Source organism: Salvelinus fontinalis, chromosome 19 (assembly GCF_029448725.1).
Source record: "Salvelinus fontinalis isolate EN_2023a chromosome 19, ASM2944872v1, whole genome shotgun sequence".
In the NCBI taxonomy this organism is placed as follows: domain Eukaryota; kingdom Metazoa; phylum Chordata; class Actinopteri; order Salmoniformes; family Salmonidae; genus Salvelinus; species Salvelinus fontinalis.
In genome coordinates this window covers 47,032,799-47,176,977 of record NC_074683.1, presented here as the reverse complement: position 1 = coordinate 47,176,977, position 144,179 = coordinate 47,032,799, and the positions used below count along the sequence as shown (strand labels likewise).

The following is a 144,179-nucleotide window of genomic DNA, read 5'->3' as shown; positions in this document are numbered from 1 at the left end:
CCCCATTATTTGGCAGGGAATGGCTTTCAAAAATAAAGCTGAACTGGTGTGATTTGAAAATGCTCCACACGTTCCAGTCCAAAGAGAAGGACACAGACCAAACACTGGAACACTTGCGGAAGAAATACAGCACAGTTTTCAGTGATCAGATGGGAACAGTAAAAGGCTTCACAGCTAAACTTGTACTGAGAGATGACGCAACCCCAAAATTCTGCAAAGCCAGATCTGTTCCATACTCCCTGAGACCAAAGGTGGAAGCGGAAATCGATCGCTTGCAGGATACAGGGATCCTGACGAAAGTGGACAGAAGCGAATGGGCCACACCCATAGTTCCTATTGTGAAGAAAGACGGGTCTGTTAGAATGTGTGGGGACTTCAAGGTAACTGTGAATTCAATGTTGCATGTGGACCAATACCCCTTGCCACGTCTGGAGGACATCTTTGCTGCACTAGCTGGTGGGAAACACTTCAGTAAAATCGATCTGAAACAGGCTTATCTGCAGCTACCGGTTGAAGAGAGCTCCAAACAGTACCTGACAATAAACACACACAAAGGTCTATACAGGTATAACCGCCTGGTTTTTGGCATTGCATCGGCCCCAGCCATTTGGCAACGAACTATTGACCAGATTTTGCAAGGAATCCCAGGAACCCAGTGTATCCTGGATGACATGATCATAACAGGACGCACCGACAAAGAACACCTGGCTAACCTGGAAGAGGTCCTGAAAAGACTGAAAGAATATAGTCTACAGGCAAACTTACAGAAGTGTGAGTTCTTCAAAGACAAGATTGTCTTCTGTGGACATGAAATTGACCGCAATGGATTGCACAAAACACAGGACAAAATCGAGGCAGTGGTACAGGCACCACGACCACAAAATATCACAGAAGTGAGATCTTTTGCGGGACTGATCAATTACTACAGAAGATTCCTCCCAAACCTTTCAGCAGTACTCCAGCCTCTAAATCAGCTCCTGGAAAAGAATAGGACATGGCGGTGGACAGAACAGTGTGAAAATGCATTTCTGGAGGCAAAACGGCTCATCACATCTGAACAGGTCCTGATGCATTACGACCCTGAACTGCCAGTGAAGTTGGCTTGTGATGCGTCCCCTTATGGCTTAGGGGCCGTCCTTTCACACACACTGAAAGATGGGTCAGAGAGGCCAATTGCATTTGCATCACGAACATTGAATGATGCAGAGAAAAACTACTCACAAATCGACAAAGAAGCACTGGCGCTAGTGTGGGGCGTCAAGAAATTCCATGCATACCTATATGGCAAGCGTTTCACACTGGTTACGGATCACCAGCCGTTGCTTTCCATTTTCAGTCCAAAGAAAGGCATTCCGGCAATGACAGCAGCCAGGTTACAGCGATACGCCTTGTTCCTCGCCAGTCATATGTATGACATTGAGTTTAAGCCGTCGTCCCTCCACACAAATGCAGATGGATTATCCAGACTGCCGTGTAGAAGAGAAAGACAAAGGAGTGTGGATGCAGTGGACATTTTCCATACCGCTCAGCTCGAGGCACTACCGGTCACAAGCACAGTGATCAAACAGGAGACAAGGAAAGATGTGACCTTGTCAAAAGTGTACACCTACACCATGTCAGGATGGCCAGCTACTGGCAGAAAGGAGCTGACTCCGTATTTCCAGCGGAGAAACGAAATTACAACGTTCCAAGGATGTTTGATGTGGGGAATGAGAGTCATGATACCCCAGAAATGCCAACATCAGGTTTTGCAGCAACTACATGAAGGTCATGTTGGAATTGTCAAAATGAAGCTGCTCGCAAGGAGCCACTTCTGGTGGCCAGGTCTGGATCAACAGATAGAAAATATGGCAAAGAACTGTAGCGGATGTTTGGAAACCCTTCACATGCCTGCTCCTGTTCCAGTCCACCCTTGGGAATGGCCCACAGAGCCATGGCAGAGAATTCATGTGGACTACGCTGGTCCCTTTGAAAAGCACATGTTTCTGGTTATAGTTGATGCCCATTCCAAATGGCCAGAGGTGTTTTGCACTGACTCCTCCACCTCAGCTCAGACGATAGAGTGTCTCAGAACAACGTTTGCACGCTTCGGATTGCCGCTGCAGCTAGTAAGTGACAACGCGCAAGCTTTTGTAAGTGACGAGTTTACAAGATTCATGTCAGTAAATGGAATCAAACACTCAACCTCAGCTCCGTACCACCCTGCCACCAATGGGCTGGCAGAACGCTTTGTGCAAACCCTAAAGCAAGGACTCCGGGCAGCAAAACGAGATGAAGGGACTTTGCAAACAAAACTGGCCAAGTTCCTGCTCTCCTACCGAAACACCCCACATGCCACGACAAATGAAAGCCCAGCCGCACTGATGTTCGGGAGGCCTCTCCGCACACGGCTGGACCTCATGAAGCCTAACAGGCGTAATGAAGTGCTGAACAAACAAGCCAAGATGCTCTCCGGTGGCCGGGAGCGCCATCTCCAAACAGGACAGGAAGTGATGGTGCGAGACTACAGAAGAGGAGGGAAATGGACAAGAGGGACCGTACATACACAAACGGGACCCAGAACTTACCAGGTTCAAGTGAGCCCAGACATAATGTGGCGGCGTCACATTAACCAAATGCATTCCACGGAAAACAGCACAACAATCGAGAAAGAACAGGCACAGAGAGTTCCTGAGAATGACACACAGGGAACTGTAGAGGACGGTGGAGCAGTAAAGAGACCCCAGGCTGAAAGAAGGGAACGTGTTGATGAAGGTGCTGCTATAGCAGAAGCTATAAGGGAGCAAGCACACACTGAGGATGTTCAGGAGCCTCCAGAAAATCCTAGGCGCTACCCAGAACGAAGGCACCGTCCACCAGACAGACTGGACTTATAAACAAACAAACAAAAACTAACTGTTCAAGTTCAAATTAAAAGATGCAAAATAACTATAACAAGTTCTGGGAAGTGTTTCAGTTGGGGGTTGGTAAAAGTAACTCTGATTGTATAAAAGAAGGAATGTTATGTTCTGTTAATTACTGATGTCCCCTTTAAGAATGGAGCACCCTTGGTCATGCGCAGTGTTGTTCGATGTTATTCTGGCTCTAACTAATTCCAGTAAAATGTGAAGCTCCAGTTCCATTTATTGTATTCAGAGTCTTTCTTATTAGATAAATAAGTAATAAGAGCTAAGACACTACAGTGAGCAAATGAGGTGAGATAAGGGAGGTAAAGGCAAAAAAACGCCATGGTGGTGAGGTAAATACAATATAACAAGTAAAACACTGGAATGGTAGATTTGCAGTGGAAGAATGTGCAAAGTAGAAATATAAATAATGGGGTGCAAAGGAGCAAAATAAATAAATACAGTAGGGGAAGAGGTAGTTGTTTGGGCTAAATTATAGATGGGCTATGTACAGGTGCAGTAATCTGTGAGCTGCTCTGACAGCTGGTGCTTAAAGCTAGTGAGGGATCATGCTAATAATCATGCTGTTTAATCAGGTTATTGATATGCCACACCTGTCAGGTGGATGGATTCTCTTGGCAAAGGAGAAATGCTCACTAACAGGGATGTAAACAAATTTGTGCACACAATTTGAGAGAACTTAGTATTTTGTGCATATGGAACATTTCTGGGATCTTTTATTTCAGCTCATGAAACATGGGACCGACACTTTACATGTTGCGTTTATATTTTTGTTCAGTGTACATATGGAACTAATCTCCCCACTCCAATGACCTCGTTCGTTGGAACCCGCCACCATCTTGTAAAACAATCAGTTACCATGGATATCGTGTTGAGGTATTGTCAGTTTATTGGGGAACAGGATTTAATTAACAGTGACTGGTTACAGGAGTGAAGGGCCAGGGAGAGTTCCAGTGAGATAGGACTGAAATGACATCACGTTCAAAAAGTGATCTTAAAAAATTATTTTATTGGTGTCGTGCAGCAGCCCAATCTGTGACGGCCATTAAGACTTTTCTGTAAATGTTTACATGCTGTTGAAGAGTGTGCACGATATTTTGGATGGGAAAAATAAAGGTTGTCATTGACGTTTGGGTCTAGGCACAACAACATGACTGTGAACTGGGTTTTCTGGCTGTTTTAAGATATATTTAAGATATTGCACAAGAGCCAATAGAATAGTTAACTCAGAGTGAGAGATGAGAGGAAGTAATATGGTTGCGTTCTATAGGCTCTTTCCTGTTAAACAGACTATGTCACACAAGTGGATCAGATTAGTATATTTAAAATGGTGGTGGAAAAAAATACTTGCCCTTTTGCAGGAGAAGCTGAGAAAGTTATATCAAATCCTACTTGCTGTTTCAGCTCTTAAGCTGGAGTCAGACTAAATATTTGAGCGTTGTGCGTTTTTGTATCTTTTCTTTGTTTACAGTGCGGAGTGTGGGCCACATGGGAATCCAGCCATACCGCCTGCGCCTGGCCCCAGCACTGCCTGGCTCTCCTCTCTTTGAGTATAAGTCAATGGGGCTGGAGATTGCGCAGAAGATTTTTTCAGACCAACCATAATATAAAAACATTGCCCCATTCACTTGATTCCTGTACGACCACATTCCAATGCTCAGAATGTCTTAATGCCCTCATTTCAACTTCAAGATTAGAGTAAAACCATCTATTAATTCAGGTAGCATGCCCATACATATGTGGAATGTGCTTTCAACAAAAGAGGAAGTGGCAACGTGACTTTTCGCGCATTGACTTATTAAATCCTCCATTGTTCTCATGGGCTTTGTCTAGAGGTATGTACAGTATATGTGAAAAGTACTGTATGCTTCAGCAATGCAGAAATCAAGACCAGTTAACTTTTGAGGATATTGACACACAGAGGAGTTAGCTGTAGCTTTTGGCCTTTTGTTAAGAATGTACAGTGCCAGAAGAATAGCCCCGATGTTGATAGCTGGGATTACGACATACCTGATCAACAACAATAGGTATTCTAATCTTCTTACCATCGCCCTAGTGGGAGTCTAATGATTAACTTTAGTTCTAAATGAAAATAAATGTCTGTTTTTGAGTCTTGGGAGAGAGTTAGAAGTATGTGTACAGTAATGGGGAGGGACTTGGATGAGTTAGAAGTTAGATAAGGTCTTGTTAAGGTGAATTGATGGAGAAACCATAACAGGATGTAGACTTTAACCAAGGGGATAGAATTTGACACGGCTATCTCTGTGAAGCTAAAATTCCTGGTTCAGGCCTCATGTTAGGGCCTGGTAAGTGGACCAGGACAGATTGTTTCCAAGCCTCAGTGCCAATGCCTAGACAGATGATTATTAACCAGGATGACTGGTGCTGGAATAATGACCAGAACCAGGACCCCATCCAAAACTGCAGCCTTCCTTAGAGCTGAACAGTCCCCGTCATTGTCAGGACAATAGCCATTAACTAACAACGATTGACTAAGACAATCTTTAACTAGAACAGACAATGCTATGAGGGCTTGTCTTCCTGTGCTCCTCACATGGTACCATTTCCAGAATCATGTTTTTAATCATTCTGAAGAAAAGAACACCCCAAAACACTGTTGACCTAGCTTGACTGGTTCCAGAGTTTTATATGGTGATAATATTAACATCAAGGCTACTCAGAATAGCATTTAAAATATTTAGAAGAATGGCAACACATTGCACACATGTAATTACAATTATTATTAAATGGGGATTGTGCCACGGGCACATAGTGATGATGCGTACCTGTCTCTTTCATACTCCGGATACAGGGCATTCATTTTTGTACTCAGTTTAGTAAGGAATTAGGTTATTTGTGTAACAGAAAGCAGGTATCCCTTTAGAGAGACTCCTCGTGTATGCAGTAAACACACCTGGCTTCACACGGAGCTGAGCTGATGCTACAACGACCAGGGTCTTTAGTAGGTTCTCATGCACCCCCCCTTTCACTAGTATCTTATTTGATCAGGTTACTACCCCCCCCCACCCCACACACACACACACACACCACTGGCCAATAGCGTGGCTGAGCACAGGTTCAGGACATCCATGCATTGGCGCCACGTTTCGCTTACTGATTCAAACCTTCCCTCAGCAGCAGATGCTGCACCCCTACTCATCCAAATAATGCCCCCCCTCCTCTTCTCTCCAGGCTGTAATTGATTACAGAATGAGTCTTGTATGTGTTTAGATGAGCTCACTGGAGAATGTCTGTAATGTTTCCAGAATGTTTTCTCATCCTCCCCCTCAGTGCAGAACTCTGCCAATGCAGCATCGATGCTCCTAGCTTCCACAGACCAACATGGAGGACACGTACAGTAGGCCTAGTCTCTGATAACAGGACTCGATTGATTAGTTTGGATTTTGCTTGCTTTTTTTGACCACAGTCGTTTTTAGATTAAGCAAAGTTACAGAATGGTTATGGTTCCAGGCATGTCTCCCAATATAGCATATAATTCTTTTTTAGGACCAAAGTAATCTTATCTTGTTGTTTACTAAACAAGAATATTCTGTACGGGTCTGTCTACATTTGTGATGCCAAAACACGTAAGCCTGCGGCTGAAGTATGCTTACACTATGATCAAGCTTTGGAACTGTGGAGTGAAGGACTAAAGTGTGAAAATAGGTGTGATGAGAGAGGGATGAAATGTCAGGTTGACAGAGGTGGGAGTTGTGTGAAATGTGAATAAAGCGAAAATGAAAGAAGAAGAGCGAGCACGTAGGTCAACACATGGGTTGGAAAGCAGCGTCGGTGATGTGAATATGAGGAAGAGTGGACGTGTGTGTGTGTGTGTGTTAATGAACACTGACAGCCTGTGAAAGTGCCTTAATGAAGACCTCACATATCCTCAGCCCTGCCATAACGTATGTGTGCCTTATAGGATTACTGGGCTCAGCTGCTTAAAGAGAGCCGTCTTTATTTCCATTACACACTGATATATATATACACACACACAGGTCTATTTCAGGTTTAACACAGAGTGACATGCTGTAAACCTGACACACTGATGAACGTAAACTGGGTGTACAAAACATTAGGAACACGTGCTCTTTCCTCTCCATTAGACTGACCAGGTGAATCCAAGTGAAAGCTATGATCCCTTATTGATGTCAACTGTTAAATCCACTTTAATCAGTGTAGATGAAGTGGAGGACAATTGAGACACGGATTGTGTATGTGTGCCATTCAGAGGGTGAATAAGCAAGACAAGATTTCAGTGCCTTTGAAAGGGGTATGGTAGTAGGTGCCAGAAGCACCGGTTTCAGTGTGCCAAGAACTACAACGCTGCTGGGTTTTTCATGCTCAAGTTTCCCATGTGTATCAAGAATGGTCCATCACCCAAAGGACACCCAGCCAACTTGACACAACTGTGAGAAGCATTGGAGTCAACATGGGCCAGCATCCCTGTGGAATGCTTTCAACACCTTGTAGAGTCCATGCCCTGACGAATTCAGTCTATTCTGAGGGGAAAAGGGGGTGCAACTCAATATAAGGAAGGTGTTCCTAATGTTTTGTGCACTCTGTGAATAGCCCTGTGCACATCATTTCTAGATGAACTTCAAACAGCTGTATTAGGGGAGATATGTACTGTATGAGAAGAATTAGGACTGTGAAATTGGTGCAGGTTGAATCGGAATGGACAGCGCAAGAGAGGGACAGAGAGAGAGATGGGATATACCATAGAAGTACTAGGTGTTTAGGGTAACTTACAGAATTATTTTACATAATTCCTTGCTTAAGCTAGCCCTTAGATGGGTATCAGTACACTGATGGGAAAAGTACTCAATTGTTATACTTGAGCAAAAGATAGCTTGAGCAAAAGATACCTTAATAAAAAATAACTCAAGTAAAAGTCACCCAGTAAAATACTACTTGAGCAAAAGTGTTTGGTTTTAAATATACTTAAGTACTTTACACCACAGCCATTGAATGACAGTTAGTGATGAGGTGAGAGGAGGCAGGGGAGACTGTTTGTTGTGGGAAGTGGGGTGACCACACACACATTTCTTTTCTGTTTGACCTGGTTCAACCTTGTCTACATGACTCCAGGAATTCAGTGTTCTTCTCTTGCAGTTTTAGCTACTGTAGGTGGGTGTTTATTTTTACCCCACACATTCAACTCAATGGGTTATCAATGTGCAAAGGTGCACAAAGATGAGTCTGTAAATAGAACAAACCAATCTCTGTTAATTGTAAATCAACTGTAAATAAAGAGAATAGCCCAACCCTGATGTTAATGGTTCATTCATAATGACAGCCATTTCCTTAATTGGTAAAAGACGTGACCAGTGCTGTCATTTTGTACACAGGTTGTGTGTGTGTGTGTGTGTGTGTGTGTGTGTGTGTGTGTGTGTGTGTGTGTGTAATGTGTTGTGTGTGTTTACTGGCTGATATGTTATGAAATTGTCGGCCTCCGCCCTTCAGTAAAGTAGTGTCCAGGGATCTTATTGGTGAACAGTAACTTGATGCCGATGAAGACTTTGGAATCTAATTTAAATGACGGAATATCATGTCATATAACATATTGGTTGATTTTAAAAAGAGCTGTAGAATCTGCTTAAAATAAAATCACTATACCAGTCAACACTGGTTAAGTGCTTAGGCCCATGCCGTTGGCAAATTTCTTGAAAATGTATTTTGTTGAAAGTGTGTTAAACATGACGTGATGGTGACATTGTTTAGTTGTGAGTTTGCGTGACTCAGGTCCCTTCCTTCAGAGCACCAACAAGTGTTGATGAAGTTGGTGGCCTTTTTTGGATTAAAGCAAGTGTGAAACATCACTGACCCAATCACTGACCCATTTAAAAATGGATTCAATTGTTTGTTTTCTTCACCCATCTACACACAATACCCCATAATGACAAAGTGAAAACGTTTGTTTTCAGAAACGTTTGCTCGTTTATTGAAAAATGAAATATATCAATATTTCATTTACATATGTATTCACACCCCTTTGCTATGACACTCCAAATTGAGCTCAGGTGCATTCAATTTCCTTTGATCATCCTTGACATGTTTCTACAACTTGATTGGAGTCCACCTGTGGCCAATTAAATTGTTTGGACATTTAGAAAGAAACACACCTGTCTATATAAGGTCCCACTGTTGACAGTGCATGTCAGAGCAGAAAGCATACCATGAAGTCCAACGAACTGTCCTTAGATCTCTGAGATAAAATTGTGATGAGACATATACCTGGGGAAGGGTATAAAACAATTTATAGTGTTGAAAGTTTCCAAGAAGGGCCTTGGTCAGGAAAGTGACCAAGAACCCAATGACCCCTCTGACAGAACTACGGAGTTCCTTGGCTGAGATGGGAGAACCTGCCAGAAGGACAACAGTCTCTTCATAACTTCACCAATCTTGGCTTTATGGGAGAGTGACCAAACGGAAGCCACTCCTGATAAAGAGGCACATGACAGCACACCTGAAGTTTACAAAAAGGCAGATGAAAGACTGAGAGCATAAGGCAAAAGATTCTGTGGTCTGATGAGACAAAAATGTAACTCTTTGGCCTGAATGCAAAGTGCTATGTCTGGAGAAAGTCAGCCACAGCACATCACCCATCTAACACAATGTCTATTGTGAAGCATGGGTGGTGGCCGCATCATGCTATGGGGAGGCTTTTCCGCGGCAGGGACTGGGAGATTGGTAAGGATAGAGGGAGCAATGAATGGAGCCATACACTGGCAAATCCCTGATGAGAATCTGCTTCGGGACAATGACCCCAAGCATACAGCCAAACCAATGTTGAGATGGCTTCAGAATAAGAATGTGAAGCCCCTGAGTGGCACAGACAAAGCCCAGACTTGAATTCCATTGAAAATCTGTGGAAAGACTTGAAGATTGCTGTTCACCGCTGTTCCCCATTTTACTTAACAGAGCTTGAGAACCTGAGCTCAATTTGGAGTGTCATAGCAAAGGGGTGTGAATACTTATGTAAATGCAATTTCTGTATTTAATTTTCAATAGATTTCCACAAATTTCGAAAACATGTTTTTCCTTTGTCATTATAGGGTAGTGTGTGTGTGTATAGACCTACGTGTCATAGATGTTTATAATGTACGTGCATATCTGAGGACAGGTTCAGCCAGATCACGTCCATCTGTTTTTGTTTTCCTGCTTTAAGGAATTTGCTGTTTGGTAAGTGTTTGTTGTTGACCAACTGCGAAGACTAGAATGAGGACAAGCATTTAACTAGTCACCATACATTGGCTCTGTTTGTGTGTGTAAACAAGGTTGTGATGTCTATGGTTGTTTTCAAATAAAGTGTTAGAAAAATGGTTGATCGGTCAAAATGGGAAGTCTGAGGAACACTAAGACCGGACTCCACCGTCTCTGCAAAATGCTCTCTGGCAGCCTCTGTAGTCCAAGTATGCACCCTGTTTGCCGACCCTCAGGCACACGTAATGGTTACATTATGGAAGAAACAAATCAAAGTCCTCTTAAAGTAAACTCCTATTTTCTTGTTTTCCCAGGATTCAAGACAAAAATCTCCTCTGTTATGAAAGGATGTCAGTTCATGTGGTATATACTGTAATGTAATCCAGTAGTTTCTAACCTAATCCTTTTTTTTATGACCTAATCTTGTGATTGCAATTGAGGTTTGGGAAAACAATCAACCTGGCTCCGGGTAGGAGATTACTAGAATACTTTAACTTAGAAACCCTGGGTCTCTCAACTTTTGACGTAGGTTATGCAAGGACAATCTGCTGTTAGATTATTCATATCTAGATAGTCTTACAGGACTTCATGAGGCACACGTTCCCTCTTGGGTGATTGTCATTCAGCAACAAACAACATTTCTCAGCAATTCAAACCACAGAACTCCACTTTACCACCCCTTTAACACATTTCCACAATGTTCCTGTAACGGCATTCATGGGAAGAAGGTGCGGACCAAAGTGCAGCGTGATACGTGTTCATATTATTTAATCGAAATTGAACACTAAATACAAAATAACAAAAGGAATAACCGGAACAGTTCTGACAGGTGATACAAACACGAAACAGAAAATAACCACCCACAACTACCAGTGGGAAAACAGGCTACCTAAGTATGGTTCTCAATCAGAGACAACGTTAGACAGCTGCCTCTGATTGGGAACCATACCAGAACAAAACATAGAAATACAAAACCTAGACATACAAACATAGAATGCCCACCCACATCACACCCTGACCAAACAAAAAATAGAAACATACAAAGCAATCTACGGTCAGGGCGGGACAGTTTCTCTGACATTCATGCTTTTTTTTTTTTATCCCATTTTCTCCCCAATTCTCGTGGTATCCAATCACTAGTAATTACTACCTTGTCTCATCGCTACAACTCCCGTACGGGCACGGGAGAGACGAAGGTCGAAAGCCATGCGTCCTCCGAAGCACAACCCAACCAGCCGTACTGCTTCTTAACACAGCGCGCCTCCAACCCGGAAGCCAGCCGCACCAATGTGTCGGAGGAAACACCGTGTACCTGGCCCCCCCCTTGGTTGGCGCGCACTGCGCCCGGCCCACCACAGGAGTCGCTGGAGCGCGATGAGACAAGGATATCCCTACCGGCCAAACCCTCCCTACCCCGGACGACGCTATGCCAATTGTGCGTCGCCCCACGGACCTCCCGGTCGCGGCCGGCTGCGACAGAGCCTGGGCGCGAACCCAGAGACTCTGGTGGCGCAGTTAGCACTGCGATGCAGTGCCCTAGACCACTGCGCCACCCGGGAGGCCCTGACATTCATGCTTGACCGGAGGTTGCTTTCATGTAGCGGCAGCAGCCAGGGTCCCTGAGGGGATCTTGAGGAGAGGAAACAGGTGGAGGTTAGCTCTATGTTACGCTAATCATTGCTAACTCCTAGTCGAGGGCTAGTTTCAGCCACAGAGCCGAGGCATTTAGAATGAATTTAGTTGAAGAGGGAAACGGCCCAGCTGATCTCTTTTCTGCCTCTAACTCTGATGAACTGTACTGGTTGGGTAATGGGTGGATATGCAGCTGATTGTATTTCCCACATATTTAGCTATGAGGGGTTTGGACGGGGAGGCTTTATGTAACTGCTTAGAGAGAGGGCATAGGAGGATATACTGTCCCTTAATGGCCCTTTGTTGCAGGCTACTGAAACTGGGAGAAAATTGGCAAGATCCCAATACACATACACTAACATGCACTAATACACATGCATGCACGTCACACACACACACATTTGTTTTACTATCCTTATGGGGACTAAACAATTGATTCCCATTAAAAATCCTATTTTCCCTAACCCCTAGCCCGAATTATAATCGTAACTGCCTAATTGTAACCCTAACCCCTAATCCTAAAATAGCATTTTTCCTTGTGGGGACTGGTGAAATGTCAGAATGTTCCTTGTTTTACTATCCTTGTGAGGACTTCAGGTCCCCACAAGGATAGTAAAACCAAAAACACAAAAACACACACAAACAAACCTATACATATACATTGTGGCGGTGCCAAGGCAGGGCAAAGGGTTGTGGGAGTTTGAGAGTCGAGAGGGCACACAGTAGGTGTCACGATCGTCTTGAGGATAATGAGTGGACCAAGGCGCAGCGTCTGAAAAATACATTCTCTTTTATTAGAGACGAGTTAAACACGAAACTAACACTTATAACAAAACAACAAACGACCGTGAAGCTACAAACGTAAGTGCAATACAAAAGCTACAAAGGTTCTACATAGACAATTACCCACAAAACCCAATGCCTATGGCTGCCTTAAATATGGCTCTCAATCAGAGACAATGAACCACAGCTGCCTCTAATTGAGAACCAATCTAGGCAGCCATAGACATACAAACACCTAGACAAGACACTGACCCATTTAACATACAAACCCCTAGACAATCCCAAAAACACATACATTCCCCATGTCACACCCTGACCTAACTAAAATAATAAAGAAAACAAAGAATACTAAGGCCAGGGCGTGACAGTAGGGGAGTCCGGTCAGTCGCCATATGTTTTTAAACTCAGGCTGGCTGATGGTGGGAAAAGAACAGCATGTTTCAGCGTCCACTGTTCATCCCTTAGTGCCACTTCCTGCTGACCCACCGTACAGTACAACAGTACATACACAAACACTGCTGTAGGGAGGAATGCTGTTTATGTCATAGAGCTTCTGCAATATTTACTTACCCTGCTTTGCGGCAGGGTAGCCTAGTGATTAGAGCATTGGACCAGCAGCTGAAAGGTTGCAAGTTCAAATCCCCGAGCTGACAAGGTACAAATCTGTCGTTCTGCCCCTGAACAAGGCAGTTGAGTAACTGTTCCTAGGATGTCATTGAAAATAAGAATTTGTTCTTAACTGACTTGCCCTGTTAAAGGTGAAATAAAAAAGACAGATAAACAACATAACACCTTCATGAGAGTCAAAGAACACTGTCATAAGCAGTGAACACCTCTACATCTGTAGAAGCAGTGAATAACACTTTCTTTAGCTAAACATGATGTTTGTCATCATCATGATCATGTAAGCATGTGCCATCAGCATTATGTTGGCGCCATACAGCCACCCCCTATATATTGGACTCCCCTCAGTCATCAATTCTGCTGTGGCTTACCACCTTTGAATTTTATGGTTGTTTGTCAGAGTATGTCATCCCCTTCCATTGCTTTCATATTGACTCAGAGGTTTGACTTACACTCTGTGTTTCTTTTAGTATTCATCTATGTATTTGCCCGTCGGTGGTGTCTTCACAACCCATTCTGTAAAACAATAACATCAGATGGCTAAGGCCATTACCCCATGAGGAGAAAGCATCTGTGTGTGTGTGATGTTGTTGAATGTGACTTGGATGTTACATAACAAAATGTCTTCCTTCATGCATAGGCAATGTTTTGCTTGAAACCACAGGTAAGATTGTGTTTGGTCCCACAGTCACTTATCCTAATTAGTGCAGTCGTTTCTAACTTGCATCTCTGTCCTTTCTACTCCTGCCTTCCTCTTAGCCAATCAGTGAGCTGTTTTTAGCTACCCTCTCAGCCAATCAACAAGCTTTTTTTGGAGTGGCCACATGTTGGGGTTTCCTGGAGGAGTTTGGGATTGTGGTTAACTTGATTGGTGCCTTCTCTATGTATGTGACTATATATACCCTGCAACACACCCAAAATACAGCCACATCATAAATGAAGAGAAGTAAAGAGAGTCCAACATACCACTGACACTTCCGAAACCCATCATACACAGAGGGAATTGCTTTATAAAAAGATCTTTGTGCCTCCTGGTTTATACATTTTTTTGTGGTAGTTTTATGTATAATGTATAGCAACAGTAGCATACTTGCTATAACCGAGAGCTCATATGCTGATGGAGACTTGGTATTTAACAAACTATCCAGGGACCCATCTAAATGCATTTGGTACACATTCAACCGTTTATACTGAGAAGAGTGTGGGGTTAGCAGATGAGAGAAAGGGGGGGGGGGGGGGGGGCTATACATAACCATGGACACGTAGACTCTGTCGAGAGACATCATCATCAGCCACAATAAACAACAACAACATGGGGCTGAGTTTCTCCCTCTCCTGTACTCCCCCCATCCCCTCTTCCCTCCCTCCCTCCCCCTGGGTGAATTAGATCTGCTCTATTTCACCATGATACACACAGGTCTCCAGACCTCACTACCCTCCTCTCCTGCTCATGGCTTCCCCATCTGGGGTCTACTGTGCTGAGGGTAAGGGGACTGGATTCAGCCTGGGCTAGGTCTGGCTAGTCTGGGCTTTGCTGGACAAAAAGCTTTATAGTAGTTGAGGACTTTAAGTAGTGGACTGTTTCCACCAGGGAATCCCAATGATCCTACTACACTTCTTCTAATGGCATCTTCAAGGACCTCATACAGAGCAACCTACAGAAATCAACTCAGCATTTTCGTTCAATGTAGTGCAAATATTTTCAAGGTTATTATGTGGATGCACTTCAGAGTGAGCATTATGGACATAGGGATATTTTTAGAGTTGGGTAAAGCAAGGTCCTTGTGCCACACATAGCTTAGTGGTGGGTTCGCCGCCAGTCCCAAAGGAATTCCTGGGCATTGCCCAACATCTGCCTGTTTCCAGATTTGTGGAGCTGTGGTTTTGATTGCCTGTGTGTTGGGTTTGGCTACTAGCGGGATAGGGTGAAGAAATCCTGCCTGATCTGCTCTCTGAGTCTCAGAGGCTCTCCTGTTAATTGTGTGTGTGTGTGTGTGTGTGTGTGTGTGTGTGTGTGTGTGTGTGTGTGTGTGTGTGTGTGTGTGTGTGTGTGTGTGTGTGTGTGTGTTTGTGTGTGTGAACATCCACAGACAACGTGGTTGAGAGGAGACCAGAGAGAGGCCAACAGGTGTGGAAAAGTTTGGTTCTTACCTTCATAAAGCTCATTTGGGAGCATTAAAACAGGAGCATGCAATTGTTACTCTTCAAAAGGGATAACAGCAATAACCTGAACATGGATGAAGTTTATGCTGTGAGGCAGATGGGTGGTGATAGAGCTGTAATGCTAGCTAGCTCTCACCACACTGACAGACAGCATAATGAGAGAACACTGCTACCGAGGTGATGCTTTTATGACCATATATGGCAAAAGCCTTTGCTGCCTCGTCTAATAAAACAGATAGTGTTTGGATGAGCCGTTGCTTTTGGATCATCACACACATACACACACACTTTTGCAAAAGACTGATGTCCAAGGGTGCTATAGGGAATGTTGAATGTATGTCATTATTAATAACATTATAATGAAAAAACCCAATGATGTGAGTTATGCCGTAAAATACAAAATACCTCATACTATATATAGTAGGTCACTGAAGAGCCATTTTCTATTAACCAGCATCCACAGCCATTGTATTTGTATCCATCAGTTTTGGACCACAGTGGGTACCTAGTTTATTACTGATATCCATAGTGTTTCTAGTCAAAACACAACTTTTCTATGTTCTGGGTAGTAGTCTGAATAACAGATTTATGACAATAATTCAAGATGTTGCATGTTCCTTCGTAAGTGAAGAGTTCTATAGGCCTATGCCTTTTGAGAATAATTTACTGTGGATTAAGTATTTATTTGACCATGAGCATGCGAGTGCCCCCTTTTCCACATCTAAATCATCAAAGAAACTGCTGGAATACATGCAGGTAAATCACATTATTCTTGAGTCTTGAGAGCAGCATGTAAATCTGTCATACAGAACAGACAGTGTTGAAGTAGGACATTACAGAATTATAATAATATATTTTCAGTTATGGCCTACATTTTTACCGTACATCAAGGTACCGTAAATGTGATGTAAGGGAGGTTAGTGTGTTGAGGTATTTGCTGGCTGTTTAATCATCCTAAACATACACTTCAACATAGTGACTGTTCATATTGAGTTGCACCCCCTTTTACCCTCAGAACAGCCTCAATTCATTGGGGAATGGAATGTATAAGGTATCGAATACGTTCCACAGGGATGCTGGCCCATGTTGACTCCAATGCTTCCCACAGTTGTGTCAAGTTGGCTGGATGTCCTTTGGGTGGTGGACTATTCTTGATAGACACGGGAAACTGTTGAGCGTGGAAAAATCAAGCAGCGTTGCAGTTCTTGACACTCTCAAACCGGTGCGCCTGGCACCTACTACCATACCCCGTTCAAAGGCACTTACATATTTTGTTTTGCCCATTCACCCTCTGAACGGGGCACATACATAATCCATGACTCACTTGTCACAAGGCTTAAAAATCTGTCTCCTCCCCTTCATCTACACCAGGGATTCCCAAACTTCTTTGGCCCACAACCCCAACCATGTGAAAATAATTTGAATTGGGGCTATGGCAGTCAATTGCAAAACATTCTTGTATAAAAAAAAGAATGTACCCCCTTTTTCTCCTCAATTTCTACCCCTCATCGCTGCAACTCCCCAACGGGCTCGGCAGAGGCGAAGGTTGAATCATGCGTCCTCCGAAACATGACCCGCTAAGCTGCGCTTAAGGCTCACTCGCTTAACCTGGAATCCAGCTGCACCAATGTGTCGGAGGAAACACTGTTCAACTGACAACTGAAGTTAGCCTGCAGGCGCCCGGCCCGCCACAAGGAGTCGTTAGTGTGCAATGAGCCAAGTAAAGCCCCCCCGGCCAAACCCTCCCCTAACCATGACTACGTTGGGCCAATTGTGTGCCGCCCTATGGGACTTCCAGTCACGGCCAGTTGTGACACAGCCTGGGATCGAAACCAAGGCTGTAGTGACGCCGCAACACTGCGATGCAGTGTCTTAGACCACGGTGCCACTCAGGAGGCCCAATTGAAAAACATTCTAACAGTATTTCTGATTGTATTCTCAACTCATCATCATATATTTTTAATGTGGGGCTATGACAATAAATTGCTAATTAGTCTAACATAACTACGGGGGTGTGGTCGACAATGCGCACTGCAACTCTCCTGTCACATCCAACCTGGATAGATATATTTTTGTTAATACAGTCGAGAACACTGAACCAGCATACCACGAGTTATAATGCTCGGAGGGAGACGGCACAGTATTCCCTTTGAATAAGGAACCAAAACTCGTCCATAGTGACCCATAAATGCGTTGTCTGCTGCATTCAGTCACATGACAGCTCAGTCAGCTGTTCCATTTCACTTACTACTCATCTGTAGATTTATTTTTTGTATTTCCCCTGCAAGCTTGCGTTCAGTTCGTTTCCCAAATGTGTCTGTTACATAGGCAAGGAGACACGTTTTATTTTCATTACACAGAAAGTCAACAAAGTCTGTTTTATACATCCATTGCGAATGACAACAGTTTCTCTCTCAATGCGGAAAAAAGATTACCAACATTCCCCCTCGATAACCACCAAGCTTCGGTATGAAAGAGATCAGTGTTATGATCTGATCCCATATCTCCACATAGTTTTGCGAACAGGCGTATGCAATGTAGTTTACAATCAAAGTTACCTGGTGCATATCTCTGAATTCTGTGCTCAGCTCTTTTGTTGCCAGTTGCTCTAGGTGTATCCATTATAGCTCAGTGGGTGTATCATACAATGCGTCCATATGGCAGAGGGAGACACATTCATAACTAGAGTGCAGAAGCCTGCCCCCCGTCCCGTTATAGATGGAGCCCCATCTGTGCAAAAGCCCACCATTCGATCCCATGGAATGTGTTTTTCGTCACTAAACAGTAGCCACGCAGCACACTGAACATCCCCTGTGCCGTTTCATGCTCGGGAATCGTGAGACAGAACAATATGTCCTCATGAATTGCATCCCCCGACATGTAGCCAACAAATGTCAATGCGTGGCATCTCAGCTCTCACAGCTAACGTACTTTTTGAGAGCATAAGCTGGGGAGTTTGAGTTGTTCAGTCAGTTTCCTCTTTATTGCTAGCTATAGCATCAATTCTTAGTTTCACAGTGTGATCTGACAAAGGTATTGATGTGAGTTTCTGTTCTTCTGCTGGCGGCCTCCCCACACATTGTTTTGACCATAACAATTGCGGCCGGTAATTCTGTGCAATAATGTGTGGTTTCATAGTGTAAAGGGCTCAGCCATTCACCTTGGGAATGATTCAAGTGCAACGGTCAATGCCTTTTCCCATGATCGAAGAGCGCTCTCTGGTTGAATTGTAACTTTTAGATTTGAATAATTGTCATTTTGATTTTTAAGGTTAACCACATTATAATGATTTATAGTGTTATAATATTTATATTATAATATAAATCGTTTTTTTTTTTTACCAGGAATTTGGAAATTCTACATCAGAGTGAAATACATTTTTGGCGGTAAACCATTACTCAACTTTGACACTGTGCAAACAAACCCGTTACATCTATTTTCAAATAACACAAAATGTCCAATGTGATGAATTTGCTGCTATACGAACGATTCAAACAAATGTCTGGATTTTTAGTACAGTCATCTGAAAACTGTAAACAAGTTTATGTCCATTCATGACAAGTTTACTTCAGCTAGCCTGACAGAGTGCTGCTGTATTGGGGGAATGGCTGGCAGTAATGTTTTGAAATAGGCCACAGCACAAGAAACGGTATTTCCAGAGTATTTCCCTTAACCAGAGAATCGGAGTGAGGGGCCATGCGAGGTGCTGGCAGGGAGAGGAGGATTGCAGTTGACAGAGAAGGAGTGCTGGGCTGGCCCTCCAAGTAGAAATGAGTCATCATCAGCCTCATGCCTTGCTGGTTGGGCTTATGTGCCTCTGTCATAGAGAAACCTCTACACATACTGTACACACGCACAATATTCCTCAAAAGGAACTGGACCCCTCTTTTCCTTATTTAAGTTCTCTCTCTCCCTCTCTCTCTCCTCTCTCTCTCAAATATGTCTTTGCTTCAACTATTTCAGGTCAATTGGGATCAAATTATTTCCCCAGTATCAGCAAGATTGGGATGAAAAACCTACTCTGACCCATTTCTTCTGACATTTACTAGATGTTGTGAGGACAAGCCATGTGTCTCTTGTCCACACTAAAGTGTACTACTACCCAACTATCAGTTTGTTTCTGCAAAAGATAACTAGCAATGTTATGTATCAGTATGTGTATGCTTAGGTAATTTCACCTTTGACATTTGTGATATTTTTAATGACCAATCACGCTGGGTTAGCCAGCTGATTTCATATTCTCCCCTACTGATTATTGATGCCTGGCTTTAGCATGCTAGGATATTGTCTCCATTGCAGATGAATAGCCCTGATTAGCGTTTCGAGCCAGCCAAGTTAACAGATGATGGCAATTCTCCCATTAGCACTGAAGCCAGCGAGCCTCTCTCACAAAGGGGGCTAATTTGCGGCATCATGATGGCTGTTATAGATAGATTAGATTAACGAGACCCTGCATCATATGTCAGCCATGGAGAGGATTGAACCCAACAGAAATGCATCTACAGTCCCAGAATTAGGTCAGCAACACGCTAGCAGCATGCAGCTTAGGGAGAATTTAAACAGATAATAAAATCATGATGGTGATAACTTTAGCATGCATAAAACCCAATATGGGTCAATGGAAACTGAGTCAGAGCAGGAGCATGGAGTCAGCTTCCAAAGGCCATGCGTGATTGGACTTATTGGCTTATTGGCTACTGGCGAGATCAGACGCTAGGGTTTATAGTCTCTCTAAGATTCTTGGTAGTACATTACATGCTGGATCGTGGAAAACTAAATGTGTTCTAATTTGTAATTTTATGTGATAGATTAGTGGTGTTCCTAACGATAATTTAACACAAATTACTGCTTGGGGACATCATGTATGTATGTTCTTAATAGATGTGTGAGAGGGAGTGCTGACAACAGAAGCAGATAACTAGTTGATATGAATCAGTGTGATTACTGCCAGTGCCCTGTACCAAACAATAGGCACAACAGTCAGTAGTCACGACTGCTTTTGTTTTTATGCAGAACAACCCTCAAGATTACTCAGAAGACTAATGAGTGGGTAGATTATACACACTTTCTTTCTCGCTCTCTTCTCTCCTCACCTGCTCTTTTTCAAGGTTATCTCAGGTCACTTGCCTGGTTAAAGAACGATTGAATGATTGATATGTTTCGTTCTTTTTTGTAGGTCACTAGCTTTACCAAAGCTGTGTCCGTAAATTTTCTATAGACTACAGCACTAAATCATAAGGTATTGTCAACCTATCTCTGCAGAGTATACAGACAACTGTTCAGTCTACTTGTTCTTTAATCAATTCTAAAGAGACATAGGACCACTGGCCTGTAGCTACATAAACATTTCATAACCCCACTGCAGTTCTATAGCATAGCCAACTGATTGACAGCATACCTTACTGGATGACTGCACCCCTGACTCCCTCCTCCTCTTCTCCCCACCCAATCACAACTCAGGAATGTTAACCTGGAGCGTTGTAGATGATGAATGGCCAAGAGGAGGTCAGGACACCTGTCAGAGGGAATAGACGGCCCCATTGTTCCAACTGACCAATGGAAAGCCAGCGATATAAACTGGTGGAGTGTGTATGTATGGTTGAAGTGTACATACATGAAGGCTTTTTGGTCACTGCATATATACTTTCAATGCCTTGCAACAGTGGTCCTCTTCTTCCTAAAGTTGACTCTTTCTTGGCCCTGGGTTGAGTGTAATTTTTGGTATATTGCCCTCACCCCCCCCCCCGCCCTCTCTAACATAATAAAGCTGTAGGTACTAAACGCATTTTCTTAAGAGCAGGTAATGACCATTATGTCGTAAAAATAGGGTCTCCTTGGAGAGGCCATAAGGAGATACACAGGTCAGACTGTTTGCTGAGGCATGTCAGAAGTGGAGGGGTAGCACCATGGGGAATATTAGCCTCTAACAGTGGGAGACAATAATTTGGAATATTTGTCTAATTTTGACGTCAGTATCAATATATTGTTACATAGGGCGACCGACACAATAACATACCAGACACAATAACATGCCAAACACATACAGTTGAAGTCGGAAGTTTACATACACCATAGCCAAATACGTTTAAACTCAGTTTTTCACAATTCCTGACATTTAATCCTAGTACAATTCCGTGTCTTAGGTCAGTTAGGATCAGCACTTTATTTTAAGAATGTGAAATGTCAGAATAGTAGTAGAGAGAATGATTTATTCCAGCTTTTATTTCTTTCATCACATTCCCAGTGGGTCAGAAGTTTACATATACTCAATTAGTATTTGGTAGAATTGCCTATAACTTGATGAACTTGGGTCAAACGTTTCGGGTAGCCTTCCACAAGCTTCCCCCAATAAGTTGGGTGAATTTTGTCCCATTCCTCCTGACAGAGCTGGTGTAACCGAGTCAGGTTTGTAGGCCTCCTTGCTCTCACACGCTTTTTCAGTTCTGCCCACAAATTGTCTACAGGATTGAGGTCAGGGCTTTATGATGGCCAGCTGGTGTAACCGAGTCAGGTTTGTAGGCCTCCTTGCTCTCACACGCTTTTTCAGTTCTGCCCACAAATTGTCTACAGGATTGAGGTCAGGGATTTATGATGGCCACTCCAATACCTTGACTTTGTTGTCCTTAAGCCATTTTGCCACAACTTGGAAGTATGCTTGGGGTCATTGTCCATTTGGAAGACCCATTTACGACCAAGCTTTAACTTCCTGACTGATGTCTTGAGATGTTGCTTCAATATATCCACATAATTTTCCTGCCTCATGATGACATCTATTTTGTGAAGTACACCAGTCTCTCCTGCAGCAATGCACTCCCACAACATGATGCTGCCACTCCCGTGCTTCACGGTCGGGGTGGTGTTCTTCGGGTTGCAAGCCTCCCCCTTTTTCCTCCAAACATAATGATGGTCATTATGGCCAAACAGTTCTATTTTTGTATCATCAGACCAGAGGACATTTCTACAAAAAGTACGATCTTTGTCCCCATGTGCAGTTGCAAACTGTATTCTGGCTTTTTTATGGCGGTTTTGGAGCATTGGCTTTTTCCTTGCTGAGCGTCCTTCAGGTTATGTCGACATAGGACCCGTTTTACTGTGGATATAGATACTTTTGTACCTGTTTCCTCCAGCATCTTCACAAGGTCCTTTGCTGTTGTTCTGGGATTGATTTGCACTTTTCACACCAAAGTACGTTCATCTCTAAGAGACAGAACGACAGAATCTCCTTCCTGAGCGGTATGACAGCTGCGTGGTCCCATGTTGTTTATACTTGCGTACTATTGTTTGTACATATGAATGTGGTACCTTCAGGTGTTTGGAAATTGCTCCCAATGATGAACCAGACTTATGGAGGTCTACAATTTTTTTTATGAGGTCTTGGCTGATTTCTTTTGGTTTTCCCATGATGTCAAGCAAAGAGGCACTGATTTTTGAAGGTAGGCCTTGAAATACATTCACAGGTACACCTCCAATGACTCAAACGATGTCAATTAGCCTATCAGAAGCTTCTAAAGCCATGAAATAATTTTCTTGAATTTTCCAAGCTGTTTAAAGGCACAGTCAACTTAGTGTAAGTAAACTTCTGACCCACTTGAAATGTGATACTGTGAATTATAAGTGAAATAATCTGTCTGTAAACAATTGTTGGAAAAATTACTTGTCATGCACAAAGTAGATGTCCTAACCGACTTACCAAAACTATAGTTTGTTATCAAGAAATTTGTGGAGTGGTTGAAAAACGAGTTTTAATGACTCCAACCTAAGTGTATGTAAACTTCAGACTTCAACTGTAAGCCCATACCAGCCTGTGTGTAACCCAGTAATGCACAAACACACAGCAGTGATAATATCTTGATCCCCATGTGACTGAGTGATGTGTCCTGTCCTTTTGTCTGTCGTGTCCAGGCAGTGACTCACCTCACCTTTTTGTCTTTTATATGACTCAACCTGTCACCTGCCCTCTTCCAGTTCCTAGGCTGGGCATAATAACAACCAGACACCCATGAGCAGAGACTCACAGGCTAATGGTACTTACATGTAAACCACATGTCTTTATAAACTTTCCCTCAGCAGATTAACTCTGGCATGTCAAGAATATAGGTTATGTTATATTTACTGCCTGGATAGCAGACAAAAAAGTCATTGCTGGTTCCATATCAAAAGATTTATGATTTTTCCTTTCATTTTGCGGGGCCATAAAACTTCAGTGATGGATAAACACTTTTAGGAAGGAGACAGAGGGACAGTGAAGAGTTCATCCTACAGATGGACATAAACAAGTTAGAGAGATGGATAGGGTGAGAGGTAGACGAAGGGTGATGGGGAGGGTGAGGGGAGAGTGGTAGACATAGGGAGTGAGAGAAGAGCTTTATAGCTTCAGACAGATATGGCAGAAAGCCAACACAGCCCCCTTAAACCCTGAGCGTTTAGGGTGAAAGATAATATTCAATAAATGTTTGTCCCCAAAGGACACACATGCACAAAGACTGACAGACATAGGGGAGGAATTTTGAGTTTGAGTTTTTCTGAGTGTGAGATGAAGCAAGAAACAATAGATGTTAGCCTAGCTAGCAGCTTAGCTTGCTATTATGCATGCTGTGATAAAACAATTTCCCAGTTGGGATTAATGAAGTAATACTCCACTCTCTACTCTACTCTCTATTAGCTAGCTGCTTGTTCATATTCGTAGGTTTCAACAGCAGTCAGAAACTCATTAAAATCCCTTGTAGCCCTGCCTGCTCCTCTCATGATGTGCTAATCAGGTTGGCTAGCCTCGTGCTACTCAAACAATCACTGTGTTGCCTGAGTACCGGTACATGCTCGAGCTCTCCCGCGGGAAAATAATTAGAATAAATTAGGAGTTTTAAGTAAAAACACAGTGGTGTGGTGGGGTGGGGTGACTGTGGGCCCTGGTTGGCCCAGACAAACAGATCTCTAATTGGTTGTATTCTTACCTTCTCCCTTTAACCTCATTGTTAGCATGACTTGTCAGCTGGCTGCTAGGGATTAATAAAGCTTCAGTGGGCCATGATCCCATTAGCAAAGAAGACGAGAGCAAAGGTTGTTGTTTTAAAATGTGGTGTGAGGGGCGGCTCGTGCTGCTAGATTATGAGGCTGTTTAGATTGAGTTGTGTGTATGTGTGTGTAAGGATATATTTTTTAACATAATTCCATGCATTTGGTGAAACTCTGTCCTAACTTAAGGTAGAGAAAATCCCCATCATGATAAATGACTACATAAACTACATAAATGTACTACATAAACAAATACATTTGCCTCTTAGCGTGCTGATAGGAGTTAAATTCTTACATATACACACTCATTGCTTTCATAAACTATTGAAATTGGAGAACATAAACGTATGCATGTTGTAATAAGTTTGCTAACACTAATGGTACTTAATCAACAAAGTATATGTAACGGATGTGAAATGGCTAGCTAGTTAGCGGGTGCGCGCTAGTAGCATTTCAATCAGTTACGTCACTTGCTCTGAGACTTAAGTAGTGTTGCCCCTTGCTCTGCAAGGGCCGCGGCTTTTGTGGAGCGATGGGTAACGACTGTGCTTCGTGGGCGACCGTTGTTGATGTGTGCAGAGGGTCCCAGGTTCGCGCCCGTGTCGGGGCGAGGGGACCCCGTAAAGTTATACTGTTACATATACATAGAACTAAGTAGTCTCACGTTTCATCAAAATATGTCCGTCTTTCCCAGAGAGACCTTTTCTCTTGCAACATCTCTCTCAGAGAAGAGGTTAATTCCTGCAAAGACTGACTGGTTAAGGCCAAGTGTTTGGTTAGTTTTGACTAGTGTACTTTCAGTTCATTCAAATGTATGGTTTCTGTATTGAGAAACGTTATGAACTGTGAATATTATTCAGATACTCAGGTGGTCTTGGTAAACATTCCCTCCATGTTCATTGTGCAGTGTTGTCAGGGTGACCTTGGCTCTAGAGTTAGAAACTTTGGCTTCATTACCATATAATTACATAGTCATGTCAGTGTGTATGTTTGCATCATGACAACACACTAACAAAAAAAAGCCTGCTATCATAAATAGCTCTATTGTGTGACAGAATTACAGTATATCTAGAGCCAGCCTCTTTCTGTCAACATATCTGACACTCAAGCTTGCATAAAGTGTGGCATGCAGCTCTTTCCCCCAGCCGAAACCTTCTTACATGTTGACCACACCAAAATAAATGTACACATATGTACATGTTATTCAATCATTGCACCCACACTGCTCACGCGCGTCAATGAGCGTCTGCATAGCCAGGCGCTAAAATAGAAATTAGTTCTATTTGTGAAGTTTGACATGCTGTAAGTCCCGCCTCTCCCTCTTCCTCATTGGTTTTTAGGAGCGTATACCCACGTGGGTGATTGAAAGATGAACTGAGGTCCACACTCCAGTCCGGTTGGTAGTGGTAATGCACCTTAAAGTTGGTTGCCATGTAAAGTCCAAAGAAGAAGAAGCCTGAAGGAGGAGAGATTATCTTTGTGCTTTTCAGGTAAAATAACGACCCAATGTTTATATACCAGGACAAATTAGATAGCAACAGCAAGCTAGCTAGCTAAATTACCATACATGTTTAATGCTTTTCGACCTGTCCCCAAATTAATATAGTTGGTTAAGAGTTTGTTTTAATATTCCAACCTGCGTGTCCTGATCGCATCTGGTGTGGGTGGACAAAATCAACATGCGTGCGATGGCGCACGTGCGGTCTAGTCAGCATGTTAGCCATAAAATCCAAATGAGGTTGAACCCTGACATACATTTACTAACTCCTGCCTAGGGCTGCAACAATTATCGTATAACAGTGTAACTGACAATTATGGACAATAACTGTGAAAAAAAAATACCTGCATATAATCATCTTAATACATTAATTTTAGAGTGCAGAGCAAAGGAGGGAGATAAGAAGGTGTAAGGATGGAGGGATAGAGAGAGATGGGGGGAGAAAGACAGGGTAAGCAGGGAGAGATGAGGGAGAGCAACTTTTTTACTGCACTCTACAGGGATGGTTTCCTATACCTTTCTCCGTGTGTTTTGGTTTCCACACCAAACCTCCTTAACCATGGCTGTCAGTCTGACATTTTGTTGGTGGTAGGCAGGAAGGGGTGGAATCCCCTAATCCTCTCTTACAGACACAGGATGTGTTTTATTACCCTGTTTCTGTGCCAACAGACTGGCTGTCCGACCTGGCGCATGTTCTGTAAGACATTGCAACGTTCTGTATTGTATAGTACATGTATGTAAACACACACACATATACAGTACCTGGAGACAGACGCATACACACACACACACACACACTGAGTATACAAACCATTAAGAACACCTGCCCTTTCCACTACATAGACTGACCAGGTGAATCCAGGTGAAAGCTATGATCCCTTATTGATGTCACTTGTTAAATCCAATTCAATATAGATGAAGGGGAGGAGACAGGTTAAAGAAGGATTTTTAAGCCTTGAGACAATTGAGACATTGTGTATGTGTGTGTATATTCAGAGGGTGAATGGGCAAGACAAAATATTTAAGTTGCCTTTGAACGGGGTATGGTAGTAGGTGCCAGGTGCACCAGTTTGTGTCAAGAATTGCAACGCTGCTGGGTTTTTTCACGCTCAACAGTTTTCTGTGTGTTTTCAAGAATGGTCCACCACCCAAAGGACATCCAGCCAACTTGACACAACTGTGGGAAGCATTGGAGTCAACATGGGCCAGCATCCCTGTGGAACGCTTTCGACACCTTGTAGAGTCCATGCTCCAACGAATTGAAGCTGTTCTGAGGGCAAAAGAGGGTGGTGCAACTCAATATGAGGAAGTTGTTCCTAATGTATGGTATACTCTGTACAGTAAACACACTACCTGACTGACAGACAGACAGACACAAAGCGCATACTCTCAGCCCAACACGTGTGACTTGCATGAAAGAGTGGGCAGTGCCAAACCAGAAGACAAGCACTGCTTGTCTTTACTATCATGAGTTTTGTGCTTCTTGGGACAAAACAATTACATTTATTTTAATATCAACATAGACAGTTTGAATTTGAATGGGCATTGAATCAGTGCTTGGTGTGAAGGAGCCCATGGACAGGGAGCAGCCCCGAGTGACACTGACAGACTCAGTCTACACTGTTTGTTATTCTGACCTCAGCCTTTAGCCGTCAGTCTGTCTAGGTTGCCGCAGCACTGGACTGTCTGACTGCAGTGTTTAGTCTGGACACCACAAAGAGGCTTAAGTGATCCACTGTCTCCACTCCCTCTCCTCTCTCTGTCCTCTCTCATCTACAAGCATAAACGGGAGGAGAGGTTGAGATAAGGGAATAGAGGACACAGAGAGGGGAGACGAGTGATTGAAGAGCTGACTGGCTATAGAGGAGTTCTATGAGATTCACCCAGAGGTGGAGAAGAGTAACGTGGAATTTGGAGATAGAGAGTAATATGTTAAGTGACAGCATCCAAAACAGATATCTGCAATGATAAAGCGTGTCTATTTGTGTGTGTATGCTGTGTATGCTGTGCGTGTGTAGGTTGCAAAACAGTGACACACACTAACCCCCCCCCCCCCTCTCACATGCACAATCATCACCCCACCACTCTACTGACCAGATTGGGGTGGGGGACAGGGCAACGAAGGGCGGGGGCGACGAAGGGAGGGGGTGTTGGGGATTTGTGATGATTTTCTCCCTGCTTCCCTCCTTTTTAAAATCTGTATGGAGGATGCCCCAAACCCCACCCCTACCCCCTGAGCCCCTCCCCTATCCCCTCCCCCCTGGCCTGTGTGTGTGAGCAGATCTTCCACCTGACAGAATGCTGAGCTGAGAGGGACAGACAGAGCTAGCCTGTACAGAGGGCACAATGCCTGACTCACCCATCCACACTGGGGCTACTCTGGATGGGACAACATGCATGGAGCAGCCAGGAGAAAGCTAGGCCAGCCAAAGAGCGGAAAAGTGATTAGATTAGCCAGGCTTTCTCCATCTACAAATGGAAGACTGAGTAATACCGCTCAGCTTCAGATATCCTCTCTCTATCTGTTTGCTACCAGGACCTGAGGCAGCACCCAGACACTTGTTGATGTGAATGTGTGGGTAGGGCACGTCTGAGACCGAGAGGGAAGGAGAGAGGTGATAGGTGAGAAAGAGAACAAGAAGAGAGGAGGGATACAGAAGTCAAGTTAGACAGACTGAACCTCAAACTCGCTGAATCTCAACTCAGCGAGTTTGTCTATACACACAGAAACTCAGACATACACCCAGCGGCGATGCCACTGGGACAGAAAAAGTTTGACATGGAGCTATTACTGGGAGACGGCAGTCCTGAAGATCCCAAGAGGGACAGGTCTGGGAGCTGTGTAGAGTTCTACCAGGTTAAAGTGAGTCAAAAACAAGACTACCTTACCTTACCTAACTGTTATTTTCTACCCTCTGGACAAACTTGTTCATGCTTCGTAATGGGGTATAATTCAACAATGGTGGCAGGGGTCTTGGCAATGTGGGCTCAGGCATGTGTTTTTAGATGACGCGTGTCGTGAATAAGAAACCTGTTGATCCAGTGTGGCTCACTAGCTCTGGAATTTGTAGTGTTTCTTTTGGTTTAACATAGTTATCATGTGAAGTACTTTGTTCATTTCAGATAGATGGCTTTGGCTATCTTCTACCTATAGACTTGATGTCCATAACATCATGTCAGCCTCAATTAATATTTGGAGTGGCATATACATGTATCTTTGCCATACTGTAATATGTGGTTTTGTGTTCCTTGTGACAATCTGTGACCTTGCGATGTACACTCAGTGGCCAATTGATTAGAAACACCACCATGTTCACGAAAATGGTTCACTCCTACAGACACTAAGTCACGTGGCCATGGCTTGATATATAGAGCAGGCAGACAGGCATTAAGGCATTCAGTTACTGTTCGATTGAACGCTAGAATGAACAAAAGGAGTGACCTAAGTGACTTTGAGCGTGATATGATCGTCGGTGTCAGGCACGCATGTTCCAGTATCTCAGAAATGGCCGGCCTCCTGGGCTTTTCATGCACGACAGTGTCTAAGGTTTACTGAGAATGGTGTGACAACTCATTGATGAGAGAGGTCGAAAGAGACCGGCAAGAATCGTGCAAGCTAATAGGCAGGCCACAAACAGACAAATAACGGTGCAGTACAACAGTGGTGTGCAGAACGGCATAACGGAACGCACAACTCTTCGGTCCTTGTCACGGATGGGCTATTGCAGCAGACGACCACGCCGGGTTCCACTCCTATTAGCTAAAAACAAGAGGAAGTTGCTCCAGGGGCATGCCATCACCAACATAGGAAAATTGAGTGGAAAAACTTTGCCTGGTCTGACGAATCCCGGTTCCAGTTGCGTCATGCTAGTGGCAGAGTCAGGATTTGGCGTGAACAACATCCTGACTAGTGTCAACGGTACAGGCTGGTGGCGGTGTTGTAATGGTGTGGGGAATGTTTTCCTGGCATACGTTAGGTCCCTTGATGGGGTGGCAGGTGGTTAGAGCGATGGTCCAGTAACCGAAAGGTTGCTGGATTGAATCCCTGAGCTGACAAGGTAAAAATCTGTACCTAATAAACGGTCCGCTGAGTGTATATGACTATATGTACAGTATGTGACCGATTTGGTGCCGGTGCAGACATTTACCCAGAGCCCCATAACTATGGCGGTCTCTCTGATGGTAGTTCACAGGGTTACAGTAAAGCGTCAGCCGCCTTCAATTGTGCTTGGTAGCAGACGGTTAGGAGTGTGTGTGTGTGTGTGTGTGTGTGTGTGTGTGTGTGTGTGTGTGTGTGTGTGTGTGTGTGTGTGTGTGTGTGTGTGTGTGTGTGTAGAACCAGGGGGAATGCTGGTAATGAAACACGAGAGACCTATAATGTCAAAAGCATGCTGTAGAAGTTTTGGTTTGGAATGGATTAGCTATATATTGATACCATGTTAGTTCTAACAGTATAACACTGATCAGGAGTGTTGGGGGGCATAAAACAGGAACGTGCTATAGGTCTTCCATACGTTTTACATTCCAGTAAACATTTACTATAAAGTGTGGATTGCATGTGTTAATGCATGTGCCTTGTCTCTCTATCTTACACACACACACAGCCTAATGTGTGTACATAAACAAACACACACACACACACACACTACAAGCAAAGTGTATGGGGGGGTCCAATTGTTTCCATAATCAACAGGTGGCTAACACTAATACTGTAACAAATATTTCCCCTATATGGTAATTTTGTATCTCACCGTGGATTTACATTAGATCTCACTAGACATATTTTATTATCTCTCTTCAACATCAGATTTGCTACTTTTTGCTGTTAATAAGTATCCGCCCCTTTTTTAACATTTTCGCCTAAAATGACATACCCAAATCTAACTGCCTGTAGCTCAGGACCTGAAGCAATGACATGCATATTCTTGATACCAATTGAAAGGAAACACTAATGTAGGAGAATATAACACATTAGATCTGGTAAAAGATAATACAAAGAAAAAACCAACAGTTTTAAAATATTTTTTCTGTACCATCATCTTTCAATTACAAGAGAAAGGCCATAATGTATTATTCCAGCCCAGGTGCAATTTAGATTTTGGCCACTAGAAGGCAAACGTGTATGTGCAAAGTTTTATACTGATCCAATGAACCATTGTATTTCTGCTCAAAATGTTGTATAAAGACTGCCCAAATTTGCCTAATTGGTTTATTAATACATTTTCAACTTCATAACTGTGATCTCTCCTCAAACAATAGCATGGTATTCTTTCACTGTAATAGCTACTGTAAATTCGACATTGCAGTTAGCTTAAATTCTTGTTAATCTTTCTGCCAATATGAGATATGTCTATGTCCTGGGAAATGTTCTTGTTACTCACAACCTTCTGCTAATCGCATTAGCGCACATTAGCTCAACCGTCCCGCGGGTGGGACACCGATCTGTAGAGATCCTTAATTAACAGTAGGTATTCTTCAATTTAGTGTTTGTTGCCATTCAACGATAGACGACTTGTCCCCTCCCCCCTTATTTTTTAAAGGAACACAGTCCGGCTTTAAACGTGCTCTTGAAAGTTGAAATAGTAGAATGCACAAGGTGCAATTTCTAAATTGGGTAGTGCATTATCAGTTCCTCTTGTCATGTTAGTCATTGCATACCTTAGAGAGCTATTTATAACCGGTCAGAAATGTCCAGATCAAGTAGCCCATGTCAGCAAACTTTTTTTTAGCCCATAGATATTGTTGTAATTTTTAAGTCACTCAAATATCACATGAATACACATTAGGCATTGCAAAATGTATAGAATTGCAAGAAAATGTGCCTTAAAACTGCTAAATGTTCTTTGCACCCTATGACAAAATGTTTAGAATTGCAGAAAATAAGCTTAATGACCCTGTGTTTTCAGTTTAAGGAGGAGGGGAACGATGGAGGTATGGGAACAATGGAGGTATGGAGGGAAAATAGAGTTAATGATGAAATGGTCTCTGACAACTTTTGGACAACAACTTTGAGGACTCTGAGGATAGAGAGCGGATTAGAGAGTGGATAGAGGGAGTAGAGGGAGAGAGGGGCAAGAGGCTGGAGTGGGAGAGAATGGAGGGGGGGGGGGGGGTGGGAGAGGACCTCCCTCTGCTGTTCAACTGCCCTCACAGATGTCCTGAAGACAACACGAGTCAACATGACTACTTGTTGTGACACAGTCCACTGGAGAAATGGATAAAGAAGTAGAACGTCTGTGCTCCAGGCTGTCTCATACTATCCAGTCCAGTGATGGGCAACTTTAATTGGGGTGGGGGCCACAAAAAAATCTGAATTTATCATGAGGGGCCGCAGTTGCTTACGGGTCTGAGTGCCCACATCCACCCCCCACCTCACATTTTTGTGGCCGACCTCTTGACAGCGGAGATGAAAATAAATTAGAGTACATTTTGTGCAGTTCTACAAATTTTGAAATGAGTTGTAAAAAAAATGTTGCCGTTTGAAAGCAAGTTTGCTGCAATTCTACACATTTTGCCATGGGGCGGAGAGAAGATTCTGCAATTTTATAATAATTTTCATGCAATTCTACAAACTTGTCATGGGGTGGAGAGGAAAATTTGCTGTTTTACAGCTAATTCCCTGCAATTCTACACATTTTGCCATAGGATGTAGCGAAATGTTTACATTTTTAATATGATATCTGAGTGAGACTGACTATCAAAATCAATGGTGGCCCCTCGGCTGGTAATTCGACCATGATAAGTTTAGATAGTTTAGTGGCCAGCTAATTTAGCAATCTAAAAATGTTTTGCTGACATGGGCTAATTGACTATCAGTGACTGATATAACAGCAGAAAAACTGATGATGCACAACCAAATTTTGAAATTGCACCTTATGAATTCTACTATTCTAACTCGCAACACTAAATTGAGACCCAGAGTTGGGGTAGCAAATTACTGTTGCGAGCTGCCAGTTGCTCATCCCTGATCTAGTCAATTTTAGATCTTTCATTCTTTCTTTGCAACATGATCTAGAGGTCAGATTGAACAATTAGACACTGAAGAATGAGGAAGAGGGGTAAGATGTTTCTAACTGTGGTTTGGTTTCAATAGCTCACACAGTTGTCTTCTATATCTGTTCCTCTGGAAATATTACTCTGCGGCCGATGTCGGTGGGATTGTTTCCACATCGTAGTTTGAATGTTGTGAGCTAAGCTGCTTCAAGATGGCCAATTACATTAGCTGGTTTGAGTTGGGCTCTCTGGGTTGCTCCGCCTCCCAAGCCATCCATGAAGCAATTAGGTCATTAGGTTGGTTGGGCCACGGTGGCTTCTGCAACTGGGACTCCTGGCTGGGAAATACGGTAGTAAAAATAATAACAATTCTGTTTTAAGCATTAAACCTCCCGCTGTGTGAAACTTCCCTGGCCAGCCTAGAAGTTGCTTTGTAAGTTGCTTTGTATCGGGGTGCTTTGTGTCATGATGTCAATTCAATCTCTGAAAGCTAACATAACAGTGTCTCGATTTGACAAATAATCCCTGTACTGTGCCATGGTTTAATATTTGTTGGTTTTCCCCTTATCTTCTTAGTCATCTGATTGACACTGCAGATAAATCCTATGGTCAGTTCTTCTACTGACAGGCAAATTTAAAATGTACAGATATTGTGACAATGGTGCTAGTACGAACTCGGACCCACGCGCAGAGAAACACAGCAGGCAGAGGTATGGGTAAATCCAGAATATTTACTTAAGGTCTTCATAGCAAAACAACAAAGCAAGGGGACACGAGAACACTGAACAAAACATGAGACCTGAGCAGCTGGCCCAGTCCACAGAGGAACCTAAATAGTCATCCAGCAGGTGATCACAATAAGCCCAATCAGGGTCACCTGGATACTAGAAGGAACCCAAGGGTGCTCTCCAGTGGCAACCTCAGGTAGTACACTCAAGGGAGAACCTGACCTGTGACAGATATATCATGTGTCATCAGGGCAGCAGCACAGCCCCTTCGTGTCTTTCTCCGCCAGCGCCTCCTCAAAATAACTGTTCATGGCTGCAGTCTGTACCTGAGAGAGAATATAGCCCTCCTTTCGGAGGAATGGTACCGGACAGGAGGTCGATGGCCCTTTGTTTGCTGAAGACCTGACCCAAATCCCAGTAATCCCGAGGTACGTGGGAAAGGTCAGGCTTGTCATTCCCAGCCAGAGGAACAGGAGGATCGGAAGTCTCCAGACGAGCAGGACCGGAAAGCTGTGGAGAGAGTTGCTGGCAGGTGAACTGGCAGGAAGGATTCCATCCCAGAACTCTTCCCGAAGGCTAGTCAATTTGAGGATTATAGGTGGAAAGCCATGGATGTTCAAGAACCAGGAGAAGCTCAGGAGAGTCCACCAGATGTAACTGGATAAGATCCACATGGTCATCCAGAACTCGTAGCTGACTAGGCATGATGAGTTGCTTCACCTTCCCAGACCCTAGGGGTTGACCATCCAGCGCAGTGATTGACAACGGAATGTCCAGCTTAGTGAGTGGCAGCCTCTGTTGGCGAGCTAATGTGAGATCCAGAAAATAACCAGTAGCCCCAGAGTCTATGAAAGCAGGAATATCCAACTGTCCATTGTCCCACCGCAGGTTGGCCGGAAGCAAGGTGCGTAGGAGACTGCATCTGTATTTGCGTAGGAGACCGCAGGAGACTGTATCTGACTCTCCAGAGCGGAAAGTCTGCTGCCTCCCAATTGCATCAGCTCCTGTGAAGGAAATGAAGGAGAACCATAGCCGAATTGAGAACCCTGACGTGGTACAAGACAAGCAGGTCCAGCATACAGCAGTGGAACAACTGAAGAATCGACTCCCTCAGCGGGGCCGGAAACACTGGAGCCAACTAGGAACCCCTCTGTCCTCATGACGACGTTCCCGAAGTCGGTTGTCAATCTGGATGACCAGAACGATAAACCCCTCCAGAGTGTCAGGGTTGTCCCAGGAAGCCAGTTCGTCCTTGAGAACCTCGCTGAGTCCATTCAGAAAGACTGAGGGAAGTGCCTCTATATTCCAACCGCTCTCAACGGCGAGCGTCCGAAAGTTAATGGCGTAATCAGCTACGCTCCGGCTGCCCTGCCGAATCGCAATGAGTCTTTGAGCAGCGTTCCTGCCACTGATGGGGTGATCAAAAACCCTCATCTCCTGGGTGAAGCTTTGCCAATTTAAACAAATGTCTGATTGCTGCTCCCAGATAGCCATGGCCCAGGCCAGATTACGTCCTGAGAGCAAGGAGATGACATATGGCACTCTGGAACGCTCGGTGGGAAAGGTTGATGGCCCGAAGGCCAGCGAACATTGGAGCAGGAACCCACGACACCTCCCAGGATGCCCCTCATAGCGCTCCGGTGCTGGGAGATGAGGCTCCCGAGGGGAGGAAGATGATGAGCTGGTAGGAAGTGGAGAGTTAGAAACCACCACAGGTGCAGCAGCAATTACTCCTGTCTGTCCCGTCTGCAGAGTGTACACAAGAGTTCCTAAATCCTCCGACAATGTCTTCAGCCGCGCCTCGTGGCGACCAATCACTGTTCCATGGTGAGTGAGAGCCGACCGTAAGTGGTGGAGCTTGGTGTGTCCCTCGGACAATGGAGAAATCTCTGCTCCATCCATTTTGTGGCTCAGGTCTACTGTGACAATGGTGCTAGTACGAACTTGGACCCAGGTGCAGAGAAACACAGCATGCACAGGTAAGGGTAAATCCAGAATATTTACTTAAGGTCTTCACAGCAAAGCAAGGGCACATGAGAACACTGAACAAAACATGAGACTGAGCAACTGGCCCAGTCCACAGAGGAACCTAAATAGTCATCCAGCAGGTGATCCCAATAATCCCAATCAGGATCACCTGGATACTAGAAGTAACCCAAGGGTGCCCTCCTGTGGCAACCTCAGGTAGTACACTCAAGGGAGAACCTGACCTGTGACAGATATATCATGTGTCGTCAGGGCAGCAGCACAGTCCCTTCGTGTCTTTCTCTGGAGAGAAGTGACAGAAAGCATTCCCTCGTCTCACATCCAGACACAAGATAACATACACACCATCACACCAAAGAAAGAGATAATTACATTTATTTGGTTAATACCTCCTCTCTCATCTCCCTCTTTCTTCTGTCTTTTCATTTCTTCAATGTTATGAGAGGTAGGTGGTGTAAATAACTTAATGGAAGAAGTCTTACCAGACTTGATACACATTAATCAAACAGGGTTTATTAAAAATAGAAGCTTTCAAAAAAATACAAGAACATTTTCAGTATAATACAATATGCAAAAAAACTAGATGTAGATTTATCAATAATTGCCGTTGATGCCGAAACAGCTTTTTATAGTCTTGAATGGCCTTTTCTATTCAAAACGTTGGAAGCCTTCAACTTTTCAGCTGAAATAATAGATTTCATAAAAATATTATATAAATATCCTTAAGCAAAAATACACAAATAATATGTTATCTGATGAATTTGCTTTAGAAAGGGGCACAAGACAGGGATGTCCTAGTTTCAGAACACTCTAAAATCGCAGGATATTAAATGTACATGGAAAAAATGTAAATAATGGCAACACAAATTTTTTTTTTTAAAGGAACACAGTCCGGCTTTAAACGTGCTCTTGAAAGTTGAAATAGTAGAATGCACAAGGTGCAATTTCTAAATTGGGTAGTGCATTATCAGTTCCTCTTGTCATGTTAGTCATTGCATACCTTAGAGAGCTATTTATAACCGGTCAGAAATGTCCAGATCAAGTAGCCCATGTCAGCAAACTTTTTTTTAGCCCATAGATATTGTTGTAATTTTTAAGTCACTCAAATATCACATGAATACACATTAGGCATTGCAAAATGTATAGAATTGCAAGAAAATGTGCCTTAAAACTGCTAAATGTTCTTTGCACCCTATGACAAAATGTTTAGAATTGCAGAAAATAAGCTTAATGACCCTGTGTTTTCAGTTTAAGGAGGAGGGGAACGATGGAGGTATGGGAACAATGGAGGTATGGAGGGAAAATAGAGTTAATGATGAAATGGGCTCTGACAACTTTTGGACAACAACTTTGAGGACTCTGAGGATAGAGAGCGGATTAGAGAGTGGATAGAGGGAGTAGAGGGAGAGAGGGGCAAGAGGCTGGAGTGGGAGAGAATGGAGGGGGGGGGGGGTGGGAGAGGACCTCCCTCTGCTGTTCAACTGCCCTCACAGATGTCCTGAAGACAACACGAGTCAACATGACTACTTGTTGTGACACAGTCCACTGGAGAAATGGATAAAGAAGTAGAACGTCTGTGCTCCAGGCTGTCTCATACTATCCAGTCCAGTGATGGGCAACTTTAATTGGGGTGGGGGCCACAAAAAAATCTGAATTTATCATGAGGGGCCGCAGTTGCTTACGGGTCTGAGTGCCCACATCCACCCCCCACCTCACATTTTTGTGGCCGACCTCTTGACAGCGGAGATGAAAATAAATTAGAGTACATTTTGTGCAGTTCTACAAATTTTGAAATGAGTTGTAAAAAAAATGTTGCCGTTTGAAAGCAAGTTTGCTGCAATTCTACACATTTTGCCATGGGGCGGAGAGAAGATTCTGCAATTTTATAATAATTTTCATGCAATTCTACAAACTTGTCATGGGGTGGAGAGGAAAATTTGCTGTTTTACAGCTAATTCCCTGCAATTCTACACATTTTGCCATAGGATGTAGCGAAATGTTTACATTTTTAATATGATATCTGAGTGAGACTGACTATCAAAATCAATGGTGGCCCCTCTTACCAGACTTGATACACATTAATCAAACAGGGTTTATTAAAAATAGAAGCTTTCAAAAAAATACAAGAACATTTTCAGTATAATACAATATGCAAAAAAACTAGATGTAGATTTATCAATAATTGCCGTTGATGCCGAAACAGCTTTTTATAGTCTTGAATGGCCTTTTCTATTCAAAACGTTGGAAGCCTTCAACTTTTCAGCTGAAATAATAGATTTCATAAAAATATTATATAAATATCCTTAAGCAAAAATACACAAATAATATGTTATCTGATGAATTTGCTTTAGAAAGGGGCACAAGACAGGGATGTCCTAGTTTCAGAACACTCTAAAATCGCAGGATATTAAATGTACATGGAAAAAATGTAAATAATGGCAACACAAAAAATAAATAGAATAACTCATGATCTACAGCTATTCTTTAAGTGGACCACAAAAATATTAAATACTTAGAATGCTTAATAAGTGACAACAAACAACATGAATAAAGATAACTTTATCCCATTACACAACAATATGAACGCAGATCTAATTAAATGGAACAATCTTTCCATAAATCTTACAGGTAGAATGGACCTAAGCACAGGCTAGATTTCTAAAAACATGTTTTCACTTTGTCATTATGGGTTATTGTGTGTAGATGGGAGATTTTTTTTTTTATGTCGAGGAGAATGAATACTTTCTGAAGGCACTGTATGTGTCTCTTGTCTCCTATATGTGACATGGATTTCTGTCATTACTTTTATCTGATAGGAATTTGAGCACTGTGAAGCCTATCAACCGGCTGCATTTTCACTTTATCATCACTACATGATAACAGAGAGCACATAGTCTTTCCACAAGTCCGTCTCATCTGTTGAGGGAGGCAGAGATAGACTGAGGGGAGGGAGGGAAAGAAACCCTGCTTCTCTTTTGAAAGAGAATATGGAGAGAAACATAGGGGCCTCCCTCTGATTATTAGAGCTATTTTTAGCATGTGAAGGTTAGTTATGTCGCTCCATTATTTCTCCTCAGGACCAGTTTTCCTGCAATGGCAACAAAAGATTTCATTAAATGTGGATGTTTAGAACTTCTCGTGTCTGTGTGTGTGTGTGTGTGTGTGTGTGTGTGTGTGTGTGTGTGTGTGTGTGTGTGTGTGTGTGTGTGTGTGTGTGTGTGTGTGTGTGTGTGTGTGTGTGTGTGTGTGCGTGCACGCAAGCATTAGCGTGCGTGTTTTTGGCATGAGTCCCACTAATAAATATAACTGTCCATTAGTCTCTCTTGTGACCATCTTCAAAGAGTCCCACTGTTAGATTTCACCAGCCCACACATAAAGGCAGAGAGAGGTTGGACTCACTCTATGGAGTTGAACTAATACTACCTGACTCCTACAAGAATCAAACGTGACATACAGTACCAGTCAAAAGTTTGGACACAGCTACTCATTCAAGTGTTTTTCTATTTTCTACATTGTAGAATAATAAGGAAGACATAAAAACTATGAAATAACACATGGAATCATGTAGTAACCAAAGAAGTGTTAAACAAATCTGAATATATTTTATATTTGAGATTCTTCAAAGTAGCCACCCTTTGCCTTGATGACAGCTTTGCACACTCTTGGCATTCTCTCAACCAGCTTCATGAGGTAGTCACCTGGAATGCATTTCAATTAACAGGTGTGCTTTGTTAAAAGTTCATTTGTGGAATATCTTTCCTTCTTAATGCGTTTGAGCCAATCAGTTGTGTTGTGACAAGGTATGGGTGGTATACAGAAGATAGCCCTATTTGGTAAAAGACCAAGTCCATATTATGGCAAGAACAGCTCAAATAAGCAAATGACAGTCCATCATTGACTAAACTTCATGTCTTAAGGTAATCAGGAAAATTTCAAGAACTCTTCAAGTGCAGTCACAAAAACCATCAAGCTCTATAATGAAACTGGCTCTCATGAGGACCGCCACAGGAAAGGAAGACCCAGAGTTACCTCTGCTGCAGAGGATCATTTCATTAGAGTTACCAGCCTCAGAAATTGCAGCCCAAATATATGCTTCAGAGTTCAAGCAACAGACACATCTCAATATCAACTAATCAGAGGTGACCGCGTGAATCAGGCTTTCATGGTTGAATTGCTCCAAAGAAACAACTACTGAAAGGCAACAATAATAAGAAGAGACTTGCTTGCCCAAAGAAACACGAGTAATGGACATTAGACCGGTGGAAATCTGTAATTTGGACCGATGAGTCCAAATTTGAGATTTTTGGTTCCAACCGCCGTGTCTTTGTGAGACGCAGAGTAGGTGAACGCATAATCTATCTTAACCAAATTAACCCGACCTCAACCCAATTGAGATGGTTTGGGATCAGTTGGACCGCAGAGTGAAGGAAAAGCAGCCAACAAGTGCTCAGCATATGTGGGAACTCCTTCAAGACTGTTGGAAAAGCACTCCAGATTAAAACTTCTTGTCAATAGGGGGGCGCCATTTCGACTTTGTAAAAATTCGTTCCCAAATTAAACTGCCTCGTACTCAATTCTTGCTCATACAATATGCATATTATTATTACTATTGGATAGAAATCACTCTCTAGTTTCTAAAACCGTTTGAATTATATCTGTGAGTAAAACAGAACTCAAGTTGCAGCTAACTTCCTGTCAGGAAGTGAGAAATCTGAAATGGATGCTCTGTTCCAGGGTCAGTTTCTTAAATTGCATGTAATCTATGAGTCGACATGCACTGCATACGATTTCCCCTAGATGTCAGTAAGCAGTGAGAATTGGAATGGTGTTGCTAGGCAGATCTGAGGCCATTTAAAGGCTCTTGGAACCGGGGGTGCGCTCTTTTCAACGTTCGTCATGGCGCAAGACAGACCTCAGGATGGCATTCTGAAAAGCTCTCGTTATAGGCCTTAGATATATCCGGCTCTGATTTTATTCGATATAGGTGTTAAAGACATCATAATGTAGTTATTTTAAACCGAGTTATATCAGTTTATATCAGTATATTGCGATTTTCGGATATTTCTTTGTGCTGCGTTATGAAGAGTTGGGCACGTCTGGGCCACATAGCTAATGTTTGCTGCTAATTCCTAAGTTGAAGACAAATCTACAACCGAGCAACGATGATTCTGGACAAAGGACCACTTGCACAAGATTCTGATGGAAGCTCATCAAAAAGTAAGAACTATTTATGATGTTAATTCGTTGTTCTGTTGAAAAATGTAAAACTATTATTCCGCCATTAATTTCGGTGCGGTCTCTCTTTAGCGCACGCTGTATGTCGTAGTAACGTTAATTTTAAAAATCTAACACAGCGGTTGCATTAAGAACTAATGTATCTTTCATTTGCTGTCCAACCTGTATTTTTTAGTCAAGTTTATGATTAGTTACTGATTAGATTAGGTGCTTTTTATGATGAGTATTTAGGTAATTCACGTTGCTCTCTGTAGTTATTCTAGTTGCTTTAGTGAGAGTTGTGATGGTGGCTGCAATGTAAAACTATGATTTATACCTGAAATATGCACATTTTTCGAACAAAACATATGCTATACAATAAATATGTTATCAGACTGTCATCTGATGAAGTTGTTTCTTGGTTAGTGACTATTTATATCTTTATTTGGTCGAATTTGTGATAGCTACCTATGCAGGAAAAAAATGGTGGGAAAAAAAGTTGTGTCTTTTGCAATGGTGGTTAGCTAATAGAAATACATATTGTGTCTTCCCTGTAAAACGTTTTAAAAATCAGAAATGATGGCTGGATTCACAAGATGTGTATCTTTCATTTGGTGTCTTGGACTTGTGATTTCATGAACATTTTATTATATTATATCCCTGTGGCTTTAGGCTAGGCTATGCTAGTCAGCTTTTTTGATGGGGGGGATCCCGGATCCGGGTTTGTGACTCGTCAGAGGCTGTTTGAGAGAATGCTAAGAGTGTGCAAAGCTGTCATCAAGGCAAAGGGAGGGTACTATATTTTGATTTGTTTAACACTTTTTTTTTGGTTACTACATGATTATATATGTGTAATTTCATAGTTTTGATGTCTTCACTGTTATTTTACAATGTAGAAAATAGTAAAAATAAAGAAAAATCCTTGAATGAGTAGGTGTGTCCAAACTTTTGACTGGTCTGTATATGAGAGACCCATTCATGCCCATCAGAACCCAAATACATCTGTGTAGGCTTTTAGGTGCTACGGTCTCTTCTGCTCACACCCACATAAAATTAATCTGCAGCACCAAAGGCAACACACTCACACATTCGAAACGCAAAGAAAGACACATCTTGTATTCATATTCCATGGTGCTCTGAGTGAATCCATCTCAAATTCCCACTCTATCTTTTCTTAACTGATAAACAAGGGATATCACCACCTCTTAAGTCTTCCCAGAAGCTGTAGCAGGTTGCTCTTTGGAAGCAGAAGCTCCTTTTCTGAAACCAAACCTTTTGATCCATCCAACAAGAGCATTACTAATCTTTGACCCTACTGATAGACACATTGATTACAGTGCTAACTGTAACAAACAAACGCAACACAGTCAATGGACAATCAAATAAAGAATAATTCATTATAAAAAATAAAAATAAATAACGTCTGGCACTCTTCAGTCATTGGGGTTTTTCTTATCTCTCGTGGACACACTATGTAAACATACAGTATACATGTCATGATACAACTGGATGCGTGAGCTAACGAGTAGCATTATTTCCGGTACTTTGGACAAATCATGATTTCGCAGGTGTGTTAGCATCTTTCAAATTTTGGAAGGGGAGGGGACATTTGGCCCATAGACTTGCCCGCAACTTGCAAAAAGAGGGGATGGAGCTATTTGTTCCGGTTCTGATCCTCATTCTCTCTCTTCTCTTAAAACCTTTCTGGCGCAGGCATTCCGCTAGCGACCCACCTCGACAACATCTGTTGAAATTGCAGAGGGCGAAATTCAAATTACAGAAATAGTCATATTTAACATTCATGAAAATACAAGTGTCATACATCAGAAAAAGGCTTCACTTCTTGTTAACCTTTTATGGCTGCAGGCCGGTGTCGGGCTCAATATGACAACAGCCCGTCCAAGTGCAGGGCGCGAAATTCAAAATATATTTTTTAGAAATATTTAACTTTCACACATTAACAAGTCCAATACAGCAAATGAAAGATAAACATCTTGTGAATCCAGCCAACATGTCTGTAACGGCTCTCTTTCGCTGAGTGAGTTGACCAAGGCGCAGCGGGTTGTGAATACATAATGAACTTTATTTAACAAGACGAAACTAAACACACGAAGAACACTTGAATAATTTTACAAAACAACAAAACGAACTAGACAGACCTAAACTATGAACTTACATGAAACGAGGAACACATAAACAGGAACGACCGAACGAACGAGACGAGACCAAATGACCACCCTCCAACTAAAACCACCTAAATGAAGGGGCAGCACCGGGATAAGGGGCAGCACCGGGATAAGGGGCAGCACCGGGATAAGGGGCAGCACCGGGATAAGGGGCAGCACCGGGATAAGGGGCAGCACCGGGATAAGGGGCAGGTCCTGGCTGAGGGACTCTGGCAGGTCCGGGCTGAGGGACTCTGGCAGGTCCGGGCTGAGGGACTCTGGCAGGTTCGGGCTGAGGGACTCTGGCAGGTCCGGGCTGAGGGACTCTGGCAGGTCCGGGCTGAGGGACTCTGGCAGGTCCGGGCTGAGTGGCAGCTCATGACTGTAGGGCAGCTCATGACTGTAGGGCAGCTCATGACTGTAGGGCAGCTCATGACTGTAGGGCAGCTCATGACTGTAGGGCAGCTCATGACTGTAAGGCAGCTCATGACTGTAGGGCAGCTCATGACTGTAGGGCAGCTCATGACTGGATGGCAGCTCATGACTGGAGGGCAGCTCATGACCGGAGGGCAGCTCTGGCAGCTCCTGACTGGCTGGCGTCTCTGGCAGCTCCTGACTGGCTGGGGTCTCTGGCAGCTCCTGACTGGCTGGCGTCTCTGGCAGCTCCTGACTGGCTGGCGTCTCTGGCAGCTCCTGACTGGCCGGCGGCTCTGGCAGCTCCTGACTGGCTGGCGGCTCTGGCAGCTCCTGACTGACGGACGGCTCTAGCGGCTCCTGACTGACGGACGGCTCTAATGGCTCGGGACAGACGGGCGGCTCTAATGGCTCGTGGCAGACGGATGGCTCAGAAGGCGCTGGGCAGACAGATGGCTCAGAAGGCGCTGGGCAGACAGATGGCTCAGACGGCGCTGGGCAGACAGATGGCTCAGACGGCGCTGGGCAGACAGATGGCTCAGACGGCGCTGGGCAGACAGATGGCTCAGACGGCGCTGGGCAGACAGATGGCTCAGACGGAGCTGGGCAGACAGGCAGTGCAGAAGGCGTTGGGCAGACGGCCGACTCTGCCCTGCTGAGGCGCACAGTAGGCCTGGTGCGTGGTGCCGGAACTGGAGGTACCGGGATGACGGCACGCACTTCAAGGCTAGTGCGGGGAGCAGGGACAGGGCACACTGACCTCTCGAAGCGCACTATAGGCCTGGTGCGTGGTACCGGAACTGGAGGTACCGGGCTGAGGGCACGCACCTCAGGGCGAGTGCGGGGAGAAGGAACAGTGCTTACAGGGCTCTGGAGACGCACAGATGGCTTAGTGCGTGGTGCCGGAACTGGAGGCACTGGGCTGGAGACACGCACCATAGGGAGAGTGCGTGGAGGAGGAACAGGGCTCTTAAAACGCACTGGAAGCCTGGTGCGTGGTGTAGGCACTGGTGGTACTGGGCTGGGGCGAGGAGGTAGCGCCGGAAATACCGGACCGTGTAGGCGTACTGGCTCCCTTGAGCACTGAGCCTGCCCAACCTTACCTGGTTGCATGCTCCCCGTAGCCCGTCCAGTGCGGGGAGGTGGAATAACCCGCACCGGGCTATGTAGGCGAACCGGGGACACCATGCGTAAGGCTGGTGCCATGTAAGCCGGCCCAAGGAGACGTACTGGTGGCCAGATATGTAGAGCCGGCTTCATGGCACTTGGCTCAATGCTCAAACTAGCTCTACCAGTGCGGGGAGGTGGAATAACCCGCACCGGGCTATGTACACGTACAGGAGACACCGTGCGCTCTACTGCGTAACATGGTGTCTGCCCGTACTCCCGCTCTCCACGGTTAGCCTGGGAAGTGGGCGCAGGTCTCCTACCTGCCCTCGGCCCACCACCTCTTAGGCCCCCCCCCCAAGAAATTTTTGGGTGGTACTCACGGGCTTTTCGGGCTTCCGTGCTAGACCGTCCCCTCATAACTCCCTTCTCCGTTCCCTTCTCCGGTTGCCTCTGCTCTCCTCAGTGCCTCCAGCTGTTCCCATGGGAGGCGATCCCTTCCAGCCAGGATCTCCTCCCATGTGTAGCAACCTTTCCCGTCCAAAACATCCTCCCAAGTCCATTCCTCCTTCTTGCGCTGCTGCTGTCGTTGCTGTCCGTTAACCCGCTGCTTGATCTGGGTTTGGTGGGTGATTCTGTAACGGCTCTCTTTCGCTGAGTGAGTTGACCAAGGCGCAGCGGGTTGTGAATACATAATGAACTTTATTTAACAAGACGAAACTAAAAACACGAAGAACACTTGAATAATTTTACAAAACAACAAAACGAACTAGACAGACCTAAACTATGAACTTACATGAAACGAGGAACACATAAACAGGAACGACCGAACGAACGAGACGAGACAGTACCGTGTGGTGCAACAAACACAGACACAGTGACAATCACCCACAAACAAACAGTGAGAACACCCTACCTTAATATGACTCTCAATTAGAGGAAAACGCAAAACACCTGCCTCTAATCAAGAGCCATACCAGGCAACCCAAAACCAACATAGAAACGGAAAACATAGACTGCCCACCCAAAACTCACGCCCTGACCATCACACACATAAAAAACAACAGAAAACAGGTCAGGAACGTGACAATGTCCGATTTTAAAAAATGTTTTACAGCGAAAACACCACGTATATTTATGTTAGCTCACCAACAACATTTTTCACAGCACAGGTAGCATGCACAAAACCAACCAAACTAACCAAGAACCAACCAAACTAACCAAGAAACAACTTCATCAGATGACAGTCTTATAACATGTTATACAATAAATCTATGTTTTGTTCGAAAAATGTGCATATTTGAGGTATAAATCATAGTTTTACATTGCAGCTACAATCGGAAATAGCACCGAAGCAGCTAGAACAATTACAGAGACCAAATTGAAATACCTAAATACTCATCATAAAACATTTATGAAAAATACATGGTGTACAGCAAATGAAAGACAGGCATCTTGTGAATCCAGCCAATATTTCCGATTCTTTAAGTGTTTTACAGCGAAAACACAATATAGCATTATATTAGCTTACCACAATAGCCAAAAACACAACCCATTTATCAGCAGCAAAAGTTAGCGATCGCAAGAAAACAGCAAAAGATATATAATTTTTAACTAACCTGGACAAACTTCATCAGATGACAGTCCTATAACATCAGGTTATACAATACACTTATGTTTTGTTCGAAAATGTGCATATTTAGAGCTGAAATCCGTGGTTATACATTGTGAAAACTTAGCATCTTTTTCCCAGAATGTCCGGATATATTTCTGACACTCACCTATTCTGACCAAATAACTAATCATAAACGTTACTAAAAAATACTTGTTGTACAGCAAATGATAGATACACTAGTTCTTAATGCAATCGCCATGTTAGAATTCTAAAAATAACTTCATTACGACATACAGCTTACGTTATAGCGACACAGCGCCAAAACTCAAGGCAGAAAACACAACAACACATTTTCGACAGAAATAGGAAATAACATCATAAATGGGTCCTACTTTGGTTGAGCTTCCATCAGAATCTTGTACAAGTGGTCCTTTGTCCAGAACAATCGTTGCTTGGATTTCGAATGTCCTTTTTCCCTCTCGAATTTGCAAGCAAAACTTGCCAAGTGGCGCGAACCTGTCCATCGTCAGCAAACGCAGAGAACGGAACACGCCAAAACTCCCGAAAAAATGTAAATAATCTGATTAAACTATATTGAAAAAACATACTTTACGATGATATTGTCACATTTGTCACAAGCCGGAGATATTTGCCGTCTATAACAAAAGCTTTTCAGAAGCCAATGCGGAAGTCCTTTCCGCGTCTTCCTGAGCAAAGGAAATTGGGGTCCTGTCATTCCAAGCTCTCTCTTTTGACCATAGAAAGAGTTAGAGACCCCATTTCACCACTCACAGCCTATTGACATCTAGTGGAAGGCATATGAAGTGCATGTATACTAATAGATTTCAAGCAAACGATTAGGGAGGCCCTGGAACAGAGCCTCGATTTCAGATTTTTCACTTTCTGACAGGAAGTTTGCTGCAAAATGAGTTCTGTTTTACTCACAGATATAATTCAAACGGTTTCAGAAACTTGAGAGTGTTTTCTATCCAATAGTAATAATAATATGCATATTGTACGAGCAAGAATTGAGTACGAGGCCGTTTGAAATGGGCACCTTAAATCCAAGCTACTCAATACTGCCCCTGCAGACATAAGAAGTTAATCCAGCCGCTGTGTCAGATTTCAAAAAGGCTTTAAGGCGAAAGCATACCATTCGATTATCTGAGGACAGCGCCCCACACACAAAAGCATTAAAAACATTTTTCAACCAGGCAGGTGCGCCACGAAAGTCAGAAATAGCGATAAAATAAATGCCTTACCTCTGAAGATCATCTTCTGTTGGCACTCCAAAAGGTCCCAGCCACATCACAAATGGTCCTTTTGTTCGATAAAGTCCTTCTTTATATCCCCAAAAACTCAGTTTAGCTGGTGCGCTTCCTTCAATAATCCACCGGTTTCCCTCCTTCAAAATGCATACAAAATGAATCCCAAACGCTACCAATAAACTTCTCCAAACAAGTCAAACAACGTTTATAATCAAACTTCAGGTACCCTAATATGTAAATAAACAATACAATTTAAGACGGAGAATCGTTATTGTTTTTACCGGAGATAAACAACAAAGAACGCGCTCTCATCCACGCGCATGAAAACACTACAGCCGAAATGGGAGCAACTTAGAAAAACTACAAATTCTAGCTAATTTTTCCAAAAACAAGCCTGAAACTCTTTCTAAAGACTGTTGACATCTAGTGGAACTCATTGGAACTGCAATCTTGGAGGTTTTTCCTTCATATTAAACATGACAGCCATTGGAAACAGTGGTGGGCTGAATATTTGTTTTTTTCCAGATGGTTTGACCTCGGGTTTTTGCCTGCCATATGAGTTCTGTTATACACACAGACATTATTTTAACAGTTTTAGAAACTTTAGAGTGTTTTCTGTCCAATATGCATGTCCTAGCTTCTGGGCCTGAGTAACAGGCAGTTTACTTACGCTTTTCATCCAGACATTAAAATACTGCCCCCTAGCCCAAAGTTATGGACCCAGAACTTAATCGAGCATCTGACCAATTACACAAGACTTTAGTTCTGGGTTAACCAAGATTAGGGATTTTCTAACCTAACGTAACAGTCTTGACGAGAAGATAAAAAACAGTTGGGAGGTTCTCTTCTGCACTCTTCAACCAATTCAGTAAATGTGGAGGAGGAGTTAAGATGGAGTGTCGCCTTGTTAATGCCCAAAAGCAGAAGTTCAACTACTAAATTCAACTACATGAAAAGATGAAAAGATGATGATGTTCTGACATTTAAAGCATACAACATTTTTGAAATTTCACATACTATTAAACATTCTGTTTTTGCATACGCCACAAAAGCATACTCAATTTTCTATATTTCATATACCAAAAACATTCTGTTTTCGCATACCCAAAATGCAAACTATTTAGAAGGCATGTACGGGTAATCGGACACGGCTACTCTTCTCACTCCACACATTCATGTCTGTTTCAAACACTCATGTGGCCTACATCCCTTTTTTAAACCTCTGTCCAGTGGCAGCCGCTGATTGGTTGGTTGGAGTTGTCAACAAAGCAGCATGACAGAAATATGATGGCAAGTTTTCGAACTTGTTATCTATAGTTTCTTTATATAAAGCGATCTGTTCATTTGAACAACTGAATAAATAAATCTATTTCACTTTTGCATGTCATAAACTGAATGCTCACTGCTGCACATGCTGCCACTGTTTTGAACAGATTAGATTATACTATTTAGAATGAGCAGCCAGCTCACATCACAAATGAATGAGTGCCAAAGGTAGAGCTCAACAAGCATGCAGATGCAATAAGTGAAAACACATTACTTAACTGGGGATAGCTAGCTAACATAATGTCACAAAGCATGATGCGCTAGCCAAGTAACTTTCCTTCTGAAACTATTTCCAAGTTAGTCAGATATTAGTTTAGAAAGACTTGAAATTGGCATGGCAGCTAACTAGCTAGCAAGCTATCAAAGGTACACTACCGTTCAAAAGTTTGGGGTCACTTAGAAATGTCCTTGTTTTTGAAAGAAAGCACATTTTCGGTCTATTAAAATAACATCAAATTGATCAGAAATACAGTGTAGACATTGTTAATGTTGTAAATGACTTGTAGCTGGAAATGTCAGATTTTTTAAGGAATATCTATATAGGTGTACAGAGGCCTATTATCAGCAACCATCACTCCTGTGTTCCAATGACACGTTGTGTTAGCTAATCCAAGTTTATCATTTTAAAAGGATAATTGATCATTAGACAACCCTTTTGCAATTATGTTAGCACAGCTGAAAACTGTTGTCCTGGTTAATGAAACAATAAAATTGGTCTTCTTTAGACTAGTTGAGTATCTGGAGCATCAGCATTTGTGGGTTTAATTACAGGCTCAAAATGGCCAGAAACAAAGACCTTCTTCTGAAACTTATCAGTCTATTCTTGTTCTGAGAAATAAAGGCTGTTCCATGCGAGAAATTGCCAAGAAACTGAAGATCTCGTACAACACTGTGTCCTACTCCCTTCACAGAATAGAGCAAACTGGCTCTAACCAGAATAGAAAGAGGAGTGGGAGGCCCCGGTGCACAACTGAGCAAGAGGACAAGTACATTAGAGTGTCTAGTTTGAGAAACAGATTCCTCACAAGTCCTCAACTGGCAGCTTCATTAAATAGTACCCGCAAAACACCAGTCTCAACGTCAACAGTGAGGAGGCGACTCCGGGATGCTGGCCTTCTAGGCAGAGTTGCAAAGAAAAAGCTATATCTCAGACTGGTCAATAAAAATAAAAGATTAAGATGGACAAAAGAACACAGACACTGGACAGAGGAAGATTGGAAAAAAGTGTTATGGACAGACCAATCTAAGTTTGAGGTGTTCGGATCACAAAGAAGAACATTCATGAGAAGGAGAAAACAACATGAAAATATGCTGGAAGAGTGATTGACGCCATCTGTCAAGCATGGTGGAGGCAATGTGATGGTATGGGCGTGCTTTGGTGGTGGTAAAGTGGGAGATTTGTACAAGGTGAAAGGAATCTTGAAGAAAGAAGGCTATCACTCCATTTTGCAATGCCATGCCATACCCTGTGGATGGCGTTTAATTGGAGCCAATTTCCTCCTACAACAGGACAACGACCCAAAGCACAGCTTCAAACTATGCAATAACTATTTAAGGAAGAAGCAGTCAGCTGGTATTCTGTCTATAATGGAGTGTCCAGCACAGTCACCGAATTTCAACCCTATTGAGCTGTTGTGGGAGCAGCTGGACCATATGGTACGTAAGAAGCGCCCAACTTGTGGGAGGTGCTTCAGGAAGCATGGGGTGAAATCTCTTCAGATTACCTCAACAAATTGACAACTAGAATGCTGCAAGTGGAGGATTCTTTGACGAAAGCAAAGTTTGAAGGACACAATTATTTTTTTAAATAAAAATCATTATTTATAACTTTGTCAACATCTTGACTATATTCATTTTGCAACTCATTTCATGTATGTTTTCATGGAAAACAAAGACATTTCTAAGTGACCCCGAACTTTTAAACGGTAGTGTAGATAACTGGTTAATTTGACCCAGGGCCTCCCGGGTGGCGCAGTGGTCTAGGGCACTGCATCGCAGTGCTAACTGCGCCACCAGAGTCTCTGGGTTCGCGCCCAGGCTCTGTCGCAGCCGGCCGCGACCGGGAGGTCCGTGGGGCGACGCACAATTGGCATAGCGTCGTCCGGGGTAGGGAGGGTTTGGCCGGTAGGGATATCCTTGTCTCATCGCGCTCCAGCGACTCCTGTGGCGAGCCGGGCGCAGTGCGCGCCGACCAAGGGGGGCCAGGTACACGGTGTTTCCTCCGACACATTGGTGCGGCTGGCTTCCGGGTTGGAGGCGCGCTGTGTTAAGAAGCAGTACGGCTGGTTGGGTTGTGCTTCGGAGAACGCATGGCTTTCGACCTTCGTCTCTCCCGTGCCCGTACGGGAGTTGTAGCGATGAGACAAGGTAGTAATTACTAGCGATTGGATACCACGAAAATTGGGGAGAAAATGGGATAAAAAAATAAAAAATAAAAATAAAAAAAATGACCCAAAAATGGACCAACCTAGATCTTAATGTTTAAAAAAATGACTGTACCTGGCTAATTCATTTGACCATGTTTTATGCTGTTTCAGTCCACACAACATGTTGTGTGTGTGTGTGTATCTGTGTGTGTGTGTGTGTGTGTGTGTGTGTGTGTGTGTGTGTGTGTGTGTGTGTGTGTGTGTGTGTGTGTGTGTGTGTGTGTGTGTGTGTGTGTGTGTGTGTGTGTGTGTGTGTGTGTGTGTGTGTGTGTGTGTGTGTGTGTGTGTGTGTGATTACATTGGAGAGGGTTGGTTCTGGGATGTAAGATGGAAAAACTTCAACACTGTAATTCTGCTTTTATTTCTGTCCCTACACAGTAAATGGGCAAGGCTAGCAGTGCACTCTCATTAAAACACACACACACACACACCATGCCTTTTAATACCATCCAAACCATGCCTTCCCGCTCCTCTTGCTGGTTAACAAACCCACAACGGAACAGACTGCCGTAAAATTACAACTCTTCAGAACCGCTCCCTCACTATTGAACGTGATTCTTTCTGCTCCTGTCCTGTACACAGTGCCACAGCTTAGATATACTGTATACACTTAGATATACTGTATACACTTAGATATACTGTATACACTTAGATATACTGTATCCATATTATGTGAAGTTTTTTTTTCAGACCAGCACTAACACAACTGATTTAAAATTATCAACTATTCATGGTTCATCCTTCAGTTAGAAGAAGGTGTGTTAGTTGTCCAACCCTGGCGTACATTTACCAAAGAGTATGGATACGTTTAGCCAACCACTCAGCCTGACCACTTCACCAAACCTTCCACCGTCTGTCCTCTGAGTGAAGTCAGGGGTGACCTTTGTCTAATGATCCTGACCCCTGCTGGAATGCAGGGCTTGACCCTTCACCCCTGAGAGGATGATAAGAGGTCCCTGGCGCTGATGGCAGCTCACACACACATAGTGCTCAAACGTTAGCACTGACGTACAAAGCCATCACCAGTGATAAGCCAGCCTGCCATAGATAAACACACTCCTCCAAAATCCTCCCTCTTCTAAATGGTCAAGATTAGCCTGACTTTGTTGGCTACTTGTCTTGACCGTCCTAACAGAGAGAAAGTGCGGTCATGCATACCTGGCTGGATGAAAACCTCTGTGGTCAATCTACTGTCAGTGACATGCCAGGACAGATAGTGCTACAGCTTTGTTGGTGTTTGGTGTAGCAATAGCAATATAGAGGACATTTCCTGAACTTTCCCCTCCCCCCAGCCCCCATTTAATTTCTACCTTGCTTCCCAAAACCAATGATTGCATTACCTCATTAATTGGTTAATTCCACTCTGTGGCCCAGAGGCTGCTCCCTTACAGTAAACATAGGACCTCCGGGCTTACATTTAGTCAACTAAATCATCACACCCACAACAGGTCCTGGGTTATCCCCTGTTCCGTTTATCCGTCTCCTCTAACACCAGGTTGACCCCTCTGTGAAACATAAACAGTCGGCCATTCCATCCCAAGGGGATGACATAAACCGAGTCACCGCATCCTCATAGAGCCTGTCCTCTCTGGTCTGTGCAGTGTACACACGCACACGCACACGGATGCTCTCTACCAATGAGCACAGTCAGTAATTAGAATAGCCAGCTCTCTATGTAGTGTAGTTTATCAGATTAGCTGGGTGAGGGGCAGAGTGTATGTGTCCACAGGAGAGCAGATGTGACAGGCTAAGACTGTCTGACTCTCCCTGTCCCTGTGTTTCTGACTGACTGTCCCTCTGTGTCTCTGTCTATGACTGTCGGCCAGACTGCCTGTGTCCCTCTGTCTCTCTCTGTAATTATGCCTGTCTGTTTCCTGTATATATACAGTGCATTTGGAAAGTATTCAGACTCCTTGACTTTTTCCACATTTTGTTATGTTACAGCATTATTCTAAAATGGATTAATAAAAAAAACTGTATCATCGATCTACACACAATACCCAATAATAACAAAGCAAAAACAGGTTTCTAGAAATCAAAAACGGAAATATCACATTTACATAAATATTCAGATCCTTTACTTAGTACTTTGTTGAAGCACCTTTGGCAGCGATTACAGCCTTGAGTCTTCTTGGGTATGACGCTACAAGCTTGGCACACCTGTATTTGGGGAGTTTCTCTCATTTTTCTCTGCAGGTCATCTCAAGCTCTGCCAGGTTGGATGGGGCGTGTCGCTGCACAACTATTTTCAGGTCTCCCCAGAGATGTTCTATCGGGTTCAAGTTCGGGCTCTGGCTGGGCCACTCAGGACATTCAGAGACTTGTCCCGAAGCCACTCCTGCATTGTTTTGGCTGTGTTCTTAGGGTCCTTGTTCTGTTGGAAGGTGAACCTTCACACCCACTCTGGGGTCCTGAGCACTCTGGAGCAGGTTGTCATCATTGAACTCTTTGGCATGAATGCCAAGCATCATGTCTGGAGGAAACCTGGCACCATCCTTACGAGGAAGCATGGTGGTGGCAGCACAGAGTACTTTTCTCTGTTCATCTTTCCCTCAATCCTAACTAGTCTCCCAGTCCCTGCCGTTGAAAAACATCCTCACAGCTTGATGCTGCCACCACTAATGCTGCAGATATGTTTTGGTACCCTTCCCCAGATCTGTGCCTCGACACAATCCTGTCTCGGAGCTCTACGAACAATTTCTTTGACCTCATGTCTTGGTTTTTGCTCTGACATGCACTGTCAACTGTGGGACTTTATATAGACAGGTGTGTGCCTTTCCAAATCATGTCCAATCAATTGAATTTACCACAGGTGGACTCCAATCAAGTTGTAGAAACATCTCAAGGATGATCAATGGTAACAGGATGTATCTGAGCTCAATTTTGAGTCTCATAGCAAAGGGTCTGAATACTTATGTAAAAAGGGTATTTCAGTTTTAATTTTTCTTAAAATGCAAAAATAAAAATACAACTGTTTTCACTTAGTCATTATGGGGTGTTGTGTGTAGATTGATGAAAAAAATAAATATTTAATACATTTTAGAATAAGGCCATAACGTAACAAAATGTGGAAAAAGTCATGGGGTCTGAATATTTCCCGAATGCACTGTATCTGTCTGTAAGAGGCTAACCCATGGTAAGCCTACAGACCCTTTCTCCCAGAGTATTGTTTTTGACCAACAGACTCATAAACCCACAGTCTCTGTCTTGTTCTGTTTGTCTCTGTGTGTATCTCTGCCTCCTCTATGGTCACTTCAACCATGAGCCCTGTCTTTCCCTCAGTCTCCATTCTCCTTCTCAGTCTGTCTCTACATCTCTCTCCTCCAAATCTCCCATCACTAACTCTTATCCTGGCTTCTCGGCCACAATGTTTAAAGAAGCATTAAGAGGCCGAGAGAGAAATAGAGACTACGGCAGGGTGATGTTGACATTTTTGCCTTTCATTTTCTTCCCGGTGTTTGTCACTGGGGTTTCAGACTAGGAATGATTGAGGGGAAAATATCCCTATTTTTGTGACTGACATGGGGATTCAGAGCTTTCCAAAGTGGAGAGTTCCCATTCCCAAAGCGGATGCTGTCTGTCTGTCTGTCTGTCTGTCGGGTCCCAGCGTCTGCTCTCTGCCCAAACACTAAAAAACAACCTCTGAACCTTTCATCCTCTCCTGTATGTCAGCCAGGCCAACCTTTCCTCTCCTTTCTCCCCTCTCTGAGAAGTGTGTGCGTGTGTATGTCATCAGGTCTAGTGTCAACATTCTGATCCAATTCTGTAACATCAACCTACTTGATAGTAAGGGTGTGGATGTCGAGGGAAGTATTTGATAAGATAAAATTACATATTTTTATGTGGCAGGTATTTAAGAAACATGCTGTCTTGTTTTAATCGTTGCTTATAAACGATAAGATGAGATAAGATCAAATGCCAGCAGTTGGTTTATATAGAAAGAGTGTCAGGCTTGAAAAAAATACCAGGTCAATAGTAATTTTCCCTCACTGAAATAGATAATTGTTCAACTCCATACCTTCCCCAGGTTTGGTTTCCAAACACTCGCCAGACCTTGACGGAGAATAGTCTTTGTCGCTCTTCAAAGCAAATGTCAGATGACATTCAAGAAGACACATATTGATTCTTGTTTCTAGGGAGAATCCCTGATGCAATTAAACTCCCTTTCCCCTTGAACTGACAATGACCGAGGGAGGCACAGACCATGAGGTGTATATCACATTGTTGCTGTGCCAACTAGGAAACTAGACTAGACATTATGATAAATAGTCAGCCGCAACACTTGCAAATGTGGTATCTTCAAAAAAGGCTTCATTTTGGGACGATATCAAGGCCTAATAGTCATAGGCTATTCTGTGACTCAGGTGACTAGTCTATACCAGCGCCATAGTCCTACTGCTTCATTAGTCTTTCAAAACAACTGTCACGACTCATGAGTGAGTTGAAAATATGGGGAAACACATTGCCTATGCCACACCAAAACATGGTCCGCCACTGGCAACTCAAACCACATTTCTGACACACCCAAACTTGTGTAGTTTTGGTTTATCCATTGAGACATGCTTTTCATGGGTAGTCTGAGAAACAGTAAATTCACCCATAAACAAGGAAATTAAAGTGTAGTTTGGAAGCAAGAACAAAAATGAGTTGGCCACTTTTGTGACAAGAAATTGATAATTTACTCAACAAATGAATGTGGCATTTTTGTGAATCTGTCTGTCAAGGTGGGTTCCAGGGAAAGTCCATCTGCTCACCTGACATCCACATGAGCGCCATTGCAGACCACCAGACTGATGATCAAAGGGACTGAGTGAGCGCTATCTCTGGTCTGACAGTTCATTTACACATAACAAGGTGGGAGCGATGAAACAACAGAGTGCCATTCATTTTCAATGGAGGGAAGTGAAGTGATCGGGTGGACCATTGGGTGACGCAAGCATGGACGAAGGAGCGGTTCATGGCTAGAAGGGATCCAGCTTTTGCCAAATTAACATCAGATTTGACTTTTAATAGCAGGTTAGGAGAACTTACACAGCAGGTTAGGAGAATAAACATATCAGGTTAGGAGAATTAGGACCTGTTAAACTCTGAGTGGTTGTTTTGGGCCCTGTACAGGGTCCGGTGAGTCACTTTCGATCAGAAAATCGAAAGTGACATATCATTTGAAAGCTACAAACCTTGTCTTTTTGGAAATCGAACTCAAATCTTACTTCTGGCAATGTAATTGAAAGCCCTGATTGCTATGGTCCTTTTAAGATGTCAGGCTTGAAAATCCGTTTGGCACAGTGACTCACTACCCAAACCAGACGCAACTGGTTTCAAGTGGCCAAGAGATGTCATGTGATCTCCTACTGCCATCTAGTGGACAAACTGGTAATCAGACAGAGGATATATTTACATCAATGGATACGTAGAGACTTCAGCTATCTCCTCGTATGTGACTCACCACCTGGATTCGGTCTTATGTAGCAAAATTTGAAATTGTGTTTTTACATTGGATAAAAGTTGTTTATTTTATTTTTACAGGGACAGTGCACATTAATCAACATTTTAGTAGAAGTGCCGGTTTTAGCCAGCCGGGTCATTTTCAACCGCAGTCCCTGGGCAGGTTATTAAAAACAATTACAATATAGACAATCATTGAGCAGTGAGCACACGCAGAGCAACATAGGACAAGCAAGACATAGCATACAGACAGAGCTACATAGGACAATCAAGACGTAGCATACAGACAGAGCAACATAGAACAAAAAGCAGCAAGACAAAATTCATAAAAGCAACAAAGTGTAAAGTAAAGACTCAGAGCTACAAAATGGTATATCATACAATGCATTTTTGAGGAACAATGGGAAAGTAATTCTGCTTTGAAAGTTGATAAACTTGTAAACTCACTTTTGAGAAAATGTCCTTTGAATGTTTTGGTATTTAGTGAAGAGCTCTTCTTTGTCTACACCCATTCAGCATCGTTCACACCCTCTTAAGTTTTAGCCCCACCCATCTCGTTTTCCTCTCAGAGCATTCAGAGCGCAAACATGACCCTCTGGCTGATGATTTGTTTACCTATGGATAACATGAAAACAGACTAACCAGCTCTGCTGGCAACAATTTCATTACGCTTTTTTGCAGACGTTTACTGACACTGGCCATATTCAACAGGTGTTGTACACTTTAGCTTAAGACATGTAGCTACCTAGCTAAGTAAACAATGAACCTAGCTATGTAAGCAACGTGTAAGATCACACGCGTCACGTAACGTTGGCTAACGAGCCAGCCAGCTAATGTTAGCTAGTTAAACAACAATGAACATAGTGCCAAATAATGTAGTTACTACACTGCATGAATATGCTGGGAGCTAACCAACCAAGTTCAATGTTAGCTAGCTAACATTAGGCTCTAACTGTCCAAGCAAACAGCTCTGGGATACAAATAATAACGTCAGCTAGGGAGCCAGCCAGCTAACGTTAGCTAGCTAGCTAACAGTACACTTTAGCTTGAAATGAAACCACTTTCTGTCAAAATTAGAAACGTGTAATATCTGTAAATGTAGCTAGCTAACGCTGCACTATCTTACCTGTATACAGCATCATGCATGATGGACGCGTCTCACTGTCACGAATGCTATGCTACGGTTGCCCTTAGTTTTTAAAAAGCCGCATTCGACAGGATTACCAACACAGACTGACCAGCTCAAATACACAGAAGACTTCTATATTGCAGACCAATCCGCACTCCTCTCTCGGCATGTCCAGCCCACTCATTATCTCGGCCAAGCATGGCTAGTGGGAAGGTTGCTGACTTTTTCTGTGGCTTAACCAACAAGGCTCGTAATTTAACAATTTTATTCGTATTTACAGATAGCATAAACATTTGTTATTAAGACACATGAAAGTTCATGTTCCAGAAGGCATTTCTGTTAAAAATGCAATTTCAAAAAACATTTAAAACGTTCAAATGGCTCTCCTGTGAAGTTGTGACTTGCGACATATGCCTAGATTCCTGAAACGGGTCATGTGTATATGCTTCCTGTAACACGAAAAATTAAGGTATGGCACGTGGGAATTTGGAATTTGCGTATGTTTATAGTGCCACCATTAGGTAAAAGATCATAAAAAACATTATTTTTATTACTTTTGGAACAGTAATTGCTTGCTAGCACGTGAGGGTGAAGCTAGCGTGGCGAGGCAGAATACAACCATACTGTAAAAATCAGCCACCTGCCAACGTTTTGGTTAAAGATAAATAGTGTCAGTCCTCACTAGTGTGTCATATCTCACACATTGTATTAAATGGCACAGTACGTTTAGTATTGTTTTACAGGTTTGGCTTAATTGAGCAGTTATAAATTAATGTATCAACTTATTGTAGGCCTGTGACTATATTTTTCCTCTTCCACGCAGTTTTTCCTAGTAAATTGAGACATGTATACAGGTTGTTTGAAGGCAAACAGACCAACTCTATTGGGTGTGCATACAGAGAGTGGGGTGGACTGTGTCATGTCTATACAGTAGAAAATTCATACTTCGCAAATGATTTTGCATTAGTCATGTTATTCTTGGCATGCAGAGCGCATTCCTTCACCTGGTCTGCAAACGGTTTGCATGTGATTTATGAGCTAGAACAGTTACCTCTCTATTAGAGCAAATGTTCATGTTTAGGCACCCAGCGGCGCTAGGACCGCCCTCAGTTCAGACTGTAGAGGCAAACCTACGCATGGGTTTGAGCCGAAACGACTACACTGCTTCAGACCGAAAGACTCCGTGTGGATCTCGTTGACAGCGATTAGAAATGATAATTTGTCAATGCGTTCTTTGAGCTTTCAGTGATGAACTCAGTCCAGGTTTATTTAACGCGTCTTGTCTCCTTTTTACCCGTTATATTGCCGTGAATTATGAATTTCTCACCGGTTTACCTCTTTATTCGTTTGGTCCTGTCGCTGGATAACTTTGGATGCAATGGGAATATGAATACGTGCGCTGTGGTTTGAAGCAGCAGCAGTCTCCAAGTCGATCTACTGTAGTAGCCTTGATGGAAACCATGTCGCCACAGCAGGGAACTATCGGACAGAATAGGTCTGGTTCTTTGACAGGGGGCAGCAAGCTCTGCGCGCTGCCAGACAGCAAAAAGGTAATGTGGATTTTGGATTGTATGGCATGGATGGTACTGAATTACTGATCTTCTTTTGGGTTTGTCACTGGGTTTGCCACTTGCTCAACTCTATATGATCTAATTCCTGGTAGGATGCCCTGCATGTTTGCTGTGGTAGGCTATTGTTGACACAGTATAGGTTCAATGGGATTTGACATGATCATTAAACTTCCAGCCTAATCTGGGTTGTGTGCATTATTCACATATGCTATTGAGAGTTACTGGTCATGTTTTGAGGGTATGTTGTCATCTATGATTCCAACTGGTTCAATCTGGGTCTTCTCTTTGTGTCACTTGGTTTCATGGATGGATTCCTGCGCTTTAACTTTAAATAGTATTTCACAAGGTTACTTATTACTGTTTATTTTTGGTTTATTTCATAATTTCAGACAACTGCTCCGTAATTATATTATCGTTTATAATGCGTTATAAGAAAATGATAAGACCCATTTTTGTAGCCTAATCCAGGCTAATTTGAAATTGATTAGTTATTAAATTTGTGTAAATTACGCATACGTAAAATTACGCATGCCACCCAATGTAAATTTCGGCAAACAATTAGATAATCAATAGGCCAAGATAAAAATAAAGAGAGCATATTCTGAAAAATGTTTAACATTCCATTTCATCTATATTTACATTCCTCTGAGTCAGTCTCCTCAAAGTTTGATGAGCTAAAGATTGGTTACAGTTTACAGACATATACAGTAGACATATTCGACTTAAAAATGTTACAATATGGAAGCAAATGAACAATGCGTGGTTGTAGTCAAAAATCTGCTCTAGATCACAAATCAATTGGGAATGATAGTCACCAGATAGACAAGAGTGGCGCTGTGTTCGAGGGGCTCTGCACTCACTGGGAGTCAATAGTTGGACCTACTGTCTGGCCTTTCGCCCCGCTCAGCATAATCCCATTTAGTTTTATTTGAGTTAATGTTAATTCACAGAATTCATGGTATAAATATGATTGCTTTAGACTTGCAAATAGCTTCAGTTTCAGTGCAAATATCACGATGTTTCCTTCAACGCCATTAGAAGTATCTTTATTATACAAACCTAACACATAAACAAACCTAACACATAATATGTATTTGTAGTATACAGTGCTTTCATAAAGCATTCATACCCCTTGATTTAGTCCACATTTTGTTGTGTTACAGCCTGAATGCAAAATGGATTAAATATTTTTTTCTCACCCATCTACACACACTACCTCATAATGAAAAAGTGAAAACATGTTTTTAGAAATGAATGTACATTTATTGAGAATGAAATACAGAAATATCTAATTTACATAAATATTTACACCCCTGGGTCAATACTTTGTAGAAGCACCTTTGGCAGCGATTACAGCTGTGAGTCTTTCTGGGTAAATCTCTAAAAGCTTTCCATACCTGGATTTTGCATAATTTGCCCATCATTTTCAGGTCCTGCCATCGGTTTTCAGGTAGATTTCAATCAAAACTGTAACTCGACCACTCAGGAACATTCACTGTCTACTTGGTAAGCAATTCCAGTGTACAGTAGATTCCGCCTTGTGTTTTAGGTTATTGTCCTCCTGAAAGGTAAATTAATTTCCTAGTGTCTGATGGAATGCAGAGTGAACCAGGTTTTCCTCTAGGATTTTGCCTGTGCTTACTGTAGCTCCATTACGTTTGTTTTTTATCCTGAAAATCTCCCCAGTACTTAACGATTATAAGCATACCCATAACATGATGCAGCCACCACTATACTTGAAAATATGGAGAGTGGTACTCAGTAATGTGTTGTATTGGATTTGCCACAAAAATACAACTTTGTATTCAGGACTAAAAGTTAATTGCTTTACCATATTTTGGCAGTATTACTTTAATGACTTGTTGCAAACAGGATTCATGTTTTGGAATATTTTTTATTCTGTACAGTATTGTAGAGTAACTACAATGTTGTTGATCCATCCTCAGTTGTCTCCTATCACAGCCACTAAACTCTGTAATCATTTTAAAGTCACCATTGGCCTCATGGTGAAATCACTGAGTGGTTTCCTTCCTCTCTGGCAACTGAGTTATGGTTGCCTGTATCTTTGTAGTGACTCGATGTATTGATACACCATCCAAAATGTAATGAATAACTTCACCATGCTCAAAGGGATATTCAGTGTATTTTTTCCCAGTTTTTTTACCCATCTAACAATAGGTGCCCTTCTTTGCGAGGCACTGAAAACCTCTCTGGTCGTTGTGGTTGACTCTGTGTTTGAAATTCACTGCTCGACTGAAGGACCTTACAGATAATTGTATGTGTGGGGTACAGAGATGAGGTAGTCATTCACATTTTTACTCCTTAACTTATTTAGGCTTGCCATAAAAAAGGGGTTGAATACTTATTCACTCAAGACATTTCAGCTTGTCATTTTAATGAATTTGTAAAAATGTTAAAAACATCATTCAATTTTGACATTATGGCCAGTAACAGAAAAAATCTACATTTAATCAATTTTAAATTCAAGCTGTAACATCAAAATGTGGAAAAGTAAAGGTGTGTGAATACTTTCTGAAGTCACTGTAGTATGCAATTAATGTGTTGGTGATTACTACTGATAATAATCAAATCAAATCAAATGTATTTATATAGCCCTTCTTACATCAGCTGATATCTCAAAGTGCTGTACAGAAACCCAGCCTAAAACCCCAAACAGCAAGCAATGCAGGTGTAGAAGCATGGTGGCTAGGAAAAACTCCCTAGAAAGGCCAAAACCTAGGAAGAAACCTAGAGAGGAACCAGGCTATGAGGGGTGGCCAGTCCTCTTCTGGCTGTGCCGGGTGGAAATTATAACAGAACATGGCCAAGATGTTCAAATGTTCATAAATGACCAGCATGGTCAAATAATAATAATCACAGTAGTTGTCGAGGGTGCAGCAAGTCAGCACCTCAGGAGTAAATGTCAGTTGGCTTTTCATAGCCGATCATTAAGAGTATCTCTACCGCTCCTGCGGTCTCTAGAGAGTTGAAATCAGCAGGTCTGGGACAGGTAGCACGCCCGGTGAACAGGTCAGGGTTCCATAGCCGCAGGCAGAACAGTTGAAACTGGATCAGCAGCACGGCCAGGTGGACTGGGGACAGCAAGGAGTCATCATGCCAGGTAGTCCTGAGGCATGGTCCTAGGGCTCAGGTCCTCCGAGAGAGAGAAAGAAAGAGAGAAAGAGAGAATTAGAGAGAGCATACTTAAATTCACACAGGACACTGGATAAGACAGGAGAAGTACTCCAGATATAACAGACTGACCCTAGCCCCCCGACACATAAACTACTGCAGCATAAATACTGGAGGCTGAGACAGGAGGGGTCAGGAGACACTGTGGCCCCATCCGATGATACCCCCGGACAGAGCCAAACAGGAAGGATATAACCCCACCCACTTTGCCAAAGCACAGCCCCCACACCACTAGAGGGATATCTTCAACCACCAACTTACCATCCTGAGACAAGGCCGAGTATAGCCCACAAAGATCTCCGCCACGGCACAACCCAAGGGGGGCGTCAACCCAGACAGGAAGATCACGTATAATAATAAATTCTGAGCCAACAATAATTCATCAATGAATATGTATGGTTTGTCTGTGTATTACCTGGTTCTGACGCTGTTCCATGTCTGTGCTAAATGAAATGTTCAACACTTCGTGTCTGCTTCTCATCTCCAGCGTTGGTTCTTACAGGTGGCTACTTCGAAGAATCTCAAATATAAAATATATTTTGATTTAACACTTTTTTGGTTTCTACATGATTCTATGTGTGTTATTTAATAGTTTTTATGTCTTCACTATTATCCTACAATGTAGAGAAGAGTACAAATAAAGACCCCGTAATGAGTAGGTGTGTGTATATGTGTGTGTGTTTTATTTTTTGGGGGGAACTCAGTCAGAGTCTAAACTTCCTGTTGAGTTAGAATAGTAGGATTCACAAGGTGCAATTTTGAAACTTAGTTGTGCATCAGCAGTCTTCCGTTTGTTATATGTCAATCACTGACAGGCACTCAATTAGCCCATGTAAGTTAATGTTTTTTAGATTGGTAAATTAGTCTAGTTAGTCTGGCCAGCTTTCCAAACTTGTAGTAATCATGTCTGAATTACATGTGCCCAGAGGCCCTAAACTCCATGTGGCCCCCCATTTGATTGTGTTAGTCAATCTCACTCGGATATATTAACATGACATAAGTCATGGCAACATTTGTAGAATTGCCAGAAATTAGCTTTAAAACTGCAACAACAACCAAAATCTGTAAAGAAAACTCATTTGTTTACTTTTTGTTAATAAAATACTTTTCCTGCTGAGTTAATGTGAGTTAATATGTAGCAGCTAATTTTATAGCTAATAGGCTATGTCAGCGTTTCCCAAACTTGGTCCTTGGGACCCCAAGCATTGCATATTTAGTTGTTTGCCCGAGCACTACACAGCTGATTCAAATAATGAACTCTTCACCAAGCTTTGATGATTTAAATCAGCTGTATAGTCCTAGGGCAAAAACCAAAAAATGCACCCCTTGAGGTCCCCAGGACTGAGTGTGGGAAATACTGGATCAAGAAAGGTGAATGAAGATACAGCAGTTCTTAAATTGTATAGAAATGCAGTAAATGAGCTTTAACTTTCGGACCTCACTTAAACGCAGACCCTGGTTACGGCCCTGGGGAGTGGTGCTCCACTGCGGCTGACCTTGTGCTGCTTCACGTGTGTGTGTGTGTGTGTGTGTGTGTGTGTGTGTGTGTGTGTGTGTGTGTGTGTGTGTGTGTGTGTGTGTGTGTGTGTGTGTGTGTGTGTGTGTGTGTGTGTGTGTGTGTGTATCTGGGGGTGTTGGGAAAGGCAGAAGACAAATTTCCATTCTAACAATTCTATTATTCTAAACTGTTCTCTCATAACAGTTATGTTTATGAGAGAAGTTCTCAGATATGGTTATGAGAGAAGTTCTCTTTTCATTGGTTTCCCTCTAAATGCGTGCAACCAATGAAAAAAGGATCCTTTGGAAAGGTCCATACAGGTTGTCCTCATGATTGAGTTCACTGGGTAAATCTATGGAGATATATTTCTATCAAAATGTTTAATATACTGTATGAGTAGTGAGTCACCAACAAAATATGTGTTTTGAAAATACAGAATGCAACCTTTAAATAAAAATCATAGTCTGTAAATATGCCAATTGAGTTTCACAAACATATGTCATGGTCCAAAAGCAAATAAGTCATAATTAACAAAAGCAAATGACAATTAGCAAATAAATGCAAGACAAGTCTTTTTGTAACACAGCACATTTTAGAAAAATGTTCTTGCTTTGAAAACACAACAGTGGTAAAATATGTGACTTGCATTACATTTGTGAGTTGCTCCACATATTGTGAGTGGCCTCACATATTTGCCAGTTGTGCAGATTTAAAATACGGCATCCAGAATAGGACATCCTAAATTCTCATAAAAATAAGGTAAACATGAATATATCAAATAATTACTTAAAGGATACAAAACCGATGCATTTCTAACTTAATTTCCTCCTTTTATAGCTTATTTTGCTTGATCCCTTCCTTTCCTCCACTCCTCTGCTTTCCTAGCTCCCTTTCCTTCTATCCTTTTCTAGCTCCCTTTCTTTCTTTCCTTGGTCTTTCCTATCTTCCTTTCCTAGCTGCCTTTCCTTGATCCCTTCCTTTCCTCCCGTCCTTTGCTTTTCTCGCTCTCTTTCCTCCTATACTTAACCAACTCTCTTTCCTTTCCTCTTACCTAGCTTCCTTTCTTCTTTTTGTTGGTCCTTCCCTAATTTCCTTTACTTTCTTCCTTTCCTAGCTTTATTTAATAATTTCCTAGTTCCCTTTCCGCCTTTCCTTTCCCAGAACCCTTTCCTCTTTTCCTTTCCTAGCTCCTATCCTCTTATCCTTTCTGAGCTTCATTTCCTAGCCCCCTTTCTTCCTTTCCTTTTCTAGCACCCTTTCCTTTCCTCCTTTCCTAGATCCCCTTCCCACATTCCTTTTCTAGCTTCCTAATCGTCTTCTAGCTCATTTTCCTTTCCGCCATTCATAGCTTCCTTTCCAACTTTCCTTTCCTAGTTCCCTTTCCTCCTTTCCAAGGAAAGGTATTTAGGAAAAGAGGAAAGGGATCTAGGAAAGGAGCTGAATGGAGGCTAGGGAAGAATGGAAGCAATGAAAGCAGGAAAGGGAGCTAGGAAAGTAAGAAAGTTATCTAGAAAGGAGGAGAAGAAAGGAAGGAAGAGATGCATAGGATAGGAGGAAAGGAAGCTAGGAAAGTAGAAGAAAATAAACTAGGAAGTAAAGGGAGCAAGGAACGGAGGAAATAAAGCGAGGAAAGGAAGAAATTAAAGGAGGAATGGAAGATGGGGAAAGCAAAGCAGGGGATGAAAAGAAGGAAGCAAAGGAATCTAGGAAAGGAGGAAATGGATATAGGAGAGGAGGAGAGGGAAGAAAATGGAGCAAGAAAAGGAGGAAAGAGCGCTAGGAAAGCAAAGGGGGGGTGGATAGGAAAGGAATCACGGAACTGAAGCTAGGAAAGTAGGAATGGAAGATATGAAATGAGGAAAGGAAAGGGAGTTCGGTAAGGAGGATAGAGAGCAAGGAAATCAAAGGAGGGGAGGAAAGGAAGGGATGGGATGGGATCACTGAAAGGAAACTAGTTAAGTACGAAATTAAGATAGGAAAGGAAGCTAGGATATCAAACAGATGTATTTCTAAAAGAAATTGTGATATATTCATTTTTATCTTATTTTTATGAGAACTGAGGGTGTCCTAATCTGGATGCCGTATATTATTTATGCACAAACTGATCCATAAAATGCAACTCACAAATATGTAGCAACTGTCATGTGCACTCCCTCTCCGGCTTCTAGGTCACCAGGCTGCTCGGTATGGAATACACCTGTCACCATCGTTAAGCACACCTGCACGTCTTCAGACTCCATCACCTCTCTGATTACCTTCCCTATATTTGTCACTCCCTTTGGTTCCTTCCCCATGCGTTATTGTTTCTGTTTCATGTCTGTGTGTTGTTTGTGTTGATTGGTTTGTATTTAGTTGCGTTTATTTATTGAAACACTCACTCCCTGAACTTGCTTCCTGACTCTCAGCACATCATTACAGAATAACGCGTCACCTAAGGGAAGCATCAGGGAGTGTTTTTTTTGTGTCAGGTGGAATGACGTCGGGTTCGGAAGCCGCTACAGGCTTTCACGCCTCAGCCGGATAGTCAGGCTTTCACGCCTCAGCCGGATAGTCATGCTCTCACGCCTCAGCCGGATGGTCAGGCTCTCACGCCTCAGCCGGATAGTCAGGCTCTCACGCCTCAGCCGGATGGTCAGGCTCTCACGCCTCAGCCCGGATGGCCAGGCTCTCACACCTCAGCCGGATGGTCAGCATCTCACGTCTCAGCCGGATGGCCAGGCTCCCCTGCTTCCACCGGCTCGTTGGGCTTTCATACCTTCGCCGGATCGCCAGGGTCCCCTGCTTCCACCGGATCATCAGGTTCCTGCGTCCCAACCGGCGACAGGTTCCCGCGCATCAGCAGGGGTGACCGGTCCGCTCCTGATCCCCGGGATCGTCTTTTTGGTCTTCGTCCGGCGGCTAGATCCGCGCATCGGGGAGGGGGTACTGTCACGTGTGCTCCCTCTACGGCCTCTAGGTCATCAGGCTGCTCATTATGGCGCACACCTGTCACCATCATTATGCGCACCTGCCCGTCATCAGACTCACCTGGACTCCATCACCTCCTTGTTTCCCTGCCCTATATATGTCATTCCCTTTGGTTCCTTCCCCAGGTCCCATTGTTTCTGTTTCAGTTTCCTGTCTGTGTGTTGTTCGTGTTTCTTGTTTTGTTCATTTGTTTATTAAATTATGCACTCCCTGAACTTGCTTCCCAACTCCCAGCGTACACGTTGCAGCAACTCACAAATGTCATACAAGTCACAAATATGTAAAATGCCTGTCACATGTAATCCATGGAGTCACAAATGTTGTTACAATTACAAAAACATATTTGACCACTGTTTGCAAAGCAATACATATGTTTGTAAAATGTGCTGTGTTAATCAGGAAACATTTTGTCTTGCATATTTATTTGCTAATCATCATTTGTTTTTGATAATGGCAAAAAAGTATTTAGTCAGCCACCAATTGTGCAAGTTCTCCCACTTAAAAAGATGAGAGGCCTGTAATGTTCATCATAGGTACACTTCAACTATGACAGACGAAATGAGAGAAAAAAATCCAGAAAATCACATTGTAGGATTTTTTATGAATTTATTTGCAAATTATGGTGGAAAATAAGTATTTGGTCACCTACAAACAAGCAAGATTTCTGGCTCTCACGACCTGTAACTTCTTCTTTAAGAGGCTCCTCTGTCCTCCACTCGTTACCTGTATTAATGGCACCTGTTTGAACTTGTTATCAGTATAAAAGACACCTGTCCACAACCTCAAACAGTCACACTCCAAACTCCACTATGGCCAAGACCAAAGAGCTGTCAAAGGACACCAGAAACAAAATTGTAGACCTGCACCAGACTGGGAAGACTGAATCTGCAATAGGTAAGCAGCTTGGTTTGAAGAAATCAACTGTGGGAGCAATTATTAGGAAATGGAAGACATACAAGACCACTGATAATCTCCCTCGATCTGGGGCTCCACGCAAGATCTCACCCCGTGGGGTCAAAATGATCACAAGAACGGTGAGCAAAAATCCCAGAACCACACGGGGGGACCTAGTGAATGACCTGCAGAGAGCTGGGACCAAAGTAACAAAGCCTACCATCAGTAACACACTACGCCGCCAGGGACTCAAATCCTGCAGTGCCAGACGGCCCGTCTGAAGTTTGCTAGAGAGCATTTGGATGATCCAGAAGAAGATTGGGAGAATGTCATATGGTCAGATGAAACCAAAATATAACTTTTTTGGTAAAAACTCAACTTGTTGTGTTTGGAGGACAAAGAATGCTGAGTTGCATCCAAAGAACACCATACCTACTGTGAAGCATGGGGGTGGAAACATCATGCTTTGGGGCTGTTTTTCTGCAAAGGGACTAGGACGACTGATCCGTGTAAAGGAAAGAATGAATGGGGCCATGTATCGTGAGATTTTGAGTGAAAACCTCCTTCCATCAGCAAGGGAATTGAAGATGAAACGTGACTGGGTATTTCAGCATGACAATGATCCCAAACACACCGCCCGGGCAACGAAGGAGTGGCTTCGTAAGAAGCATTTCAAGGTCCTGGAGTGGCCTAGCCAGTCTCCAGATCTCAACCCCATAGAAAATCTTTGGAGGGAGTTGAAAGTCCATGTTGCCCAGTAACAGCCCCAAAACATCACTGCTCTAGAGGAGATCTGTATGGAGGAATGGGCCAAAATACCAGCAACAGTGTGTGAAAACCTTGTGAAGACTTACATAAAATGTTTGACCTCTGTCATTGCCAACAAAGGGTATATAACAACGTATTGAGATAAACTTTTGTTATTGACCAAATACTTATTTTCCACCATATAAATTCATTAAAAATCCTACAATGTGATTTTCTGGATTTAAAAAAAATAATTTTGTCTGTCATAGTTGAAGTGTACCTATGATGAAAATTACAGGCCTCTCATCTTTTTAAGTGGGAGAACTTGCACAGTTGGTGGCTGACTAAATACGTTTTTGCCCCACTGTACGTTTGTGAAACTGTATTGGCATATTTACAGCCTGTGATTTTTATTTAAAGATCCACTATGCAGAAATCGCTCCACCTTTTCCTGGTTGCTAAAATTAGGATCATTCTCCTAATTTCAGTTGATGTGACAAAACAAGCAAGTATAGTGTGAAGATCATTGTACCATCTAAACTGCTGTGCAATATATTTTCTATAACCATAAACATAGTATTTTCAGCTGTTTGAAGCCAGTGTACAAAACCATAAGTACTCAAATATAATATCCCCAAATGTTTCATACACACAAAAAGCTTATTTCTCGCAAATGTTCTCAAATTTGTTTACATCCCTGTTAGTAAGCATTTCTCCTTTGCCAAGATAATCCATCCACCTGACAGGTGTGGCATATCAAGAAGCTGATTAAACAGCATGATCATTACACAGGTGCACCTTGTGCTGGGGACAATAAAAGGCCACTCTAAAATGTGCAGTTTTGTCACACAACACAATACCACAGATGTCTAAAGTTTTGAGGGAGCGTGTAATTGGCATGCTGGCTGCAGAAATGTCCACCAGAGCTGTTGCCAGAGGATTGAATGTTATTTTTTCTACCACAAGCCTCCTCCAACGTTGTTTTAGAGAATTTGGCAGAACTGGCATCCCAACCGCAGGCCATGTGTAACCACTTCAGCCCAGGACCTCCACATCCGGCTTCTTCACCTGCGGAATCGTCTGAGACCAGCCATCCGGACAGCTGATGAAACTGTGGGTTTGCACAATCAAAGAATTTCTGCACAAACTGTCAGAAACCGTCTCAGGGAAGCTCATCTGTGTGCTCGTCATCCTCAACAGAGTCTTTCCTTGACTGCAGTTTAGTAGGCAAATGCTCACCTTCGATGGCCACTGGCACACTGGAGAAGTGTGCTCTTCACAGATGAATCTCGGTTTCAACTGTACCGGGCAGATGGCAGACAGCGTGTATAGCGTCGTGTTGGCAAGTTGTTTGCTAAAGTCAGCGTTAACAGAGTGCCCCATGGTGGCAGTGGGGTTATGGTATAAGCAGGGCATAAGCTAAGGATAACAATTGCATTTTATCAATGGCAATTAGAATGCACAGAGATACCGTGACGAGATCCTGAGGCCCATTGTTGTGCCATTCATCCGATGCCATCACCTCATGTTTCAGCATGATAATGCACAGCCCCATGTCGCAAGGATCTGTACACAATTTCTAGAAGCTTAAAATGTTCCAGTTCTTCCATGGCCTGCATACTCACCAGTCATGTCACCCATTGAGCATGTTTGGGAAGCTGTGGATCGACGTGTACGACAGCCTATTCCAGTTCCTGCTAAAATCCAGCAACTTCACACAGCCACTGAAGAGGAGTGGGACAACCTTCTACAGGCCACAATCAACAGCCGGATCAACTCTATGCGAAGGAGATGTGTCATGCTGCACAAGCTAATTTGGAGGTCACACCAGATACTGACTGGTTTTCTGACCCACATCCATAATATATATATATATATTCTTTTTTAAAGGTATCTGTGACCAACAGATGCATATCTGTATTCCCAGTCATGTGAAATCCATAGATTAGGGCCTAATGAATTTATTTAAATTGACTGATTTCGTTTATATGAACTGTAACTCAGTAAAATATTTTACATTTTTGCATGGTGCGTTTATATTTTTGTTCAGTGTAAAAGTCGTAAAAACGAAACTTAAGAACGGGAAGTCCAGAAATAGTGGAAATAGACCAGATCTAGTGCTTCTTATTTTTTTTTATGTATTTTATTTCATCTTTATTTAACCAGGTAGGTTCTCATTCTTAGACTTGCTTTCAATGAGAATTACAGATCTATAACACACATTTCTATGATCATTTAGTCACGTCACCCAAAAAGTTACAGATTGCAGCTTTAAAGGTTGCATTCTGTTCATAACACATATTGTGCCTGTGTCTCACTACTCACATACAGTGAGTATACCAAACATTAGGAACACCTTTCTAATATTGAGCTGCACCCCTGTCTCCCTCAGAACAGCCTCAATTTGTCAGGGAATGGACTCTACAGGCTACTGAACGCATTCCACGTGGATGCTGGCCCATGTTGACTCCAACGCTTCCCACAGCTGTGTCAAGTTGGCTGGATGTCCTTCGGGTGGTGGACCATTCTTGATACACATGGGAAACTGTTGAGTGTGAAAAACCCAGCAGCATTGCAGTTCTTGACACAAACCGGTGCGCCTGGCACCTACTGCCATATCCCGCTCAAAGGCACCTAAATCTTTTGTCTTGCCCATTCACCATCTGAATGGTGTATATATGGTACACAATCCATGTTTCAATTGTCTGAAGGCTTAAAAATCCTTCTTTAACCTGTCTCTTCCCATTCATCTACACTGACTTGAAGTAGATTTAGTAAGTGACATCAATAAGGGATCATAGCTTTCACCTGGTCAGTCTATGTCATGGAAAGAGTAGCTGTTCTTAATGTTTTGTCTACTCAGTGTATATTAAACATTTTGATGGAAATATATCTCCATACGAATCAGTCAAATCTTATTCTGCAGGACTGGTGATAGGTGAATTGAATATCAATTCATTGAATTTGGCTACTGCAATTAAATGGCATCTTCTAAGGCTTCTAAAACTAACCCTTTGGTTGTAGTCAGTGGTGGGAAAAGTACCCAGTTGTCATACTTGAGTAAAAGTAAAGATAGCTTAATGGAAAATGACTCAAGTAAAAGTGAAAGTCATCCAGTAAAATACTACTTGAGTAAAAGTCTAAAAGTATTTGGTTTTAAATATACTTAAGTATCAAAAGTCAATGTCATTTCTAAAATATACTTAAGTATCAAGAAAATAATTTCAAATTCCTTATATTAAGCAACCCAGATGGCACCATTTTTAAATTTTATTATTATTATTATTATTTTTTTTACAAATAGCCAGGGGCATACTCCAACTCTCAGACATCATTTACAAACAAAGCATTTGTGTTTAGTGAGTCCGTCAGATCAGAGGCAGTAGAGCTGCCAGGGCTGTTCTCTTGATATGTATGAATTGGACCTGTCCTGCTAAGCATTCAAAATGTAACTAGTACTTTTGAGTGCCAGGGAAAATCTATGGAGTAAAAAGTATATTATTTTCTTTAGGAATGTAGTGAAGTAAAAGTTGTCAAAAATATAAATAGTAAAGTACAGATACCCCAAAAAACTACATAAGTAGTATTTTAAAGTATTTTTACTTAAGTACTTTACACCACTGGTTGCAGTTCATCATGTAACATCATGAAAAATGTATGTAATATTGTAACAAGGCCACCAGCCTGACCAAGCTATTTTGAGAGTGAAACCTTTTCCCATAGTCATTAGATTTGCCATATTAAATGATGTGAAAAATCATGATCATCGCAGTGCTAGCTGCGCCACCAGAGTCTCTGGGTTCGCGCCCAGGCTCTGTCGCAGCCGGCCGCAACCGGGAGGTCCGTGGGGCGACGCACAATTGGCATAGCGTCGTCCGGGTTAGGGTGGGTTTGGCCGTTAGGGATATCCTTGTCTCAGTATGTAAAATGTAATAAAATGTATGCACTCTACTGTAAGTCACTCTGGATAAGAGCGTCTACTAAATGACTAAAATGTCAAATGTAAAATGTGGTGAGAAATCAAAGGGGATAACAGGTAGGAACTTGCTGACTTAAAGGGCAAGTTGAAAAGAGGTTGTTAAGCCAACCTTATTTGATTTTTGTCTGTGACTTTTCTCACAGACATTTGTCTGTTGAATTAATGTATGCATGTTACCCAAGACACTGGCGGAGACAGTTTTACAATTCACGTTTTTTGGGAAATGTAAATGTAAAAAAAAAAATCTATTTAATTCCTGTGGTGGCCTACTAAATTCCTGACATTGAGAGAGATTATGATTTATTTAGAAACATTGACAGTACAGAAAGATGACAAACCAAACACTACATACTTCTCTCTCTCTCTTTGTTTGTTATTTTTTTCTATTTCTCTTTCTCGCTCTCTTTCTTTCTTTCTTTTTCTTTCTGTCTTTCATTCTTTCTTTCTTTCTTTCTTTTTTCTCCTCCCTTCCTTAATACCATTTGAGATGTGGTATATGACTCAGGATGTAGATGCTGCAAATTTTACTACAGTAAATAACATTAGACTATATAAATAATGACCAGTTCACCCATTATTCTCTCCCTCCCTTTTTTCTCTCCATAGAAGATGAAGACCCTGGCCCATCGACGACAGTCTGCCCCCTCCCTGGTCATCAGCAAAGCACTTACCAAATCACGAAGCATGTCCAGGTACAGTAACAGCCTATCAGATACCTCTATTCAACTGCTACCTATCACTATGTGTAGTCCCTAATAGAGGTTTTCACATGTCCAACAGACACAAAATTCTGAGAACCGACCTGGGACCCGAGTGGGTCTGGGTCCTAAATTCAGACTTTTGTCTCTGATATGGGTTGAGCCTGAGGTAATTGCCACGGATCTCAGGTATGTGTAGGGCTGTGGCGGTCATGACATTTTCACGAAACGTATCCTCTATTATTTCTTACAACCGATAAGAACTCTAGAACATCAGAATGGCAGTTACTTACCCCAATTCCATGATCTGCTTAGACTAATCTGCGCTGGGCTCTCTCTGTAATTCCAACACAATTTTTGGGCTACCCAAGAGGAAACACCGGCGTTACAGAGGCAAGAGAGGGGGGATCCTGGTGAGATTAAGGTGAAGGGAAAACCGGCCACCTCTTCCCACCATTCAACTGGCTAATGTACAGTCACTTGATAATAAAACGGATTACCTCCGATTGTGGATTTTCTACCAATGGGACTCTCGGAACTGCAATATTCTTTGCTTTTCAGAAACATGGCTCTCGGACACGATACCCTCCAACTCAATGGATTCTCCATTCACCGGGCGGACAAGATAGTGGAGTCAGGGAAATCAGGGGGCGAGGGGTTTGCCTCTTCATCAACTACAACTGGTTTGCTAATTCCAGCACGGTGGAGGTTTCGACACACTGTTCACCAGTCTTGGAATACCTGATGGTCGTATGCCGACCCTTCTACCTTCTGAGGGAGTTTTCAGCTGTTATTGTGACTGCTGTATACATTCCACCACAGGACAATAAAAATAACAAGCTAGCGCTTAACAAACTATACAAAGCTATAAACAAGCAGGAAAACCTACACCCAGAGGCTGCATTTCTGGTTGCCGGAGATTTTAATTCGGTGTCACTAAGGCACCTGATGCCCAACTTCCATCAGCAGGTCTCCAACGCCACCAGGGGCATTAAAGCCCTAGACCACTGCTATTCTACCCACAAGCAAACATACAAGCAAACCCTCCGCCATTCGGCAAATCTGAAGCTGAAACAGGAAGTACATGCGATTCACTCCGCTGAGAAATAGTCACCAGAATCAGACGTTATGCTGCAGGCCGTGTTGTAGTATCTACATATTGAGTGTCTCGGGTCTTGTGTCGATACATTTATACTTGGTCTTGATTCGGTCTCGGACAGTGAAGACTCATAGTTTCTTGCTGGTTGGTGATTCTGAAAGGACAGCAACTGTAATACCAGCGCACTCATGTATGAGTACACTTTTTGTAAAACACAAAGGGCCAGTGGTGGAGTAGAGGGTATATGCAGGTATAAGCCTTATACCCACTTTTGTTTCAGCGGGCATTGCTTATACTCACTTCTTAATCTCTATTGATGTGTATCGAAGTAGTGTAGTGGAGGTATATGACTTATCAATTGTTTAGAGAAATCATGCACAAAGTAGCCTACACAATCACAAAGCACGTGAAATATATTCACATGCACACCACACACATAGCCTTGTTTCAGCGGAATATCATCTGCAGGCAGCAAGAGTATGCAGCTCTCAACTGGTTTTGGCATGGAGCAGTTCACAGAAGAATGTCATCGGTAGTCGGTAGGGTAGGAAAGATGTTTAAACTTATGAGATCTATCAGTAAATGCTAACTAAGGCAACAATGGGTATGCAAACCAGGTTTTGAAAAAGTTCAATCTGAAGTGTTGGTTAATAGGCTATTTGTGATGCGCAATTGTCATCATGCACCGCTTGCATCAGGGTGTAGACATGGATGGGCCTGGGTTGACAGAGGCCAACCCACTGAGGAGCCAGGCACTGACAGGCCCACCCAATCAGATTGATGTGGTTTAAGCATTGTTGTGGACTTAGACCATCAAATGTGTAACTATTTTCTATAAAACAAAAGTCTGATTTTGAGAGTGAAAATCTGAAAATCTATAGGAAAACTCATTAAAAAAACAGGCCAAAATCTGAGGATGCCCACTTCACACACAGTGTTACGGCTGTCTACTTCCTCCTCCTCGGATGAGGAGAAGGAGTAAGGGTCGGACCAAAATGCAGCGTTGTATGCAGACATGAATATTTATTAAGGGAAAAAACGAATACGGAAAACACTTGGAAAATACAAAACAACAAAACGAACGTAGACAGACCTGAACTTGATAACTTACATATACACGAAGAACGCACAAACGGGTACAGACTACACAAACGAACGAACAAACGAAACAGTCCCGTGTGGTGCACAGACACAAACACGGAAGACAATCACCCACCAACAAACAGTGAGAACAGCCTACCTTAATATGGTTCTCAATCAGAGGAAACGTCAAACACCTGCCTCTAATTGAGAACCATATAAGGCAACACATTAAACCCAACATAGAAACACATAACATAGAATGCCCATCCCAACTCACGCCCTGATCAACTAAACACATACAAAAACAATGGAAAACAGGTCAGGAACGTGACACACAGCATGATGTTAAAATATAAGCAGTCCATAAACTCGGACATAATAAGCCAGTAGGTCCCAATCATAAGAATACAAAAACACAACCATTAACTTCTTATGGCTGCAGGGGCAGTATTGAGTAGCTTGGATGAAAGGTGCACAGAGGTGCCCAGAGTAAACGGCCTGCTCCTTAGTCAGAGTTGCTAATATATGCATATTATTAGTATTGGATAGAAAACACGCTGAAGTTTCTAAAACTGTTTGAATTATGTCTGTGAGTATAACAGAACCCATATGGCAGGCAAAAACCTGAGAAGTTCCACTTCCTGTTTGGATTTTTTCTGAGGCTGGTCAAGTTTCAACCAAGCTCCCATTGAAATTACAGCGAGATATGGATGAGTTTTCACTTCCTACGGCTTCCACTAGATGTCAACAGTCAATAGAACTTTGTCTGATGACTCTACAGTGAAGGGGGGCCGAAGGAGACAGGAATGAGTAACCACTGCCATGAGGTGACCACGCTTTGACCACGCGCGTTCACGTGAGAGGCAGCTCCGTTCCATCGCTCAACTGAAGTCAATGTAATTCTCCGGTTGGAACGTTATTCAAGATGTATGTTAACAACATTCTAAAGATTGATTCAATACATAGGTTTGACATGTTTCTACTGACTGTTACGGAACTTTTGGACATTTCGTCACGTTTTAGTGAATGCGCTTTGTGACTTTGGAATTGTTTACCAAACGCGCTAACCAAAGTAGCTAATTGGACATAAATAACGGACATTATCGAACAAATCAAGCATTTATTGTGGACCTGGGATTCCTGGGAGTGCATTGTGATGAAGATCATCAAAGGTAAGGGAATATTTATCATGTATTTTCTGGTTTCTGTTGACTCCAACATGGCGGCTAATTTGACTCTTGTTCTGAGCTCCGTCTCAGATTATTGCATGGTTTGCTTTTTCCGGAAAGTTTTTTGAAATCTGACACAGCGGTTGCATTAAGGAGAGGTATATCTATAATTCCATGTGTATAACTTGTATTATCATCTACATTTATGATGAGTATTTCTGTTGAAACGATGTGGCTATGCACTATCAATGGATGTTTTTGGAACTAGTGAATGTAACGCGCCAATGTAAACTCCGATTCTTTGTTATAAATATTAACTTTATCAAACAAAACATGCATGTATTGTGTAACATGAAGTCCCATGAGTGTCATCTGATGAAGATCATCAAAGGTTAGTGATTAATTTTAGCTATATTTCTGATTTTTGTGACTGCTATCTTTCGCTGGTAAAATGGCTGTGCTTATTGTGGTTTGGTGTGACCTAACATAATCGTTTGTAGTGCTTTCGCTGAAAAGAATATTTGAAAACGGACACTTTGGTGGGATTAACAACAAGATTACCTTTAAAATAGTATAAGACACATGTATGTTTGAGGAATTTTAATTATGAGATTTCTGTTTTTTGAATTTGGCGCCCTGCACTTTCACTGGCTGTTGTCATATCGATCCTGTTACCGGGATTGCAGCCATAAGAAGTTTTAAGCATTTCCTAATCGAAATGTACAACTATTACTTCCCATTGCAAAAACCATTTCACATTTAGCACAGTTTATGCTACAAACTAACTTGATAAGAGGTTTTAAAAATAGGTTATATTTGACTCAACGTTCCATGATGTACACTAAGACATTGTTGGCAGAATAGATAGATGCAGTTCAATGTATGATTCATATAATTCTCCAATACATTTCTTGGTAGTACAACAAATATTGCTATCAGGTTGCAAATCACAGCTGGCCTGGTACATTGTTTACGGCCTCCATTCGGGATGCACTGTTTCAGTTTTCAATGACTCAATATTCTGGGAAAAACTGACAAATGTTACTAACGCTGGGAATGTCAATACAATCAAACTAGCATGGGCTCCCGAGTGGCGCAGCGGTCTAAAGCACTGCATCTCAGTGCTAGAGGCATCACTACAGACACCCTGGTTTGAATCCAGGCTGTATCACAACCGGCCGTGATTGGGAGTCCCATAGGGCGGTGCACCATTGGCCCAGCGTTGTGCGGGTTTGGCAGGTGTAGGCCGTCATTGTAAATAAGAATTTGTTCTTAGCTGACTTGCCTAGTTAAAATAAAGGTCAGATAAAACAAATCAAATGATCACAAGTCAGTCATAGCGTGGCTACTAGGATAGCATATCTATTCATGTACTGTAGCAAGCTAAAACCACAGAATCTGATGTTAGCTAGCTGCTAGGAGGATGTCATGCCATTGGAGGAGTGGGTGAGTGACTGACTTTTTCCCCTCATCTTTTTTCGGTGGCTATACACAGCTAGAGATGCAGGTGTCATTAAGTTAGATAGCAAGACCTTAAGCAACTGTTATCCAGTTAGCATATCTCTTGCGTTTGCAAATTCACTCTGACAATCTACTACGATTTCAGAACACTCTCATCTGAGTGTGCCAGAACACAGAGCAACTGATGAATTTACAAACACGCAATACCCACTGAATATAACCAATGTCAGTAAACTTAGGCACAAAAAGTAATAGTTAGTCAATAACGCTCTAGATAACATGTAAACAGCCTAACCAGCACTGCTACGATGAGTAAAATGGTCAGAGTGAGGTGTTCTCTCACTTATGTCTGGAAGTAGCTAGCTAGCAATCTAGCCAACTTTAGCCAGTTAGCTTGGGTGCTTGGTTGGGACAAGCATGCATTGGCAGGCAAGCTGCAGAAGGACAATTCCCCATCGTTTTGATGGCCAACTAGAAGAAAAAGTTTGACAGGGTTTATCTAATATTCCTTTGTTATATTTGAGCTCATCTTGCGCTGGCTAGCATTAGTTGTTGATTTTGTTGTTGTTGTGCATAACTGAGGGAGAGACAGCCTACCTTTTCATGGTCGTTTGATTAATAGGACTGTAAAGTTCCCAAATGTAAGAGGACTACCGTGGTGTTTACATACAGTATTTGTAGAAATTAATTCAGGTGTATTTTGTGGCTTTTGGCGAATGCGTTGTAATGATCTAAAGTTGCGCTGTTGCAACTTCCTGTAAACACACAGTCCAGTTCAAAGTGAATGATGGCAGGGCCTACTGCCTGGAAACACACAGTCCAGTTCAAAGTAAATGATGGCAGGCCCTACTGCCTGTAAACACACAGTCCAGTTCAAAGTGAATGATGACAGGCCCTACTGCCTGTAAACACACAGTCCAGTTCAAAGTGAATGATGGCAGGGCCTACTGCCTGTAAACACACAGTCCAGTTCATAGTGAATGATGACAGGCCCTACTGCCTGGAAACACACAGTCCAGTTCAAAGTGAATGATGGCAGGCCCTACTGCCTGTAAACACACAGTCCAGTTCAAAGTGAATGAAGGCAGGCCCGTGTGGCAAACGGCTTGTTTGTATAAAGGCTTACTGCAGCTCTGATTGGCTATAGCTCACCGGTCTGTGTAGACTCTAGTCCAGGACAAGACAGCTGTTTTTATTCTGTTTTATTTACAGCAGTGTCTATTAATTTTCCAAACGCACGGCCGCTTTCTCCACTCTATATTACTATAGAATTTTCACAAATGCCTTAATATACATAATTCCCAATCATTCTATGAATTTATGAAAACGTGAAAATGACCAAATCTAAGTGGTCGCTTGTCAGGAAATGTTTTAAAAAGTGTCATATTCTTCCTGGGGGTGTATATGAACAGATTTGAATAAGATTTAATGTTGCTAAAATGCTTTCAGTTCCATTTTAAATGCAGCAATGTTTCACACACCAGTTATTTTCAAAGAGATGGCTAACAACAGCAAGCGCGCTGCAATAAAAAACACAGTTCCACTCACCAGATGATGATCATTTAAAACGTAACTTCTTATTGAAAGTTATTCTTGTAAAGGGAGATGCTAACAAATTAGCAACAACATCCTCTTTGATAACACCTGATGCAGCCACTGCAAACTAGCCCACAACAAAAGCTAGATTAAATTAGAAGATCACTGAAAATAACATTATAATTATCATTATTATTATAATCATTATTTTATAAATCCTTGGCCCTTCTCTGAAGGCATAGAAGGCCCATCGTTCCCAACTGTGTTTGGGTTAGTAATAATTTGTAGAGTGGCTCCATTTTCCCTCAGAATGCATTTTTTCACTATTCTCAATGTCAAAAGAAACCATATGTTGTTCTACCAAAATTACAATCATGGTCTTGAATTTGACTCGCATTTTCCTGGCCTTGGTCTTGATTCGGTTTTGCCCCCCCCCCCCCCCCCCGGTCTTGGTCTTGAATCGGTCTCGCTTTTAATGGTCTGGAACACAACACTGGCTACATGACTGCTTTGCTAACACTGATTGGAATATGTTTCGAGACTCCGCCGATAACATTGATGAGTTAACCACCTCAGTCACTGGCTTCATTAGAAAATGCATCAGCGACGTTGTACCCACAGTGAGGGTTCGTGAGAAGGGTCTTTAATGCGGTCCACACCCTCAAGGCTGCGGGCCTGCCGGAATTCCAGGGCATGCACAGTACAGCTGGCAGGCATATTCAGAGTCATTTTCAACCCCTCCTTATCCCAGTCTGTAATCCCCACATGTTTTAAGATGACCACAATCATTCCTGTTCCTAAGAACGCTAAGGTTTCATACCACAATGATTACCGCCCTGTAGCACTCACTTCTGTAATCACAAAGTGCTTTGAGAGGCTGGTTATGGCGCACATTAACTCCACCATCCCAGCCACCCTAGACCCACTCCAATTTGCATTGGCCCCATCAGATCCATAGACGATGCAGTCTCAATTGCTCTCCACACTACCCTGACCCACCTAGATAAGAGAAATACCTATGTGAGAATGCTGTTCGTTGACTACAGCATAGCATTCAACACCATTGTCCTCTTCAAGCTCATCACCAAGCTTAGGACTCTGTGTCTGAACACCTCACTCTGCAACTGGATCCTGGACTTCCTGATGGGCTGACCCCAGGTGGTGAGGGTAGGCAACATCACCTCTGGCACGCTGACCCTTAACACAGGGGCCCCACATGCGTGTAAGCTTAGACCCCTTCTGTACTCCCTGTTCACCCATTACTGTGTGGCCACACATGACTCCAACACCATTATCAAGTTTGCTGACGACACCACGGTGGTAGGCTAGATCACTAGACATGTCAGCTCTGCTTCTAGCCCCTAAGAAACTTTGCAGTATTAAATTTTTTTGTGTGTTATTTCTTACATTATTAGCCCAGAAAGTTTTTTGTGTCATTACATTCAGCCGGAAATAACTTTTGGATATCAGAGCAGCGGTAACTCACCAGCATTACGACCAGGAATATGACTTTCCCGAATTGGATCCTTTGTTCGTACCCCCCAGGGCAATTGAACTTATCCCAGAGGCTGCCGACGGAGATGAGGTTTTCAAGCTGGACTTCTAGTACACCATCCACCGCTTCCGCTTATATTGCTTGCTAATGTACAGTCTCTGGACGATAAAGTAGAAAAGCTCAGGGCAAGGATCTCCTTCCAGAGAGACATCACAACGATATTATAACCGCCATTGATAAGAGACATTACTGTGCAGCCGTCTTCATCGACCTGGCCAAGGCTTTCGACTCTGACAATCACTGCATTCTTATCGACAGCCTTGGTTTCTCAAATGATTGCTTCGCCTGGTTTACCAACTACTTCTCAGATACAGTTCAGTGTGTCAAATCAGAGGGCCTGTTGTCTGGACCTCTGGCAGTCTCTATGGGGGTGCCACAAGGTTCAATTCTCGGGCCCACTATTTTCTCTGCATATATCAATGATGTTGCTCTCGCTGCTGGTGATTCTCTGATCCACCTATACACAGACGACACCATTTTGTATACATCTGGTCCTTCTTCAGACACTGTGTAAACAATCCTCCAAACGAGCTTCAATGCCATACAACACTCCTTCCGTGGCCTCCAACTGCTCTTAAATGCTAGTAAAACTAAATGCATGCTCTTCAACCGATCGCTGCCCGCATCCGCTCGCCCGACTAGCATCACTACTCTGGACGGTTTTGACTTAGAATATGTGGACAACTACAAATACCTAGGTGTCTGATTAGACTTTAAACTCTCCTTCCAGACTCACATTAAGCATCTCCAATCCACATTTAAATCTAGAATCGGCTTCCTATTTCACAACAAAGCCTCCTTCACTCATGCTGCCAAACATACCCTCGTAAAACTGACTATCCTACCGATCCTTGACTTCGGCGATGTCATTTACAAATTAGCCTCCAACACTCTACTCAGAAAATTGGATGTAGTCTATCACAGTGCCATCCGTTTTGTTACCACCTGTATGCTCTTGTTGGCTGGCCATCACTACATATCCGTCACCATACCCACTGGCTCCAAGTCATCTATAAGTCTTTGCTAGGTAAAGCCCTGCCTTATCTCAGCTCACTGGTCACGATAGCAACCCCCACCCGTAGCACGCGCTCTAGCAGGTATATTTCACTGGTCATCCCCAAAGCCAACACCTCCTCTGGCCGCCTTTCCTTCCAGTTCTCTGCTGCCAATGACTGGAATGAATTGCAAATGTCACTGAAGCTGGGGACCTATATCTCCCTCACTAACTATAAGCATCAGCTGTCAGAGCAGCTTACCGATCACTGCACCTGTACACAGCCCATCTGTAAATAGCCCACAAAACTATCTCATCCCCATATTGTTTTTTTTGCTCTTTTTCACCTCAGTATTTCTACTTGCACATCATCATCTGCACATCTATTACTCCAGTGTTAATGCTAAATTGTAATTATTTTGCCACTATGGCTTATTTATTGCCTTAAATCCCTAATCTTACTACATTTGCACACACTGTTTATAGATTTTTCTATTGCGTTATTGACTGTCCTTTTATTTATCCCATGTGTAACTCTGTGTTGTTGCTTTTGTCACACTGCTTTGCTTTATCTCGGCCAGGTCGCAGTTGTAAATGAGAACTTGTTCTCAACTGGCCTACCTGGTTAAATAAAGGTAAAATAAATACATAAATAAATAAAAAATATGGTACTGGAACTGACCCTGTATAATATGGTATGCTTACTTACCAGATCATGTTCTTCTTATTTTTTATTTCTTGTGTGTTTTTGTCCTACCTTGTTATTTTTAGTATTACATTGTCATTGATTACTGCATTGTTGGGGTTAGAGCTTGCAAGAAAGGCATTTCACTGTACTTATGTATGTGACATTAGAACTTGAAGATGTCATCTCTTACACATCAAACTAACATTACTGCAGAGTTAGAGAGACTAGAGTGGAGAAACCTTGTCCTGTCCTGGTGTTGTTGGACATATTTATGTGTTTTCTAGTGCTAACTGTTTACTCAGTTAGTGTAGGCTGAGCTGGAGCGTGTTGTGTGAAACTGGACCACATAGGAGTGTTGAGCTGAACGCTGTTGACGCTTTAATGGTTCATTGCTCTCATGGCTGGAGGTACTGTGTGTCTGAGTGTAGAGAGAAAGAGTGAGTGTGTGTGAGAGAGAGAGAGCAAGCGAATGGTAGACACTTAGTGAGAGTGTCTGTGGTGGAGACATTCTCAGGAGCGAAGGAGACTGGGTTTATGCTCTAAGCCTTGACCTCTAACTCCTCGTCAGGAGGTGCAGAGAACGACAGGGGTCACCAGGGTCAAGGGGGTTCTCCAGGGAAGGGCTTGTCTAAAAAGCGTGGCATGGTGCTAGAGGTGGCATGGTGCTATCATGTGATTCATAGTGGGGAGAAGTTAAAGGTCAGGGAAGCGAGGCGTGTTGGATGAGATGAAGACATCTCTACCTCTCTCTCTCTCTCTCTCTCTCTCTCTCTCTCTCTCTCTCTCTCTCTCTCTCTCTCTCTCTCTCTCTCTCTCTCTCTCTCTCTCTCTCTCTCTCTCTCTCTCTCTCTCTCTCTCTCTCTCTCTCTCTCTCTCTCTCTCTCTTTCTGTCTCCAACTCTATGCATTCCCTCTCTCTTTCTTTGTCTGTCTCTCTCTCTCTCTGTCTGTCTCTCTTTCTCTCGGTCTCTCTCTTTCTCTATTTTTCTGTCTCTCTCTCCAAATGATTTACTTTTCCTCAGGGAAACACACACTACTCTGCTATAAATTCTTTGCTGGCCCAGGTGATTCCTGCCTGCTTTTATCATCAAGCCTAGAGTTGCTGTGTGGTGACTCTGTCCTTTCGCTCAGGCACTTACGTCACCCCTCCCCCCTTTCACCTCATCTAGAAGTCGCCTCACTCTGCTCCAGCTTTACCACTCCAGGGCTACAGACAGTCCCTACTGAGGCACAGTACAATATGGCCTGCAGCAGTGAAATGGATATGGGAGGAGGGGAATATTAGAAACTAAACGTAGTTTTAGCAATAATGACCCTGTTTTTAATGGCCACCAGCCACTGTGTCACCATGCAGGAGACATTTCCTGATATGGAGAGTTTTATAAGACAGGGCTTCATTTCTCTTATTATTCCCAGTAACATGGAGTCCTTTACTACCTTATACCGCTGGAGTTATATGAAATCTATACACATTCACTATGGTCATTGTCCACACTAGAACTTTTGCATGTACAGTACATGCCTCCATTTGTCCTTCCATATGCTACCCCCTCATTCTCAACAACCATGGCACCCTCCAGAACTCCTTCTACCCTATGTATGAGAGACACGGTCTGTTGCCCTTGCTTTCCATTAAAACCATGAAGTGAGTTTTGGAAAGAACACACTGATGTTATTTTTATAAGACCCCCATCTCCCCTGCTACGGGGTCCACTCTATGGATACACTAGATGACTCATATTAGATAAGGAAAGATTGTGAACAGAAGAGGTGTGTGTGTGTGTGTGTGTGTGTGTGTGTGTGTGTGTGTGTGTGTGTGTGTGTGTGTGTGTGTGTGTGTGTGTGTGTGTGTGTGTGTGTATGTGTGTGTGTGTGTGTGTGTTTGAGAAGTGAGTGTAGTCCCCTCGGTCAGATAAAGTGTGGATTATAAATCCATGTCAGTATTGATGTCTTCATTCATGACGTAACCATGGTGAGTTTGCAGCAGTGTATTGGTGCCGTGTGCACTTCGACTTAGGTCTTTCACCATGGGTTGACAGGACGGCTAACACACACACACTGCGCCTTCAATCACACCACTTCGCAGAGTGTCACTGGCGTTGGTCTGGACAGTGTTTGACTGGAGGAGAAGTCAAGCTATTGCTAATAGTTGTTGCTGAGACACGCAACACACACCATCAGGTCCAAACACACTGCTTGATTTTATCACCCGGTCAAAGTTCAAACATTACATAAGTCAATGAGATTTGTATAAAGTTCCCCCTTCCTGTCTCTTGACAAGGGGTTGCAATTAATTTTCTTTTCCCTTAGATTGTTGTCATAAACTACAAAACCTTTTGTGCCCCCGAGAGAAGTCAAGCACTACTTGGGGTTGGACAGGTGCAGACAAATTTTTAATAAATTAAAAGATATTGGTCGCTGGGCCTCAATAAAAAAAATTGTTGAAATATGCAGGAGAGCTGTTGGCCAATCATTGTTGGAGTGGAGATGACAGGCAGACAGCAGTACACACGCACGCACGCACGCACGCACGCACGCACGCACGCACGCACGCACGCACACACACACACACACACACACACACACACACACACACACACACACACACACACACACACACACAGAGACACAGACACACAGAGACACAGAGACAGATATATATGTTAACTAGAGCAAAGCAAAAGGACAGTGTTATATATGGATGTATAATGTCTGCCTAGGGGATGCAGTGCACGAGTGTCATTCTAGAGCTTTTCGCTGAGCTACAGGAAATCTTCGTCCTTTCAAAACACAAGGGGAGTTAAGATGTTGTTAGAATAGGGTGGGTGTGTCATCTGAGGGACATGTCCTCTTGGTCTGGTTACAACACACATCTGGACCAGGGTGACCTCATCTCTTGGCAGCAGCCTCCAGTAACCATGACACACCCCACCTCCGTGTGTGTGTGAGAAAGAGAGAGACTACAGAAAGCCAGTGTGACCATAATCAGGATAAGTAGTAATGGAGGTGAATAGTGATATTTACATATCGTGATATTATTTTGGACAATATTATATAGATACTTTTACTCCAAGTATCGATTTGTAGTTGTTGATTTTGCTAGATAGCGCTAGCTTGAGATAGTCGTCTGTACCTGCGCCAAAACGCCAGTATTTTTCATCCTATAGCTTGTTCTCCATCTTCTTTTTAAATAGTGAGCCAACATGACTGAACCCCCCAAAAGTATCATGCTCCCTCTTGTCTCTCTGCAGCAGTCATGTAGTGAGCAATATGTATGGAACATCAAATCACAATAAAATCGCAGGATCGAATCTCAATGCATACAGAATCATGTCAATCGTGAGAATCTATTGATAATATCGTATTGTGATTACCAGCCTAAAATAAGAGGGTGGTGCCACTCATTAGGCATTCTGTTTGGCTAGTAGGCCTGATATAGTGATGGAGGGCTCATCAATACTCACCATTCTCTCCCTAAAGGCATGCTGGGACATTAGTATGCTGTGTTGTGCTGTTGTCTCCCAGGGTTGGGTTTAGAGACCTTATCCCACAGCAGCCCCCCGAGAATAAACAACAAGCATTGTGTCTGAAAAGTCAACATTTCGCTCCACAGGACTGTTCCCTAACAAAGATGGCCGTGTATATGTGGTGTGTAGATGCAAACGGCCTCTATGCCCAATTTATCAGCATCACATGACACAATGGGATCGTTAGTCAGTCATCGATCAGCTTCAGTGGACCAGGAGCTCAGCTGCCAATCAACCATTCAGGGGGAGGGGGGCTGAATATGGAAGTCTGGTGTCTTTATAGAGGGAGAGAGCGAGGGAGAGATATTACAGGAAGGTGTTCTGTGTGTGGGGGGGCTCTATGACAGGCATTTCCCAGATATATTAAGAAAAGCATGTAGAGAAGAAGGTGATGAGGTCTCTATATGGTCCTATGTTTATATATGTATATATATATATATTTTTTTTTTATCCCAGCCCCCGTCCCCGCAGGAGGCCTTTTGCCTTTTGGTAGGCCGTCATTGTAAATAAGAATTTGTTCTTAACTGACTTGCCTTGTTTAATAAAGGTTAAATAAAAAATAAATAAAAATCTAATTATAATATTGTGTTGAAGCTCATCTTTTGTCTGTTATGGTGTTAATTATGGTTTTATTCCAGAATTTTTAGGGGGGTACGAGGATATGAACCTCCCCAATTTTCCCTCCTACAAATTCCACCCTGGTTTTCAATCATGGTTTCTGCCTTTTAAGAGTCATCCAGAAGCAATGAATCAATAGCATACTGAAGACCTTAGTCTGTGATTTAATTGGTTTTCTAGTTCCCTCGTTCTTTTTGGAATAAAAAGAGTTGTAAAAAGACCAAGGTACTTCAGAGTCAGTCAGTCTTCCATTAGTTAATTACTTACAATACATAACTGATTATTTACATGAGTCAATGGGAAAGGTATGTGTTTTTGAATGACTATGGAATATGCATGTGGAGGGATATTCCTTGGCAAGCTTTTGGTGCTTCCAAGTGTTGGGAGGGAACTGTTTGAATGGAATTCTCTGGGGTTGGGGGTCAAGATGATGGGCGTGTGTGTGTGCGCGTGTGTGTACAGGGTCATTATCTCTTGAATGTGAGCTGAGAATCGGATCTCACAGCCTGATGTAAACAGGAAAGGACAGAGCCCTGCAACGATTTCCTTTGTTCCCCGTAAAAATGCCAACTTTTTCCATCTGCTGTACTTGCCCATGACAGATATTGACATCATTCAGGAAGATGTATATTTCTCTAGAACCTGATACAGTGGTTATATCTCTGTGTTTCTCTGTGTTTTTCATGATCGGATGACTATCATTGTTCTCTTCCCGCACTTGGACAAGTTGTCCCTTCCAAAGTTAACACACACATATATTCTAATAATAATAATATCCAGGAAAAGTTATTCTCTTGTTCAAGTGGATATACACTACATGACTAAAAGTATGTGGACAGCTGCTCATCGAACATCTCATTCTAAAATCATGGGTATTAGAATGGAGTTGGTACCCCTTTGCTGCTATAACAGCTTCCACTCTTCTGGGAAGGCTTTCCACTAGATGTTGGAACATTGCTGCCTGTGACTTGCTTCCATTCAGCCACAAGAACTAATAAGAATTAGTAAGGTCGGGCACTGATGTTGGGCGAATAGGCCTGGCTCGCAGTCGGCGTTCCAATTCATCCCAAAGGTGTTCGATGGGATTGAGGTCAGGGCTCTGTGCAGGCCAGTCAAGTTCTTCCACACTGTTCTTGACAAACCATTTCTGAATGGACCTCGCTTTGTGTACGGGGGCATCCAACTGTTTCCACGAAGTTGAAAGCACAGAATCGTCTAGAATATCATTGTATGCTGTACCGTTATGATTTCCCTTTACTGGAACTAAGGGGTAATAGCCTGAACCATGAAAAACAGCCCTAGGCCATTATTTCTCCTGTTTGTCTATGAAGATTGCATGGCTGTGTGCTTGAGCAACGGGTGTGGCTTAAATAGCCGAATCAACTAATTTGAAGGGGTGTATTTGATAAACCCTATCTACTGATCTGTGGCTAACTCACACGTACATGTATATACACAACATGGCCAAAAGTCTGTAGACACCCCTTCAAATGTGTGGATTTGGCTATTTCAGCCACACCCGTTGCTAACAGGTGTATAAAATCGAGCACACAGATGTGCAATCTCCATAGACAAACATTGGCGGTAGAATGGCCCGTACTGAAGAATTCAGTGACTGTTATTGTGAAGTGGAAACATCTAGGAGCAATAACTGCTCAGCTGCGAAGTGGTTGAGAACGTTTTTTTTTTTATAGAAGAATTTGACTCGCCTGCACAGAGCCCTAACCTCAACCCCATCGAACACCTTTGGGATGAAATGGAACACCGACTTCAAGCCAGGCCTAATCGCCCAACATCAGTGCCCGACCTCACTAATGATCTTGTAGCTGAATGGTAGCAAGTTTCCGCAGCAATCTTCCAACATCTATTGGAAAGCCTTCCGAGAAGGGTGGAGGTTGTCATACCAGCAAAGATGGAACAAACGACATATTAATACCATGATTTTGGAATGAGATATTCAACAAGCAGGAAATGTAGTGTACCTTAACAGCAGTCCTGTGTTTAGCCATGCAAAATGTGTTGTGTTTAATAAAGACTGAAGGAGATGATTGACTCCCTCCTCTTTGCCAGCATTACATTTACATTGTAGGTATTAAGCAGACAATCTTATCAAGAGCGAATTACATAGTGAATGGATACATTTTCATCATTTCTCATACTGGTCCCCTGTGGGAATCGAACCCACAACCCTGACGTTGCAAGCACCATGCTCTACCAACTGAGCAAATCGGTCACACACGCATGTACATACAAACGGGTGCACACACACCCATCATCACCCATTAGGGGCGGCAGGTAGCCTAGTGGTTAGAGCGTTGGACTAGTAACCGAAAGGTTGCAAGATTGAATCCCCGAGCTGACAAGGATCAAATCTGTCGTTCTGCCCCTGAACAAGGCAGCACTGTTCCTAGGCTGTCATTGAAAATAAGAATTTGTTCTTAACTGACTTGCCTAGTTAAATAAAGGTTAAAAATTAAAATAAAAAAAATCTTAGTCCCCAACCCCAGAGAATTCCGTTCAAACAGTTCCCTCCCAACACTGGGAAGCACCAAAAGCTTGCCATGGAATATCCCTCCACATGCATAGTCATTCAAAAACACAGATACTGTACCTTTCCCATTGACTTGTGTAATTAATCAGTTACGTACTGTAAGGAATTAACTAATGGAAGACTGACTGTCTGAAGTGCCTTGGTCTTTTTACAACTCTTCTTATTCCAAAACTAATTACATTATCCCAGCCACACGAGGATAACACCATCCGACTAATGTCACAGCTCAGCTCGCCACTCTATACATACACCAGGGCTGTAAGGCTATGTAAGCCCCTAGCTGAGGAAGTGGATAACCTTGTTAAAATGAGACTAGGAGGTCATTGGGAACGCCTATAGGGAGTACTGGGTTCATTCATTAACACAACTAAAGGGACCCACACTTCCTCTCCCTCTGACCCCAAACAGTAATCCTCCTGACCCGTTGGCCCATTGGGAGCCAACCTCTACTGTATGTTGAACTGGTTGTTCTAACGCCATGTGATGTGTTTACCAGGTTATTCTAACAGTGTGTGATGTGTATGTGTGTTGACAGGGAGAACTGCCTGTCTCCGGTCAGCCCAGAGACGTGTCCCCTGGTGCAGGCGTTCCTCTCCCCAGGCAGGGTGTTCCTGGCCCACGCCCACACCCAGCTGAAGACTGGCCTGCAGACGCAGGAGAGACACCTCTTCCTCTTCACTGACACACTCCTCATCGCCAAGGCCAAGTGAGTCTGTGTGTGTCTGTGAGAGAGAGAGAGAGAGAGAGAGAGGGGGAGCAAAAGAGCGGAAGGCAACTGCTAAAAACTGCATTCCATCCCTCTCTTCCCTACTCAAGTCTAAAAACCCTGTCTCCCGGGACTGTGAGCCCTATACTTCCCTCCCTCCCTCATCCCTCTCTCCCTCCCCTCCTCATCCCTCTCTCCCTCCCTTCCTCATCCCTCTCTCCCTCCCCTCCTCGTTCCTATCCGGCCTATAATTACCTCTCAGCCAATTAAATCCATCTGAGGCCGTGCCCAGATCAGAGACCACTCATCAGGGCCAGAGGGGCTCCCCACCCAGAACACAACCTTCAGGCAATGCTCCAGATATTTTCAGGGTGTTGATGCAACATTGCTGTGATGTTGTGGCAGCAAAACAGGGCCTCTCTCTCCAACCAACTGTATATTCAACATCATGTGCCTCTGGGTGGAGCTGACCCATACATAGTGGAGACAGCTATACTTGGCTTTATTACATTCTGGGTTAAAAAGTGTATGATAGGAAGGTGTGTGTGTATCGGGGGTGTTCACAGACATAGACAGGTGTACAGCAGGTTTGCTGTAGGAATGTTGAGAATTCCACCATGGCTATTAATAAATGTATGTGCTCAGAAACGTGATTCAGCGCGTGTGTGTGTGTTGGTGTGTTAATCTGTGTGTGACCCTCTCGTGTTTGCTGCAGGTCATCCACACACTTCAAACTGAAGGCTCAGGTGCGTGTGTGTGAGATGTGGACAGCAGGCTGTATGGAGGAGGTGTGTGAGAGTAGCACCAGTCTAGACAGGAGCTTTGTCATGGGCTGGCCTACCTTCAACTGTGTCGCCACATTCAGGTATGCACGCACACACACACACACACACACACACACACACACACACACACACACACACACACACACACACACACACACACACACACACACACACACACACACACACACACACACACACACGCAGACACACACATGCACGTGCACACACATATGCTTACTGTATACTCTGTACTCTTATAGTGAGAATGTTCCTTTAATAAATCCTCATTGAGTATGTAGTATGTAGTATGTAGTATGTAGTATGTACGCAAAATTTCCTTCTGTAGGAAGGCTGGGCAAGGACATGAATATTCATGCTAGCTGCCGGCACGAGCAGTTAGCACTGACCAAACGACTTGGGAAATACAGCGTCAGCTTGATCACCAAATTAATTGGGAAATAAATGAAAGCCTCACCAGCTAGTGACCAACCTATTTTAGTTTCACTGTCCGATCATTCAAAAAACAAGCCCACAAATGGTTATTTTTACCTTTCCACAAACGGTCTGGTATGTGTTGCTTGATATGAGCAAGTTAACCAAAATGTATCAAAGAATAGGTAATGCGTCCACAATTAGTTACTGCCTGGTCAGTGATATAGCTAGCTACATTTCAGTAATTACCTATCCTCCTAAATGCGGTGGTCAGTGTGTAAACTAACAATGAGTTGAAATTATTTGTCTGAATACGAACTAGTCGCCAGTTATTGTTGCCCATGGTGTAATCATGTCTAACAAGTTGGCTAATGTAGCTTATGTGCCCATAAGCTCCCAAGTCTAGATAGCTGTGTCTTGGCATATACGATTAGTGAGCTAGCTAGCTAGTTGGCTACTGCATGGCCAGTGTGAGCTAGCATGCTAGCTAGCCAGTAAGCTAGCTACATTTCAGTCAATAGCTATTCTTCTAAATGTGCTGGTCACTGGATGAGTTGAACATATTTGGCTGAAAACATGCTAGTAGCCAGTTGTTGTTGCCCATGGTGGAATAATATCTAACCCACTGGCTCCTGAAGCCTTTGTTCCCATGAGGTCCCGAGTCTAGCTAACTTTAGGTAGCCCGCGCAGCACATTAGCACTTTGCTATCTAAGCTGTTTTATAAGAAAATGGCTGATAGCAAGTCCTCCTCTGCGACAATGTTATTGGGGCGTTAGAATTTCAGATTCATATGTAATTTTTATGTTAATTGTCATTCAATGTCGTGGTTACTACTGGTTTCAGACCCGAGGTGAAAGAAATTGTTTGCCATGTTTTGGTAAGGGGTCAGAGTGACGTCACGCACCCAAGAATCCTCAGCCAGTCACCCGACGGATATTAATGACTTTGCCTCCGGGTACCGTACGAAAGGAAATTTAGCATACAGTACAGGACTTGTTATTCTGTCTCAGAAAAAGGAACAACCGCTAGAACAGTAAATTATCATCCCAACACCGCACCACAACCAGAGTCATATTCCTAGTCGTAAAACCCCCCTTACTCTGACCACAGAGAGCCAGTCGTTATAAAATATCACACACACACTATATGCCTTGACACCAGGAATTCATAGAAAAAATTATGCAGTTTTACATATGCATTACATATAGGGTTTACTGTCAGAAAATACTTCTTGCAAATGAGGAACATGTGAAGCAGTCAGAATTATTTATTGGTTTCAGTTTCACTAAGTTGAGCTGAAGATGAGAAAAATAATACTGGTTACCCGACTTAATTTTCTATCTCTCTCTCTGTCTGTCTGCAGTTCTGTGGAGCACAAGGAGAAGTGGCTTTTTCTCATCAAAAGGTAACCAGAAATGACGGATGACGATATTGTTCATAACTTCCTCTGATACTAATAGTCTATGGCTTGACTTCAGTAGCTTGAATAATGTGTTTAATCTTGCTTGTGTTAAAGAAGGTATTGTTTTTCCCGCTAACTTCTTCCTTCGTTCCTCTAGTCGAATAAACGAAGAGAAAGAGAAGGATGACCCCAAGACCATTCCTCTGAAGATATTTGCAAAGGACATTGGGAATTGTGCTTATGTAAGTACTGTTTATGTATGGTTGCAGGTGTGTGTGTGTGTTCCGTCATGTGTGTGCATTTTTCTAATGTTTTTGTCTTCCCCCAGGCTAAGACTCTAGCTGTAAGTAATTCAGACAGCACCACTGATGTCATCCAAATGGCACTACAGCAGTTTGGCATTTCGGGCTGTGTGAAAGACCACCAGTTGTGGGTGAGCTCCATTAAAGATGACTCGCCCTACCCGCTCATTGGTGAGTTCAACTCCTTTACCCCACAACCCATTACACTCACCTTAAACCCAGCCATATCTCTCTTGTTTAGTTTATGGTACAAGTTGAACCTAGTCATTGGTCAAGGGAAACTTCTACAATACATACTCAGTACCTACTCAACCTACACTACCGTTCAAAAGTTTGGGGTCACTTAGAAATGTCCTTGTTTTTGAAAGAAAAGCAAAAAAATGTATACATTAAAATAACATCAAATTGATCAGAAATACAGTGTAGACATTGTTAATGTTGTAAATGACTATTGTAGCTGGAAACTGCAGATTTTTTATGGAATATCTACATAGGCGTACAGAGGCCAATTATCAGCAACCATCACTTCTGTGTTCCAATGACACGTTGTGTTAGCTAATCCATAATAATCCATAGAATTTTAAAAGGCTAATTGATCATTAGAAAACCCTTTTGCAGTTATGTTAGCACAGCTGAAAACTGTTGTTCTGATTAAAGAAGCAATAAAACTGGCCTTCTTTAGACTAGTTGAGTATCTGGAGCATCAGCATTTGTGGGTTCGATTACTGGCTCAAAATGGCCAGAAACAAATAACTTTCTTCTGAAACTCGTCAGTCTATTCTTGTCCTGAGAAATTAAGGCTATTCCATGCGAGAAATTGCCAAGAAACGGAAGATCTCGTACAACGCTGTGTACTACTCCCTTCACAGAATAGCGCAAACTGGCTCTAACCAGAATAGAAAGAGGAGTGGGAGGCCCCGATGCGCAGATGAGCAAGAGTGTCTAGTTTGAGAAACAGACGCCTCACAAGTCCTCAACTGTCAGCTTCATTAAATAGTACCCGCAAAACACCAATGCCATCCTGTCTTTCATGTTGAAGAAACGGTCTATCACTCTGTCATACAGTACACGCCTTTATTTTTTGTTGTTGTAGTCTACCTGGCTAAAATGCTTGCTCGCTAGTCTAGCTTCTATTCATGGGCAACGTTAGCTAGTTAACATTAGCCTTCTATATCTAGCTACATATTGAACTTCCATGTAACAGTCCTGACCTGTTTTATGTTGTTTTTATGTGTTTATGGTCAGGGCATGTGTTTTGGGTGGGCAGTCTATGTTATCTGTTTCTATGTTGGTTTTGGGTTACCTGGTATGGCTCTTGATTAGAGGCAGGTGGTTTGCATTTTCCTCTAATCAAGAGTCATATTTAGGTAGGGCATTCTCACTGTTTGTTGGTGGGTGATTGTCTCCTGTGATGTCTTTCGTCGTTGTGTTCGATGTGTTTTCACTTACGGGACTGTTTGGCTGTTCGTGTGTTTCGATGTAACGTTCCTGTCCGTGAGTTTACGTTTGTTATGTGAGTTTATGTTCAGGTTTCGTTCTACGTCGTTTTTGTTATTTTGTAAGTTTTGAAAGTGTTTGTTTTCGTGTCATCAGTTTTCGTATTAAAAATAAAGATGGCATATTTCCTTGAACCCGCATTTTGGTCAGAAGATCCTTCTCTCCTCACCTCATCTGAGGATGAGGAAAGCGACAGCCTTAACAGAATCACCCACCACCACGCTAAGACCAAGCGGCAAGGGAAAACGAAACGGAGTAGGGGACAGGAGAGAAAGGAGCAATGGACATGGGACGATGTTTTGGATGGAAAGGGTGTCTACACATGGGAGGAGATCCTAGCTGGTAGAGATCGCCTCCCATGGGAACAGCTGGAGGCACTGAGGAGAGCGGAGGCTACCGGAGAGAGGAACCGGAGCTATGAGGGAACGCGTCTGGCACGGAAGCCAAAAAAGCCCGTGAGTAATTCCCAAAAATTTCTTGGGGGGGGGCTAGGAGATAGTGGGCCAAGGGCAGGTAGGAGACCTGCGCCCACTTCCCAGGCTTACCGTGGAGAGCGGGAGTACGGGCAGGCGCTGTGTTACGCAGTAGAGCGCACGGTGTCTCCTGTACGAGTGCATAGCCCAGTGCGGGTTATTCCACCTCCCCGCACTGGGAGGGCTAGATTGGGTATTGAGCCAGGTGTCATGAGGCCGGCTCAACGCGTCTGGTCTCCAGTGCGTCTCCTCGGGCCGGCATACATGGCACCTGCCTTACGCATGGTTTCCCCGGTTCGCCTACATAGGCCGGTGCGGGTTATTCCACCTCCCCGCACTGGTCGGGCAACCGGGAGCATTCAACCAGGTAAGGTTGGGCAGGTTCAATGCTCAAGAGTGCCAGTACGCCTCCACGGTCCGGTATTTCCGGCACTACCTCCCCGCCCCAGCCTAGTACCTACAGTGTATACACTACGCACTAGGCTACCAGTGCGTATCCTGAGCCCTGTTCCTCCTCCACGCACTCTCCCTGTAGTGCGTGTATCTAGCCCGGTGCCTCCAGTTCCGGCCCCACGCACTAAGCTACCAGTGCGTCTCCAGAGCCCTGTACACACTGTATATTCTCCCCCTACTAATCCTGATGTGCTTGTCCTCAGCCCGGCGTCACCAGTGCCGGTACCACGCATCAGGGATAGAGTAGGCTTTGAGAATACAGTGTGCCCTGTCCCTGCTCCCCGCACTAGTAGGAAGGTGCTTATCATTAGCACGGTGCCTCCAGTTCCGGCACCACGCACCAGGTCTACAGTGCGCCGTATCCGGCCAGAGCCATCCGTCTCCCCAGCGCCATCTGAGCCATCCGTCTCCCCAGCGCCATCTGAGCCATCCGTCTCCCCAGCGCCATCTGAGCCATCCGTCTGCCAGGAGCCTGCAAAGCCGCCCGTCTGCCATGAGCCTGCAAAGCCGCCCGTCTGCCATGAGCCTACAGAGCCATCCGCCAGACAGGAGCCGCTAGAGCCGTCAGCCAGACAGGAGCCGCTAGAGCCGCCCGCCAGACAGGATCTGCCAGAGCCGCCAACCAGACAGGATCTGCCAGAGCCGCCAACCAGACAGGATCTGCCAGAGCCGCCAACCAGACAGGATCTGCCAGAGCCGCCAGCGAGCCATGAGCAGCCAGAGCCGTCAGAGAGCCATGAGCAGCCAGAGCCGTCAGAGAGCCATGAGCAGCCAGAGCCGTCAGAGAGCCATGAGCAGCCAGAGCCGTCAGAGAGCCATGAGCAGCCAGAGCCGTCAGAGAGCCATGAGCAGCCAGAGCCGTCAGAGAGCCATGAGCAGCCAGAGCCGTCAGCCTGCCATGAGCGTCGAGAGCCGTCAGCCTGCCATGAGCGTCGAGAGCCGTCAGCCTGCCATGAGCGTCGAGAGCCGTCAGCCTGCCATGAGCGTCGAGAGCCGTCAGCCTGCCATGAGCGTAGAGAGCCGTCAGTCTGCCATGAGCGTCGAGAGCCGTCAGCCTGCATGGACCTGCCAGAGCCGTCCAAACAGGACCTGCCAGAGTCCTTCAGCCGGGATCTGCCCCTTGTCCCGGTGTTGCCCCTTGTCCCGGTGCTGCCCCTTGTCCCGGTGCTGCCCCTTGTCCCGGTGCTGCCCCTTGTCCCGGTGCTGCCCCTTGTCCCGGTGCTGCCCCTTGTCCCGGTGCTGCCCCTTATTCCGGTGCTGGTCCTTGGTCTGGTGCTGCCCCTTGTCCCGGTGCTACCCCTTGTCCCGGTGCTACCCCTTGTCCCGGTGCTGCCCCTTGTCCCGGTGCTAGCTGTTTATTTAGGGGAAGGTAGTGTTAGGGTGGTCATTAGAAGGGGTAGACAGAAGAGGGGAGTGACTATGGTGGTATGGGGACAGCGTCCTGAGCCGGAACCACCACCGTGGTCAACTGCCCACCCGGACCCTCCCCTGGACTTTGTGCTGGTGCGCCCGGCGTGCGCACCTTGAGGGGGGGGTACTGTAACAGTCCTGACCTGTTTTATGTTGTTTTTATGTGTTTATGGTCAGGGCATGTGTTTTGGGTGGGCAGTCTATGTTATCTGTTTCTATGTTGGTTTTGGGTTACCTGGTATGGCTCTTGATTAGAGGCAGGTGGTTTGCATTTTCCTCTAATCAAGAGTCATATTTAGGTAGGGCATTCTCACTGTTTGTTGGTGGGTGATTGTCTCCTGTGATGTCTTTCGTCGTTGTGTTCGATGTGTTTTCACTTACGGGACTGTTTGGCTGTTCGTGTGTTTCGATGTAACGTTCCTGTCCGTGAGTTTACGTTTGTTATGTGAGTTTATGTTCAGGTTTCGTTCTACGTCGTTTTTGTTATTTTGTAAGTTTTGAAAGTGTTTGTTTTCGTGTCATCAGTTTTCGTATTAAAAATAAAGATGGCATATTTCCTTGAACCCGCATTTTGGTCAGAAGATCCTTCTCTCCTCACCTCATCTGAGGATGAGGAAAGCGACAGCCTTAACATTCCATTCTCTCAGGCCAGGGGCACAACAATGTATGAATTAATGGTTGGATCAGAATCGGCGTTATAATCATTGGCCATTACGGAAAATTAAGTAAAACCACAAGTCCAAATCCCTATCTCCATCCATGGCTAATTTAGGAAAGGGACAATTTTAGGTTGCCACCGGAGGACAACAACACAACGAGATGCAACAATTCACATTTTATGTCACTGATGTATTCTCTCAATGGGATTTAACAGGAGTAATGCCAAATCCAAGCTGGCTTCCCTTGACACTTTTTTTGGTGCGCCAGGACTATTCACAGTTGAGCTTGCTCAGTTTAGCTCAACGCTTATTGGCAAAAAAAAATCTAAAATAAATTGTCAAGGCAGGCCAGATGCTCGTAAGCTTTCCTTGCCTTCAATGCTATGATAGGTGGCAACAATGTCATACTCGTTTGGACCAGACAGCATCAGATAGATGGCCTACACGCAGAAAGACAGAACGATGCTGTTTCGCTCGCTCTGATGTTTTCTCCTGTGAGAGATACATTCAGCCTCCTGAAATAGAAGGACAATTATGAAACGAAATAACGAAATATAAAACATTATTTATATTTTTTTCTGGAAGCCTGGCCTCCCTTGGCATCCATGAACACATGCCACTGTACCTTCTCACTTTTACTCTGGAGTCAAAAGTTGCTCTGTTTTGTTTTGTTACTCAGAGGTATTTTCCTCCCGTTATTGACATGAAGATGAGGTAGATAAGAGACTAGCTGGGCGTACTGTAAACCTGGCCGGGTCACACCTCCAGTGAGACTCATGAACACTGACTTCTAACATCTTGACCCTCTCATCTATAACCCCACAGGGCACGAGTTTCCTTTCAGTATCAAGATGAGTCACATTCGGGATGGAGGATGTGGTGGAGGGAAGGATGCAGTTTCTCCTCCAGAGGGCCAGAGGGTGATGCTGCTGGACCAGTGTCTCCCTCCAGACACCCAATGCCAGTTCATCCTCAAGTCCAGCCGGGTGGGTCCCAAACAGGCTCTGCTCTTAGGTAAGTGCCCCTTTACACACTGTGACCGACTCAACAGAAAGAAAGGGTTGCGTTTCCTTCAAAAAAACGTGTCCCCACCCCTTTCCCCTTGTTTACTTCATACCTCCTTTTTTTGTTGTTGCCTCAAACGTCTTTTATTCCATAGTTTCAGAGAGAGTGAGAGAAAGAGTGAGAGAGTGAACATAGAGAGTGTGTGTGAGAGTGTTTTCCGCGAGGATCGTTGAAGAGGCTCCACTGAATCAACCACACGCCTTCCTTTAGATTCCTCTCTGTCGCTCTCAAGTTCTCCTCCATTTAAAATCAATACCCTCCCCTACCCGCTACATCAGCCTAATTATTTCAATATAACAAGTGCTTTTTGAGGTTGGTTCAATTTCGGGTTTGATTATAAATAAAATTATGATGTGGATTGAATGATGTAACAACACAAAATAAAAAAATGCATAAAAGTCCCATGATGGTAGTGACTGCCCATTCTTCGCATTACTTTTCTTTAAGAAAATATTTCAGTTGTTTACATATGTTTTATTTTGATGACTTTATTATTTCATTTCAGGTCATCTCATCTCTATAGAGCTGCTGTCTGACAAAATCACTATTTTAGTAGTTCTTCAAAGTAGTTCTTCAAAGTAAATAAAGCATACTGTTATGACTGTTGAATATCAACTGCTCTCTCTCCCTCTCCATCACACATTCTTCTGTCTCTTCTCCATCTCCATGTCTGCCCCACACTAACATAACATAGCAGGCATAAACGAAACACACAGACCAGACAAGTAGGCGCGCAATGGATTATGGTCATTGTATTTAATTACCACGTTTTCTGCGCTAAACTATGTAGAATATTGGCCTGTTGGAAACGACAACTCCCTACTACATCGCACAGTTCGGGCTTGATCTGATTTATCTCTAGAGAAACTGTGCAATGTGTGCATTGAGCTCACTGAAAACAAACTAACCAAATGGAATTCAAATAATTGAACCGACTTTGGACAATTAGTTGTTTAATATAAAAATAAATAAATAATATTTTGGTTAATTGCTTAGCACTAGTTTTACAAGTGTGCACGTGTGTGTGTATGCTAATAGGGTGTGTCAGAGGGTGTCCAACTAGACTGAGGGTGTCACTGATAGATTTGGGGGTCAATTCTGTCATAACACCATCGTTGTTTACTGATACATCTAAAAACCAGAGGTTTTTATTGGCTAGGAGAGAAATATGGCATCTGTTTAGCAACAACCCAACATGGATCCATTCAACTCCATAAAAGGATCAAAACATTGCTCACACAACCAGCCCTCTATCTCTCTCTCTCTCTCTCTCTCTCTCTCTCTCTACCTCCCTCGTTCCCTTTCTCTCTTCAGAATATCCCCCCTCCAAGATGTCTCACACTGGCGTATAATGACACAATGCGTGTTTTACAACTTTATCAACTTGGGTCAGTTAAATAATGTTGGAGTGGCTCTGCTACAATGTTTTGGATTTGGCTTCCAAAATGTAATTGAGTGTAAAGCTACAGTGGATTGTTAATATTCAGTTTTGATCAGACAGGTCCCTGGGCAGCTAGGGGTGTTGTGCCACTAATGTGGAAGGGCTTTTTATTGCCCACCCCCCCACCCACACAAACACAGCATAAGCTGTACATCACACACATTGAATGTTTTTTTTACAGAAAGGCCAAGTAGACAGACACACAGTGACACACTGGTACAAACAGATACACACACACACACACAAGCAACGTAAGAACAGACATCATGTCTGCACCGTAACTCAAACAAACACACAGACAAATGGTTCTTAGTCTTTCAGACACACACACACACAGTACATAACATATGGACACTCACAGACCGACAGCTTCTTGACATGATCTACCCAGTCTCAGAAACATGGTTTTACTAAACACACATTCACACACACTCTCTCTCTCTCTCTCCAGACAGACCTCCCCACCCCCACCCTTCAGACCCCTCACTAGCCATGTCTCTTTCTGAATCAATGCCTCTTTCTTTCTCTCTCTCTCTCTTCCTTTCTCTCTCTCTCTCGCTCTCTCTCGCTCTCTCTCTCTCTCTCTCTCTCTCTCTCTCTCTCTCTCTCTCTCTCTCTCTCTCTCTCTCTCTCTCTCTCTCTCTCTCTCTCTCATGCTCTCACTCTCTCTCCTTCTCTGTCTTTTTCCCTTCCTCTGCTCTCTCCAAAGAACTTCTACTCTCCAACTCTTTCCCCTTCTCTTCCTCTCGTTGTGTTTTATTGAGCAGTAGGCCCTACTTAATGTTGAAATAATGTCTTAAATGTTGGAATAACCTCCCTCCCCCTCTCTCTGCAGAGCCAGGCCAGAAATCCTTTAAGAGGAAGAGGCCGTTGATTAACTGGGCCTTCTGGAGGGGTTCCAGTAGCCAGCTGGACAGTGTCCCCCTGTCCCCCACCTCCCTGTCCCCTACCCTGGGATGCCTGTTCGGACGGTCTCTCAGTTCCATCTGCCCTCCTGACCACACCCTGCCCAAACCTGTCATGGACATGCTGGTGTTTCTGTACCAGGAGGGTCGCTACACCAGGGGTATATTCCGTCGCTCTGCAGGAGCCAAAGCCTGCAGAGAGCTGAGAGACAGACTGGACAATGGGACAGAGGACACACACACACTTACACACGAGTCTGTGTTTGTCACTGCTGCAGTCTTCAAGGTAGGACAGTACACGCATGCACGCACGCACACACACACACACGCACACGCACACGCACACACACACACACACACACACACACACACACACACACACACACACACACACACACACACACACACACACACACACACACACACACACACCACGGTCCGTGTGGATTAATCAGAGTTGAAAGGTTCTAGCCAGGCTTGTCAGATCAGATATATTGAGACATCAGAGAGAGGAGGTTTGAAGGATCGGTTTCATCCTGCTTCAACGATACACATCAGAATAATTCACTGCACAGAGCTAACACAGCTGCACCCTTACATACACATATTCACCACAGTATCTAGTGTGTGTGTGTTCGAAATCCCCATAGAACGTCTTAGACAGACAGAAAGAAATGAAGTGATTGGAGTGAAGAGAAAGCTCAGGTAGAAAAACACTCAATTCAATGCACATGTTGGAAGGTTGGTGCCAATGGCTTTACTGGAAACCTGTAGCTGTATTAGATCAGATAGAACAGAACACACAGAGAGAGAGAGAACACATGCTGCTGTTCAGTTAGCTATATTACTATACCCACTCCAACTAATAAACTAATAACAAGTGAGCTGACAAACAAACGAGTGAAAAGGGCTAGATTGCTTCTGTAAAAACACATTGAGTTACACAGCCTCTTTCATGGCATTCAAATTCTATTTTACATGCCATGTTTTCAGGATCCGTATTAACTCCACTGAAGAGAGGCATATGTGGTGATGGTAAAGGGTGTTCTAACATATACTGTGTCCCTGTGGTTGTGACCCAACAGGACTTCCTGCGGAACATTCCGGGCAGTCTGCTGTGTGTGAATCTGTATGAGCAGTGGGTTGCAGTGATGGCGCAAGAGGAGGAAGAGCAGAGGATGCAAGCCATCCACAGGTACTGGCATTCCCTGTAACGCACCTTTACAAACACATACGCACAGCAAAAACAAAGCTGCTGTGTAGGGGTGGCAAGAAAATGGGCGGGAAAAGCTGTTTTGATCCAGAGGCATGAACATAAAGTCCTTCTCAGGCCAAGAGGAAATAAAGAACACATAAGAAACAATGAAAATCTGAAGAATTCTTTTCCAGAAGACTCTTAGACAAACAATAACATGACACAGCTCATCTGATGTCTTCTCTGGAAAGATACTGTCCCCAGGAATGTGACAAACTCCACAATCTGCTGGATTCTCAGAGGATGTAGCAATGTATTTGTGTGTGTAGAATATGAAAATGTATGCGCGTACTACTGTAAATGGCTTAAATGTAAATGTTTGTGAGAGGGGGGGTGTGTGTCTGACACATCCAAGGTCTTACTAGATGTTGTGTATTCATCACTGATTATTTTGTCTGTTCTCACCACTCCCCCCCACCCCACTCCCCACCTCAGGTTGGTCCATCTTCTGCCCAGTGAGAACCTGTTGCTACTCAGACATGTGGTTGCCGTGCTCCACTGTATTCAAGACAACGCAGACGACAACCAGATGAATGCCTTCAACCTGTCGGTGTGCATCGCTCCCAGCATGCTGTGGACCCTGGCCCCCTGTAGCCCAGAGGGGGAGGCCACCAAGAAGGTGAGACTGGACCCTAAAAACTATTTTTTAGGTTTCCCTCTCTGTTAAGTTACTTTTTATATTTCTTCATTTTATTTCAATGTCTTCTTTCGAACACATAATTGTACCATACTTTCAAAGTGTATGTGTATTACTACATAACAATTTTGTTTATATCATGTATTGATGTCAATAGGAGATTTGGGTGAAAGTGAGTTTCTCAAGTGTACTTCCAAATACTTTTCTAGTTAAGGACAAGGGCCACATACACACACACACACACACACACACACACACACACACACACACACACACACACACTGTTCCCTCAAATCTTTTCCGGCACTGAGCAAATTTCAGGTCTGCTAAGGCTGTACCCCCTTTAAATTACAGTTTTAACAGTGACCATGTAGGCTACTGTGGCTATTTGATCACAATCTTGGCCTACCAGAGTGGCTTACCATCAAAAACAATGGAGAAAATGCATCCCATAACATTTTAACATGGAAATAGCTGTTCTATCGTTCAGCCTACAGTAGCAGCCAATGTGTGGTGTTCAATGTAGGCCTACATTCTATGAGACTTTTGAAAAAAACATGCAGGGCTTGACATTCACCTGTTTATCCACTTGTCCTTCAGACAAGAAGGTGACTAAAAATGCTGTTGTGTTGTTTGATGCAAGAAACCACTTTACAAAATAAAATTCATTATTATTATCATACTATTATTACAGAGAATCAGACACATTATTCTACCCTCTGCCTTTTGTCTACTTAGCTCTCAAAAGACAACACTGCCTTTAAGACAAAAAAAGCTCTACCTGACTCCCTTTTCAATGTCAAGAAATGTACATGTTTTGTGCTCTTGTAGGATGCAATCACTCCCTTATTGCTGACTACAAATGATCTATAACTGGGCTAATAACTGACTAACTAGCGAAGGATATGAACAAAATGTGCACACATGGCTAACATGCAGCCTTCGTTTTGATCTCAAAACAAGCGCATCTACAGTACTCATGACTGCTCATGCTGTAAACACAGTCCATTTCAAAGTAAATGGCACAGATCCATATATGGTAATGATCTATTTCCATATTGGCCTACTGCAGCTCTGATTGTTTGTGACTCACCGGTCTGTATATATTAGGGGCTGAGTAGTGGGTCAATGCAATCGTATCCTACTCAGATGCATTCTGCCTACAACAAACTCTCTTGCATAGTTAGTTTTGTTTTGTTTGAAAGTGGCTAATATTACATTGATTCTATCACAATTGCCACAGTAAAGGGAAATGTTGATAGTGTTAACAGGGAAAACTCTAGAACAGTGCTCAGCAACCTTTTCGGAGTCAAGATCACTTTCTGAGTCAAAAGGCAAGCCAAGATCTACCGCACAGTATCAACTTTGCTGTAGCTTTCTTTCATGCCTGCTATGTTATAGAAGACACGGTCATCTGAGCCATCTGATTGGCCAGCGGTAGGCCTATAGTGCACTTGATTTGCTCTCTGGGCCTGCCAGGAATGCACAGTTTGTACCTTCAAACAGACGAAATGGTTCAAAATGGCAACAGTTTGCCTACCCGGCGCGCAGGGCAGCTGAATTTGATGCACCTACCCATAACAGCCCTAGACGAAGAAAAAAAAGGAACATGTGACCACTGCTCTAGAAAGTTTAGTGAAATTCAATCTTGTTCTCCTCTCTATGGGCTGATATTTCTGCTCGGCAGTCCTGGGGCTACTGCGCGTCCACACACGAGTACAATTTACAGGGAACGTTGCATGCATACATACATACACACACACACACACACACCACACACCACACACCACACACCACACACCACACACCACACACCACACACCACACACACACCACACACACACCACACACACACCACACACACACCACACACACACCACACACACACCACACACACACCACACACACACCACACACACCACACACACCACACACACCACACACACCACACACACCACACACACCACACACACCACACACACCACACACACACACATACATACATACATACAGTACACCTAAGAGTCTGGCGGGCTGAGGCTAGGGACCAGGACAGGGTGTAAAGGAAAGTTATACTGTTGCCACCTAGCTGTCTGACGAAGCAGGATGTTCAATGGAAGAACAAACATAAGTGAGGAGTTAGAGAGTAGAGTGTTTGTCAACCTTCTGCTACAGTAGGAGCCACATGCTGGGCTATACTATATACGTTTCCTCTTTAAACCTGGACTGACCTACTCCTTTTACATTTCTCTAGTCACAGGTTTTCAATCTCTGTACTGACACACACACGCTTGAGATCACGGTGACACATAACAAATGTGAAATTCGTACCCTGACAGAAAAGCTTGATATTTTATGATAACTTACTTTAAGGAGACTGTAAATATCTGAATTGACACACGAGTTCACAGTCCTAACCCTACCACAAGACTACAAGACTGTAGCCAACCATGCTAGCCCTGAAATGATTGAATTCACCACCAGTGGCCACAGATATATTGTAAGTTAATAATAAGTAAGAATAAGTCACAATGTCTTTACTAGTCTCTAATTTTATGGTCGATTTGGACACATTGTTGTTGAAACACAATCAATCTGGGTGTTTCCAGATCTTTCTCTCTCCTTGTCAAATGTGTGTTTGTTTCTGGTGAGGCTAGGCTGTTGAGGTTCACTGGGAAAAAATCCAAAGCATTTCCTACAGATTCCTGAGGGCGAGTGTGTTTTCACAAACCCGCTACGCTAAAACACTCCTTTCTGTCTTCACACACACACACTTTTTTTCTGTTTGTTTGTATGCGTGGCCCCAGCGCCTCTGTAGGGGAAAAATGTGATATTTCGACATTCCCCTGGTTGGTCGCGGTCTCACAAGGAGCCAAGTCAAACTGGGCTGGCGTGGGTCTGGTCTCTAACGGCACTGGGCAGTCTGGAACACTGCTCTCCTTCCGCTTGACATGCAAACCCTTATTTTCCTCCACTTCCGCTCCCTTTTCCACCACAGCTCTAATTTAGATGGTTGTGACTCATACAGACATGTTAGTCTATGAGTGGCTTGAGTAAATATTGTGTGCTGTGTTTGTCAGAAAAGGTGGCTGAGATACACATACTAACTTTGAACGGTTGAGAAAAGCTTACCCAAGAAAAAGTCCCCCTACACCTTCATAGATGTTGACAGGTTCTGGATGAATGAGTGAGTTTCTAGATGTTTCCTCAGTGGGTTAAATAGGCATCTCCTCTGATGGACAGAACCAGGCTAAATACAGGGAGAGACGCAATGAAGGAGGGAGCGAGAGAAGCCTTTTTCCCTTGCTGGAGTTCCGTTGTGTTGGACTAGCTTGTGAAATTCGTAGCCAAGCTCTAGCAGTCCATTCACTCCCATAGCCCTCTGAACACAGGCGTGTAACACAGACTGACAGACATATGGTGAAAACCATGACACACACATCTGGCCCAACACCACACAGATAGGCCCCATGTTTGTCTCCTTCATATTTCCATAACCTCATTCTGTCTGTAGACTCTCCATAAGAGAAGCTAACAAAAACAACACATTTATAATCACTCTTTTTTAAACAGTCAGCTTTGCCCTAGGGAAACGTTCAAATCCCAGACTGGAACTGACTGTTTGGGAGTATGACTGACATTTTGTGTTTCAGATTTGGAGGTTTATACTGTGTAACTTGGGTTTAATTAATATTTGATATGTTTGTAAACATCTGGGACCAGACAAGATTCTTTCTCAGATTTTGTTTTCTGAAGTGTCCTTAAATTGTGATTCTCATCTTAGAAAAAGGAGTTCAGACGATTTACATTATGTCAATTTTGATCAGCTATATGTGGCCAGTAAGAACGTTGGCAAGACTTTACATCTCTTATACCAGGGAAACTACCTGTGAAATAACCTTTAACTTGCAGTCGGAGCCTTAATCTAGGACCAGTCATTGACCTGTGTGACTGAGGTGTAACCAGGTCTATGATCTGTTCCTAGGTCTGTGAGCTTGTTCGGTTCCTGATTGAGAACTGCAGGAAGGTCCTGGGAGATGACGTCCCCTCTCTGTTTAGTGGATTCCCTCAGAAGAGCAATAGCAGCGACCATGGATCAGGTAAACAAAGTCTTAATGTATTCACTGAAGAAATAACAACATCTAATTGCAAATTATATTGTACAGTGCTCTAAACAAATGCTGTTTGTTTTGGTTGGAGAAAACGTCATAAGATAAAGTTGGATAGGGACAGAGGGAGAGGGAGGAAGAGAGGTCCCAAACCAAGCAGAACTGAAACGACACAGAGGTGGTTTAATTTGCCACGGGTCTTCACAAGGGTTTAGAAAGTTAATGAGTGTGTGTGTTTATGGCAAGACAGTGGTTCTGTGTATTGTAGACATTATCATCATTATAGAGTAGATTAACCCTGACTAGCTTGTGTGTGTGTGTGTGTGCGCGCGTGCGTTGAGTGTTCTCTCAGACCTCTCCATAAGTCATTGTCTCTGTGAGGTCTGCTGATTGGGGTCACTATGTTGACCTCATTCATTAAAGTGATTAGTACACTCTCAAACACTCATTAACACACCAGTAAATTTCCTCTTCTCCCCTAAACCAGGGATAGGCAACTAGATTCAGCCACGGACCAATTTTTGTTGGAGCGGCTGGTTGGTGGCGGAGCATAATTATAATAATTTGTACACTGCAAATTGACCACAACCTAGCCCAAAAAGAGATCACACAAGCATTTATCTAAATTGACCACAACTAAGCCCAAAAAGAGATCACACGATAATGTATTTTTTTCTATTTGTGGGAATACTTGGAAACCTATTTCCTAAATTAAACCCATTTTTAGATACATTCCTGGTGATTTTAAAGTATTTTTATTACCAAAAACTCACCCCAGGTTGAAAATGGTGAAATCCCTCAATGGCACCCATGCTATAACAGCCTTTGGCCACTAGAGGCCTCTATCATTCTTTATGACCTGAACCAATCTCTATGAAGGCAGCTGTATGCTAGGGACTATAACAGCACTTTGCGCTTGTTTTCAAACCCTTTGTCTATCTAATGAAATGGAGGTTTGTTCAAACTCTCTCCTTCTCCATTTCCCTCCACCCCAGCTTTATTGTCATGATAGTCAGTCAGTGCAACATTTCCAACATTTCCAAAGCAAGGACATAGGAACATATGAAATCCGTAACATAATCAAAATGGACCGCATGTCATAACAATCATTTTAGCATATTTAACTTTCTCCCTCCCCCCGCTTCTCTCTTTTCCTCTCTCCTTCCCTCCGTAGACGTGTCCTCTTTCCAGATGAATGACTCGTCCTATGACAGTCTGGAGAACGAGTTAAACGAGGACCCAGAGTCGCCCTTCCAGGAGTCCCATCCTCTGAGAGACAAGGCCAAGCCTGACAGCTGCAGCAGAGACTCTGTCATCACCCTGAGTGACTGTGACCCCGACCCTGACCCTGAGGCTGAGGCTGACCTCCTACATATTACCCCACTTGCCAGACCCAGAAAGTTCACCCCCGCCCTACGGCAACCACGCCCACGCCAGTGCTATGTCCAATCACAGGGCCCTCGGAGGTTACGACGCAGCTCAGAGCCTGCCATCGGACACACCCCCGGAGCTCTGATCATCCAATCGGATAAGCACCATTTGGTGTCTCGTAAAGCGAGCTATGACGCGTCGATGGAGGGAGAGGAAGAGGAAGATGAGGAGGAGGATGCAGTGTTTCAGGGGCTCAGGGCTCTGCAGCTGAAAGACAAAGTGATCACAGGTGGAGAAAGAGGAGGGGTTGGAACTCTCGGGCAGAGGAAGCTGAAACACACCCCACCCTCTCCTTTACGATTAGACGCAAGCTGCTCTAGCCTGTCCTCCCCAGCAACCTCCCCCACAGGCTCCTCCCTCAGCTCCTTAGACTCCGCCTTCTCCCAGTATTCCACAGACTATGTTAACAGCGCCGGCTTCCTGTTGGCTGAGTCTTGCCCCCGCTCCCCCCTTTCACCCCGCTCCCCCCAGTGCTCACCCCCAAAGAGAGACACAGTGGACTGGAGTGAAAGTCAGCCCCCTCATTCCTCCCGGACACCCTCTACCCACCACGGACTGCACCCCAACACCTGGCTCAAGAGGAACCTCCGACTGTCATTACGGCAACCCGACAATGGACACCTGGAGGAGGAAGTGGGGAAGGGGAAAGGGGTTAGTCTCCCAAAAGCATCCGAGGGTAAAGGTGTAGAGGTGACCACCAAGAGGAGGTCCAGCAGCCCTCCATCCTACCAGCAGGCTATCCTACAGCTGCAGAAGAGTAGGTCTCCCTTCTACAGAGGCACAGAGAAACCCCTTACTGTCAGAGAGCTACAGCTGCTGCATGACCAGGCCTGCAATGCCACCCACAGACCCCCCACAGGACGTGACGTCACCCAGTGGCCCACTGGAACAGAAAGTGAGGTCATCCAGCCTCCCCAGGATGTGTTCTATGGACAGAGTGGCTCAACACTAACCCTCCAGAGGGAGAAGTCTCACTCGCTCACCCTGGCCATGGAGGCTGGCCGCAAGGTCCTCACCCTGCCTCGCAGAGCCTCTGAGCCCTCCATGGTGACAGACGCGGCCTCCAGCCTCACCCTGGAAAGGCCCTGGGTCAAGTCCCAGACCCACGGAGTCAAAGGTCAGCAGCTCCCTGAGAGCGGACTTAGAGTGTCTGACATTGAGCGGCAGCGCAACGGAGCAGGCCCAAACTCAGAGCCACGCTTCTGCCTCTCTCCCTCCGCCACGCGGGCAGTGAGCGACTACTTTTCCTCACAGGTGCGGGCGGATTCAGGCGCGTGCCTGCAAAGGAGTCAGGAGGTCGCTCTGGCCCTTGTCCAGGGGAAGAGGGAGTGGCAAAGCAGGAAGTGTAGCGACCCTTGCGTGGACGACTTTGACCAAATGTTCTTTGCAGAGGAGTCTTACGTTTAAAAGGACTTTTAAGAGACTCTGGGCTTGTTTTATTGGCTGATCAATGTTTGTAGCATATCGTTTTTATGTTGTCATATATGTACAGTTATTTTCCCTTGGTCATGGTAGATGCAGTTGTTTGGTTGTGCTGGAGATTTTCTTCCATATCTCTGGGAATCAACGACAGGTATAGGTCTATATTTATGTTCATATGCTTTACATATAGTGTTGTGCGAGCTGTAAGAAATCAAATGTGTATTTTTGTACATGATGCCAATACTGCTGCTGTCCTATAGAGTATATTTGCTACAGAATGCACCATTTGTATATTATGTACGTACATGTAACTGCCAAATAAAGGAATCACTTGATGAAATGAGAGATGCAAAGTATATTGAAAGCAGGTGCTTCCACACAGGTGTGGTTCCTGGGTTAATTAAGCAATTAACATCCCATCATGTTTAGGGTGATGTATAAAAATGCCCAGTTGCCCATTATTTTGGATACCATGGCTAGAAAAAGAGATCTCAGTGACTTTGAAAGAGGAGACTCAAAGGAGCTTAGAGTGTGTGTCTCAGTCACCAGATCTCAACCCAGTTGAACACTTATGAGAGATTCTGGAGCGGTGGCCTCAACAAAACACCAAATGATGGAATATCTCATGGAAAAATGGTGTCACCTCCCTCTAATATAGTTCCAGACACTTGTAGAATCTATGCCAAGCTGCAATGAAACTGTTCTGGCAGCTTGTGGTGCCCCAACGCCCTATTAAGACACTTTATGTTGGTATTTTGGAAGTTACCGGTATATCTGATGTCTAATGCTTATGAAAATTAATGATCAGGATTATAATAAAACATTGCTCTTGTGAAAGTATCTTTATGTACCAACAAGATTCTTCATTTTTCTTTATATCAAATAATCTAAATCTAATTTTATTCGAACCACGTTTCGTAAACAACAGTTGTAGACAAACAGTGAAATGCTTACTTACAGGCCTTTCCCAACAATGCAGAGAGAAAGACATTGTTGAAATAATAGAAAAGTAAAACATGTAATAATAAAAGTAATAAAGTTGATGTGCTGGAGTATTAGATAATTGAGGTAGATATGTACATATAACTAGCAATAAAGAGTAGCAGCATCGTATGTGATGAGTCAAAAAAGTTAGTGCAAAAAGGGTCAATGCAGATAGTTCGGGTAGCTGTTAGGTTAAAGGTGCAATATGCAGATATTGCTCTGCCATGTCCTGGTTGCTGAAGTTCTAATAGTTCACCTAATTTCAGTTTGTGACAAAACAAGCAATTATATCTTAGAGAATCAATGTACCACCACTGTGAAATATATTTTCCTTGGCCAAAAATATTGTATTTTCAGCTGTTTGAAGCTGGTGTACAAAACCGAAAGATGCAAAAACAAAACTTAAGAATGGGAAGCATAGAAATAGTGCACATAGAACAGATCTACAGCTTCTTAGACTTGATTTCAATGAGAATGACAGATCTATAACACACATGTGAATGTGAATTTATGTGAATTTGGTCGGGCCACCCAAAAAGTTACAGATTGCAGCTTTAAAGGTTGCATTCTGTTCATAAAACATATTGTGTCTGTGTCTCACTACTCACATACAGTGAGTATGCCAAACATTAGGAACACCTTTCTAATATTGAGCTGCACCCCCGTCTCCCTCAGAACAGACTCAATTTGTCAGGGCATGGACTCTACAGGCTACTGAACGCATTCCACGTGGATGCTGGCCCATGTTGACTCCAACGCTTCCCACAGCTGTGTCAAGTTGGCTGGATGTCCTTTGGGTGGTGGACCATTCTTGATACACATGGGAAACTGTTGAGTGTGAAAACCCAGCAGCATTGCAGTTCTTGACAAGTTACATATTGCAGCTTTAACTATTTAACTAACTATTTAGCAGTCTTATGGCTTGGGGGTAGAAGCTGTTCAAGGTCCTGTTGGTTCCAGACTTGGTGCATTGGAATCGCTTGCCGTGCGGTAGTACAGAGAACATTCAATGACTTGGGTGAATGGAGTTTTTGTAAATAAAAAAAAAAGGGCAAAAATTTGGAATTTCTGGTTCTCTATTATTTTGTGCCTTATTTGGTGATGTTCTGGAGGACGACCCTGCAGAACTGATAAAGTAGGACACTGTATCATACTAAAAGCACAGTACTGTATTAGTGTTAAAATGTAAACTCTTTACACCTGTTTAGCATTAATCATCAAACTCACAGTGCGATGTAAACATCACATTTCCCATGAATAACTCATATGTAATGGTCTCTGGTGTCAGAGTGACGTAGGTCTGGGTCTAAGAGGATAGACCGACAGGTCTGGTAGAGACAGAGTCCACACACACATGCACACACTCACACTGAGGTGCTGCTTCTCAGAGGACAGACAGGTCTGTTAGAGTTAGAGTTAGTCAGCCAGACAGGGAGACAGATTCCAAACACAGCTAATTATATAATGGAAGCAGAGCCATGAACCTCACGGGTTTGGCCCACCTTCTTGGACCTGTCTCAAAAGGTGTGTGAGAGAGAGACTGCACATGTGCACGTGTTGTGTAGTGCTGGATGCTGATTGTTAACATAAATATTCAGATTTTTTATATTATTGTTATGGTGATTGAGAGACTTATAAACACTACAAGCTGTGGTATAAAACGTGCCGCCCATCTTCCCTAGTCTGTGGTAGAATTTTGATAAAGGTTTTTCTCTCCAATTATAGAAGGACATAATAAAAACGCTTTTGTCATGATCAGCAGTTGCTGTGAATAGGAAATATGTCAAATCTAACAGCTACTTTGACTCTCAGGATTATACCAATTTCTGTGTTTGCAGGTCCTGCTCTCTCACACTCACACACTTTGTCACCAGTGGTGTCCCCTCTTTGATGACACTACTTTTACATGGCTTCACCAGTATTAAGTGTTAAGTCTCTAATCTAAAAGATACTATATGCTGGCCCACATGACCCAGGTTAACACAGGTTGATCCAAGTTAACACCAGAGAGGAAGAGGCGAAGCGAGAGGGGTCCATTAAAATAAGACCATAAAGTGAGGAATATTTGTATGGAGGTCAGTGAGATTGTCCAACTTGGTCAGCAAAAAATGTAATTGCTAATTTGATCGAATAGAAGTTTCGTAATGTTTAGGTTGTTACGAATGCACCAATAAAAGTGGATGCATGTGGCATTTTGGCAACTTTGGAAAAAAAAGACTTCATATCGGAGTTGTGCCTGTTGTTCACATGCGTATATGCCCACTCATTGGCTAGAATGCTCCCACCTGATCGCGGGACCATCTTGTCAGTATAGATCATCTTTGACACAAGCTCTGTGTAGTTCTCAGGTCAGGAGTCAGGTAAAGCCTACTAGATGGATTTTGAAGTCAACTGATTCTGCCTGCTTGTCTGTTTCTAGCACCTCTGCAGGGGTGCTAAACTAGGTGGGGAAGTAGTACAAGCAGGAATGGTTGGTTTAGTAATCAGGTTTTTTTGTGAGGGAGCTTGATGGAGTTATTAGTAGTTATAACTAGGGAGGTTAAGAAAAACTCATGGCCCTCGTTATCTAGAACATACCACATTAGAATTCACTGCTAGTACAAGAGCATGTTCTTTGGAAACGCAAGCTCTTAAGTTTGACCCTTGAAGCTATGTTGTTGATGCGCTGGGAGTCTGTTAAGTTAAACCGGCCTCAGAAGTCACATTTTGGAGAGGAGAGGCTCTAACAATTTGTAATAAACGTGAGTGATCTACTGTCCCTGACACTGTGAGCCCTTGGAGAGGACAGATTGTGCCAGAGTCATGACAGGGCTTCTGACAAGGTCCCTGTGCAGCTTTATTTTACCACCTGGGCCTAAACCCCGGTCTCTTGCACGTCATAAGACTGTGTTGGCCAGCTGGGCTAAAGCCTACATTAGCTTGGGGACTGGAGAGCTAACGAAAGTTGTCAGGTCTCTGGCAATGTTTCTCATCACGCAAGAGTGGCTACCCCATCCATACAGACGCACTTATTAACAATATCCTCTGATTGGCACCATTGTTGAATTCCAAGGCAATATAATGAGCCGTTGAACTCTCCACCCTGTAACAATACACTGAGGCACTGAGCATCTGTGCGGTTGTATTTTGACAGCAACTCTCGCCTGTCTACACTCTTTCCACTCTGGGTTTGTGGATTTTTATGGGGGACGTTGCTCGTAGCGCAGGTGCAGCCAACACGCCCGGTTCCTCTCTGTTTTCCTTGGAGACAGTGAATTAGCTTTTTGTTTTGATTGGGTCCAGTTAAGAGGATGGTGGTGGGGGTTCGGGGTGGGGAGCTGCTCAGTGAGGTGTCTTGGCTGGCTCACGGCCCTCTCTGATGAAGTCACAGTTGATACTATCTGGCTCTCTTACAAATCCCAGTCAAAACAGCCATTAACAGTATTTTTCCCTCGTTTTGCACTCTTGACCCACGCAGAATAACATGTTACCTCCCTGCACAGAAATCCGGATAAATCTCCCAGCTATTGTTTGTCTGACACACATACTGGTGTTGTTACACTGTTACAATGAGAAGCAGGCATGAGTCACCCACTACTTAATGTGCTGTGGGACCCAGCATGTGATGTTAATTTAGGGGAGAGATACTATGACAATATGTGTCATTTTATATCATTCTAAATATGTTAAGACTAATTATATTTATTATTGCAGTCATTGAGTATATCATACTTTTGTCAAAAAAAGGAGATAGAACTAATATTTCTCATAGTTTTCAGACCAAGTTAAATGCCATTGAGGCGATTCTTACAGGCTGGTCACTTTAGGTCTTAAAACAAAAATGTAGGACAATACCATATTATTAAGAGATAAACTTGTCATTTTCTAAAGGGGTTTTGAGATCTTTGTGTCTAAATACCGCAAACGTACAGGCCTTGGAAAAATGTGTCAGGACACCAAATCCCCAGGAGTTGAATCTGAGGTGGACACAAGGCTTCGCGAGGTAGAGATGGTTATGGGCATATGAGAGCGGAAGACACCTGTCAGAAAGAGAGAAGAAGAGAGGGAGGGGAAGACAGGACTAGCCACATAGTCTCAGAAGAGCAGCCAAGCAGTGATGGAAATCTGGGTTGATCCAACGTTTCTGGAACGCTCAGTGACACTGATGTCTCTGTACTCAGTGGGGTACATTCTTGGCACCTGGCCTCTGCTGTGTTCTGAACAGGTCCCCGGAAACCCTGTCTGATCTTGCTGTGTTCTGAACAGGTCCCCGGAAACCCTGTCTGATCTTGCTGTGTTCTGAATAGGTCCCCGGAAACCCTGTCTGATCTTGCTGTGTTCTGAACAGGTCCCCGGAAACCCTGTCTGATCTTGCTGTGTTCTGAACAGGTCCCCGGAAACCCTGTCTGATCTTGCTGTGTTCTGAACAGGTCCCCGCAAACCCTGTCTGATCTTGCTGTGTTCTGAACAGGTCCCCGGAAACCCTGTCTGATCTTGCTGTGTTCTGAACAGGTCCCTGGAAACCCTGTCTGATCTTGCTGTGTTCTGAACATGTCCTGGAAACTTCAAAGACTTGTGTGCTCACATACCCCTGGACCCTGGCCGTCTGCACACACACACACACACACAAATCTTTATAACACTGTATTCATGGTTAGCCGTTCCAAGAGCACAAGACAACCCTAACTTTTGACACCTTCGCCTCCCTCTTCCTGTGTTCACCTGTGTGTGTGATTTATAAATCAGAATGGACGGTTCTTCCAATTACCTACTAAACCTTTTATGACCTGCACTTTCATGCATGCACGTGTGCACACACTTATGTAACTTCAAGACCATAACAAAGACCTAACCAGTTTCCAGGGAACCCTGTGACCACTAGATGCAGACAATGGGTCTCGCGAGGGAGAGATGGAACGAAGGGGTGTGTGTGTGTGTCAGACATGTGATGGAGTGGGTGGCTATTATTATGCTGACCTTTGAACCCTAACTCAGGGGTAACTCTTCAGTTACACAAGGTTCTGTGTTTACTGTACATTTGTGTCAAGGCATACACTTACAGGTGTAGGATCTTAATTTGATCACTTTTAGTGTATTCATGGTTTAAAAAGCTTCTAAAGTTTGTAATTTCCACTTTACAATTTTAGACTTGATTTGCACTAACAAAGAATGTTTCAACCTCTACAAAAATGTAAATTAATTATAATCCACACAAGAATTAACATTTCCTGTTGCTGCAGGATAATTTTCCTGAAACTGGTCAAATTAAGATCCTAAATATGTAGCTACAGTACAATATAATGATAACAGTGCTGCACAGCCTCCAATAATCCTTTACTTCTGACAGAGAGGAATCTCCACTCCAACCTTTGGTACAGTTCAGGATGGAAAGGGATCTACAGAAGAACAGTGTTGTTGTAACTAAACAGAGTAATTTGTTACAATGTACAGACCAGTCCACATTGTAAAGGATTATTCTGTTCTAGGAATGGCAACAAGATGTCTTTATTAAAGTACCTCAAAGACTCTATGACTCATGTCCTTCCCTCCTTAGCACCTGTAACGATGTGCGCTGAGAGTCGAGAAGCAAGCTCAGGGAATGAGTGTTGTGTTGTAATAAAATAAACATAATACAAAACAAGAACCTCCAACAACACACACATGAAACAGAAACAATGACACCTGGGGAAGGAACCAAAGGGAGTGACATATATAGGGCAGGTAATCAAGGAAGTGATGGAGTCCAGGTGAGTCTGACGATGCCCAGGTACGCGTAACGATGGTGACAGGTGTGCGCCATAAGGAGCAGCCTGGTGAGGCCGGAGAGGGAGTACAAGTGACAGTACCAAATCAATTTTCTAAAAGAATATATATATACATATATATATATATACACTGCTCAAAAAAATAAAGGGAACACTTAAACAACACAATGTAACTCCAAGTCAATCACACTTCTGTGAAATCAAATTGTCCACTTAGGAAGCAACACTGATTGACAATAAATTTCACATGCTGTTGTGCAAATGGAATAGACAAAAGGTGGAAATTATAGGCAATTAGCAAGACACCCCCAAAAAAGGAGTGATTCTGCAGGTGGTGACCACAGACCACTTCTCAGTTCCTATGCTTCCTGGCTGATGTTTTGGTCACTTTTGAATGCTGGCGGTGCTCTCACTCTAGTGGTAGCATGAGACGGAGTCTACAACCCACACAAGTGGCTCAGGTAGTGCAGTTCATCCAGGATGGCCCATCAATGCGAGCTGTGACAAAAAGGTTTGCTGTGTCTGTCAGCGTAGTGTCCAGAGCATGGAAGCGCTACCAAGAGACAGGCCAGTACATCAGGAGACGTGGAGGAGGCCGTAGGAGGGCAACAACCCAGCAGCAGGACCGCTACCTCCGCCTTTGTGCAAGGAGGTGCACTGCCAGAGCCCTGCAAAATGACCTCCAGCAGGCCACAAGGGTGTCTTGCTAATTGCCTATAATTTCCACCTTTTGTCTATTCCATTTGCACAACAGCATGTGAAATTTATTGTCAATCAGTGTTGCTTCCTAAGTGGACAGTTTGATTTCACAGAAGTGTGATTGACTTGGAGTTACATTGTGTTGTTTAAGTGTTCCCTTTATTTTTTTGAGCAGTGTATATACACACACAAACACACACACACTTGAAGTCTGAAGTTTACATACACTTAGGTTGGAGTCATTAAAACTCGTTTTTCAACCACTCCACAAATTTCTTGTTAACAAACTATAGTTTTGGCAAGTCGGTTAGGACATCTACTTTGTGCATGACACAATTAATTTTTCCAACAATTGTTTACAGACAGATTATTTCACTGTATCACAATTCCAGTGGGTCGGAAGTTTACATATCCTTTTCTCAATAGGGGGTGCTGTTTTCACTTTGTAAAGATTTTGTTCCCAAATTAAACTGCCTCGTACTCAATTCTTGCTCGTACAATATGGATATTATTATGCATATATATGCATATTACTATTGGATAGAAAACACTCTCTAGTTTCTAAAACCGTTTGAATTATATCTGTGAGTAAAACAGAACTCAAGTTGGAGCAAACTTCCTGTGAGGAAGTGAGAAATCTGAAATCAGGCAGGCTGTTCTAGGGTCAGTTTATTAATTTGCATGTCTTCTATTGGTCGACATGCACTGCATACGCCTTCCCCTAGATGTCAGCAAATAGTGCGAATTGGAATGGGTTGCTAGGCAGATCTGATGCCATATAAAGGGTCTGGGAACGTGGGGTCCACTCTTTTCAACATTCGCCATGACGCAAGACAGACCTCAGGATGGCGTTCTGGAAAGCTCCCGTTATAGGCCTTAGATATATCCGGCTCTGATTTTATTCGATATAGGTGTTAAAGACATCATAATGTAGTTATTTTAAACCAAGTTATATCAGTTTATATCAGTATATTGCGATTTTCGGATATTTCTTTGTGCTGCGTTATAGTGAGTTGGGCACGTCTTCGCCGCATGGCTAATGTTTACTGCTAATTCCAAAGTTGAAGGCGACAATCTACAACCAGGCAACGATTCTTCCGGACAAAGGACAACTTGCCCAAAATTCTGATGGAAGCTCATCAAAAAGTAAGAAGTATTTATGATGTTAATTCGTTGTTCTGTTGAAAAATGTGAAACTACTATTCCGCCATTAATTTCGGTGCGGTCTCGCTTTAACGCACGCTGTATGTCGTAGTAACGTTAATTTAAAAAATCTAACACAGCGGTTGCATTAAGAACTAATGTATCTTTCATTTGCTGTCCAACCTGTATTTTTTAGTCAAGTTTATGATTAGTTACTGATTAGATTAGGTGCCTCTCCCAAGATTTCTCCCGACATTTTGTTGGCAGCTTGGTTACTATTCTCATTGTATAACCACGATTTGTGCCGCTAAATATGCACATTTTCGAACAAACTCTATATGTATTGTGTAATATGATGTTATAGGACTCATCTGAGGCTGGTAAAAATTAATATCTTTTGCTGGTTTATTCGTTATCGCTATTGTTGGCTTGAATCTAATGCTGTTGTGTGGTTGGCTATTGTAGTAAGCTAATATAATGCTATATTGTGTTTTCGCTGTAAAACACTTAAAAAATCTGAAATGTTGGCTGGATTCACAAGATCTTTGTCTTTCATTTGCTGTACGCTGTGTATTTTTCATAAATGTTTTATGATGAGTATTTAGGTAATTCATGTTGGTCTCTGTAGTTATTCTAGTTGCTTTGGTGAGAGTTGTGATGGTGGCTGCAATGTAAAACTATGATTTATACCTGAAATATGCACATTTTTCTAACAAAACATATGCTATACAATAAATATGTTATCAGACTGTCATCTGATGAAGTTGTTTCTTGGTTAGTGACTATTTATATCTTTATTTGGTCGAAATTGTGATAGCTACCTATGCAGGAAAAAAATGGTGGAGAAAAAAAAGTTGTGTCTTTTGCTATCGTGGTTAGCTAATAGAAATACATATTGTGTCTTCCCTGTAAAACATTTTAAAAATCAGAAATGATGTCTGGATTCACAAGATGTGTATCTTTCATCTGGTGTCTTGGACTTGTGATTTAATGATATTTAGATGCTAGTATTTACTTGTGGCGCTATGCTAGGCTATGCTAGTCGGCTTTTTTACTGATGAGGGTGCTCCCGGATCCGGGATTGTGTGCAAGTAGAAGATATACTAAGTTGACTGTGCCTTTAAACAGCTTGGAAAATTCAAGAAAATTATGTCATGGCTTTAGAACAGGGGTGTCAAACTCATTCCACGGAGGGCCTAGTGTCTGCAGGTTTTTGGTTTTTCCTTTCAATAAAGCCCTAGACAACCAGGTGTGGGGAGTTCCTAACTAATTAGTGATGTTAATTCATCAATCAAGTGTAAGGGAGGAGCGAAAACCCGCAGACACTCGGCCCCCCGTGGAATGAGTTTGACACCTGTGCTTTAGAAGCTTCCGATAGGCTAATTGACATAATTTTAGTCAAATGGAGGTGTACCTGTGGATGTATTTAAAGGCCTACCTTCAAACTCAGTGCCTCCGCTTGGCATCATGGGAAAATCAAAAGAAATCAGCCAAGACCTCAGAAAAAATATTTTAGACCTCCACAAGTCTGGTTCATCCTTGGGAGAAATTTCCAAATGCCTGAAGGTACCACGTTCATCTGTACAAACAATAGTACGCAAGTATAAACACCATGTGACCACGTAGCCGTCATACCACTCAGGAAGGAGACACATTCTGTCTCCTAGAGATGAACATACATTGGTGCGAAAAGTGCAAATCATTCCCAGAACAACAGCAAAAGGACCTTGTGAAGATGCTGGAGGAAACGGGCACAAAAGTATCTATATCCACAGGAAAACCAGTCCTATATGGACGTAACCTGATAGGCCGCTCAGCAAGGAAGAAGCCATTGCTCCAAAACCGCCATAAAAAAGCCAGACTACGGTTTGCAACTGCACATGGGGACAAATATTGTACTTTTTGGAGAAATGTCCTCTGGTCTGATGAAACAAAAATAGAACTGTTTGGCCATAATGACCATCGTTCTGTTTGGAGGAAAAAGGGGGATGCTTGCAAGCCGAAAAACACCATCACAACTGTGAAGCACAGGGGTGGCAGCATCATGTTGTGGGGGTGCTTTGCTGCAGGAGGGACTGGTGCACTACACAAAATAGATGGCATCATGAGGCAGGAAAATTATGTGGATATATTGAAGCAACATCTCAAGACATCAGTCAGGAAGTTAAAGCTTGGTCGCAAATGGGTCTTCCAAATGGACAATGACACCAAGCATACTTCCAAAGTTGTGGCAAAATGGCTTAAGGACAAAGTCAAGGTACTGGAGTGGCCATCACAAAGCCCTGACCTTAATCCTATAGTATATTTGTGGGCAGAACTGAAAAAGCGTGTGCGATCAAGGAGGCCTACAAACCTGACTCAATTACTGTCAGGAGGAATGGGCGAAAATTCACCCAACTTATTGTGGGAAGCTTGTGGAAGGCTACCTGAAACATTTGACCCACGTTAAACAATTTAAAGGCAATGCTACCAAATACTAACCAGTGCTCCCGCACATTGGCTAACCGGGCTATCTGCATTGTGTCCCACCACCCCCTCTTTACGCAACTGCTACTCTCTGTTCATTATATATGCAGTCACTTTAACCAGATCTACATGTACATACTACCTCAATCAGCCTGACTAACCGGTGTCTGTATCTAGCCTCGCTACTTTTATAGCCTGTCTTTTTACTGTTGTTTTATTTTTTTTACTTACCTATTGTTCACCTAATACCTTTTTTGAACTATTGGTTAGAGCCTGTAAGTAAGCATTTCACTGTAAGGTTGTATTCACCTGTTGTATTCGGCGCACGTGACAAACTTTGATTTGTATGTAAACTTCTGACCCACTGGGAATGTGATGAAAGGAATTATAGCAGAAATAAATAATTCTCTCTACTATTATTCTGACATTTCACATTCTTAAAATAAAGTGGTGATCCTAACTGACCTAAGACAGGGAATTTTTACTAGGATTAAATGTCACCAATTGTGAAAAACTGTGTTGAAATGTATTTGGCTAAGGTGTATGTAAACTTCAGACTTCAACTGTAAATCAATCTTCCCTATTCCATTCTGACTCATGTATGAATATGTTTAACCTATATTTCCTTCCACTTGTACCTACCCATGAGCCCCCATCTCACCCCTCCCCTGACGTTACTACCTCTTTGCTAACCTCTCTCCACGTTTCTATTTGTCAACCCTGTCCTCACATCTCCTTCTACCCTTGTCACCTAACCCCTTTTTCCATACCTTTGCCTGTCTTACCCTTTCTCACCCCTTTACTCCGGTCTCTCCACCTCCCTCTCTCTTGCTCTCTGAGTGACAGTTGATTGATGTGTTTGTCAGCAGCTCTCTCAGAACAAAGATGATGTCATCACTGAGAGACACCTCAGATGAGTGACTGAGTGTGCCGAAGCCACTTTTCCACTGCTCCCACTAATAACCCCTCTAAGTCTGACAACACATTCCACACGAGCCATCTTTGAGTTGTCTCAATTAGAACTAGGGGAAAGCGGAGGCAACATAACACACATTTCTCAGGGGGAAAGGAGGAGTCTGTCAAAATGAGAAGAGTGCAACAGTGTAGAGATGCTGAACACAGAGGAAGAACGCTCAGAATGTTAGAAATTGTAAATGTGAAATGTTTTGTAAAGTTAGTATTATAGCTTAGGCCTACCTGAACGTATGTGACACAAGGTAGAATGACAAGGTAAAAATAAAATACAGAGTGGATGCATTGATCTTAATAATTAGGAAAACTCTTTTATTTCAGCATTTCAACAATACTAAATATTTGATCTATAAACAAAAAACTTGACATTCGATTACTGGCTATTTACTGTGGGTTACTAGCTATTTGCTGTAGGTTACTAGCCATTTACTGTAGGTTACTAGCGGAACACAGGAGTGATGGTTGCTGATAATGGACCTCTGTACGCCTATGTAGATATTCCATTTTAAAAAATCTGCCGTTTCCAGCTACAATAGTCATTTACAACATTAACAATGTCTACACTGTGTATTTCTGATGTTATTTTAATTTCTAAGTGACCCAAACTTTTGAACGGTAATGTGTATATATATATTTACCCCAAATAGGGGTATATTCTCTATACCCACCCCTACCTTGTCACATCACAACTGATTGGCTCAAATGCATTAAGAAGGAAAGAAATTAACTTTTAACAAGGCACACCTGTTAATTGAAATGCATTCCAGGTGACTACCTTATGAAGCTGGTTGAGAGAATGCCAAGAGTGTGCAAAGCTGTCATCAAGGAAAAGGGTGGCTACTTTGAAGAATGTCAAATATAAAATTTATTTTGATATATTTAATACTTTTTTTGGTTACTACATGATTCCATATGTGTTATTTCATAGTCTTGATGTCTTCACTATTATTCTACAATGTAGAAAATAGTAAAAATAAAGAAACACTCTTGAATGAGTAGGTGTGTCCAAAATTTTCACTGGTACTGTATACCACTTGCACTTCTAGAGGCCTTAACAAAGGTTTCTAAACTGGCAGTGAATAAAGGGCAAAACAGACCAAAGAACATGGCAAATACTAAACCATTAAAGGTTTAAGACTTGCTGCCACTCCAATCTGTCCCCTACTGTATGCACATTCAATTGTTGAGGCACTACTACCACCACATACTGTATCAGTTAAATTGGTACCTCACTCTCACTAACCGGTGGAACAAATGCAGCCTCTTACAAGGCACACCTCATAATATGTTAATGAAAACAACAATAACATGAAACCACTACAGGGAAGGGTACAGTATTCTGTGGGGTGGAATTACAGTAGCATTGGAAATATAGCGCTTTTTAACATGAATGTACTGTTAAACCAAGTTTCTTTGGAATTGTATAGTATCAATTAATCAGTTAGACCTAAAACCACCCAGATTGCATTTCGATTTAGGGCAATTAATCATTAATATAGCACTTCACTGTTAGTTTTGTATAATACTGTAAAAACAACAAGATGCTTTACAGTGTAGGTCCAGCATCGTCAGATCTCCGCATGTCGTTCACCCCGTCTGGCACACGGACCGTTATGCCCTCCAGATCTCTGGATAGGCAGACCTGACAACCCAGACGAGACCTGCAGGACCGCAGACAGCAGGTACAGGGACAAGGTCATTACACACACTTTATTAACAGGGAACCATGTTGTCAAATCTATTCCCTTCCCACTAGCACCTTGGTTTGGCTCTTTTGTGGTTAAGGCCCAGGCTGGTCTCATGCACTTTGTGACAAAATCATTTATAAAATAAAAATCTACAAAAATCTAATCTGATGCTACAGACAGTTAAAGCAAACACCAAGTCTTAAAAGTCTGTGGTGGAGGGGTTAATAATAAAATAAATATCACACTAGCATAAGAAGCGCACATACACTATGTTCACATTCACATGTGAATAGACCTTACGTAACATGTTATGTTATCATTCCAAATGTGTGAGCTACTGTGTAAACTGTTTGTCTTAAACTGGGATGGGAGCCATGTGGGAAAAGCACATCCTCATTAGTAGAGAAACCCACAGTCAGTATCTGCTATTGATGTGTTCCAGAAAATCATGTTAGATATGTGAAAGGTCAGCCAGGGGAAAACTCTGGTCTTGACCAGGTTAAATGTTATAGACAAACAAGAGTCTCAAATACAATGTGGCTGAGAGCATCACGTTGCTGAGACTGAGCACATGTGAGGGAGAAAACACACGATTGATATGCATTATAATCATAATGATTTGATTTGTCACCTGAGTGGAATTAGTACCCTTTTCATACCTAACTAATTATATTCTAATGTGAAGTGAATTGGAAAGAAACAATTATCTTATATTAATCAAACTGTGGTTATTTTTAATCTGCTCATCTCACCCGGCAACTGAACCTCTTGATCTCTATTGGCTGGAAGCCTACCTGAAATAATGTGATTTATCAGCAGGTTAAGCCGTGGGCCAGGCTCAACATGTTCATAGGTGTTCTATGTGTGAGTGTGTGTGGGAGAGAGTACATGCTATGTGATGTGTATGCATCAGCAAGCGTGTGTCTCATTTGTCTGTGAGGCCTTTAATATGCCAGAATCATCTTCCCGCCAATGTGTGTTTTGGAATGTGCGTGTATGTCTGTGACTCACGTATCAGTGAGGCCAAAGGCCAGGTCCAGCATGTCATTCTCCTCATCAGTGATGGGCCCCAGCTGGTTGTACACCTTCTGATCCAGGATCACATGACAGGTAGAACAGGCCAGGGTCCCCTCACACACACCTGGGGAACACACATTTAAAAGCAAACTGTTAAGGGATGATGTATATCAGGATCTATCAGTAGAGAACAGCCCAGTCCTAGAGGGGAATGACTTCACTGACTTTCCATTCATATGATTGAAACCACAGGATGTACACATGGGGGGGGGGGGGGGGGGGGGAGAAAGAGAGAGAAAAAAATAAATACATTATGGGATATGTAAGGATGAAGTTCTGAAGGCACTGGATTAATGTCTACTCTAATGCATGGAACCGTTTTTACTGTGAGGAGAGAGGAAGAGGTGAGAGGTTGTGAGAAAGCTTTACACCAGCCCAACCCACGGACCTGCCCAGAAACACTACAAAAATGAGTTCAGCCTATCAAAAGCACATTCCATTCAGGATTGACTTCCTTCTGCGAGAGGCGGGTTCACGCATTGGTAGCTCAGTTGGTAGAGCATGTCGCTTGTAACGCGAGGGTAGTGAGTTCGAATCCTGGGGCAACCCATACATAAAAAATGAGGGGGCGCAAACAATGCAAAAAAAGCCCATTGATCGTCTATTACCAGAATGCTAACAAAATTTGCACAGGTAATAGCCAAATCACATAGATGCCATTAACTAAATGCTAACGAGCTAAAACTAACCAACTAATTGCAAAGACAGGCAAATCCAGCTCAAGTTGTACAAGCATAGCTAGTAGCTACCCAATGTAATTTTCGGTGAGTGTGGTTACTTAGAAGCGAAAGTGAACGAGACAAATTGTGCAAATGAACAAAGTTGTGATTCATGGTTTTCTGAAGGAAGACCAGCATGTGTACACAATGCAGATGGGAGAAGAACGGAGGAGGGGGGAAGAAAACAGTAGTAGAAAGCACAGGGAAAAATGTCAGCTGTACAGAACTCACCCAGAACTCTAACTTCTAACAGAAAAAAATATATATTTATTTAACAAGGCAAGTCAGTTAATAACAAATTCTTATTTACAATGACGGCCTACCACGGCCAAACCCTCCCCTAACCCGGACGACGTTGGGCCAATTGTGTGCCGCCCTTTGGGACTCCCGATCACGGCTGGTTGTGATACAGCCCGGGATCAAATCAGCGGCTGTAGTGACACCTCCGACCACTGTGCCACTCAGTAACTTCATCACCTCATGCGCGTTTACAATAAAGACTCACCAATAGATAGATATAGAACACTATGGACTCACCAGCTCCTGCTTTCTCCCGTTATGCTATTTACAAACAAACACGTAACTGGCTCAACTGGGAACTACGGTAAGGTGAAATGAAGAACGCAATCTGCTTCATCTCCTAACGTATTGCACAAGTTGACTGCTGGTATTTACTTAAAATGTAGCTACAAATCTGAACATTACTTGAAAAAATTCAAAGAAATAGTCGTGACGGTATTGAAAAACTATCCCATGGCTTTTTCCCCAATACCCCAGGTATACGGTATACCGCCCAAGACTAGAGACTAGAAATAGACCTCCACCTCCAGTGGCCTTCGTTTACTGCTCTCTCCCCCTCTCTCTAGGCAGGAGGATGAGGAGTCCTGACATCTGCAGGGGAGGACAGAACCCCAGACAGGTTTTCCCCCTCTTTCTACCATGGCGCTTTTTCAGGGATCCAGATTGTATCATGTCAATGCCTAAATAGGACAGACGTGCATGAGAAATGAGCTGGACAGAGAAGACAGAGGGAAAGAGTGCGAGAAAAAAAGCCTTGCAAACATCAAAGGTTATGTTGCTGACGCATATTGTGTTCACCCCCTCTCTTTCCCTCCCTCCCTCGGTTCTCTCACTCTGTCTGGATAGAATGCTTGATGCTGGGGCTCATCCATATAAAGCCATGGAAACATTTAGTAGAAGTGCCAGAGGTAACTGGGCAGCATGTTAAAGTGCCACTCTTGGTGAGAGAGTGACAGTCTAACTACACGCCCTAATATGGAAATAATGCCATGTCATCCTCTGGCTTCTTCATCAGCTTCTTGTAGGAAATGTATATTGGATCTTATCAAATAAACACAGCATCAGAAATATGGATCCACATTGGCAATTGCCAGGATGCGAACAGTATCCATAAGCATGCAGTCTACTTCACCATGGCACATCTAGGACGGGCACAATTACCGTATAACAGTGTAACTGACGGTTATGGATGAAGACAGTCATAACCGTTTATTTTTGACTGACTGAAGATGGGATGGCTGGGCATTCATGTGGTAGAGTCCGTTTCCACGGTAACATGGACTCTTAACAACGTGATGAAACTTTGTTGCTTCTTGCTGAAACAAGGAAGGTGTTGTAGCAAACAAGTCTTCAGTTGCCTATGCAACAGCCCCCTCCCTGCAGCAGCAGCACACCTCGAAATAGAATGAATAGAACAGGCTTGGAACCGCTAACCCTGGCAATTTGACTGGTAAACTCATGGGTACACTTGCAATGGCTGCCTGGTATTGTGATGCAATAATTTCCATGGTAATGTGTACTGAACAAAAATATAAAATGCAACAATTTCAAAGATTTTACTGAGTTTATATAAGAAAATCAGACAATTTAAATAAATTCAATAGGCCCTAATCTATGGATTTCACATGACTGGGAATATAGATATGCATCTGTTGGTCACAGATACCTTAAAAAAAGGTAGGCATTTTGCCTCATGCAGTGTGACACATCTCCTTCGCATAGAGTTGATCAGGCTGTTGATTGTGGCCTGTGGAATGCTGTCCTACTCCTCTTCAATGGCTGTGTGAAGTTGCTGGATATTGGCGGGAACTGGAACACGCTGTCTTACACGTCGATCCAGAGCATCCCAAATGTGCTCAGCGGGTGACATGTCTGGTGAGTATGCAGGCCATGGAAGAACTGGGACATTTTCAGCTTCCAAGAATTGTGTACAGATCCTTGCGACATGGGGCCATGCATTATCATGCTGAAACATGAGGTGATGAATGGCAAGACAATGTGCCACAGGATCTCGTCACGGTATCTCTCTGTGCATTCAAACTGCCATCGATAAAATGCAATTGTGTTTGTTCTCCGTATCTTATGCCTGCCCATACCATATCTCCACCGCCACCATGAGGCACTCTGTTCACAACGTTGACATCAGCAAACCGCTCACCCACACGACGCCATACACGTGGTCTGCGATTGAGAGGCCGGTTGGACGTACTGCCAAATTCTCTAAAACAACGTTGGAGGCGGCTTATGGTAGAGAAATGAACATTAATTCTCTGGCAACAGCTCTGGTGGACATTTCTGCAGTAAGCATGCCAATTGCACACTCCCTCAAAACTTAAGACATCTGTGTCATTGTGTTGTGTGACAAAACTGTGGCCTTTTATTGTCCCCAGCACAAGGTGCACCTGTGTAATGATAATTCTGTTTAATCATCTTTTTGATATGCCACACCTTTCAAGTGGATGGATTATCTTGGCAAAGGAGAAATACTAATAGGGATAAACAAATTTGTGCACAAAATTTGAGAGAAATAAGCATTTAATGTGTATGGAACATTTCGGGGATCTTTTATGTCAGCTCATGAAACATGGGAACAAAACTTCACATGTTGCATTCATATTTTTGTTCAGTGTAGAATGTTCATTCAAATTATGCAGATTTGGCTCATGCAATGGAATATTTGGTAATGTCAGTTGAGTTGAATCAATGAATCACAGCACATATTAATGGGTACAATTCCTGCTTTGATCCTCGCAATGGCCGCCAGTCCACCCATTATGCTATCATTGACTTGAATTGGGACGCCAGTTCTATGACGGCATAATGTGCGTAAAAATAAAAAAATTACACTGACCGCAGTCATTTGGCAGGCCAATTATGTCATCCAAAATTCCATGACCATCACAGCCCTAGGTACACCACACTTACCAAAACCTTCAATATCTAGGTTTTGTTCGACCACCAGGTCTAGAAGACTGTTGCCCTTGGCACTTGAAGTGGTGATCTTCCGCCCATCGCGGTTGATGAAATAGACAGTCACCTTCTCCTCTGACCTAGAGTAGGATAGAGAAAGTGAATGGAGACAGAATGAGAGAGAGAGAGAGAGAGAGAAAGAGAGAAAGAGAGAGAGAAAGAGAGAGAGAACCAGGGTTCTTTTCAGGTGAGCCAAGAATAACATAATACAAAACCATCACAGGATAAAAATATTTTGGCTTGCCTTTGAACCCAACTAAAAATGAGTTTGCATGACGTATGTTAGAGTTGCCAGGATATTTTGTTACCTTTGAAGTCTCAAAAGGTAACAAAGTATGCAGGTAATGCACTGGCATAACGTAGTTTCACTGGACCCTGACAGTCACTCAAAGTATAGACTACCAATCGCTGTCAAAGATGCTGAAATTTTGACGTTTATGCGGTTACATGCCTATTGAATTGATGATAGGCTTTCTGTGGTGCCAGGGCAATGGATAAATATTTATTGGTAGGCCTATTTGGTTCACAAAGCTATACACTGTGTCGCAATGCTGCCATTTTTAGACTGTTGGCTGGCGGCAATAATGTAATTACTTTTTCAGTAAATCAAGTTGGAAATTCAAACATTTCAGATTGTAAAAATAAATGTCCGATGCAACAGCATACTAATCAGCTACCAATAGATTTTTTAAAATATAAATCTGTCCTTTATAGGCTACCTGAACCTGCCTGACATGAGCCGTCCTCTCACTCTCTCCCAGTTTGGATAGAAAGTTGTTGTGCGTAAAACCAGTCTATTATTGGCAAATAATAGTCAGTCCACCCTCAAAACACTAGCTTACCGTATTTAGCTGCTATTTATAAACCTTTTATAAAAATTACACATCAAATAGCCTAACAATGAGGAAAAGAGTAGTCGGTTTGAGGATAAATTCAGCCACTATTTATTGTTGAACTTACAGCCTACACAAATGGCCTGCAATATTCAACGTACATTTAATTAAATCCAATTAAATCCAATTTGAGAGACTCCCCTGGTCTCCTGAAGTCCTCATTTTTTGTGTGTAAATGTTTTCACCATGGCCTGAATGTCCAGGTTGCTGGACCGACTGTTTTCTATACCGAGTATTGCCAACCCAGATAGTCTTTCCTGAGACATTGTGTATTACACTCAGTGGCCTGTTTATTAGGTATTAGGCTCACGGAAATGGTTCGCTCCTACAGCCAGTCACGTGGCCTTGGCTTGCTATATAAAGCAGGCAAACAGGCATCCAGTTACTGTTCGATTGAACATTAGGATGGGCAAAACGAGTGACCTAAGTGACTTTGAATGTGGAATGATCGTCGGTGCCAGGTGCACCGGTTCCAGTATCTCAGAAACGGATGGCCTCCTGGGATTTTCACACGCGACCGTGTCTAGGGTTTAACAAGAATGGTACACAAAGAAAAAACATCCAGTCAGCGGCAGTCCTGTGGGCGAAAACAGCTCGTTGATGAGAGGTTGAAGGAGAAAGGCAAGAATCCTACAAGCTAACAGGTGGGCCACAAACAGACAAATAACGGCGCAGTACAACAGTGGTGTGCAGAGCGGCATCTTGGAACGCAAAACTTGTTGGTCCTTGTCACAGATGGGGTACTGTAGCAGACGACCACACCGGGTTCCACTTTTCTCAGCTAAAAACAAGAATAAGCGGCTCCACGTGATCACCAACACTGTAAAATTGAGGAGTGGAAAAACATTGCCTTGCCCAATGAATTCCGGTTCCTGTTGCATCATGCTAATAGCGGTCAGGGCGTAAGCAGCATGAGTCCATGGTCCCATCCTGTCTGGTGTCAACGGTACAGGCTGGTGGTGGTAGTGTAATGGTGGGGGGAATGTTTTCCTGGCACTCATTAGGTCCCTTGATACCAATTGAGCAATGTTAGCATGCCCAGATTAATTCAGGCTGTTCTGGATGCAAATGGGTGGGGGGGGTATGACGCAGTACTAGATGGGTGTACCTAATAAACTACACACAATTTAAAAACTTAGTCTTGAATGATGCATGCAAGCTCTCCATAGCCGATGTGAGGAAGACCTTTAAACAGGTCAACATTCACAAGGCCCAGGACGTGTACTACGAGCATGCGCTGACCAACTGCCAAGTGTCTTCACTGACATTTTCAACCTGTCCCTTACTGAGTCTGTAATACCAACATGTTTCAAGCAGACCACCATAGTCCCTGTGCCCAAGAACACCAAGGTAACCTGCCAAAATGACTACCGACCCGTAGCACTCAAGTATGTAGCCATGAAGTGCTTTGAAAGACTGGTCATGGCTCACAACACTATTATCCCAGAAACCCTAGACCCACTCCAATTTGCATACCGCCCCAAGAGATCCACAGACGATGCAATCTCTATTGCACTCCACACTGCCTTTCCCACCTGGACAAAAGGAACACCTACGTGAGAATGCTATTCATTGACTACAGCTCAGCCTTCTACACGATAGTGCCCTCAAAGCTCATCACTAAGCTAAGGACCATGGGACTAAACAGGTAACAACCCTGCCATGCTGATCCTCAACACAGGGGCCCCTCAGGGGCGAGTGCTCAGTCCCCTCCTGTACTCCCTGTTCACATGACTGCATGGCCAAGCACGACTCCAACACCATCATTAAGTTTGCAGACAACACAACAGTGGTAGACCTGATCACAGAACAGACAATGATGAGACAGCATATAGGGAGGTCAGAGACCTGGCAGTGTGGTGCCAGGACAACAACCTCTCCCTCAAAGTGATCAAGACAAAGGAGATGATCGTGGACTACAGGAAAAGTAGGTCCAAGCACGCCCCCATTCTCATCGATGGGGCTGTAGTGGAGCAGGTTGAGAGCTTGTCCACGTCACCTAACAAACTATCATGGTCCAAACACACTAAGACAGTTGTGAAGAGGGCACGACAACGCCTATTCCCCCTCGGGAGATTGAAAAGATGTGGCATGGGTCCTCACCGACAAACCAAATATAACTATAACCCTTTGCCTTGATGACAGTTTTGCACGCAATTGGCATTCTCTCAACCAGCTTCACCTGGGATGCTTTTCCAACAGTCTTGAAGGAGTTCCCAAACATGCTGAGGACTTGTTGGCTGCTTTTCCTTCACTCTGCGGTCCAACTCATCCCAAACCATCTCAATTGGGTTGAGGTCGGGTGATTGTGGAGGCCAGGTCATCTGATGCAGCACTCCATCACTCTCTTTCATGGTAAAATATCCCTTACACAGCCTGGAGGTGTGTTGGGTCATTGTCCTGTTGAAAAAAGAATGATAGTCCCATTAAGTGCAAACAAGATAGGATGGCGTATCGCTGTAGAATGATGTTATAGTTAAGTAGTTAAGTGTGCCTTGAATTCTAAATAAATCACAGACAGTGTCACCAGCAAAGCACCCCTACACCATCACACCTCCTCCTCCATGCTTCATGGTGGGAACCACACATGCAGAGATCATCCGTTCACATACTCTGCATCTCACAAAGACATGGTAGTTGGAACAAGAAATGTCACATTTGGACTCATCAGACCAAAGGACAGATTTCCACTAGTCTAATGTTCATTGCTCGTGTTCTTGGCCCAAGCAAGTCTCTTCTTATTATTGGTGTCCTTTAGCAGTGGTTTCTTTGCAGAAATTCAACCATGAAGGCTTGATTCACGCAGTCTCCTCTGAACAGTTGATGTTGAGATGTGTCTGTTGAACACTGTGAAGCATTTATTTGGGCTGCAATTTCTGAGGCTGGTAACTTTAATGCACTTATCCTCTGAAGCAGAGGTAACTCTGGGTCTTCCTTTCCTGTGGCGGTCCTCATGAGATCCAGTTTCATCATAGTGCTTGCTGGTTTTAGCCTACATCATCGTCAATATTCGGTCTGGTTGGCTTATGGGCGCAGAAGAGAGAGGCAGAAAGAGTGAAGTCAATCAGTAAAAGAAATCGAGCTAGCTAACTAGCAGAATTACATCAATTATCAACAATTAGCTGATCGCCCACCTCTTTTCCCAATGTCAATGATGTCTTTAGGAGGCACTGTATCTAGCTTTCTTAAAATGTGATGAGTTGTTGCTAACAAAACAAAACAATTTTTTTGCTAAAGAGGCATTTGGTATTTTATGAATTTGGAGATTTGAATTATGAAAGTATTTCCCCCCCCCCATTTTGAATACCTGCCCCCGAATGGTCTGTGCACGGCCCTGCATAGGCTACAACTAGAAATAGTTATGAAATACATCAAATGCAATACTAAACCAAGTGAGTTCAACCACAAGGGAAAGAAGTCTCTCCACAGTACACAGTGGTTTATGGTGATGTGTTGCTGTCCTCTAGTGTCTATATGTGAGAAGACAATGTTGGTATGGAGTCTCGATCCCTTCCCCCTGAATTGTGCACCTGATCACTCTCTCTACTAGAGTTTAAAGTATGGCACTTTCAGTTCGAACGAACTGAATGTGCCATGCTAGGCCCTTTGCCCTATTGGCGAGCTGTGCACACGGCTCTGTTTTTGATATTGCAAGGCTAGGCCTCAAAACTTGTGAGATTGCATAGCACTACAAGTGACACGTGCACAAAGGGAGAGAAAAAAACTGCTGCGCCGTGATTGGATAAAGCTTAACCCTGGGGACAAATTGCCTGACGACACAAAATGAATTATTCCGCTGCTCTATGTTCGTTAAATACTTAATTTCGAAAAATAAACTTCGATCATACCGATATTGTTTTTTTTAACGCAAAATGGTACGCAGTATCATCTGGATATGTGTGCAACAAAAGTTCAACATTCACCTTCTGCTAGTATTTCTGTCAAGCCTTCAACACATACAGTTGACACATACGTTCGATAAATCCAATGTATGCACCACACAGAACGCACTACAACCTCGGCAAGGCAAATGCAGCGTTCTGTCAGCGTACTGTCAGTATGATCGAGGCGTGTGCGTAGCGTTTGGCCGAAGCAAGGAGTTTTAATAACCAGGCAAAGGGACAAGCGTAACTTAGAAAAAAATATATATAAAAAAACAGGAAGCAGATCATACAACAGTAGGGCAGACTACCCAAAGTGTGCAGTCGGCAGATGTTTCCTAAAGAAAGATTACAAATTGCTAACATTTAGCAATTTCTACTCTTTCTGTAGGAAAGATCTGAAGACGGCACAAGTGTGCCACATATATACGCAGCAGGACTTCCACGCATCCTGCCTTTATAACGTTACATGCTGAACAAATATTGCTGACCATAATCGGATACTTTCTCATTCATAAAATATGATCAAAGTTATGTTGAAGTTGAATAGCCTAATTGAAATGTATCAGGTGCATTCAGTTGACATGCAAAAATAGTTTAATCTGTCTTTCTATGACATGGCTAGTGTTGAATGCTAAATAATAACATTTATACGTCACATTTTCCTACCTGAGTGGCTGTGCACTGGTGCCCAGTAGCACCTTATTACCGCCAAAGACCTGGGGCAGGTATGGTGATATTAAAATCCTAGATGCTGCGTGAAACGGAAAGGCACATTTCGTTCGATATCGTAACAAACGAGTAAAAAACTGTATTGATGCAGACGCAACCGACATGTTGCCCCAACGTCGATGTAAAATAGCCAAAATTATAGCAATTGATGCAAGTTCAGGAGTGTGTCAATGTACCCAGGCGAGAGCGAAATGTAAGCACCACAAAACATTTACCCCACTTGCAACCCTTAAGTGGATGTCTCCCTCCCTCCCTCGGAATTGCTCAATAGGGCATAAGGGGACCCAGGGTTTATGTGTGTGTGGAGCATGGATTGTGCCAGATAGGTTACGTGATTCATTAAAAACACTAGGCTCCTTAGTTCATGGTTATTTTCTAAAAAAGGTCAAGTCTAAGTCTAAAATGTAATCCATAAGAAACAAACCTGTAGACGAATTAATATGTTTACAATGTAATTACCATTTTGCATGTTATTTCTTAACCTGGTTATTTCTATTGTTAGGACTAATCAATGTATTTGTAGATGTGTGTAATGTTGTGTATTACTACATAAACAGATGGTATCCAACAAACCTCACCTGCCTACGGCCCTCTGTCACACCTTGAGAATTCTACTTATGGAACAATATGGGGCTTTATGCCTGTCTTTGTGGAGCAGTTTGGCTCTTGCCCTTCATTTCTATGTTTCCTGTCCAGGGTTGGGTAGGTTACTTTCTAAATGTAACACCAATCATACATTTTTGGTAATTGAGGAGGCTCAAATTGAAGGTCATTAACCAAAAAATAATTTACTAAAGTGATATGATGAATCATTTTGCTCACAATGTAATTTCCCTTCATTTAAATGGAGTAACACCAATGAATCTTTGTATTTAGACATACCAAATGACCAATGGAATCCCTTAAATTCTGACATACTTAAAGGGTCTAAGATTTGGTACTGTAGGTTACTTTCTAAATGGAATCTGGTACTGTTACTAGTTACCGGTCCAAAAGTTGAATCAATAACGCAACTTTAAAATTACCCAAACTCAGTAACGTAATCTGATTACTTTCAGACTCGCTCAGGTTTAACAAACTTAAACGCATGCCTTTTTCAATGCTGAATTGAATGTCAAGAGCTGTTAACAGAAAGATGTCAATTGATTTTTTCCCCTGCAAACATCCTTTCTGAATGTAAAAGTAGTCCAAGATAATCATCTACTTTTTCAAAAGTATCTGTAATCTGATTACAATATTTTAGCTGGTAACATAACAGATTAGTTTGTTTTTTTCGTAATCAGATTACACGCATCTGATTGCATGTAGGCCTAATTAGTTACTCCCCAACCCTGTTCCTGTCACGTTCCTGACCTGTTTTTCCTTTCTCTTGTATTATTTTAGTTGGTCAGGGCGTGAGTTGGGGTGGGTTGTCGATGTGTTTATTCTATGTTGGGATGTTTGTGTTCGGCCGGGTATGATTCTCAATCAGAGACAGCTGTCAATCGTTGTCCCTGATTGAGAATCATACTTAGGCAGCCTGTGATTCACGTGGTTGCTGTGGGTGGTTGTATCGCGTGTCTGTGTTAGCACCACAAGGGACTGTTTGCGGTTTGTTGTTTTTGTATGTTAAGTGTTCAGTCTGTTTTCATTAAATAATCATGGACACTAATCACTCTGCATATTGGTCTGATCCTTCTCGCCTCTCCTCCTCGTCCGAGGAGGAGGATTACGACGATCGTTACAGTTCCTGTCTCCACTTCAGTAATAGGATCATAGATCTTGGCTTGTTCCCCCACACTGACCTCAGCCCCATGGTCTCATAATACTCTTAACCAGCTACTGCCCATATAATCGACTTACTGTAGGCCTATATCAATGAATCCCATCACAAAGCACTTACTTGACTTCACTTAATCATAGACTTGCTAAACTCACTCATGCAACCTTGATTTCAGTTTAAATAACAATTAATCCTCAAGTCAATTTATACAGTAAGACTGCGCATTAGCGTTATACTTTGGATAGAATTTGGCCATAGGCACAGATCTAGAATCAGTTTACCCTCACATAATCCCACATTTAACTATTAGGTGGAAATTGCTAAACTGGCCAGAGGTCAGTGTCTAGGGGTAGCTTTATACCTACTGAGGTAAATCAGAAGACTGAGTGAGTGGATGGGGGGAGGAGAGGATGGATTAATCAAAGATCAGGGACAGATTAGAGAGGGATCGTAATCCCATTTGCCTCACCCCATGTCCCAATACTATAAAAAGACTAGACCAGGCCAGGGACTGCAGCTGAGATGTCTAAAAAATTACAGATACACCTCATGTCTTTGTCATTATACTTAGACTAGAGTATACAATATTATAGTCAGATGTCTTATACATGCAACAATGCATAGCTTTCATCATCATGGAAGTATAATGCAGAGATTTCATTATAGATGTAGGCTACTGTATATTGACACACTGAGCTACAATCCAATAGTGAGGCCACTGCACTAAGAACATTCAGTGGATTGTTGTGGCGGCCACAAGATTTGAATGGAATCAGATTCTCCCAGACATAATAACCTCACTGAGTCAATGAGAAGAGTCTGGCTCATGGCCGTAGGGTTAGATGTTTATCTAAACTCAGAACAGCTTTACAATTAGTGAAAAGAGGCTCATAAGTAAGGATTTCACTGTAAAGTATACACCTGTTGTATACGGCGCATGTGACAAATACAATTTGATTTGATTAATAAGAAGAGCGCAAACAAAAAAGAGCAAAAAAAGCAGAAAAGCAAGAGAGATCCTGAGCCAGTGAGAGAGAGGCAGAGGGAGAGGCAGAGTGAGAAAGAGAGAGCAATAACTCAATTTCTTGTCATCTCTTTGACAAATTACCAACCACAATAGACAGCTACAGTAGCTCTCCCCTGCAGTGCCTACCTGCAGTGTAGGATGACATTGCCATAAATTCCCACTAGATGGCGATAATGCAGTTGGTATTGCGAGTTAGTGATGTCAAAGTAGCCTAGTGATGCCAAGCTACAAACTGAGATAATGAATGAGTCAGAAACAGACTGAGTCACATAATACGGCTGTGGTAATGGAGTGTAAAGTAACCACATCAGTAGTTAGGTAAGACTCATCGATACAGAATGGGGACAGTTACGATGTGGTGGGAGTGTGAGGGACCGTCAGTAAACAGAGACTGACTAACAATGAGAATGTGTAGACTATATGTGAAAAAAGGTCCAGTTACCAGGACAACAAAGACAAATTCAATCTAGACACAGTTGCCCTAGAGTACACAAAGAATTAAACCTACCTTGGCCTAAACCTCAACACCACAGGTAACTTCCACAAGGCTGTGAACGATCTAAGAGACAAGGCAAGAAGGGCTTTCTTTGCCATCAAAAGGAACATACTGTAAAACTCGACATCCCAATTAGGATCTGGCTAAAATATAACTTATTGCTCTCTATGGTTGTGAGGTCTGGAGTCCATTCACCAACCAAGAATTCACAAAATGGGACAAACACCCAATAGAGACTCTGCATGCAGAATTCTGCAAAAATATCCTTCCTGTACAACTCAAAACCCCAAACAATGCATGCAGAGCAGAATTAGGACTATACCCGCTAATGATCAAAATCCAGAAGAGCTGTTAAATTCTACAACTATCCAAAAGGAAGCAATGGCCACACAAAGCCCTCAACTACAGAGAAATTAACCTAAAGAGTCCCCTAAGCCAGCTGGTTCTGGGGCTCTGTTCACTAACAGACCCCACAGAGCCCCATGACAGCAACACAATTAGACCCAACCAAATTATGAGAAAACAAAAATATAACTTTTTGACACACAAAACAACCAAGCAAACCGGAATACAATCTGCCCCAAAATAGAGAATACACAGTAGCAGAATACCTGACCACTGTGACAGACCCAAAATTAAGAAAATCCCTGACCATGTATAGACAGTGAGCATAACCTTGCTATTGAGAGGCCACCATAGGCAGACCTGGCTCTGCCCACTAAATCAGGTGGAAAATGAGCTGCCCTTCCTTATCTCCTGCCAAAGGCATGACCATATTAGAGACACATACAGTGAATTCTGAAAGTATTCAGACCCCTTGATTTTTTTCTACATTTTGTTACGTTACAGCCTTATTCTAAAATTGATTAAATTAGTTTTTCCCGGCACAATCTACACACCATACCCCACAATGACAAAGCAAAACATTTTTTTTTACATTTTTGCATATTTATAAAAAAATATATATCAGATTTACATACAGTTGTGGCCAAAACGTTTTGAGAATGACACAATTATTAATTTTCACAAAGTCTGCTGCCTCAGTTGATGGCAATTTGCATATACTCCAGAAGATTTTGAAGAGTGATCAGATGAATTGTAATTAATTGCAAAGTCCCTCTTTGCCATGCAAATGAACTGAATCACCACAAAACATTTCCACTGCATTTCAGCCCTTCCACAAAAGGACCAGCTGACATCATGTCAGTGATTATCTCCTTAACACCGGTGTGAGTGTTGACGAGGACAAGGCTGGAGATCACTCTGTCATGCTGATTGAGTTCGAATAACAGACTGGAAGCTTCAAAAGGAAGGTGGTGCTTGGAATCATTGTTCATCCTCTGTCAACCATGGTTACCTGCAAGGAAACACATGCCATGTGTTTGGCATGTGTTTCATCATTGCTTTGCACAAAAAGGGCTTCACAGGCAAGGATATTGCTGCCAGTAAGATTGCACCTAAAACAACCATTTATCGGATCATCAAGAACTTCAAGGAGAGAGGTTCAATTGTTGTGAAGAAGGCTTCAGGGCGCTCAAGAAAGTCCAGCAAGCGTCAGGACCGTCTCCTAAAGTTGATTCATCTGCGGGATCGGGGCATCACCAGTACAGAGCTTGCTCAGGAATGGCAGCAGGCAGGTGTGAGTGCATCTGCACGCACAGTGAGGCAAAGACTTTTGGAGGATGGCCTGGTGTCAAGAAGGGCAGCAAAGAAGCCACTTCTCTCCAGGAAAAACATCAGGGACAGCCTGATATTCTGCAAAAGGTGCAGGGATTGGACTGCTGAGGACTGGGGTAAAGTCATTTTCTCTGATGAATCCCCTTTCCGATTGTTTGGGGCATCCGGAAAAAAGCTTGTCCCGGGGAAGACAAGGTGAGCGCTACCATCAGTCCTGTGTCATGCCAACAGTAAAGCATCTTGAGACCTATCATGTGTGGGGTTGCTTCTCAGCCAAGGGAGTGGGCTCACTCACAATTTGCCTAAGAACACAGCCATGAATAAAGGATGGTAACAACACATCCTCCGAGAGAAACTTCTCCCAACCATCCATGAACAGTTTGGTGACGAACAATGCCTTTTCCAGCATGATGGAGCACCTTGCCATAAGGCAAAAGTGATAACTAAGTGGCTCGGGGAACAAAACATCGATATTTTGGGTCCATGGCCAGGAAACTCCCCAGACCTTAATCCCATTGAGAACTTGTGGTCAATCCTCAAGAGGCGGGTGGACAAACAAACAGAACCCCCAAATTCTGACAAACTCCAAGCATTGATTATGCAAGAATGGGCTGCCATCAGTCAGGATGTGGGCCAGAAGTGAATTGACAGCATGCCAGGGCGGATTGCAGAGGTCTTGAAAAAGAAGGGTCAACACGGCAAATATTGACTCTTTGCATCAACTTCATGTAATTGTCAATAAAAGCCTTTGACACTTATGAAATGCTTGTAATTATACTTCAGTATTCCATAGTACCATCTGACAAAAATTCTAAAGACACTGAAGCAGCAAACTTTGTGAAAATGTATATTTGTGTCATTCTCAAAACTTTTGGCCACGACTGTACAGTACCAATCAAAAATGTGGATACACCTACTCATTCAAAGGTTTTTCTTAATTTGTACTATTTTCTACATTGTAGAATATTAGTGAATACATCACAACTATGAAATAACCCATATGGAATCATGTAGTAAACAAAAAAGTGTTAAACAAATCAAAATATAGTTTATATTTGAGATTCTTAAAAGTAGTCACCCTTTGCCTTGATGACAACTTTGAGCAGTCTTGGAATTCTCTCAACCATATTCACCTGGAGTGCTTTTCCAACAGTCTTGAAGGAGTTCCCAAATATGCTGAGCACTTGTTGGCTGCTTTTCCTTCACTCTGCGGTCCAACTCATCCCAAACCATCTCAATTGGGTTGAGGTCAGGTGATTGTGGAGGCCAGGTCATCTCATGAAGCATTCCATCACTCTCCTTCTTGGTCAAATAGCCCTTACACAACCTGGAGGTGTGTTGGGTCATTGTCCTGTTGAAAAATAAATGATAGTCCCCCTAAGCACAAACCATATGGGATGGAGTATCCTGCAGCATGCTGTTGTAGCCATGCTGGTTAAGTGTGCCTTGAATTCTAAATAAATCACAGACAATGTCACCAGCAAAGCACCCCCACACCATCACACCTCCTCCTCCATGCTTCACAGTGGGAACCACACATGTGGAGATTATCCGTTTACCAAGTATGCGTCTCACAAAGACACGTGGTTGGAACAAAAAATCTCAAATTTAGACTCCACCGGTCTAATGTCCATTGCTCGTGTTTCTTGATCCAAGCAAGTCCCTTCTTCTTATTGGTGTCCTTTAGCAGTGGTTTCTTTGCAGCAATACGACCATGAAGACCTGATTCATGCAGTCTCCTCTGAACAGTTGATAATGAGATGTGTCTGTTGCTTGAACTCTGTGAAGCATTTATTTGGGCTGCAATTTCTGAGGCTGGTAACTCTAATGAACTTATCCTCTGCAGCAGAGGTAACTCTGGATCTTCCTTTCCTGTGGCGGTCCTCATGAGAGACAGTTTCGTCATAGCGCTTGATGGTTCTTGCGACTGCACTTGAAAAAACGTTAAAAGTTCTTGAAATGTTCCGTATTGACTGAACTTCATGCTTAAATAAAGGACTGTCATTTCTCTTTGCTTATTTGAGCTGTTCTTGCCATAATATGGACTTAGTCTTTTACCAAATAGGGCTATCTTCTCTATACCACCTCTACCTTGTCACAACACAAATGATTGGCCCAAACGCATTAAGAAGGAAAGAAATTCCACAAATAAACTTTTAAAAAGGCACATCTGTTAATTGAAATGCATTCTAGGTGACTACATCATGAAGCTGGTTGAGAGAATGCCAAGAGTGTGCAAAGCTGTCATCAAGGCAAAGGGTTGCTATTTGAAGAATCTCAAATATTAAATATACACTACCGTTCAAAAGTTTGGGGTCACTTAGAAATGTCATTGTTTTTGAAAGAAAAGCAAATTTTTTGGTCCATTAAAATAACATCACATTGATCAGAAATGCAGTGTATACATTATGAATGTAGTAAATTACTATTGTAGCTGGAAACAGCAGATTTCTTATGGAATATCTACATAGACAGATGCCCATTATCAGCAACCACCACTCCTGTGTTCCAATGGCACGCAAGGGTTAGCTAATCTAAGTTATCATTTTAAAAGGACAATTGATCATTAGAAAAACATTTTGTAATTATGTTAGCACAGCTGAAAACTGTTGTGCTAATTAAAGAAGCAATACAACTGGCCTTCTTTAGACTCGTTGAGTATCTGGAGCATCAGCATTTGTGGGTTCAATTACAGGCTCAAAATGGCTAGACAAAGAACTTTCTCTGAAACTCATCAGTCTATTTTTGTTCTGAGAAATGAAGGCTATTCCATGCGAGAAATTGCTAATCTCATACGACGCTGTGTACTATTCCCTTCACAGAACAGCGCAAACTGTCTCTAACCAGAATAGAAAGAGGAGTGGGAGGCCCCGGTGCACAACGGAGCAAGAGGACAAGTACATTAGAGTGTCTAGTTTGAGAGACAGACGACTCACAAGTCCTCAACTTGCAGCTTCATTAAATAGTACCCATGATTCCATGTGTTTTTTCATAATTTTGATGTCTTCACTATTATTATACAATGTAGAAAATAGTAAAAATAAAGAAAAACCCTTGAATGAGTAGGTGTGTCCAAACGTTTGACTGGTACTGTATGTATTCAGACCCTTTACTCAGTACTTTGTTGAAAGACCTTTTGCAGCGATTACAGCCTTGAGTCCTCTTGGGTATGACGCTACAAGCTTGGCACACCTGTTTTTGGGGAGTTTCTCCCATTCTTCTCTGCAGATCCACTCAAGCTCTGTCAGGTTTAATGGGGAGCATCGCTGCACAGCTTTTTTCAGGTGTATCCAGAAATGTTCGATCAGGTTCAAGTCCGAGCTCTGGCTGGGTTACTCAATGACATTCAGAGACTTGTCCCAAAGCCACTTCTACGTTGTCTTGACTGTTGGAAGGTGAACCTTCAACCCAGTCTGAGGTCCTGAGCGCTCTGGAGCAGGTTTTCATCAAGGATCCTTCTGTACTTTTCTCCGTTCATCTTTGCCTCAATCCAGACCAGTCTCCCAGTTGCTGATGCTGAAAAACATCCCCACAGCATGATGCTGCCATCACCATGCTTCACCATAGGGATGGTATTGGCCAGGTGATGAGCAGTACCTGGTTTCCTCCAGACGTGCCACTTGGCATTCAGGCCAAAGAGTTCAATCTCGGTTTCATCAGACCAGAGAATCTTGTTTCTCATGGTCTGAGAGTCCTTTAGGCAAACTCCAAGCGGGCTGTCCTTCTGTAAGGTTCGCCCATCGCCACAGAGTAACTCTGGAGCTCTGTCAGAGTGACCATCCGATTCTTGGTCACCTCCCTGACCAAGGACCTTCTCCCTCAATTGCTCAGTTTGGCCGGGCAGCCAGCTCTAGGAAAAGTATTGGTGGTTCCAAACTTCTCCCATTTAAGAATGATGGAGGCCACTGTGTTCCTGGGGACCTTCAATGCTGCAGACATTTTTTGGTACCCTTCCCCAGATCTGTGCCTCGACACAATCCTGTCTCGGAGGTCTACGCATAATTGCTTCAACCTTATGGCTTGGTTTTTGCTCTGACATGCACTGTCAACTGTGGGACCTTATATAGACAGTTTTGTGCCTTTCCAAATCATGTCCATTCAATTGAATTTACCACAGGTGGACCAGTCAAAGGGTCTAAATACTTATGTAAATAAGGTATTTTTTTCATACATTTGAAAACATTTAAAACAAACTGTTTTCGCATTGTTATTATGGGGTATTGTGTGTAGATTGATGAAGGAAAAAAATATTTTATCTATTTTAGAATAAGGCTGTAACAGAACAAAAAAAATGTGGAAAAACTGAATGGGTCTGAATTCTTTCCGAATGCACTGTATTTCCCACAGATCACACAGACCCACAAAGGATTTGAAAACAAATGAAACATTGATAAACTCCTACAGTATTTCTGTTAGGCGAAATGCCGCAACGTGCAATCACAGCAGCAAGATTTGTGACCCATTGCCATGAAAACAGGACAACCAGTGGAGCACAAACATTGTAAATAAAACCAATATTTATTAGTACTAAAACTATTTGCACATTGTTAAAAACACTGTACATAGCTGCTAATATAACATTTTAAACTTCTTCATCCTTTTGAAACGTTTGAGTGCAATGTTTACTGTACATTTCTTTTAAAGTTTTTTGTTGTTTTTTGTTTCTTCTCACTTTGCCAAAGCAAGTGAAATAAACAATAAACAATGTAAACATGTTTCCCATGCCTATAAAGCCCCTTGGAATTGAATTGAGACTGTGTGATTGGGAGAAGAGTGTGTGTAAAGCAGGACATGTTTGAAATATGTGCATTAAATGTAGGCTTATTGTATTCTCAGAAGGGTGTGAGGATAGGTGTCTTGGCCTAGATACACAGAGAAGTTCGGTTGCAGTCATATTTTCTCATTATTAGTATGTGCTTTATGTTGAAGCATCTGTGAGTCACATTTCCTGTTGACACCCTCCTTGGTAATACAGTAATGTATTCATGAAAAACAACAATACCTCAGTGTCTAAATTGATAGGTCTTATGTTTCTAAAGTCTCATCCTCACAAGCAGATCTTTGCAGTCAGCCATATGTTATCCCCGGAAACCCCTAA

At 43.1% G+C, this 144,179-nt stretch overlaps 2 protein-coding genes across 3 annotated transcripts; one reads left to right on the top strand and one right to left on the bottom strand.

The window, feature by feature from the left end:
- Window positions 1-28,139: 28,139 nt before the first annotated feature.
- Window positions 28,140-110,691, top strand: LOC129816858 (rho GTPase-activating protein 20-like). Of its 2 annotated transcripts, none has more exons than XM_055871792.1 (13): window positions 28,140-28,687; window positions 73,095-73,180; window positions 90,002-90,172; window positions 90,888-91,037; window positions 92,754-92,795; window positions 92,950-93,034; window positions 93,121-93,265; window positions 98,412-98,600; window positions 100,928-101,283; window positions 102,083-102,192; window positions 102,688-102,871; window positions 106,875-106,989; window positions 108,173-110,691. In XM_055871792.1, exons 1-13 carry the CDS (start codon window positions 28,577-28,579, stop codon window positions 109,834-109,836), a joined length of 3,408 nt encoding a protein of 1,135 aa, XP_055727767.1. In that variant the 5' UTR covers window positions 28,140-28,576; the 3' UTR covers window positions 109,837-110,691. The 2 variants fall into 2 exon arrangements, with proteins under 2 accessions (XP_055727767.1, XP_055727766.1); XM_055871791.1 differs by lacking the exon at window positions 28,140-28,687 and adding an exon at window positions 58,774-59,190.
- Window positions 110,692-122,148: 11,457 nt separating this feature from the next.
- Window positions 122,149-134,345, bottom strand: LOC129816857 (adrenodoxin-like). Its single transcript, XM_055871790.1, has 4 exons — window positions 134,057-134,345; window positions 128,569-128,693; window positions 124,559-124,688; window positions 122,149-123,520 (listed from the first exon to the last, which is right to left on the bottom strand). The coding sequence occupies exons 1-4, from the start codon at window positions 134,221-134,223 to the stop codon at window positions 123,406-123,408; spliced, it is 537 nt and encodes a 178-aa protein (XP_055727765.1). The 5' UTR covers window positions 134,224-134,345; the 3' UTR covers window positions 122,149-123,405.
- Between the last annotated feature and the right edge of the window lie 9,834 nt (window positions 134,346-144,179).

Coding starts and splice junctions, on each gene's coding strand:
- LOC129816858 (XM_055871791.1), top strand. CDS start 59,014: ATGCAATGGGAATATGAATACGTGCGCTGTGGTTTGAAGCAGCAGCAG. Junction 73,181..90,001: donor AAATCACGAAGCATGTCCAG/GTACAGTAACAG, acceptor GTGTGTTGACAG/GGAGAACTGCCTGTCTCCGG. Junction 102,193..102,687: donor AGGATGCAAGCCATCCACAG/GTACTGGCATTC, acceptor TCCCCACCTCAG/GTTGGTCCATCTTCTGCCCA.
- LOC129816857 (XM_055871790.1), bottom strand. CDS start 134,223: ATGTCGGTTGCGTCTGCATCAATACAGTTTTTTACTCGTTTGTTACGA. Junction 128,694..134,056: donor ACCAGTGCACAGCCACTCAG/GTAGGAAAATGT, acceptor ATCCTACTCTAG/GTCAGAGGAGAAGGTGACTG. Junction 123,521..124,558: donor GCCTTTGGCCTCACTGATAC/GTGAGTCACAGA, acceptor GCGGTCCTGCAG/GTCTCGTCTGGGTTGTCAGG.